Source organism: Leptidea sinapis, chromosome 12 (assembly GCF_905404315.1).
Source record: "Leptidea sinapis chromosome 12, ilLepSina1.1, whole genome shotgun sequence".
In the NCBI taxonomy this organism is placed as follows: Eukaryota; Metazoa; Arthropoda; class Insecta; order Lepidoptera; family Pieridae; genus Leptidea; species Leptidea sinapis.
In genome coordinates, this window is record NC_066276.1 from 13,627,775 (window position 1) to 13,771,953 (window position 144,179).

A 144,179-nucleotide genomic window follows, 5' to 3' on the forward strand; every position below is an offset into this window, starting at 1 on the left:
CAGAATTGATGCGTAAATGGTGAACTAATTTTTCAGCCTCGCCACGGAGCTTACTTTTCAAGAATTGCATTTTCTGCGCATTTGGTAAAGATTTATTATGGTGAATTGTTTCGGAGAATAAATCTTTAAAACATATCCAATCTTGGTAGTTTCCGCTGAAGGTGGGAATGTCCATTTGTGGGGTTGAACGTTCCCTGTAAGATGACGACCACATCTGTCTGTTCACTGCCTTCTTCATGGTGTTGTATTTCTTCTCCATCTCAGCGAATGCTGTCTCATACTCTTCGTTGTCGAGCAGCCCTTCGCTGTCGATGTCCCAGTGAAGAGAATCGATGACCGACCATCTTGATTGGATAGTTCGTAAAATATCTTCGAACTCCCAGCGGTCGGAGCAGCTTTCAAGGTCGACAGCCTCTATGGTACGGGATAGCGCCTTGAAGTTGCTCTTCTGCTTTCGCAGCATTTCTTCGACCCTACTGGAGTTGCCCTGGTTCGATAGCTTTGGTGCAGGGAAGCTAAAAGAGGGACCCTCCTGAGCGGGAGAGAAAATATCGCGCCTATCTGAGCCCTGCGATAATGGTGTAGCAGGTCTCAGTAATGGTTTGCTGGGATCGCTGGTTACGTAATTAGAAATCATATTCCTAACTTCCTGGTAAAAATCTTTCGTCCGCTGGTAATGGTTTTCCGCGAAGTAGCGATGGTTAGGGTCTTCAAACTCAGCACAAAGCCTAGTATGGTTGGTCTGGAATTCACTCCAGTACGAGTCTAAAGCGTTGAGACGTTTTTCAATATAGGCGGGTGTCTTTCGTTCTGGCCCGTCCTTCTTGAAATTAACACACTGCGTGTTAATCGCGGACATAATCTGGTTTTGGGTGGTTAATAGAGCCTCCATGGTTACGGGTCAAAAGAGAGTGGTAAAGAGTGGTGAGTGATAAAAAGGAAAGATCTTACTTGAAGACTGGTACGTGGTGACCTGGTGTGTCCTCAGCAGTCTCCCCGTTGGTAGTCGCTGGTAGTATCGCCGATCTGGTGAACTGGTTACACTCCACACACAAGCACTTTGGTCAACACTAATTTGGTTCACTACACACGCGACGAATTTTGGTTAAAATGGTTAACTAATGGTACTGGTTAATAGAACGATGGATCACAATGTTTTTGTGTCCTCGAAATGGTTAAAAAAATTCTGGTCACTGGTTAACAAAAGGCCGAAGGACCACAATGTCCTTGGAATGGTTAAAAAAAATTCTGGTCACTGGTTAACAAAAGGCCGAAGGACCACAATGTCCTTGGAATGGTTAAAAAAAAAAATTTGTCACTGGTTAACAAAAGGCCGAAGGACCACAATGTCCTTGGAATGGTTAAAAAAAAAAAATTTGTCACTGGTTAACAAAAGGCCGAAGGACCACAATGTCCTTGGAATGGTTAAAAAAAAAAATTTGTCACTGGTTAACAAAAGGCCGAAGGACCACAATGTCCTTGGAATGGTTAAAAAAAAAAAAAATTTGTCACTGGTTAACAAAAGGCCGAAGGACCACAATGTCCTTGGAATGGTTAAAAAAAAAAAAATTTGTCACTGGTTAACAAAAGGCCGAAGGACCACAATGTCCTTGGAATGGTTAAAAAAAAAAAAATTTGTCACTGGTTAACAAAAGGCCGAAGGACCACAATGTACGGTGGTTTGGTTCCGTACAGAGTAAAACACAAGTTAGGCTCAAATGGTATATTGAAACCTTAACTTATGCTATATGGTAAAATGGTAAAATGTTGGTATGGTAATGAGCACGCGAATCGATCGGCGGCTTGTCGCGAACTGGTTACAATATTACTTAGGAAATAACGCGAGGCGACGTAAACGCTGATACGCGAAACGTGATGTACAGTCGACATGCTGTTGACCGTACACCATGTTCAATAACCAAGAATGGTCCTTCGAAAGACTCTGCGCCGGATCATAGATCTTCGTAGTTTTGGCGTGAAAACAACGTTTCGGACTTCATCAGAGGTGATAAGACTAGCCGTCGTCTAGTCCCGATCTTAATTAGCTAGATTACGATTTATGGTAAGTTTTAGAGAGAACGGCTTGCTCTAAATGCCATGATAATTTGGAGTCCATAAAACAATATGTACGATTGGCAGTGAAGAATTTTGTGAGTGCTTCCATTGATAACGGCTTCAACGTTTAAAGTTTAAGGGACTGTATGCAGGCAATAGAGACCAATTCGAATAAGCTTTTTATATTTTAAATTGTAATATTTTATATTTATGTATTAAACTAACACACTGTAAAAGTAGTTAATGTTATTTGCAATAGATTTTTTTTTGATTCAGTATTTATGGCAAGACTAGGTATACACAGACTGTCACAATTTGCAACCGTGTGTACTTCCTGAATCCGATCGTTCTCTAGACAAGTTATAAGTGAGTGCGGTGCGGGTGTATTACATGTGAGCGCGGCCCAGTACGTCTTGTCGCGGGCCACGTCGTGCGGCTCGTCCCCGTCGGCCCGCGCTCGTCCCGCCGCCGGCACCACGCGAGCTCTGCCGCGGCGCGACATGCGCCCTCCGTGCACCACTGACCTCACTCACACTCGACGTGCACTCACTACACACTAGTGCACAGCTCTGACCCGACAGTTCACACCGAACTGCACATTTACCAATACAGACGATACGATAAATAAAATAACATTGTTGTAAACGGATAAGTTTGGCAGCGTAAAGGTTGGTTAGAACAAAACACGCTAACGATGTAAATAACGACGCTGCTCCCGTGCGCTGCGCTGAGCGTCCGCCTACGAGGGGCGCGCGGGGGGCGGCCCTCGTAGACGCATGCGCCGTGCGCGCGCACCATACCACCCTCTGAACAATACCTAGCCGTGAGCCGGTGACCGAGCCAGCGCGGCGCGGAGATAGGTCATAGAGCTACAGCCAAGCCGGACGTAACAGAGGTCAAACACTATCCGTGTCACACCAGTAACAGTATACAAGACAAACCTACAGACTTGATCATGATTGCAAGTTTGCAGCGTCATGTAAACTTGAACTTGTTACTGGACAAACGGCATCGGCAGGCGAAGACGCGTGAAGTGACAAGCACTTGCGAATACTGCGCTTTTTAGAGAAGTACTCAGCAGAATTGAGCCATGTTTGTGGCAAATAAAAATAAACCAAACAATCATAATGTATACTTACCTTATATACCTTACTGTGTATGTATGTATTTACTACTCAATAAATAATTTTTGAAGTGAAAACTTCTATAGCCGCGTTGGGCACTTTTTGGTAGGGGAAAATCTTATGTGTTCACGTCACCGACATGCTCATGACTGGCGCTCGCGATAAATAAATAATTAAAAAAAATATATAATGAGACACTTTTTGGATGGGCGAAATCTTGTCAGTTCTTTGCATAACTTTCGTTTTTAATACCTACAGTTCGTTCTTATAACAGTATACCTGTAGCTTAACAGCTGACGAACTGTGCAACAGTAGTGCTGTGTAAATCTGAATTTGAATGGATTCAATGAAAAGTTCAATGGTATATTGTAAAGCGCATTGTTTAAATAGTGTTTTTGTTTGATTATTATTTGAATTGTGTAAATGTAGAATCGTTGTGCAGTACAATAGTGAGTACTAAAAAAATATACTAATATTTTTAAGATAATTTAGAAAGATAAGTTTTAAGATAGGTTATTTAAAAATTATTTTAAAATAAAAATCTAACATTTACCGAATTTCTAAATGAAACACCTAATTTAAATGCCTCCAACGATTGAAAGTTCAGTACTACAAAATATATACTTACGCATTAAATAAAAACCGGCACAACGAAGCTAAACCTGACCTAGCAAAACCTAGTTTTTACATTCAAATTTTACAGGCATTAAACAGACTCAACTACATAGCAATACGTAAAAAACTGTACCTACCTAGTATAATGATCATCTTATAAAACTAGCTCAGTTTTCGGTCTATAATACATATAGGTAAATCGTATTATTCCTTCGTTGTCAAACCTACATTTGCAGAGAGGTCTATTAAATTTGTCATTAATTTAAAAAGTTATAAGCAGAATTTAGACGAGTAGAACAAGGCATAACTTTCAATTTAAATCTGGTCACACTAGGTCGTGAGCCGGCGGCCCAGTTGGCAGAGCGCCAGGTTGGGAGTACCGAGCAGCCTTCGTCCTCGACCTCTCTCCGCCTCCCTCCACACTGAGGGAGCTGAAACACGTCACAGTTTATACCTTTAAGCTCGCCGCGCCGTTTGAAATAGTTATGTAAACATTAACGGCCTTACAATTAATATGCTTAGTATAAACTATAAAGACGTAATACCTGAGAATAAACCAAGAATATGCGAAATGTCAACTACATACTGACAACACTGTCAATGTCAAGCAACTTTGTAAAAAACGCGGGAAGCATCATACGTCCGAATAAACCAATCATATGCAAATAGTCTATTTGTAAACATTTGTTTATTCTAGGTTTATTCTCAGTTATTACTTTATAACAAGTTTATTTGCAATGCCGTAAGAATGTATTTCGGGAACCTACTAGAATAACTTGTACTTCAGCAACCTGCTTAGACTATATCTTTACAAATGTAATTATTACTAGGAAACTTATAATCAATAATCTTCAGTCGGCCATAGTGGGCAACATATAAAAGAAAATAAAAGTTTTGACAATAAAATAAAAATTAACAATTAAACAACCGACTTCAAAAACGCTATTTAAAAACAATAGATATAATATGCACTAAAATAATTGCGTATTTTATACAATCTAATTAATTAATCTAAATCTAGTTACGATTATTGTCATTTTCGGAACAGTGTAAAAACTGTGGTGAAAGTGCTAATGTTCACTAAAACTTACTCTTCTAATCCTTCTGTAAGGAATTTCACAGGGTTTTTACTTAAATAATTATTACAGTAAACAATTGGGCAACAAGGGGTATCCACAAAAGCCGTAAAAGCTTATATATGAGCTCTATTATGAGAAACGGATTAAAATCCCCTAGTAAGTTTTAACTAGCACGCACTGCGGTAAAAATTCCGCGTCTCGGATTGTTTGTGCAAGTGAGTGCAGCTTCATACAATTTCATATGTCATAGAATTTTGCTGGAGAAACCGCGCGAATAAAATGCGTGCTAACATTAATAGTGGAGAATTCAAAATACCTATTTATGTAAAAAGATACGACAAGCTCTTTAAGGTAGTTTGTCATGAAGCGTACGTTTCATTGCAGATAAAATAAAGAACAGTAAAAATAAAGTAAAAGCAACTTGGAATATAATTAATAATTATAATTTAAGTGGTAGGTCAAGTTGCCGTAACACTTAAATAAATAAATAAATTTCGTTTATTTCAAAGATTACATATACATTTTTTAGTGGTTGAGACTTCCCAGTAAGTTGTCTTAGAACACTTGTATTGGGAAAAACTACACTTCTATGTGTTTAAATATAAATAATCGCGTTATAAATTCCGATATAAAAAATGCAAACGATTTTTTTAAATTTTCTCCGAAATCCCAATTATCACGACCAAAAACCTACACTCTCCACCAAGAGCAACGCCTGCGTCTCCACTAAGAATATCCTGTACTAGCTGACCCGGCAAACGTTGTTTTGCCATATAAAGTATAATTCACGCGATATTTTATAAATAATAAATAGCCTATGTGTTATTCTGGTGTGTAAGCTATATTATTGTAAAGTTTCATCAAAATCCAATCAGTAGTTTTTGTGTTAAAGAAGTTCAAACATACATCCAGACATAAAAACTTTCACATTTATAATATTAATAGGATTTTCTTAAATTACACGTACAAGTATGTTCCATAAGAGATTCTCGATTAAATCAATTAGTAAAAATGAAAAACGATCTTGGAAGATTGTTAACTTTTACGTTTACTCGCGACATTTTTCAACATGCCTAGTATTAGTTAATTCGTTCTAATTATCGATTAAGTGTCGGCAGCAGCAAACAATTATAAAAACGGATACCGCAGCCGGGTTTTTAGAGTAGTAGGTAGGTAGTCACTAGGTTCTTGAAACAGTTCAATGTAAGAGATTTCATGGAAGCGATTTGGCGCTTAAAATCGACTTTTTATGACATAGGAGGACAAACGAGCGTACGGGTCACCTGGTGTTAAGTGATCACCGCCGCCCACATTCTCTTGCAACACCAGAGGAATCACAAGAGCGTTGCCGGCCTTTAAGGAAGGTGTACGCGCTTTTTTTGAAGGTACCCATGTCGTATTGTCCCGAAAACACCGCACAAGGAAGCTCATTCCATAGCTTTGTAGTACGAGGGAGAAAGCTCCTTGAAAACCGCACTGTGGAGGACCGCCACACATCCAGATGGTGGGGATGAAATCCTAACTTGTGGCGTGTCGTGCGAAGGTGGAATTCGGCAGCAGGAATCAGGTTAAACAGCTCTTCGGAACACTCCCCGTGATAAATGCGGTAGAAGACACACAATGAAGCGACGTCTCTACGCAACGCCAAGAGATCCAGCCGTTCACAGAGCACTGAGTCCCCGACAATTCGAGCTGCTCTACGTTGCACGCGGTAAAATGGATCGAGCAGATACTGGGGTGCGCCAGACCAGAGATGACAGCAATACCCCATGTGTGGCCGGAACTGCGCTTTGTAGAGCGCTAGAATGTGGGCCGGCTTGAAGTATTGCCGTGCTCTATTGATGACGCCCAGCTTCTTCGAAGCCAACTTGGCTTTGCCCTCCAGATGTCCACGGAATTGGCAATCGCTCTAGATTTCGAGACCCAGTATTCCGATACTAGGCACGGCTTTAAGAGAAGTGTTCTCGAAGAGCGGTGATACGACAAATGGGGTTTCGACTTGTCGATTAATCGAGTTTATGAACATGCTTAATCGATTCTTCGATAAATTAAACTCAGTGTAACATCCGTATCCTACCGACAGCGACTGGTCAAAATGACAAGTGATAAACATAACGGGGGCTTTCCTTATAATCGAGTATATTGAAAAATGATTTAAATACTCTTCTTTTACCGTATTTTAATAAATAAAACAAACAATTAAAATGACAAATAAGTTGTTGTTTGACGTTTGTACATTGTGTATTTATGAATGTAGATGTTCAATGTGAGAAGTTCTGTACAGTTAGTATGTTTTGAACTTGTGGTTTCGTGGTAATATTCAATATTAGGTATTATCACTTGGAGCAGTTTTCAAGGCTTACTATAGATGATTTGAAACGACAAAATGGCACGTACCAGCTATATAGTGCAAATAAATGTATCGATTGATGATGTGGGATATTTACACACGTGATGACCCTCACTTGCTACCTGAGCTGGGGTCGGCATAATAACATTCAACCGCTAAAACAATTTTTAGAAAATATTACTTTCGATTAATATTGTTCTGAAAATGAATAAAAACGCTAAATACTTCCTTTTGTATTTTCAATTTCTAGAGGGTTCCTCTATTTGTGTGTAATTCAATATACATTGCTGCATCACTAATGAAATAAAAATAATATTTCTAACCTTCAATGGATAAAAGTACCTATATGTCAAGATCAGTGACTTTCATTCTTTGATAGCCACTTTTAAGGGGGTCTTGTAAACCTTTTCACCAACTCGTAACTATTAAATGTTTGCAACCCCACCATTATTTTAAAAATAATTGTCATATTCTTTAGCGAAGAAACAGTATAGAATTGCCCTATTCTAAATATGTTGTATAGGTAGTAATTATCAAATGTTTGCTACTTATTGTTGACTACCTTATCATTGCCAAAGCCTATGCTTTATTTAATGATAAGGTAGTTATACTGGTAACCATTACCTAATATAGCGAAATATTACAAGTTAAGTTATCTAGCACTTAGGCGCGTATTAACAGAATCAAAATTCCATTTTTTGTGGTCATTCATTACCATATTGCTGTTAAATGCCGAGAATTATAAGTGATATTTTATATGTAATTAAAAGTAAGTACTAAAATATTGTTCAATTACGTTATGGCACAATAGATTCGATAACGATATTGCGTTTCATAGTCACTTGGGCAATCTCCTTTAATATACGATCGCAAAAATTTGCTTTTTGCTCTAAACAGTGATTTTTATTATAATAAACACTAGAAATAAGGGATTGCTTGTAACTAGCTTTAAGGGTAAACATTTTTATAATCCCAGTCACTGTTCACGCATTAATTATAAATAAATTTAAATGTTTAAAAAGGACTAGATTATGACTACTTTATCGCAATAAGAATGACAGTACTATTGTACTGTATAGGTATTTTTTTTAAAAGAACGCAAAAAAGAATGATGGGAGAGTTCCATGCGACGCATCTTCTTTTTTAAAGCACCATTTGATTCCGAAGCGGTGGTAGTATTAAAAGTGACATAAAAAAGTATTCTAAAGTAATGGATTTCAAAAAATAAATGTGTTTTATGCCTTTTAAGATCAAAAAATTGAATTATACGTTAGATATAACTTAGTGGAAAGCAATTCAATAGCTACTGGTTTAGTCGAGGCCGCAGACTTTAATAATGCGTACAGCTGAACTTTGGACATCGTAATAATATATATATATTTTAATTCTAAATTAGTCCAAAATCAAAAGCACGCGAGCTCACAAGCTCACATAAAATTGTTGACTAGCTTTTTAATTAACTTGGCAGCCTGTTTAAAACAGGAGGTGGACCTTCTTCTGTAGCTCCACAGAAACCATAACAGGGAGTCATAATAAGCTTGGTTCAACAAGAAGGTATGCTAAAACTCTTTTGCGTTTTAAAAAGAAAGCTTTACCAATTTGTTTATAAAAATTTTAGGCTGTACCTGTTCTAATTTGCGAAGTGAAATATCCTTTCGATAGCGATGGAAGCCGTCTCACTTTAGTTGAGGACGCATCTACCATAGAGCCTCATCATATTGAAAATGAATGCACTGTAGGTAACTTTTAAAAACTGATATATTTATTGTAACTAATCACTGATTAATTGATAACACTTAACACTTTTAAATAGATATATACCAGTGGGAGGCTCCTTTGCACAGGATGCCGGCTAGATTATGGGTACCACAACGGCGCCTATTTCTGCCGTGAAGCAGTAATTTGTATGCATTACTGTGTTTCGGTCTGAAGGGCGCCGTAGCTAGTGAAATTACTGGGCAAATGAGACTTAACACCTTATGTCTCAAGGTGACGAGCGCAATTGTGGTTCCGCTCAGAATTTTTGAGTTTTTCAAGAATCCTAAGCGGCAATGCATTGTAATGGGCAGGGCGTATCAATTACCATCAGCTGAACGTCCTGCTCGTCTCGTCCCTTATTATCATAAAAAAAAAAATGCACGCTAATCTCAAAATTTAAGCGTTACAACAATTCCTTAACCATTCAAGTATAGATCCGACGATACTTAAGTATTCCATTGGCCTATTGAGGAATCCATAGGAGTGAATAATTATTATGCTATACTAACTAGATACTTATGTATTCCTTAAACGACTATGAGTACGGCGGATAATTTAATTCTTTGATTTGTTTTCATTATTTCTCACTTTTTTGAAAATCGTGGTGTGATACAGGCTGTGTAGGTTATGTTATGGCAAACTCGTGATATTAAAAACCCTCCCCATCGCGATCGGCTTGGGATTTTTAACCCTTCAACAGATAAATGTTACTTAACAGTTACAATATAATTTATCTTTTGTGCTATTTATATGGACTCGAATTTATCTCTATACATTTTCTGGTCTACTCATCAAAGTTTGGTTCTAGCAAACACTCAATTTGGGTGGACTTTTTAATAGATGGTAAAATGTTGTACCACCGTAATACTTCTGGTATATATCTAGCCGTCTGCAAGCTAAACACGCCTGCACATGAGTTGTTGAATAAAAAACACTTAACTAATTTTAAACGGCTGAACAGATTTGGATGAATTTTGATATGGGCTACAACCCCTTAATAGTGCTGGGGATATTTTTAAATCAATATCTATAATTGTCATATATTGGTATAATTTGTTATTTTTTAAAGTGGTATCACTCACTTCTGGGATTAATTATGTTGGTGAAATCTATGTCGTGGCGGTGTGAGTGAACCGAACGAGTGACGTAAGCACCGGGTCACGGGGTGTCTGACTGCAATAGCACTGCACAACGATTAATGAATATTGCAAGACACTTTTCGCTGAACCTTTGCAGAAGCAACTTTCCATTTTTTACGCTTTTTATAAGCTTCACATGTATGTTAGTTTGTAACAGACTCATTTCGGCGCGATTTTGATCCACTTTAAACGGCCAGTTCAAACTTCGTAGATTTATCGAGGGCCGATGACAATATTTGATAAAATTATTTCATTTTCTCAATATTTTTATTAATTTATATAATTATCAAATATTAGGAAATTTTCGAATACCAAAGAGTATTTTTAATTCAACAATGCAAATTAAGTGCCAGTTAAAAAAAAAACAAAAAAAATACACATACAAATAAACCAAATTATACTATTTATTTATTAAACGTTTTAATTATCCATCATTGTGCCTTCATCTACAGGATCTACTCTACAGTTAATAACCTGCTCAACTCCAATGCATGTTAGTCACATTATATCGGTTCGAAGTGATTAGGCAAGGCACTTATTTTTTCAAAATTGATTCCTTTTGAATTCTTTTTGATGTCATTTCTATTATACTCGATACTACTACCGCTTCGGAAACAAATAGCGCTCTGAGAGAGAAGAAGCGGCGCAAGAAACTCTCCCAGCATTCTTTAAGATCAGGTAAGCCAATGTAATGCCAACTCTCGGTATGCCGCGTGATTCGTCTTGTATGTTTGTTCAGTGTTGGCTTGGTGGTAAGAGCGCTGGGACGTAGACCCGTAGTAGTTTAGCGTAGTAGTTTGTCGAGTTATTATATTAATAATTTCTATCGTACACATAATATTATTAAGGTCGCGGGACTATCACGGTGCCACCAGCTTCAACCAACAACTCTTCGTGGAAGTTACATTTACAATAGTCTGAAACGAGCAACCCAATGTCATTCCACTTCAGGTGGCAGTTGTCTGTCCGATTAATAAATAAATAATCTATTAATCCGATTCTAGTGCGATCAGTTACTTCCAACCTCCTAATTAGATTTCCTACAAACTGTATAATGCGATTAAGCGCTGTTTTAAAACAAAAAGACGACATAACCAATAACATGACATATCTCAGAAAACAATGACATTTTAATTATTATTGTTTGGGTTGGTGGTAGGGATACCAAAGTTTTTTAGACCGAATATAGTATTTTTAGATTCAGTACCCAAAAAATATAGTACATAGGGAAAATATACATTTTTAAATCATTTCTTATTTGATCTTTAATTGATAGGTTTTTATTTTTAATGAACCCTTCATAACTATGATTACAGTCTAATTTTAAGTTATAACCGTGTTCCAACTCTGCTTTTATACTGGCTCTATTTTGCTCATCTTTCCACTTTGCTCATCACAGAATATGATAAAATATAGTAGTTTCGCCTACTATATTATATTTTTAAAATAACAGTAGGTAGACACCTTAAATAGTAGGATAGTATATTATATAGTAGGGCTGTCAACCCTAGTTGATGGCATTTCCTTTTAAATTTCTATATATTAATAAATTTGTATAATATTAAACTCTGCTATACAAAGCGGGTTCCGTAAACGAACAAGGTCACGGTCAGAAACTAGGACATTTGTTACTGTTGCGAGTTGAGACCATTGGCCGCAAAGAACACTGTTGATACATCTCAAACAATTTGTTTATCTGTTTGTAAGTAATTTACTTATTATTATTATTATCATTAATAGGCAGATTGAAATAAAATTCTTTTATTATTATGATTTAATTCCTTTTACTTTCTTGTCGAGTCTTTACACGGTGAGTGAAAAGAAACAAAGTATCTCTAATAATAAAAGAATTATTAAAGTTGTAGGTAAGTACATGAAGGTGGGTACTACAGGGACGCGGCTGTGATAACCGGAGATGATTATATATATTTTGTTAAAAGTAGCGGAAAGCATTGAAATATGTGTCTTAAGAACCTACTCTATTTACAATATAAAAATAAAAATAAATCGTATATTATTATTAAAATATAAAAAACGTCGAATAGCCCTAATGATATAAAACAGTATTCTACACCTATCCAAACAGCACCTGAATAATAGCTGGCGTCTGTCGAGTAACCGGTTCGTTTCGTCATATCAGTACTACCGCGAACAAAGAGTGCCAGTTATCTAGAAATGAAGAAATCAGTTATCTCGCCGATACAGATTCACCCGCGGGTGTGTTAGTGCAGCGGGCGGGGGGCTGCTTGCGTCACTACACTGTAATTGTGTAAACATAACTCATAACGGTGTGTTACGCGAGTTGGGGTTACGTACGGAGTCGCGTGAAGACAGGCAGAACCTGGCGCCGGTGAAGGTTGCCTCCTGAGTCCTGCAGGAATACGAGTCAGTGTGTTACTTACGGCTGGTTTCCACGACGCACACTCCCATGTTCCAGCGCACCACTGCCACCTTCTTGTTATCAGAACGACAACATCACTCCGTATATGTGAATCACCTAATATTAACAATGGGATAGTTCATAGTATAGTGGGAACTGGTATTCGTGTACGCACTGCACCACGAGTCACGACTAGATAAGGCGATAGTGTAACGGGTCGCACGCTCTCGTAACTACAACTCAACTGGCTGTAGTAACTAGTAATGTTGTTTATTTCGCGCACGCCGTCGGTCGTCACACTCTCACACGAACACTGCGCGGTGTTCACCACTCGGCACTCACCACTCGCGACACGACACACTACTAACCAACAACAACACAGCCTCACGGCGCTACAGCCTGCGAGTGACTGAGACCTGACTCCTGAGTACTGAGTTGTAGTGGCGACTGGCGAGTGGCGACGGGGAATGTGTGTGAAAACCTTCAACGAACCACTTACTATAAAATATTTTAAATAGTTATCAGATCAAATTTATTACTTCGAGTCGAGATTGTCCGAAAGCAATCCTCCAGTAATCTTAAGATCTACTTACGATTGCAAATTATTGGTGATTTACGATTTCTCAGATCTCAACGTGTTGCGTTATGATCTACGTCACATTTTTATTGTTAAATATTGTTATGCGTAACAAAATCACACAAAATATATTATCGCAGAATGAATGTGAATGTCTTTTACACATATTATTATGGTCATTTCTATTATTTTGTTTAATTTATTCAGGAAACGATCAGCGTCAATCCAATTATATTATATTTACGAAACATAATATTTAACAATTTTTATATTATACGAGTATCAAACTATATATTTTTGTATGTTAATAAGGGACGAGACGAGAGAGCAGAACGTTCAGCATGGTAATTGATGATAAATTGATGGTAATTCATACGCCCTGCGCATTTCAATGCAGTGCTCAGGACTCGTGAAAAACCCAAAAATTCTGAGCGGTACTAAAATTGCGTTCGTCACCTTGTGTCACAAGATGTTAAGTTTCATTTGCCCAGTTATTTCACTAGCTACGGCGTCGTTCAAACCGAATATAATAATTTTAACACATTACTGCTTCATAATCTAGCGGGCATCCTGTACAAAGGAGCCTCTCACTGGTTTACAATATGTACTGACCAATTTAATATTTAAAGTCCATTGATTAATAACCTAACAAAACATTATATTTAGTTATTTTACTTTTTATAGTTCCTATCTTATTTTCTCTTATTAGTCTGACCATAAATCCTCTCACAATTACAAAATACAATACTACTCCGTTTGAATTTGGAACCTATCATTCTTTTATTCTCATTTTGAAGTCAATCTCTGTTAAATATACTTTTGAAATTCAAATAGAGTGGGATGATAAAGTGGTGCGCGAACATACACATTATCTTTAAAACTTTAACAAGCAGAATGACAGAGTTTGTGCTCAAACTGTGTATGTAACTAGTGAGCAGAGTAAGATAGTACCCTAGTATAGTATGTTATTCAACGTGCTCCAACTATAGGGTCTTTCAAGAGGGACTTCCGAACTTTTACACTTGATAGAGGCCATCTTGTTGAAGCTACATCTGTCAAATTGGCTGTCATTTATTCAGTCTGTTTTGCCAAATCACCATGGATGGATATAGCGTTCAACAACACGTGCAATAAAATTGTTTTATCAAAATGTGTGTTCTGTTCGGGCAACGTTCCGCGCGCTTCGCACATTTTACGGGCGCCATAATCGTTCTACCGAGAGGACTATTTGCAGTGTGGTGGATAAATTTGAGTCCACTGGTTCAGTAAACGATCAACCAACACCCGTACGTCGACAAAACGCAAGATCTACCGAAAACATCGCCGCTGTCCGTGAGAGCATGCAGGAGAATCCGAAGCAGTCGATTTCGCGTCGCTCACAAGAACTCGGCCTTTCACAGACCACAACTTGGCGAATTTTGCGTCGTGACTTGGGCCTGCACCCGTACAAAATTCAACTGACCCAGGAGCTGAAGGTAAACGACCATAGACAAAGACTTGTGTTCGCTGAATGGGCTCTGGAGCAGTTGGCAACTGACCCTAATTTTCATCGAAAAATCATCTTCAGCGATGTAGCCCATTTCTGGATGAATGGGTACGTGAACAAACAAAATTGTCGAATTTGGGCCGATACAAATCCACATGAGATCCAAGAGCGTCCAATGCATCCCGAAAAAGTCACTGTTTGGTGTGGATTTTGGGCTGGCGGCATCATCGGTCTATATTTCTTTGAAAACGACGTTGGCCAGGCCATCACCGTAAACGGAGTGCGCTATAGGTCGATGATTAACAACTTCTTTTGGCCTGAATTCGATGATATGGACACCAACGACATGTGGTTTCAACAGGACTCATGCCACATTGGACATTCTGCATGAGCGGTTCGATGGCATGGTCATCTCACGTGGAGATGATGTGAACTGGCTACCGAGATCGTGCGATTTGACCCCATTAGACTATTTCTTGTGGGGTTTTCTTAAGTCGCAAGTCTATGCGAATAAGCCACAAACCACAGCGGCCCTCAAAGCCAACATAACCCTTGCCATCGGTCAAATTCAGCCTGATTTATGCACCAGCGTCATGGAAAATTGCACATTTCGGATGCGCGCCACCGAGAGAAGCCGGTGCGGACATTTTAACGATGTTATATTCCACACATAATGGCATCGATAGGCCTTTCAAACGAATAAAAATTGTTGATGATATCTAACACAAATTTTGTTTTATTTAAATTTGAAGATAGGAAGCCCTTAATGAAAGACCCTTTACAACCCATAGACACTGGGGTCCCGCAAGGCTGCGTGCTGTGTCCTACATTGTTTCTTCTGCATATCATTGATATGCGGCAACATTCGTTGCTATGCAGACGACAGCACGGGGCCTCTTACACCGGCCGTGCCAACATATCTAGGGATAGCGTCGGCGAGAAACGCAACAAACTTGTGTCTCAAATCGATACTGTGCTATACAAAGTCTCGGAATGGGGCCAACAAAATTTAGTCTAGTTTAACCGTAGATTTCTGTCGGATGTCGAAACAAGGCTTGTGTACTTCAGTGTTATGTAATATGGTATGTTACTGCGGGGATCAGCAGCTGATATTCAGGACATTTTTGCATTATCAAATTCAAATATTTTCATTCAAAATAGGATACGAAATCATTAATTGAAAGTAAAAACTACCATCCATTCCAAAAAGGTATGCCTCATACCTTAAAAGAACGGGCGCAAAAACGTCAACGTGCTTCTTTTTTTTCATAACAATATCGTTACAATGTAATATCGTCCGATAAAATTTATTATTTAATAGCCTGAGTGCGGTCGCTCCATTCCCAATTTGAGATTTCATTAATAAAATGATTTACCTACCACATATACGTTTTTTTAACAATTCTTTTGAATGTCGTAGGAAATTTTATAGCGATTGCTATATAATAAATAAATAAATATTATATACTTATATAATTATACTATTTATAATTTCAACAAGGCCTTCTGATCTATTGAACCGATGGCATCAAAATTTCCAGGTTATGCAGGTATCTCATTTGATACTGTTTATTATACTAACTAGGCGTTCCCGCCCGCTTTGCTAGGCAAAAGGAAATAAATTTAAACAATAAAGAAATAAGTAGCCATAAACCATCTAGGACAAATTTCGCATCGAATGGTGGTAGTTTCATGTCGATACGATCAGTGCTTTAAACGTGAAAGAGCCTCAAACAAAGACCATTTTCATTGTATATATATAGAGATTTGAATTTTTAGTAAAAACATGTTTTTCAACTAATTAGAGAGAAAAAACTGTGTATTGGGACTTTTGTCATCGTAATATGATTTCTTTAAAAAAAAATCTACTATAGTCGGAAATATAATTCGAGATCAAAAATGTAAACAATGGTGTGCCAGCAACAAATAATAACATATTTTATTGTGCGTGTTGAAATATACTGTAATATCATTTTAAAATTATAAGTGTAGTCTATATACATATATAATTAAATATTGCACAACGTTTTCTCTTTGTAATATAGCATAAAATACATCCAATATTTAAAATGTAAATTTATTGTCCAAACTTTGCATTGACTCTGGCAATAAGATAAGAGGCTCTAAACATTTGGCTCGTCTACAGAATAAATACGTTAATAATGTTACAAAAAATCTTGGTCGTATATATGCCTGGTTGCCATATTGTTTCGTTCATGTCATACCACATCACAACTGGTTAGAGCTCACAGAACACTAGCGTATAGACAAACACACACTCACGCACACAGAGTTCTAGCTAGGTCTGAATAAATGTAAAACCAATATATTGTAAATTGGTTTAGTTATAAGAATTAAATAACGGCGAAAACTGGCCTCCTATTCCCTCTCCCTCCTTCCCTTTCCCAAGATCCCCCCCTCCCCCCCCCCCTCTTATATTTATGTTATATATGTATGTATACATATCTATGTATTTATTTACCTTAGTTTTAAGTTAGTTTTAAGTTCTAGTCATTAGTCTTAAGTTAGGTTAAGTGTTAGGTTACGATTAATATTACGTTATATCAATAGCAAATAGCCAGGTTTTCCCAGTTTCCTGGATTCCCCCCCCCCACAAACCTCATGTATTAGTTTTTAAGCATAATAAAGTTTTATCCCTCAATACGTAGATAGGGTTGTAGAAATAAGTTTTCTGATACCTACATATATAAGGCTTAATTGTAAATTGCTTTAATAAGTAGATTTAAGTAATTTTGTAAAATGTATTTAATACCAAATATAGAAATCTTGAATTTGATTTTTTTTTTTTTGTTTCGTTCATTCGGTTTCTGACAATCATTGTGATTGAATGTGCTCTTGTTGCTTTTCGTTTTATATTAAACTATATTCTATATGTTTATATAATAAATATGGGTCAATGAAGGTGTGTATTAATAAGATATACCTATACTATATACATGTTTTTGTAGCGGTATATTGTGTATCTTATATTTGCAAAAAAGTGGAAAGTGAATATTTTGCTTTTATACAATATGAAGATTTTATTATTACACGTGGTTTTGAGTAAATGTGGTTTGATACTCAAATTAAAACTCATAAATAAGCCTTCTTAATGTGCCTTACCAGAGACGTAAAAGCTCGAACCAGAAAAAGAAGGCGACTTATAATATCTTATATAGGCAGCGAGGACGGTTTTGCAGATGGAGCATTTTGTTCGAATCCAAAAAAAAAACACTGAAAATTCGCTCACTATGAAAAGTGGTTATAGGGCATTCTCCCAAAGCTAAAAACCAATTCGGTATTTGTTTACCTTACCACTCCCGAAGGTTAGAATCGAACTCCACAACTCCGGAAAGCGAATATTAATATGGAAACTATTTAATTTATATTTGGAAGCCATTATCAAATAAAGACATTTGTAAATATTTTATATATATATATAAATATAACAACGATATTTGAATGAAACTCAACACCGAGTATAATTAATACAATTTTATCGATTAAGACATCTAAACTTCGTGCCAATGCGAACAATCTACACAGATTGAGCACAGGTTTAAGATACCCGAATCTTGTATAAAGATTGAAAGTCAAGAGATTTAATTGTCTAACCTTAGAGGCAATTCAGGACGCTATAGGTGCCACCGATTACTATAAAGAAATATAGAGCTTTTGATAGAAATACACTTATATACACACACCAGCACAGTGATCATCAGAAGGATCATCCAGCCCAAGGGTAGGGTGTACAGATATATAGGTTGTGCGCGCAAATATATTTCCTTCCCTCAAAATTGCCGAGACCGCGACAACCTGACACACATTAAGTTTTCAGTTGGCCGTATGAAAATATCGCTTGTGCTGCATCTCCGACCTGAATAAAGATGGCGGCTGCGCAGTGTGAAGCCACTGGTTGAATGGCAAGGGTCTAGTAAGCCGATTTATTTCAAGATCACATCGACTGCACGCTGACCTCCTTACTGATTAAGATGCATGTAATGTAATTACTGTTAATATAAAACTTCAATTTTGTATTAAAATTAAAAAAAAAACAGATGACTATAAATAATTAATAATAAAATACCTGTTTACACCTCAACAGCTGACTGAGAGCTGGTAACCACGGTTTTATCAATAAATCCTTACATAATTTCTTTTAAAATTACGAAAAATTTATTAAAAAAACTTAAAATTGCTCACATTTAACTGGAGCGAGATACGTTTATTAAAATCATGGCAACCTCTACTTGCGGACATTTTATAACTGGCAACCATTGTTTGTCGTAAATAGTAAATATAAAACTTCAACTTTGTATTAAAATTATAAAAGAAACAGATGACTATAATTTATCATAAAAAATATACCTGTTTACACCTTGCAACCTTCATGTTGCGGCTAACTGAGATCTGGCAACCATATTTTTTTCAATTATTTACATAATTTCCTTTAATTATGACATACAATTTATTAAAAAAAAAACATATGGGTGCAATGCAATTTAAATCAGAAAATTTATTATACTAAAATTAATTACAGGTACTTTTGGCCAAATTTTTATAAGCACCCTATGGCTAATACATTGCTTCCTCCCTAAACGTTCATTTAAAATTACTTTAATAAAAAAAAAACACGTACCTGCAGAATCGAGCGGTGGGATCTTAGGCTATTAGTAGTGATGAAAAAAGTTATTTCATGCATCTAAATTCTACAAAACACGAAAAAATAATAACAGCAACATAATACAATAATTTCGAATTTATTAAATTTAAAAATAATCAAGATACAGTTATAAATTACATATAAATATTCGATCAAGTGTGGAGACGGATAGAAGGATCAGGGTTCAGGACAGGACAGAACACTTGATCTGAAAATATAATTGCTTCCATAATTATGAGAATGTAATTTACCTACTACAGGAGAAATATTACTCCAGGAGGATAACAACTATGCTAGAGACAAGTCAGATCGCCCACCGTGTTCTGGGGAGGGCACATTACCACCTCAACGAGGCGACAATACCTCGACAGCCCGCTCCACGCTTAATGTGGACTTTTGTAACATTAGGAGACTGCACTCCAAGAAACACCAGATTTAGATAGCAGCGCCGGCCATTTGGTTCTTGATGGATATACATACTTGTTTCTTTTTTTATGGAAAAGGAGGACAAACGAACGTACGGGTCACCTGGTGTTAAGTGAACACCGCCTCCCACATTCTCTTGTAACACCAGACGAATCACAGGAACGTTGCCGGCCTTTAAAGAAGGTGTACGCGCTTTTTTTGAAGGTACCCATGTCGTATCGTCCCGGAAACACCGCACAAGGGAGCTCATACCACAGCTTTGTAGTACGTGGAAGAAAGGTCCTTGAAACCCGCACAGTGGAGGACCGCCACAGATCCAGATGGTGAGGATGATATCCTTACTTGTTGCGTGTCGTGCGAAGGTGGAATTCGGCGACTGGAATGGTGATATTTAGACATTTGACCGAGTGACACAGCGTGTTTATGCATTTTATACCAAAAACAATACAACAATAAAATTAGCATGATTTTATGCCTCCCGCCAGAGTATCTGTGTTTGTTACAGCTGGTTTAATAAAAAATTGTACACATTATCGAATGAACATGGTAGCATTTTTTTTATATAAGAGGGGGGCAAACAAGCAAGAAGTTCACTAGATGGGAACGAGTGAAGCAACCGCAATACCTGGAGGTCTGTTACCTAAATCGAAAGCTGAAGTTTCGGTCCGAAACGAAAGAACGACGATCTTCGACTTAAATCCTCTTACCAAAGTACTTCGGATCGGAATACTGCGTTACGTTGGGGTTACGTTTCGGAACCATAGACATAACCGTAAAAAATAAAGTTGTAGTTACACCATACTAATGTAAAACAACGAAAAAGGAAATTTCAAGTGAATTTTTAAATAATTAGGATGAAAGACAAAATGTGGAATTGCTAGCTTGATATCAATGTTCGGATCCGAAACACTTTCGTAATAGGAAAACTGAAGTCAATCGAATCATCGAAGTACAAGGAAATTTATTTAGTCGGTAGGTGGAAGAATCCGAGTGACACAACTTTTTGGGGAGAGGCTATTTTACGGGAGAACGTATAGAACGGAAAGGTGATGGAAACTGAAAAAATCAGAGGGTGTATAACTAATATTTATAAAATTTTACAGGAAATAAGATAATAAATATTATAAAAACAAAAATTACGAACAACAATCCTTTTAATGGTTCGTGGCTGGATTTCGGAGAGATCTAGATTGGGAGCATTTTTTTCCTCCTGAGGGAATAGGATAATGAGGGTATTTCTGGATATAATATTTTAAAAATAGTCCATTAAATTTTGTATTGCAGACATACATAACAGTTTGCAATTCCCGTCTATAATGGCGGTTGGCGCAAAAAGAAGAGAGAAGAAGAAGATAAAATAATTATGTATAACCGTGCCTCCAGATAGTACGAACAAATAACCCGAGCGAAATCTGTAAAAGTTCTCGAGCGCGTAATAACATAAGCGCCCCGTCGAGTATTTGAGTTTCGAGTCGCCCATTCGTAACATGCAAGTTCTGGGCGTCGCACATGAAATATGAATGAATATAAATAATTTATTTTGTTTTTTTAAAGTGATAACCCTCACTTTTGGGATTAATACACAAATAAAATTTGAAAACAATATTTTATGAACGATGTGGCACTCGAACCCACGACCTCTCGTGTGAGTGCTCTTCTAACTGAACTAACCGTTCGAGTGACGTATCGTCATAAAATCTTGTATGCTCTATTCATCTCTCAGGTTGTGGCTTCATCAACAGGGTCTACTTACAGTTGATAACCTGCTCAACCCCAATATTTGCATATTAGGAAATTGACTTAAGATTGCGCTCTTGCAAATCCAAACAATTTATTATGTTTTTTCTAAAGACCTCAGTTCTGGGATTAATACACAAATAAAATGAATGGATGAAGCGGGTGTAGAGTACTCACAGACAGGAGGCTGGCTGGAGGTGGCGGCGTGGCGCGTGGCGCGAGCGGAGCGCGCGGACCGCAGCGGCCGGCCTCGCTGGATGGACTGCAGCAGCAGCTCCCGCGGCGTCGCCTCGCGCCGCGCCGGCGGCAGCTTGCGCTCCGAGGCCTGTCACAGACACGCAACAGTCAAAGACTATTTTTAGGTTGGTTTATTTATTTATTTATACTATTAATCATTTACAGAAAGAATCTTAAAATCTAACATAGTCCCACAAAACTGTTTGGACAGTTTGGTTCAAGTGGCCTATTGTCAAGAGAATTGTTTTCTCTGTGAATAAGTCTAATATTAAACCGCGCAGTAAATCTCAGAATGGTGACGTGGGGTAACGTATAGAATTTTCTCGAAACGTTCGGGTGACGTCACTATTTATATTATATCGACACATCCTGTTAACTGTGTTGTGTTTTTAATTATTCTTATTGGTTCGTGGTTCGTGCATTAGAAGAAAAGGAAACATTGTATTCAAGTCTGGAAAGAAATTTGAATGTCTTTATAAAACAATACCTACTTTTCTATAGAACTCGCACTAAAGGTCATACAGAAAATAAAGAGACTAGGAAGGAATGGGAAAAACTTCGACCAACAACCGTTTCTCTCTATACACTTAAAATATGTTTACAAGACTTTAACGTCACACTGCGCTTCAACCATCACGCGTATTTATTTCAAATATGTTAATTTAAATGAAATAACTATTTTAGATAATATCAATAATAATATATATTAAAAAAATATTTGAACTAAATATAAATTAAATGCATACACCCTTGTCGTCAGTAATTTGAGCCACAGAAACCATATCAGCCACATATTGAGCAATTTAAAGTCATCTATGTATCTTGTATGATTACTTCATAAAGCGATAGGCCACCTTTGAGCTGCACATTTTAAATAATAATTATTAAGAAGTAACAATGGTCTTACTATTGATCCTTGAGCGACTCCATATAGTACACGTCGCTGGATATGCTTTCACACCTTCCGACTTTTACAGTTTGTTTTATATATAACATTTTCTATGTCTACTATTTAATAAAAGGAGAAGGAAATACGTGGTTACCTTTCTGAGCGGCGGTCTGCTCCGGATGAACTCCAGTATCATTGCGTGCGCGTCCTTTTTCACACTGCAGACAAGAATTTGACATAATTTTATAATATCCCGGAACTAGATATATTCTTGTGTAGGCATTTACATACTATTTAGAATTCAGGAAAATTCGATCAATATTATAGAATTGTATTTTAAGACGCACCATTCAGAAGGAGAATAAAAAAGTACATCGTCTTTAAAGGCCGGCAATGCTCCTGTGATTCCTCCGGTGTTGCAAGAGTATTTGGGCGGCACGTTTATACTCCTTTTCCATAAAAAAAGACGTCTCAATACATAATGATTGTGTATTTTGTCACATTTATGCACAGTTATGAACACGGTGACAAACACACTAAATCACGGTTAACGTATCTAGTATGGAGGTTAGAGGCAAGGAGAATCATCTGTGTATATGAAAAAGTGTCCGTCAAAATGCGTTAAATTAGGGTGGCCCATGGCGCTACATTAGCATCAGGGTGTATCTTAAAAGAAGCGCCAAATATAAAATCACCCTAATCCTTTAATATTTACTACATTATTTTTCCGCCATTGTGGAAGCTTTTTGAACTGTTTTCAACTTATCTCCCATATGAGATGATTCTCCTTGACTCTACCCTCCATAGTATCTAGACACCTTCTGGAATACGGACTGTCAAAAATACTGTTAAGACAAGTTTCCCTTATGAATCAATAGATGGCGCTAAACTATGGCACCAATTATGTCAGAGTGATTTATATGAAACAGATAAATATTTTATAACAACATATAGAAATAAAATAGTAATTAACAAGTAGTTATATATAAATATAAATTGTCTTGTAAAACGTGTTGAAATACGAGATACGTATTAGTGCAAGTATGGTACATAAGTAGTGAGAGTACGATACATTTGCTGATGGGTCCAAAAGCCGTGAAGTAAAGTTCAAAAATAGTGTTCAGTCTTGTAGTGTTGTGTCGAGGCAAATCAGACATAAGTAAAACATAGACTTACAAAATTAGAAATGAGAATCATGGAGAATCATAAAATAGTTTTAGATAAACAAACCAAATGTTCCAACACCTAATTATATAAAAGAATTAGGTAATTGTTTGTTCTGAGACCGCACTAGTTGCCACATTATTTTGTCCTTGTCAGATTGTCTTCAGCATTTATAGAGCCACCAGTAAATAGCTAAGCGGCGTGTAGATGGCGCCGCTGTCTTATTCGCGCTCTCGGCCCTGAGTAGATGCTCAATAAGTAAGTACGAGTAGATCGTAGTGTGCGTACACTGATCGATCAATGTGTTATTAATCCGACGCAGTTACTTTTTTACTATATGTCCGTCCGTTCGTTTTCCCCGTACACTGCAGACAGGCTACTTGCAAACATAGCGATTCCTCCATATTTTTATTCTATTCGGAAAAATTATAGCTTGGTTATTAACAAGTAGGTAAGTATATAATTAAGTACAGAAGGCTAATTACAAATTTTCACTTATAGTTATATAAATAAGATTAAAAATTAAAACAAAAGAATTAAATTAAAGTCGTCGGAAAGATAACACTTAAAATAAATTAGGTTAATCACACGTATGTTATGCAATAATTGATTATAATGAAAGAAAGGTATAGCTTAGCTTGGTTATTTACGCACGTTTAAAACATTTTATATCATTAAAGTTTCTTAAGGCCATGTACTGGCGTATTAAAAAAGTCGACATCTATTTCATTAAAAAGGTTATTATAACATCTGAATGCTCGTAACATAAAAGTATTTTTCTATAGTTTCATTTTACGTTAGGGATATGTAGAAAATTGGGCCTTCTAAGGGTGACAGAAGTCCGAAGTCCAATCTGACCTAATATTTCCGGACTGTCAACCGTGCCATTTGCTATACTGATCAAATAGACTAAATCTGCGATACGTCTTCTTTCGTATAGTGGTAATATTTGGAATTTATTACAACGGTATATGTATACGGATAAATAAGTCTAACTGCGAGACTGAATATACTTTAAGAATCGCTTTTGGATGCCTTCAATATTATTTACGCAGACATTGTAACTAGAATTCCAAACCTGCGAGCCGTTTTCCAAAAGACTTTGAACATAAGCACGGTACAGAATTTTTAAGAGTTTTAATTAAATTGAATTCAGGTGACATTCTAATAATGAAACCTAATGCTTTAGAAGGTTTATTAACCATATAATTTATGTGTTCGTCGAAAAGAAGATTTGAATCAAAAATTACACCTAAATCGCTAATTTTATAGACTCTTGCAATTGGTGATTGCTTTAAACTGTAAGTGATTTTTAGGGGATGAGGTTTTCGAGTGAAGGCACACATGTAGCATTTAGATACATTTACGTCTAGCTTATTTAAATTACAATAATTTTGAAATCTATCAAGATCTTCTTGAAGTCGAGAACCATCATCATATGTACTAATGGGACAGAGAATTTTCATGTCATCTGCATATAAAATAACTTTAACGTGATGAAAGCAGGAGGTTATGTCGTTCACGAAGATAATGAAGAATAGTGGCCCGAGCAATGATCCCTGAGGTACTCCAGAGGGAATATACATCGTCGAAGATGTGTATCCATTTAATACTACTGCCTGATACCTATTCTGTACATATGAAGAAAACCATCTATACAAATTACCTCTGATGCCTACACGCTTAAGTTTCATAAGTAGTGTCACATGATTAATTCCATCAAAGGCTTTGCTATAGTCCGTGTATATGACATCTACTTGAGAAGGATTTGACATATATTTAGTTTAAATTCAGTGCACACTAAGAGATTTGAGGTGGTAGATCTGCCCCTCAAGAACCCATGCTGACACGGATTTATGGTTTGTTTAATAGAGCAATAGAGTTTCTTATATACAATTTTTTCTAAGACTTTGGCGAAGAAACATAGTTTAGAGATTGGCCTATATTTCTCCACACAGTACACATACGCAACTATTTGATGTGCTCAATGTAAAAACAAACTATGCTGACGTAGATGTGTTGCTGTAATATAAAAAGGAGGCAGTGCAAGTGCACGGCTCATGACTCACGATCGGCGAGCAAGGTTCAGTGCACACGACTCACTTGTGTGGTATCGCAGCGTCCACCTTGCGCAGCGTGTACCGGCGGGAGCGGATGTCGTCCATGAGGATCTCGTAGGGAGTCATCTCGTATTCGATGGGCGTCCGCGAGTAGTTCACCTTCTTCAGCTGGACCCCCATCCGTAGCTCGCCGATCACTTGCATCCAGAACCGCGCCTGCGAGCACAACACCCACGTCACTCACATCGGCCAGTGTCTACTATCTATCTTTCTGTCTATAAACTACAATACGTACTTGCAGAGCTCGCCATATCCTCCGGTTAGACTACACACACAAAGTAAATGTTAGCTTATAATTATGCGCGCTTAGGTTTCCAATAAAAGACTTAGCAGTAGGCATAACAGGTTTAGACTTGTTCTTGGTATACACATTATGATTATCACAGATTCTTTTTTTTATATAAGAGAAGGCAAACGGGCCTGCCCGTTTGGGCCTCCTGAGGCTCACGGGATGGGAGTGATGAGGCAATCGCCCAAGGACATCCGCAACAACAGGTGTAAAGAGATGCGTTGCCGGCCTTTAAGGTGGGAATATGCTCTTTTCTTAAGGGTCCCTAAGTCGTATAGGTTCGGGAAAACAGCAGCCGGTAATTGATTCCACAAAGTGGCTGTCCGTGGCAAGAAATATCTTGCAAAACGCGCGGATGTGGAATACCAAACGTCAACGTGATTCTATGTATGCTTTGATGACTTAAATTATAAATGGCGCAAATAGCCTTTTCTGAAGCATAAAGCAAATTCAGCAAGCCAGCTCAACGAATTATTATACAAGTTCACCAATAAGAAAAATAAAATTATTGTTTCTTTAGATATGAATATTGATTTGATAAAGGAAACAAAATACGCCAAGAAGTACAACGAAAATGAAAGACTGCCATAATTTGATAGTCCACCAATGATAAACTTACCAGTAAATGCATGTATTGACCATCTTATTAAAGGTCCTAAGAAGTTTCCGAAGTAGATTTTCTGCAGATTGTATAATGTAAGCTCTTTAATAATATTCAAAAAGCTAAAATAGACACTTTTACCTGTCAGATCACATAATACATGGCAAATTTTACACCTTCCAGTAAAGAAAATAAATACCAAAGAAAAAAACAAACAAACGAGACTTTTCCAAAGATAATACAGATATATTAATTATAGCTGCATAACGAGATTATCTTGGGTTGAACTGTTCAACAAGACTGTACGTGATGAAACGTTTAATTAGTTCCATTAAACCTGCCTATTTTTCTTCAACCGATGTTTTCCTTTTATGTCACTAAAAGTTAATAACAATACAAGAAAACCCAAATGGATTACAAAAGGGACAAAGGTATATAAATATACAGTAATACATTTCTTAGAATACGCATATTGCGACTTAAAACAGGTAAAAGGCTGGGACCTCATCAAAAATCAAATTGACAGTAAATTTCCCTCCGCCGACATCGATAAATTCATATTTAAAGGAAATACAATAAATAATCCTCAATAAATTGCCGACGTCTTTAGTAATAAAATATTTACAGTTTTGACAAATCCCAATTAAAATAATAATCATTTATCTATCTATATTTCATATTAATTTACTACAAACAAGTTAAATCAGTAAATAATTTCATTTATCTGACGGCATGCACTCATGCTCAAGTAGCTGCTGCACTAAAATTATTAAGAGATTCAAAAACAACAGGTTACGAGGAGATCTCTACTCAGCTGCTGTTAAATATTGCAGTAGCCATACTTTTTTTCGAACTGCAAACGTATCTAATATATCTTTTTTTCCCAGGGAAAATTCACAGAAAATATTCAATAATAAGACCTAGCCCACCAAAAGGTGATAAAACAGATGCAGGCAACTATAGACCGATCGCAATAATTCCGATCCTATCAAAGTTATAAGCGAAATTAATGCAAAGTAGACTGGTTAAGTTTTTAGCAATATTTAATGTTAAGTTAAGGTGCTAATGGTAAGGGTCAAGTTAATCTATACAATTTAATAAAGGATTTTAAAAATTGATATGTTCACTATAAGATGCTGCTTTGGTAGCTGATTCCGTTACAACTTAAGACAGAAGGACCCTGAAGTTGGGACTGAATAAATTTAACGACTTGGTATTTATTACATAAATCTCACAACTTTTAACATTCAGACAAATTGAGTTGCCAGTCTTGTTTTTTTTATGACATCTCTTTTCTTGTTGTAGATAATAGTGAACTCTCATTTAGAGCCCACTACGATCGTATCATTAATAAATCATATAAAATGCATGGTTTCATTTTAAGGCAGGGAATTGAGTTTAAGAAATCGCATAAATACGTAATTTTATACAACGCTTTTACAGGTCAGATCTGGACTATGCGTCATTGGTTTGGTACCGGCTTGCTATAGTATTCATTAAAACTACTTAGAACATATTCAAAATAAATTCATTAAGCGTTTAGCATTCCGCAAACATTACATCACAAATCCCACGTTAAATTATCACTCCAACGATTTAATTTCTTGGGCCAAATTTTTTAAAGAATTGGCTTTTCGTATAAATAATCAGATAAAGGAAATATATTTACGGAACGAACTTATATTGCTTTGGCAAGATGTGAGTTTTTAAGAGAGACAAAAAAATTCAAGATTGGACAAATATTGTCTCTACGGATAAAATATGGCTCAACGCTAACCCCACCGTATCCCGATCCTGGACTGACGACACTGCTGCTTGCACCTCCGCAGTACCAACTGGAAAAGAAACGCCTCATCAATTGCCACGCAGGTACAGCAAAAGTTTTTGTACAAGACGCACTGCTGGCATTTAAATCAAAGAAATCTGGCGATTACCACGAAGAAAGAAATGCGGAGGTGTTTGAAGAGTGGTTGATGAACATGCTTCTATCATTGGAAGAACCATCAATAATTTTTATTGATAATGCGCCCAACCGCTAAATTGAAGAAACGCCAACGCAAACCAATAAAAATGACATTACTAATTGGCTTCGCAAGAATGAAGAAAATTAGGAAGAACTCTTCCATTTTAAAAATAGAATTATATTAAAAATATTAAGAACCAAAAAGAAACCAAAACGGTATGTGATCGATGAAATGGCAGCAGAATATGGCATTATCGTCCTTAGGATTCCTCCATATCACTGCCAATACAACGCCGATAACTGGTCAACTAAGAGAGTCATAATGTTGAATTGGGACCATGACATTGCATTTGATGAAGAGCTAATCATTAATATTACTGAATTCTCCTCATCGGACGAATCATGTTAATAAAAGGAATTAAGACTATTTTAGTTGTTGTATTTGTAAACCTCATACTAAGAAGAAAGTAAAACTTTATATAATGTTAATTTTTTAATTTATTGGTTTCAACCTGAAATTTTATTGTCTTCCTGATTAAATAAAATATTACACCTTACAGATAATCATTTATTTTTATCGATTATTTGTAATGTGTGGCATCACTAAGGGGCCGGTACCCGTCCATGAAGTACAATATTATTTGTATGAATTTTTAACTTACACAATACCAAACTTCATGGGCATGAGCTGTCAAAAACCTATTAATAAAGTGGACAGTATGTAGGTGAGCTAATTACGTACCTAATAACTTAAGACAGACACCCTTAAGTAGGTAAGTACCACTAAATAAATTGACCGAATTGGTGAGATCCATCTCACAACTTTTTACGAAAAGAAAAACTGAGTTACGACACTTGGTTATTTTTACAAGTTATGTTTTTGATCGCATTTAAAATATATTGATAACAGATGAGTTACGGGTGCATTTTTTACGTCACTAAAGCATTTATAGGTATATTATTAAATAAATGTTATAAAGCTGCAGTGTTTGTTTGTTTGAACGCGCTAATCTCTGGTACTACTGGTCCGATTTGAATGATTCTTAGTCCATTTATCGAGGAAGGCTATAGGCTATGTTTTTTTTTTCAAAATTAGGGATCCGTAATAAAATTGCTTTTTTGTAACGCAAGGTGAAAAAGTATTGACAGTAGAACAAAATGATGTACAGGCTATAATATAGGCAATATTTTATTACTTATAAAACTATCGCGTGAATTATACTTTATATGGCAAAACAACGTTTGCCGGGTCAGCTAGTTATTAAATAAATGTTATCAATATGGTTTTATGGGAATAACTTTGAACTGGCTAGGAACGTATGAAAATAGAAAACATGGTGTTCATATAACAAACTCTGGACAACATTGTAATAATTGAAATGAATCTAATTTAACATATTAAAACTCAGGTGCACAGGGTAGCATTCTAGGGCCTTACAACTATGCCAAAAATCGCTTATAAGTATACACGAATTATTTCCCCTATTTTTCCTTCGTTGAGTGGGTAATATTGTATATTTGATTAAAAATACTGGGAGAGTTTCTTGCGCCGCTTCTCAGAGCGCCATTTGTTTCCGAAGCGGTAGTAGTGTCTAGTATATAAGAAACGACATCAAAAAGAATTCTAAAGAAATCAATTTTGAGAAAATAAATGCCTTTTATAATGGCTAATAAGCATCATCGTAGCGGTAACACGGACCCAGTCGGAGAAGTGCAGACGCCGCAGCTGGTGCTGCGTGGCCGCGGGCGCGCCCAGGTCCTGCGCGGCCGCCGCGTCCCGCACGCGCTCCAGGAACGAGGCCAGCTCGCGGGCCTCCGCCAGCAGCGCGCGGACCACGGCGCGGTAGTGACCCTCGGCCGCTCGCCCGCCGCCGCCCTGCCGCCCGCAGCGCTGCAACAAACACGCCCGGAAGAGATAGAGATCTATCGTCTTCATCGGTGACACCATAGACCAAGTATACTAACTATAGGCCGACCGTCTATCTGAGTCCTCGCCTGCGGGGTACAGGGGCGCGGGGGTATGACGACAAAGGGGGCTGAGACAGGTGCGGCCGGCGGGGGCGCTTAGTGAAATGAGCGATTACAAAAATTCGCTCGCCGCCGGTTTGGCTAGGCCAACATGAGGCAGATAAGATCCTATATATATAGGTACATAATATAACACAAGTGTTTCTTTCACTATCACTTTTACACCGTAAAACACAACACCGCACCATATTTCCGTCGATTCTACTTAAAATTGTCACTGATTTTGAATAAATAGTGGATATTTCACACGTTTCACAACAATAAACGTAAAATAAAAGTATACAAAATATCTGTGCTCTCAACTTTGTTTAGCACACCGGGTCAGCTGACCTTGAAAAAACCGGCACGCATGGCGAAACAAAAAATCTAAACACACTATCTCATTTCTTTACATAAGACTCGCATAAGTTTTTCTTTTTCTCGTGTGAGTGAGACGGAAGCTATCAATTAGTCTAGTTACTATACTTAGTCTATGGGTGACATTTTCTATTCCTCTAAAATGTCGGCACGCTTGTACTACTCGTATTGTCCTTATATTTGTATTTAAAAAAAGCCCGCTAAGTTTCTTGCGCCCATTAGTCTATTTTGAATGGGTGGTAGTATTGGAAATTCAATAAGTGATTTTGAATAAAAATATTTGAATTTTCAATCCGACAGTAAAATAAAGCGGTAACGCATATCATTGCTTTTTTATCAATTTAAATCAAAATAAAATCAAAATCACTGTCTTCATATAGGTCACGGAAATAACACACCATATCAAAAAATTACCTTTCCTATTAAATTTACCGCCACTTCGTAAAGGGTTGAGCTAATGTGAAGAAGTAGCAAGACACTCACTAGTTCATCGTTTTACAAATCATTTCAATTAAGATATATGTCAACACATACACGGATAAATAAAATAAAAAAATTTAAATTAATACAAATCAAAAGTTATACAGTACAGTAATGGCGTCATGGACACACTCCATTAATAAATAAAGGAATTTCGCTAGGATATTACTAGCGATTACTATAAAAAATATAATTATTTTAATTTAAAGAATCTGAAGCAGAGTTTCTGGTAACAGGATCATCCTGCCAACACAAGTAGCGCCCGTTGGCGTTAAATTTGTAATTATTAATATTACAACTAATATTATAATTATTAATATTACCGACTTCAAAAAGTAGGAGGTTCTCAATTCGATCGGATTTTTTTTGGACGTATGCCACGTACACCGATTACGCTGAGATTTATGATCCGATTTACATGATTCATCTCTAGATCCCATAAAAATAAAGTTCTCCGTTCCCGTTTCCTGGAATAGTTACTTAAAATTATCTACTCAATATATGGCAATAAAAAGCAACGAAATCTTAAGTAGGTATGGTTTACCTGAGTTAACCTAGAAAAATCCTACTGTAGTTTACAGAACAACCTATTGCATACACTGCCGATGCCTGCAGTGCATGTAGGTCAATGAATACGAATGTCAAAAGTTTTCTTTTCTTTTTATATTCTACCGCCACTTTGGAAGGAATATTGAGCTTTATTGAGAACTGGCATATAAGAAAAAGTAAATGTAAATTAAAACGTAAAAACAAGAGTAATTGTGCACAGTAGATGCATGAATCCACACAAACAAACATACATCTTGATTAAAATTGGGGTGAAGTTCAGATGACTGGTTAGTGACTATGTTCTTTCCGCGACTTCGACGAAGTAGCGGGTAAAGCAAGGTTTTATATATGTATATAGTATAATAACTATATTATTATTAGAACTCAATAACCTTTGTTATTTTTTTATTAATTTACATTCCTAATAGTCATGACATTTAAGTATTTTTGTTGGATCACTTTACACAGAGTGTAATTAAAATAATATATGAAACGATGAAACTGTCAATGTTGATTTAAAAGAAATATTAATATTATGTAAGAAAATCAACATATTATTGTGATTTGCTCATGTATGCTACAAGTGCCGACATCTGTGTTCACGTAGCGTAACCATGTATGGAATGTGAGATTTCAATAAATAGTTAGTCTATTGTTCGAATGCACACGGTTGTTTCATTAGTGGCAGTGAGTTTTTAGCCAATTCTTCCAATGATAGCTTGTACGAAGTGGTGGTTAATGGCAAAATGTCATTAATGGGCGTCATATCGTTGCGTGTGTGGGACGGGCGCGGGCGGCGGGTGGGACCACTGGATAGGCTGTTCCATTTTTCCAGCAAATATTTTGTGCCTATTTGAAGCGCCATTCGCACACGAGCGTCCGGAGACCAAATTTTGACGTTTTATATAAATGGCTGCGACGGATTTTTACATCTTGGATTAATTTCGTTAATTTTCCGTGTTATTTATACTTCAAGAATTAACGAAATAAAGAATACAATGTTTTTTTCGTAAATAGTTTCACACCATCTATCGATGTTTGCTGAGGTTGTCGTCAGCAGTAATTTTAGTACCACAGACTCTCGCTACATGGCCAACAGCGCCAAAATAGCGAATATCAAACAGGCACAAAAGCACTTCGACAGCTGCCAGTCCAGTGCTACATAGTAAAGGTCAGTGGGCGGGACATTCACCTGCACGATATCAGCGAGCCGCGGTGCGGGCGGCCGCCGGCGGGCCCGCGCGGCGCGAGGCGTCGGGTCGGCGTCGCGCTCGATGCCCTCGTCGTCGGTGTCCGTGCGCGCTCCCTCGCCCTCGGAGTCGTCGTCCTGCTCCTCATTGCCATCTGGAAAACATAATAATAAATGAGTTGTGCTGGCAAGAAGCAGGCTCCATATACGGATACCAGACAAAGATAGAGACTTGCAGGCCCCAAGCTGTACTGAGAGATCACAAAGATGAAGAAGCTTCTTAATGTGGGAGATTCACAATGTCGTCACAATGCCGTCTCACGCCTTCGCGCTTGGGGAACTCGTACCTTGTAACCGTTGCTTAGTCTTGCTGGAAATTCCGCGGTATATTTTTTGATTAGTATTGCTCTTGCTACAATCTCTTGAGACACTTTGGCTCAAGTGTTTCTTTTTTATTCACAAAAATAAATCTTCTCGTTTGTCAAGTAGTGTGAACGTATATATATTGGTTTTTCTTTAAATCTAATCCAGATGCTCTATGCATCAGGCTGATGTGACACCAATGTTGCACTTTCCATTCAAAGCCGGGGCGGGTCGCTAGATTTGTTTTGAGATGGGTTTTTTTTAATGATAAACGCGCAAACTTGAGTCTTCTGGGGATTAAATTGGACAAGGTTCAATTTACCCTATTCCGCGACTTTCTCAAGAGAGAACTCGATTGAAGACACAGGTTAGTCCCGGCACTGGTAGACGATTTGCAGAGACCTAGATGGCCTGTGTGTTACCACGCTGCAATTAATGAAAAACAAAATACGTAACGATGATATGTGATCCCAGTGTCTTTCTTATTTCTTGTATTATTTTTACAAAGTTTAACTACGCAACTCGGCATTTCAGTTTCAATTGTTAGCAAAGATCAACAGAACAAGTGTTAAACTTTGCTAATAATTGAAACTAAAATGACAAAAATTGTTCGAGACTGCCCACTGCCCACTTGGCCTTAATATAAGTTGCCTCACTTTGTGACTACGCCTGCGGTATCTAGTTGGAGCGCAACCAATCCTTAATCTAAGATTTAATAATTACATATTACATCACATGTATTTGACTACTACCATGATATGAATAAGGACAATATTACAAAATGGACGACAGAGAAGTTAATTCTAAATGTGACAGCACCTTCACTAATTGTTATGGATAATGCTAAACTCGCCCACACAAGCCAATCATATCGTTGATATAAAAAATGGCTGCTTGAAATTGATTTGCATTATAATGATATATAATGCAAATCACTTTCAAGATATATCTTTGGCATAAATATCAACCACTTGAAGAAGTGAAACAAAACGTGTCTGCGCCCGTATATGAGATAGATGAAATATAAAAATCGCACCGTCACGAAGATTTTAGGCTCCCACATGAACATTGCAAATTGAATCCTATAGAAATGATGTGAGGTATAATGAAGCAAACAAGTTGCTGATAAGAAATAACAGTTTAAAAACCTAAAAATACACGCTTTTTATAGAAAACCAAAGTAAAAAACAGAAAAATTATAGATGTAAATTATACTTATAAGATAACAAAAATCGTATATTGCAAATTGTAAAATGGAATAATTTTATCAAATTAATGTATCGTCATGTGTCCTCGATAAATCTACGAGTTTGAAAGAAATCTGACCGTTTAAAGTGGGCCGAAATCGCGCCCATATGAGTCGGTTACAAACAAAATATATTCATACACGTGAAACGAAAATAAGGCGTGTTAAAAGGTAACTATAGGCCTGCAAGTGACATTAAATAGTTAATAGATGAAGCTTTCTCACAAATGTAATGTAAAGGAAATTAAAAACGATTTCATCAAGCAAGAGTAACTGAAATGCTGGAAAAGTGAATATAATAAATACCGCTTTAACTTCATCATCTGATGAAGAAAAAGAAATGCAAGGAGAATGCTTGGAATCGTTTTCTAGTTTTGAATAAGGTGTTAAGTTTGACATGACATATTTTGTACGTTAAGAACCCAATGTATAACAACATTCTTCATACACATAACTAATATATTTCGTGTTCATAAATACTAAAGACATAAATAAAAATTAAACAGAATCAGTATTAAGAAAGTTTGAAACTAAATCAGAGGTCGAGTAGGTGTATTAATAATAATGCTCTTAATAATTTTGCGTATTTTCGGAGAAAGTTGAATATTGATGCGATCGGATGCTTAACGAGAATAGAGGTCGCGGAACAGACACTTCCATATCTGACACACTATGGTATGTGTTAGCTACCATAGCTCCACATTGGTGGTAACCGCTATCTTCTGCAATATTCACAAATAAAAGTTACGTTTTAATACTTTATAACAAATTAACAATTTTTTCAAGGGGTGCGCTCTTTTTATCTATTTTCTTATTCTCGCTCTCTTTAAATTATTTTTTTAAGGAGCCACAGTCTGGCTCCGGCCGAGAAAATAAGGCACAATAATTTCAGTGGACCTCTTTTTCTCTTTGAATATAATTTGATCAGATACGTACATTAAATATTTATTAAATGTAATAGTCGTAGTAATCTAAACTAATATTAAAGAGACGAAAGATTTGACTTGTTTGTTTGTTTGTATTTAATAGGCTCCACAACTACTGAACCAATTTGAATAATTCTTTCACTGTTGGGAAGCTACATTATCCCAGATATAGGGTACATATCATTTTCAAAAAAATTTGGGTTGCCTACTAAAAGTCCAATAATGTAACCCAAGATGTAAAAATATGTACGCGAACGACGTCGCGGGTTATCAGCTAGTCGTTTATAAATTGTATGTTATAGCAACCGTTACATTTGTTAACAATTCATTTTAATTACGCAATACCATTTTTCACGTACGAACGGGCCAGGCTCGTCTGGATTAATTACCACACTGAGAGAGTACCTACTGGCTCTACCAGAGTCGGAGAATCCCTCCCCGACCATTTTCGCTCGGGCCGCCTGTCGTATTCTGGGGCACAGAACCGCAAATGTCTGAGGACAAACGAGACAGTAATTCTAGTCTCGGCACTTTTGGGGCTAGGGACCAGTCTGCTCTCTGGCTCCATATAGATTTTGAGGCTCTATGCCTGAAGTACAGTTCCGACACACAACTGTTCGGTGAGCTCTGTTTCCGTTGGACGTAAGGAAGGTCGAGCGGGCTGCAAGGTATTTCATCAATCGTGCTTATAACGTGTGGCCCTGTTTTATTATAAGTTTATAAGTTGACGCCGGTGCTAACGCATTAAATCCGGCACTCATACTCAAAAGGCGCAGTCCCTGACTCATGGAAGTCAGCCCTGGTCCATCCAATCCAAAAAAAGAGACAGTTCGGATCCGGAAAACTACAGGCCTATAGCTATTACTTTACCACTTAAACAACCCCATTTGTCGTATCACCGCTCTTCGACATCGCTTCCCTTAAAGCCTCACCTAGTATCGCAATACGGGTTCTCAAAATCTCGAGCGATTGCCAACTCCGCGGTCACCTGGAAGGCAAAGCTAAATAGGCTTTAAAGAAGCTGGGCGTATTTACTAGCGCTCTACAAAGCGCAAATCCCGCCACATATAGAGTTTTGCTGTCATCTCTGGTTTAGCGCACCCCACTATCAGCTCGAACAATTTGACCACGTGCAACGCAGAGTTGCTCGAAGCAGTTCTCTGTGACGAATTCCATCACTTTGCGTTGCGTAGAGACGTCGCTTCATTGTTTTACCGCATTTATCACGGGGAGTGTTCCGAAGAGCTGTTTGACTGCCTGCCGCCGAATTCCACCTTTGCACGAGACGCCATAATTAAGAATATCATCCCCAACATCTGGATGTGTGAAGGAACACTCACCAGTTGGCAACTCCTGTAGGGATCTTGTTCGTTTAACGCACGATGGACGATCAAATGTAAGGTACAAGTACAATCGATATCCTTCTTAATATAGTATATTAATATACAAGTGATTACATTTGGCGTACCTACATTACATATACCCATACAGCCTACTTCAAAATTATAATATTAGTAATAAAATGCATATATTTTATAACTAATAATTGTGAATTATAAATAATTTGATAATAATAAATGTTTTTTCGTCTTAATAAGGGACACATTTATGTATTCATAAAAATGAAAATGGATTGGCATAAAACCGCTTAAATTGAAAACCCTTTGTCTTAATCTTTGTAGGGATAATAATTCTATTATGCACTAGTGTGCAATATTATTGTGCTTGTCGGACTGTGGCCCTAAGAACGATGTAATAAGGCTCAATTTACTAGCGTGTTGAAAAATATATAACATCCACGAAACCACATTGGATATGGGAACTAGATCAACGGGGCGGATCACCGCTAACGCCTTCAAATACATACAGGTACTAAAGAGATGTAATAATTACAGCTGATACAAATCAGAACAAAGAATAGCCGGAAGTCATTATTTCGTAAAAAGTACTGTTGCTTAAGTGCTGACTGGCAGACAGGTACCGATCTCCTAAGATAATATAACAAATAATTTCTAGTTGGTGGTCTGTGTTGTTAACGTTTGTGTGTTGAGCGTCCAATTTCGGCTGCAATCTTCAACGATCCCGTCAACATAAATAAATTAACATTAAAATTTATGTCTATTATAGTAAAAGTGAAATGATCCTCTTTGAGGGCCGAATGCTCTGGAATCTGAACGTTTAAAGATTTTGTAAAACATAAAATACTATGTAATAAAAATATTTAAATAACGCTATTATCAACTTTAAATTTGCTAATGCTTCTAAACGATTGGTGATATTTTTATGGCTCTTACAAGATGAAATAGCTAATATATTTCTCTAAAAACTGAGCGTTTCAAAATTTAAAAATAACATAATATAACGTTGGCATAAGGGACATTATACTGCTGCTACTAAAGACCGTCCAAGGGTTCCACGTCCGTGTGCGGGCAACGGGAGGCAGTGTATCGCTGACTTACACACGAGGAGGCTGTACGTAACGCTGTCAAAATCAAGTGTACAAATTCACTGCAAGAAGTGTAGAAATGCGTTAAATTACCCTTGTAATGTCCACTTATAGACATTTATCACAAAAGTCAAACGAAATCGAAAACACCATATTAATTGAAATGAGTAGAAACTAGGATAGGCTACGTGACTTTTTCCATGTGATGTATGTGGTAATTTAGATTTAAGCAGTGTAGTAAAAGTGTTAAAAAGCTTCTGTTTACCTTATATTGTCAGTTTTTTATTCGAGCAATCTCTGAGTAAATTTTATTCGTAAGGCCATGACCATCTTAAGAGTTAAATATAACAACGCATTTAGAATGATTTTGGGTCTGTCGCGTTATTGTAGCGCTTCCTTAGTGTTTGTATTGTAAAGGGTTAATGATTTGTAAGCAGTAATAAGAAAAAAGATTTTTTCAATTAGAGACCGCATTAGTAAAAGTTCCAATATTGTTTTAAATGTAATTAATAATTTTGAAAATATAATGAATAGACATTGGCTGTTAAAATTAAAGTGTTCAAATAATTGTAGTTAATGTGTTACTAACCCTAGAATAAGATTTTACTAACATCATATGGGCTATGGCCTGAAATAAATGATATTATTATTATTTCGGAGCAACCTGTAAGAAATCTAGTAGCCTCGGGCTAGCGTAGGAAATGACTCCTACTTCGTGGCGTATTATGTAAACACGTAAGGGTGTTTAAAATTTTGTTTCTTAAATGTATAATTTGTTTGTTTGAAAATTTCAAATATTTACTTTAAATTTTAGAATTTTTCATGAGTAACGTCTCTACCCGTGTGTTCATTTAACGTCGCCATAATTGCACGCTGTATATATTTACATCAACAGTTCTTCGCTGGGCGGTCTGTATATCTGACTGACCTGTCTCCGAGGTGCTGGTCATCTCTCCGATGAGCCGCTCCAGCTCGGGCGACATGAGCCGCTCCTCGTCGTCATCCTGCGCGAAGTCCAGCGCCTCGAACACCAGCAAGCCCAGCGCCTTCACCAGCTGCGACCAACAGTTACCAATCAACTACATGTCCACAAAGGATTCACACACACAATTAGCGCACTTGATATCCGCATCATAAAACATCATGCAAGCATTTTAAGTTACATTTCTGTAGGCGCAGTGGGGGTACGATAAACACGGCGGAAATGACATTCAGGGGGCATATTCAAAAGTATTATTTATTTACAATTAGATACAATAACAAATAACAGTTGTCCTGTTATCTGTTATTATCAACTAATACCAATTACTTAAGTACAGGATATTTAATCTGATCCTGAGATCCTATTAAAATTGTACACAGCATTAATCAAATACATTAAGAAAATAAAAGTGGACTGTTGTGTCCAACACTTATTATTAAACAACATAAAATGTGATTTAAGTTTAACATAAAACTATGGAACGTAAAAGCTAATTAATATACAGCAAGAAGAAAGAAGCAAGAGAATATCAATATCAGCTTTATTGATGTGGGTGTTATATTTAGTTCTATCCTAAATAGCCTTTTCTTTTTAAATTTTAGCTGAATAATAAATATTAAAATAACAAAACTCCAATAAATACTCGCGAAATAAAAAATATCGACACACAATGCTATAGGTTGAAGCACAATGTGACGTCAAAGTATAAAGTCCATTGTACACAGAATTGCTGGTATGGTGGCAAGTTATTAATTTCGGTGATTAGCGATATATTACATTTTATCTTGGTTTTTTTAAGATTATATAATTATTATTTACAATGACTGTAAGTGGATTTGTTAAAACGCAATCAGATACTCTTCTAAAAATAGACGCGGTTATGTTGCTATTTGATATCAATGTTATGGTTCTGTTACATTTATAGAGTACGAAACAATAAAATTATAAACTTAATTATGAAAAATAAGATGTTCGTTGGTTAAACTCACTTCAAAACAGCCTTAAAGTGCTCAGATAGTTGAGTCTCTTAGAACTAGAAAAAAATACATTATCTTAGTGCACTTTTCGAAATATTTTCGAGATATAGAGCAGGGTCGATAATTTTTTGAAACCAAAAAAAAAATTAGTAGATTCTCTACTTGGGTTTACCCATTAGATAAGGAAGAGAATATAAGAAATACGAATAGAAAAATAAATTACGGGCGATCTGAAGTCGTCCTTTTCATATCCCAGATACAGTTCAATCGAAAATTCACCCGTCAGCAAATAATTTTGTTTCAAAAAATTCGTTTCGAATTTGTTCGTTGAAATCTCTACTTTTTGATGGTGTAAAAAATAAACATAACTATGGTAAATGTTCTCACAAAATGCTAAGAAAAAAAAAGCGTACGCAAGGCATTCGGATTTTGGATAACAAATTATTTATATATGCCAAAAATCAGAGGACTAGGATTTGAGCCTTGAGGCATGCCAGTACTAGCAAGAAACGGAACTGTAGGTCTACTCTAATTCAACGAAAATCGTTTCGGATGCTTCCTACTACTGTTCCATTCGTTTCGAAGTTTCGTCCCGAACGTCATTGCTTGACATTTCGAATTTATAAACCTACTCTAATTCATTTACATTCCGAACGAATATCAAGATGACAGCTGTTTGTTCGGAATTATAACGTCAATTTGACGAAACCAAAGATGTTTTTCAAGAATGATTTTCGTTTGTGTGTATTTGGTTGGAAATTGGCATGAAATGGTTTTAAGAATGCTATTAATCGAGGCTGCTCTACGCGAAGAACATTAAGAACAGAAAAAACCAACGCCGCTTATGCAATCAATTTAATATTAGTGAAATTGCCTACTTAAGAGTTTGTAGGAAATTACAGAATAAAATTAATGTTACATAAGTTATGTATCAGGGGTGGTATTAATATTCCCTAGTTCACAGAGGATGAACTCCAATGTGAAAGAAGCAGGCAGGTTCCCTTTTAATCAGCTCCATCTTCACGTCAAGCTCTACAGGCAGGTCGAAGGCCATGAACTGCATTATTACAACTGTTAGAAAGGATAAAGGTAGAACTTTATCTTACTTATTCCTTCCTAACAGTTCATGCCCTTCGACCTGCCTGTAGAGCTTGAGGTGAAGACGCAGCTGATTAAGAGGGAACCCGCCTGCTTCATTCGCATTGGAATTCATCCTCGGTGAACTCGGGAATATTAATACCGCTCTTGATACATAAGTTATGTAAAACATAGCATGCTATAATTTTTTTTATTCTGTAATTTCCTACAAACTCTAAGTCGGGAATTTCATTAATATTAAATTGATTGCATAAGCGGCGTCGATTTCTTCTATGTTCTTCACGTAGAGCAAACCAATTTGCAACAAAATACACACAAACGAAAATCAAAAGATAACATCTTTGGTTTCGTCAAATTGACGTTTAAATTCCGAAGAAACAGCTGTCATCTTCATATTTTCGTTCGGAAAGTAAATGATTTAGAGTAGTTTATAAATTCGAAATGTCAAGCAATGACGTTCGTGACGAAACTTTGAAACGAATGGAACCGTAGTAGGAAACATCCGAAACTTCGTTTTTCATTGAATGAGAGTAGACCTACTGAAGTACTTATTTGACATATTTTCATTGCGTCTGTAATACAGACATTTTTGTTGCAATAAGTTACTACCCAACGTTGTATGAAATAGAACTCTTCAAATTAGTTGGATTAATATAATGTTCATATCAATCGTTCACCATTCGTTCACGAATATTGTCTATGGTTCCAAACTTCGTCAATGTGCCCTAACACAAAATAGAGTAGGGTCACTATCGAAACTTCGTTTAAATTTTTTTCGTTTACGAAGTTTCGTTTCGGAAAAAGAGAGTAGACCCCCTGACTCCTGACACTTATCGTTAATTGTGTCACAAACAGCTGAAGTATATACCAGTACGTTAGAAACGGTTGAACGGCCAGCATGGAAACCATGCTGATACGGACTTTAAAGTAGGCTTAATATAGTTAAAATGTGCGTGCGTACACAAGACTAGCCATTTGTTTCCGAAGCGGTAGTAGTATCTAGTAGTATAAGAAATGACATCAAAAAGAATTCTAAAGGAATCAATTTTGAGAAAATAAATAATAATAATAATGTTATCGGCTATTTCTGGCATGCCAAATTATTATTAAGTATTAATTCATTTTTAATTTTGATAACAAAATTCTAGTTATTATTATAATGTAATTTTACTATTTAAAGCAAAACACATTATGTCAACATTGCCCAGTAATTTCACTAGCTACGGTGCCCTTCAGACCGAAACAGAATAATGTTTACACATTACTGCTTCATGGCAGCAATAGGCGCCATAATCTAGCCGGCATCCTGTACAAAGAAGCCTCCCGATGGTGGCATACTCCTAATCAAATTATCAATAAAACTTTGAGGGATTGAATGAGGGATGAAATTCGTAAAAACAAACATTCTATAATCTCCTTTTTTAACCGACTTAAAAAAAGGAGGAGGTTCTCAATTCTCAGTACGCACAATAATAATTACAACAAGAAAAATCAAACTATTTTTTTTGCGTTCCGCTAGATAAGTCAATGAGGCTATGATAATAATTTATTACTATAGGTAGACTTCACACTATAAAGTGGTCCAACCTTACATAATTTATAGATAGTGCCTATTGCTATTAGGCAACGCATGACAACAGGCCAGCCTTATTACTTTAGTGCATGACAGCTACGACTTAAACACATTAGCCACTTTGTTTAAGTGTGCCTGCGTTGCTGAAAATAGATAACAGTTCGCCGCTATTTTTTTCGATGTGTTCACAGCTGTCACAGTCTATCTAGACGTATAAATTATCTGTGGGTCGAACCATAATTCACGGTGCTAGTTGTGAGTCACAACTTTACGCCAAATTTTATGGCTAACTTTATTTGCCATTTGTTTGTTTCAGTCTTTGACGAATTCAAGCATGTAGAGGCACACAGTTGAAAGCGCGTTAAGAATTCGCCATTGTTTGGGTCAACATAATGGACCAACTGTACAACAATCTCGATTTTCGAATCGAGCCTCTACAATCAGGAGAACTATAACTAGGAGGGCAAATTTTAGCAATCCGGGTCTTCTACAGGAAGATGTGAAAACAGGTGGTTAATGCTCGCCCAGTTTATTCTGCGGAAACAATTGCTCCTGTCCGCGATAGTGTGGCAGAGGAGCCGTCAACCTCGACTCGCCTGATATGAATTTACACGCTTACACGGTTCAATTGACTCAAGATCTGACCATTTCAAGCGTCGTCAATGCGGTCAACAAACATACGGATGTTTGTTGATCAGACAGAAGTGAATGGTGACTTTACGAACAAAATAATCTTCAGCGATGAGGTACACTTTCACCTCGGTGGATTCGATACCAAGCAGAATCTATAGAATCCACGAGTGATTGTTGAAGAGCCAATGCATTCACAAAGAGTGAGTGTTTGGTGCAGTTTATGAACTGGCGGCGTCATTCCAAAATGAGGTTGGCCAAGTATTTATCTCGATTGCAGTAGACTATCACGAGATTATAACGTACTTATTGTGGCCAGAAATTGAGGATATGGACATGGACGATATGGCTCCAACAGGATGACACCCCCATTTGCCACTCAGTCTGAGAAATAACGGCTCTTTTGCGCAGGAAATTCAATGGCCACCACGATCATGTGATTAGACACCGTCGCACTTCTTTCTTTTAAGAATAATATTTAATAGAAAAAGTGTACGTCAATAGGCAAAGAACAATTTACAAAACACAAGAGCTAGAGGATGAGATAATTCAGCACATTAACGAGATCAAACTTCAGTTATGCCACAGTGTCATTGAAAATATGGACCATCGGATACAAAGTGGATGTAAATACTATGTAATAAGAGGCGGGATGGAACGTGCAGTCATTTGACATAAGTTTGAAATAGTAGTATTTACAGTCTCGTGATTGGCGATGAAGTATAATCCGGCTAAGTTTGAAAGCGAATAGTTGTTTAAAACATAGTGGATTTCAGCTATCTCTGTTTTTTACAAGAATATAGCAATCATCTGTCAATCTATCAATGACTGCAAGTTTCATACAATCGACACTTTTTTCTTAGAGAGTTTCGCTAGCTGATCGGATAAGAGGTATGCCACCGAAGCCGTGGCGACCACTTTATTGTAAAATATAAAACATATAATGCAATTGAATGAATAAAACCTGAATGTCACAATAATTAGTATCCAAACCCAAAAAAAAGTAGCGGTGCGTAAATACTGAATCACTGTCCTACCGGACAAGTCCCGTACAAAATATATGAAGGCTTTATAGAACTACCTAAAACCAGATTACCAAAAATATTATGGAGTATTTACTCTATGTTAAGAGCTACAATCAAATCTAAACGCAACGTCCACCCCAAACTTGAAAAGAAGGTCAGAACGGCACATAACCAAAAAATCCTAAGTATTTTCGGCGCATTATATGGAAAAGTTCCCAAAGCATTCGAGAAAGATTTTCTGGCTATAAATGCAACTTTTACTTTATTATTATTGATTGATAATTGTGTCACTGGAGAGAGCTCCACTCCAGAACCCCATGGGTCTAATGAACACAATGCATGAGACGAGTGGCGCACGTGTTTGTTTGATATCAGCGAAGGTCGACGATCACTTTCTAGCTGCAGTGGAGGTACCGGCCCGACGAGAGAGAGGCCATTGTCTATTTATTGGGTGGGATCGTTCTCGTTGCCTCTGGCGGCTACGGGCCGGTGCTCTCTGTGTGACGTGGCGGCCTCACTCGTCCGACAACTTTGTCAACGATCGATAAAAACCGTTGAAATGCAATAGGTCAGCACTCCTGCCAAAGTTGGGTACAGGTCGGTGACAATAACATAACATATTGCAGCAACACTTGGCAAACGTCATGAAGCTACATCAGTTTGTAAAGAGGCTTTCACATGGGGAGAAGACCTGACAAGAGACTCCCAGCCCCTCTTTTAATTACCATAAAACAAAATTATTTAGCCATACAATATTATCTTATTTTTATTTTATTTCGGCGGAGTCGTGTACCAGGTCGACTTCTTCCCTTAAAGATGTTCCGCGGGAACGATGGCTGGTCCATGCGGCAACTCGTGAACGAGTGCTGCTTGTGGGTTCTTCTCCAGCTTATTATAGATAAATCATTGTATTTGTTTGATGCGCTGAGTTTTGAAATGCTTTCAAGATTGAGCATGATTCATAATAATAATGGATGTATCACCTTACAAATTAATTTGTTATGTACCTATATTACAGCTACTTTCTCTGTCTCCGTTGAGATTCTTGTATGTTCTTCTCATGAGCTCTAATTTTTCCCAACTTAATATTATGGTAGATTCAGTAATTTAAATGAAATATTTATAATGACGATTCAAAAGCGCTTTACATCTAGTTCGATATATTTATAGTAAGCCTTTTTTTTTCAAAGAAGCCCTAATATATTTCTTTTAACGCTAGCTTTTGCAATTAACCCTAGCTTACCTTTTACGCGGCCTGTACAGGAAATTCTTTCTTTTTGTAATATATACATATTTTTATATTATTTATTAATTATAATTACTTTTATTAATATATAAATACTTTTTTATGTGCATTATATTCATATTATGGGCGAAGGGTTAGGGTGTTAGAAATATAAGTTTGAATCTCCATATAATTTCAACAGTACCATAACATTAGTATATGTTATGTATTTGCTAGTGTGTCAGTAGATGAGCTGCCGCCTGCGACGAAGTCATCTGTGGGCGGACGATGCCTACCCGTCTGTTATCGTATGTGTTGCCAGGCACCAGGCGGCTGACTAAGTCACGCATCACGCGTCACAACTCACAACTGATACACGGGTCAAGGCTTTGTATTGATCACAGTGTGTGTGTTGGCGATTGTCGAGTAAAAGTGTAATCGCGGCGCTTAGCTTACAAAATACGATCCGCCGCGAACTATTATTAAGAGATAAAGATGTAGTGGGTAGCTCACAAAATACGATCTGCCGCGAACTATTATTAAGAGATAAAGATGTAGTGGGTAGCTCACAAAATACGATCTGCCGCGAACTATTATTAAGAGATAAAGATGTAGTGGGTAGCTCACAAAATACGATCTGCCGCGAACTATTATTAAGAGATAAAGATGTAGTGGGTAGCTCACAAAATACGATCTGCCGCGAACTATTATTAAGAGATAAAGATGTAGTGGGTAGCTCACAAAATACGATCTGCCGCGAACTATTATTAAGAGATAAAGATGTAGTGGGTAGCTCACAAAATACGATCTGCCGCGAACTATTATTAAGAGATAGAGATGTAGTGAGTAGCTAACAATATACGATCTGCCGCGAACTATTATTAAGAGATAGAGATGTAGTGAGTAGCTAACAATATACGATCTGCCGCGAAGTACTATTAAGAGATAGAGATGTAGTGACTAGCTAAGAATATACGATCTGTCGCGAACTGCTTGTACAAGATCAGAGGATGCACCCACAATCTTTTTACACTTTTTTTTAAATATCATTTACATAAAGAAATACAACATGTAATGTCTTAATATTTGTTAGTAGTTTGTAATAATTCCATTATTGTAATGAAATGTCTTGTATAAGAGAATGTAGTCAACTACAAGTTATAGACAATCACTTTAGATTTTATAACTAAAGAAAGGATTGCGTTGGGGTTAGGTCTATGCATTTTCACTGGAATTCTACATAAAAAGATTGAATGTTTGACTCTAAGTTAAATTGCACGCCTTATAATGCGTTATCTCCACGAGCGAGAGAATCGCGGCGATATTATCGTCCTACCACATATTTCTATATACTTATCAGTTCATAGAGATCGCGTCTTAACACGGTGATGCGACGAGTGGCAATCTTCGCGCGGAACATCGTCGTATCGTTTAATGGTGGCTCGCCCGCTGCGAGCGTCAGGGAAATTGGCGATTCCGTTACGAGTAGAGATGTTCGCTAAATTAGATAGCTGATAAAATAACCCATTATATATTTATAATCATATCACCTATTATTTATTAAGACTGGCAAGCGTTATTTAATATTTATGCGATACGCGATTTTTTTCACCTGCCAAATTATGCTCTAAGAGGACTGCATAAGAACTAAATTAAAATGAAAGCCATTTAATATTTATTCGAAACGCGATTTTTGTCACCTGCCAAATTATGCTCTAAGGGAACTGCATAAAAACTAAATTAAAATGAAAGTCCAATTTACGAGTCGACGCGGACACGCTGTGTTCCGTCAGGAGTTGTAACGATACGCCGCGCTGGCGGAATAATCGCTCGTTCGTGTAGATAACCTGACGATAGAAGCGCCGACTCCTAGCGATTTAATTTTGATTTGATTTCTAGCGCCTAAATGAAGCGTTGAGCTAGTTAGTGCTGTACTCTTGACATGTTAAAAATAACAGTTTTCTCGAAACTGAAATTGTTTTTTTTTATTTATATCGCACTTAAAGGTTATAAGCTCTGTTCAAACTGAGGCGAATAACGCGCGGGACGGAAGTCAGCGATTGTGTCAGCAAACTTGTATGGACGTGTTCAAATTGACGCGAGTACTCGCTCAAGTTGAAGCGAAACAAGAGCGGGACACCCGGCGGGATTGTTTGATCTCACAATGCATGATGTTTCTCCACTGAAGAACCAAAAATGACACGCGGGAAGTCGCGTCAGTTTGAGAGGCTAAGCTGAGCGAATTACTCTTCCTCAGTTTGAACAGAGCTTTATGAGTGCACTAATATGAAGTGAAATAATCTGTACGGAAATTAAATATATTCCAATAATAATTATTCTGTTTATCATAGTAATGACAAAATAATCTTTTCTGGACGTGCGTTTGTATGTGTACCTATACGAATAAGTGGCAGGGAAAATGGTCGAAAAAATTATCCTGTCGGAATATTTTTTATCTCTAAAAAAACAAACTGCGGACTTTCTCAATTCATATTACGAGAGCGTTCAATTCACTGTCGTTTAATTATTATTTATAAGAAACTAAGATACGACTGGACGTGGGTTACACTCGTTACAATATTACGCTGACAGTTATTTAATGATGATTGATGGATTATGCAATTTTAGATATTTTTTTTTTCCATGACTTGTACTTGTCACTTGGATCTCCTTAACTCCATTCAAATTTTTAATTTAAAATACCACCGTAGTACACTGTTGGTAGTAATCCGAAAATCGTTAAGAAGTTCGCGATTAGACATTTACCTTATTCCCAAATTCACTTGATATGTACTTTTTCGTTGTTTGACATTATTATGATCGTAACTACGTCACTTTTGATGGTTATGTCTATGGTTCCGTCCGCACTATTAGGATCAGAAGTACTTCGGTAATAGGATTTAATTCAAAGTTCGTCGTTCTTTCGATTCGGAATGAAACTTCGGATTTCGGTAATAGCCCTCCTCAGCTCTATGCCTGAAGGAGGCACTGGGTGGGTCGGTTCAGGTTCAATTTGTTCGGCGAGAGAGTAATATTGTTGTTGTTTTGCAGATCAAGATCAGCATCAAGAGATAGCTCGCAGGTCGAGCTCATAGCGCTAATGACAGGCGCGGGCGCCGGGGGGATGTAACGGGACCGGACGCCACTTCTTACGACATTACGTTGATTTAATTGAAATTAGCCGCTAATGTATCTAGCTGTCCGCCACCCGCCATCCGCACCATGATTGATCACCAGCTGCCGGGGCCGGGGCGTCCTATCTACACCAGAGTCCAGTCTCCTCGTTTACATACAACTTAATGTTCTTACACTCTGAAGCACAATTTTCTAGCAAGGTAGGAAGAGCTATTATAGATACAAGTACCTAATAATATAATTGTTTGAAGCTGAGTATTGCTGTCATCTCTGGTCATCATTTGACCGCGTGCAACACAGAGCAGCTCGAATTGTCGGGGACCCAGTACTCTGTGAACGGCTGGATCACTTGGCGTTGCGTAGAGACGTCGCTTCATTGTGTGTCTTTTACCGCATTTATCACGGGGAGTGTTCCGAAGAGCTGTTCAACCTGATTCCTGCCGCCGAATTCCACCTTCGCACGACACGACACAAGTTAGGATTTCATCCCCACCATCTGGATGTGTGGCGGTCCCCCACAGTGCGGTTTTCAAGGAGCTTTCTTCCTCGTACCACAAAGCTGTGGAATGAGCTTCCTTGTGCGGTGTTTCCGGGACGATACGACATGGGTACCTTCAAGAAAAGCGCGTACACCTTCCTTAAAGGCCGGCAACGCTCTTGTGATTCCTCTGGTGTTGCAGGAGAGTGTGGGCGGCGGTAATCACTTAACACCAGGTGACCCGTACGCTCGTTTGTCCTCCTATTCCATAAAAAAAAAACTAAAGACCTCACTATAACACAGTGCTAACAGTCTTCCACCTACTTATAATTTTAAAATTAATCTGTTCTTTTTCTACATATACGTACCTAATTATTAGTAGGTAATAAGGACATAAATATGCTTAACTAATCATAACCGATCATAATCAATTACATGCTAGAGCAAGCGAGATTGATTATGGGCTCGGGAGTCGTGGGTTTACCTTGCGAAAAATTTGTTAGGTTTTAAGCCACGGCCAGTAAGCAAGATTATTACCGCAGTTAAATTGGGAAGACGTGTTTTTAGAACATTACATATTTATCTAGCCTACCTTTTTCTGTGGTACCTAGTATAACTTTTACGAATAGTTTTTTACATAAATTGTATGAAGCGCAGTGCGGTTCGAATAAGCAATCTTATAGATTGCCTATCAAAGCTTTTTACTAGATATTTAGCGTAAGCTAAAACTTATTGGGTGGGTGTTCAATAGAAATTTGGTTATTGAATAACGGAACTAAATAAATAAACTTTAACACTAGTGTTATACATTAATTTAGGTTCTTATTAAGGTAGGCATTGCCTAATTGCCTATATGGAATGCGCGCCCTGCTGTATATACCCACTTAAACTTCAACGGTAAGTAAGTATCAAGTGTAAGAACGGGTATCGCGAATATGACACTGCTGCAGCATCATACTGTAGAATACGAGTACAGTGAAGGAATGAGACTCACCTCGTGTTCCGACGACACCCTCGGCCTGCTCTCATCTGCAACAACACAGGCGACTTATATTTCATAGCTTAGTTATTTAACAAAAACAAATGAATGTTGGTGTTTTGTTAGATCCTGAGACTGGTTAATAGTTAGGCAATATAAAGTGATAACTATGTATATTGTTTGTTTTTACAAACTCATGTTTATTAACAAATATTTAGTATAGTGCGTAAAGTTTTGACTGTAATCGCTTGCAACATGAAATGTGAAAACATAAACAAAAGAAAATCACCGGAAAATGACAAATACTGTTCTTGTTGTACTTATGTTTCATCTTTTTAGTCAGAACGCGGCTGTCAATGTTTATTACCCACTGAAACATTAGTGTAGTAGGGGATTGATTTTTCATTACAAATATACTGTTACCTTTTTATAATATAATATTTACCCACATGTACAACGTTGAATTTGTAACATCTACTATGGAGTGAAACTACCTAATATATCGATCAGTTCAACATTTTAGTCCTATGTTTTTGAGCTCATTGAGCTCAAAAAACTTATAAAAGTTAAATAAAACCCACTTTTATAAATTTTTAAACCGCAATTATTTTTTGAATCAATGAATTTTTTTTGGTAGTTGTTTTGAGATTTCTCAAAATCTACCGGTCAAAATTGTATTATAAATCTCAGTTTGGTCAAGCCCATTCGAATGACAATACACACACACGGTGTCAGACCTACAGACACCATCTCAAAAATCGTATGGATATCTGATGAAAAATCGATTTTTGAAAAACGGAGTAAAAACAATAACTTCCCAACTTTTGAAAAATGTATTAAGTTAAAAGTTATTTTGTATATATACTTAAGTATATCACAGTTTTCAAAATTGCATTATTTGCAAATGAATTTACAGATTTACTACATTTGGTAATATTTAACAAAGGTTTATACATAAAAGTTTTAATAAAACACTATTTTTTTAATCATCAAACGTCAATAACTTTTGAATCAATGAACCGATTTTCACGCGGTTGGCGGTATTCGACGAAGTAAAAGGTAAAAAATAAATTTAAAAAAAGTATTAATTTCAATCTCATTTTTCATCTGATTTATAAAACAATTCATCATCATCAGCCGGAAGACTTCCACTGCTGGACAAAGGCCTCCCCTAAGATTTCCACGACGATCGGTCCTGCCCTGCCCTCATATAACGTACCTACATCTTGTGGGGGGACTACCAACACTGAGTATTCGCGATGTTTTTGAAGTAAACACACTCACGATTGTAGTTTCATTTTTATTTTAAAATATGGATAATAATAGAGCTTGATCAAAATAAACGGCGTATGTTTCAAAATACAAATGAAGAATACGCCGATATTGTGTATTGCAACGTTTACAATGAAGTAGTATGTATGGGGTAAGTAAATCTCAACGTCGTGCCTATAATATCATCCGCGGAAGAACTCAAAACAAGAATTTATAATAAACGGAGTAATCACGATGTAGAATAATTTGACTAATTCGGTAGTTAAGTCACAACTCCGAAAAAGAAGAGACTGCGTACGCAATAGGGGAAGTCACTCGCACTCGCACTCAGTCGCAATAATTTTATTTAGGCTAAATGATAAAGTATGTTATTTTTAATTGTTCATTGTTAGTAATACCATAGACCAGGGATGGATACTTACGTATTAACAGAGATACAGCTACCATACTCGAAATGAAACAGTTCTGTAAGGCGCATCACACAACGACAGTGGTGAACAGTAGGAACTAAGACTAACACGAATAATATTAAGATACCTACATGCGTTCTGAATGTACTGTAACTGTGTTGTGTTATTGACAAACGATGGAGCTTAGCACAAAACTTGTATGCAGGCGAAAATAATTATTTTCGTTTAGAATTAAATGACGTTTAGAATCAATTCAATCAAAGCTAAGTACAGGTTTTCCAGGAGTGCGTTCAGCATTATTAGGTACTACATGTAAGTTATTTCACCATTATGTTATTAGCCTAAGGCCAATGTATAACTTTACAAGAAAGATTGACTTAGAAAAGGGTCCTAAAACCGAACCCTGTGGAACCCCCATTTCAATGATTAATCTAGAAAACTACTATTTTGTTTGAGTAGGAAATCATCTTGGCCAATGTTTTATATTTTATAGCGTAATGGTGAAGTTTTCACAAAAGATGCCAAGCGCGAGTGCTGTGCTTATAGTTGCCGAAGTCAGAGACCAAGATACGACGTATATGTATAGATGATAAAAATTTTTGAAGTTTGTTTTGTTCTATTAATCTTTTTGAGGATTCTTTACCCTAAAGATAACCAACGGCAATCCTATTACTAAGACTCCGCTGTACGTCCGTCCGCGTGTCTGTCAGCGGGCTGTAACCGTAATAACTATTGCTAGACACCTGAAATTATGATCGGGTGTGTATTACTAGTATCACTATAGCAAAAATATTGGCAAATATCAATTATAATATTGTATTCTTAATTCCAATGTGAGTTTATTTCTTACTATTTCACGGATATACTACTGAGGTGAAGTCTGAACCGATTTCATTGGATTTTCTTGTAGACTTATGGTTGATAGGTATAGATCAGGCACAGGCTGCTATTTATCAACACACAGAAACTAATTTAAATGTACGTATAATGGTAAAAGAACGGCAAGACCCGGTTTGACTAAATAAAGTAGCCTGTATTCACCATTGTACTAGAGACATAGATATAGAAATATAATATAAAATACTTACTCTATAATAATTATAAATCCTCTCATTAACGTATGTATATAAAAAAATAGTAGACAAGTTTTATAATTATCATGCCTTATTTTACCATAATATAATATTATGATATTGTAACAAAATTGCCTCTTTGATATGACCTTCAATGACCTTAAGTCACCCGTTATGGCGCGAAAGTAATGCGTGATGAGTGCGGGGGTATGAAGTGCGCGGGTGTTAATCTGAGTTTGGCTTGAAGAAGTACGGTCTGTTAATCTTTCGTTTTTAGCAAAATAATGCATTGAAATCATTAATTAACAACCTTTATTAGTTTAATTCATGCGTGTGTTTTTCTGATATAGTTATTTAAATGATAAAACCAAATCTAAAATGTGTGATTGTTCGAAAATAGGTGATTATCGTACAAGGTAATGTTGATTTACGATTAAGGACACGTAAGCAAAAACAGACTTTATTATATTAGGATGCATCAACCCTTAGAGCATGTATTCATTCATCGTGTAAGGATGATTCGTGAACATGATGTTCGTAATTACTGTAATAATTTGGAACCACACCAAACAAATACAATGATTTATTTGTCGACTAGGCACCCCAAACAGAACTTGTTCATGATATTTGAGGGAAGGACGACCTGGTATACGACGCCGCCGCAATGAATGCCATTGCGTTCGGTTTTTAAATTTGAATAAAAAATAAACTACTTATACAAGTACACAACGTTCTTAATTTTGCAAGTAAGTTGCAAGTTTATACTGCAAGTAAGTCGTAATACTAAGTCCAGATCTAATGTATTAAGTTTATCGATTTGTTTTTTAGTCGAGACATGATTGGCTATAGAATAAATCACCAAATATGAACCTACCGATAGTTTGGAAAAGTTTTGCGATACAGAGAGAAATACAGAAAAATACATGTAATAAGTTACACTTAGTAATAGTTTACTTTGAAAAAATCTTCCCTATAAGTAGGTAAGCTTTAGTAATTATTTAACACCACTGTTTAATCAGACTGTCGGAATTTTAAGCGATCGGACGGGGCGACAGCGGGGAGGGTACAGCGAAGGGTACACCTAACTCAGGTGTAAGATGTAAGTCCTTCGCTGTACCTGTCAGGTGACCTGAGGCGATGAACTAGCGGGCCGGCAGCAGGTGCCGCCACGCGCCGACCAGCTGATCACAGCACCTGCACACCAGCGCTGCCCTCTCCGGCACGTGGTGCAGCTGCACTGCCTCCTCCAAATATAGATACACATTCTTCTGCTGTCACTAGAACCGGCACCAGCTGTCGCCGTTAGTGACAATGATCGAAGTGACCCATTGTGAATGATAAAATAATTTACTCGAAGATCAATTACTAACCGGACGGGGTGGTACTCGTATGTGTTGGTCGGTACAACACCTAGTATCTAAGTTTTATTTTTAATTTATAAGGTACGGTAACCTACATTAAAAGTACAGCCGAATACACAAATTTTACCCAGATAATTTGCAGAGAAACACCAACAACTAAACAGTAGCGGGAAAGGGTAAACATTCTAATAATTCTTTTAAACAACAGAGCTAAGTCGATAAAAAATATTAAAAGTGAAATAATAAATTACCCAAACAAAGAACAAGGCTTAAATGACATTGTAAGGGTATAATACCTCAACCCGTATCGTATAAGCGTTGGTTTTGCTAGCTCATCGAGTGCCGATAAATTTGAAAGCTGTGAAGAAATAATAAACAAAAGATGGAACATGCAAAGGGCTTTTGAAAAAAACAATTCTTATGGAGTAATACGTGCTGGAAACCTAGATCTATCCAATGATAAGATTTAAGAGAGTATCACGTGCAGTGATCTTGCAAAGATTTTATCAGCACATCAAATAAATCGACGATCAGACGGAGAGTGGATATCTTGTGAAACTGTAAAAATTTGCTTTATGCTGTAAAAATGGGCTCATAAATCTCACCTTTCGTTTTTACCCAATACAATGCAAAACATATAGTATGAAAAAAAATGTTTTCATAGTTATTTGAGATTTTTTTAAATCTACTGGCCCGAATGGTTTTCAAAATCTAATTTTGGTCAAGCCCTTTCGAATAGCGCCATTCACGATGCACTTGGTCGAGCCGTTCAAAAGTTATAAGAGATTTACATAGATCCATACATACATACACACACACACACACTCACCCATACATACATAGTCAGGGAAGCTACCTATGACCTTAAAACGTCGAGATCTCATGAAGACTCGATTTTCGAAAAACGGGGTAAAACCAATAACTTCCCGAATTAGACAGAAAAAAGAAAAGATAGAGAGTTCCATGCGAGACATATATTTCAGAGACGTTGCACACTAAATTGGAGTTACTTGTTGACATCTCCTTTGACACTTAAGACTTAATCGTTCTTAAGGCCTATCTCAGACGCCAGACTATCCGTGACGCATTTTTTAGTCTATGATTATTAAACGTATAGAAGTATAAGCGTAAAACATAGGACGTGCAAAAAGTCGGACCCACATAATATACTCGTATATCTGACAGATCGTGCCGCACGCCGCTGTACAAAAATTGCGCCAAAAACATAACGTTCGCGTCAACACCCGCTAACGCAGACGACGCCCACTAAATTAGGAATGGCCATTGCTTCCGAAAAGGATCGATTTTTTAAATCAATTCGAATCGTTACCTGATGGATAGCAAAAAAATCTAAGGTCTAAAAGATCGATTTCTAAAGACTCGTTTTCTTTTCCAAGTTTGCATTTATAACGTAAATATAAAATACATCTTAAGAAAAACATGGAACATACCATTACAAATGATCTCTTATTTTTTTTTATGGAATAGGAGGACAAACGAGCGTATGGGTCATCTGGTGTTAAGTGATCAGCGTCGCCCACACTCTCTTGCAACACCAGAGGAATCACAAGAGCGTTGCCGGCCTTTATGGAAGGTGTACGCGCCTTTCTTGAAGGTACCCATGTCGTATCGTCCCGGAAACACCGCACGAGGAAGCTCATTCCACAGCTTCGTAGTACGAGGTAGAAAGCTCCTTGAAAACCGCACTGTGGAATCCGCCACACATCCAGATGGTGGGGATGATATCGTAACTTATGGCGTGTCGTGCGAAGGTCTTATCGGTAAAATCAGTTTTTTTAATTCAGGGAATTAGATAATGACAATTATATTTAGTACAAAATCAAAGTCAGATCAGTATCTCAAGTACGTAATAATACACAGCAATCCCTACAGTTCTGCCGACAAAATTACCGAAAATGTACGTCATATGCGTTGAGTTTGTGTATCTGTGTACATCTTTGTATATCTGCCATAGACATTTTGCGCGCCGCAGACTCAATAGCACAAAAAGTGTATCGTCTGCGATATGCTTAAATCACTGGAGTTATTTACAAACTTTTGACGTGGCATCTCTAATGCGACGGGTGGAAAATTTGACAAACAATATCGTGATTGATGAGTTCTCTAGTACGACCATTTTATTTTGATACTTTACATAATACGCACATACTTGAAGTATGTGCGTATTATGTAAGTTTTTATACCTAAAATCTGTTTTATTTTGATTCATATTAATTCTAATTTTCGAATATTTAATAGAATTAATTATACGTTTTGTAGTCATCCTCTTCACACATATTCTATCTATTTATTCCTTTATTATTATGTTTTAATGTGGTACGTAATATGTACTAAATAATGCAACAATCAACGTCATTTTTCCGTTTCATTGCTAGACGGGATGTGAACTTAGGACTTCTACACTCACCCTGATGAAGATGATCTCCGAATGGTCCAAACCTAGTCGGTACCAACACCAAGCAAAACCGATAAACACTGAATATTGTTAAAAAATAAATCCAGTCGAGTCCTGATTGAAATTGTGAATATTGAAACCGTTTTAGAAAGGAGACGGCGATAATATTAATAGAAATGTAACTGACAACTTTAGTGTAATTTTGAACATGTTTCAATAAATATTTGGGTCTGACTTGACGGCTTAATGATGTTGTTTTAGAATACTTATATGGCCAGTATACACTGGGCTGTGAGCAAGGGACCAACTCATTAGCCGTTGGCTCAGTGCTGAGACTTGCGTGTACTGCTGAAGCAACGAAGGGAAAATAAACTTATAGCACGAAAATGCGAGATGGCGACGAACGGAGGTCGGGGCGCTCCCACGGGGCGCGTGGGACGCGATTGTCCTCGTTCACATGGTGGTACCGCGGGCCGCGCGGGATAGCACTTGTGTCGTGCTAACAAGTGAGGCCAGCAACCCGTCACCGGACGGTCATGGACACGCCCTTACAACGCAGAGCCCATCAGGTTTCTTGAAACAACACTCAATTATGAGCAGCACCACAATTGCGCTCGTCACCTTAACAAATATACTTAGTGTGGCCATAAATACTGTTACAATTAAAATTTTTTACATTTAATTTTGGAATCTGTCATTTTTATAGTTATCACCGATTTTTCTAATTTTGGCGCCAATACTATGATATAATATTAAAATGGAGTGATAAGGAGAACCGAATCGCTGTGATTGCATTGCAAATGCAATTTTTAAATCTCTCCATGCGCTTGGTGTTAGAAAAATGTTTGTGTCCGGTACACAAACTTTTTTTTAATACATACAAATACACTGTAAGATTAATAAATGTTATATGCAATAGAAATTTGTTTTTTCTTTGTTTCAGTATTTATAGAAAGACTAGGTATAAGTAGTGCTCGGCGCTTGCACAGTACCTACTGCTTGGCGGCAGAAAAAGACGCTGCTGTTTATCTAGCTGTGTAGCCGGCCAAACATTGCTACTCATACTGATACATTATCGTGTATAGATTATATTATTTTATACCAAACGACGCGCTGTGTGCCCCGGCTATCAGCAGAGCGCACCGTGACATCAGCCCGCCTATCTCTTACGAGCACGCAATGCTACAAAAATATAAATTATCAATGATAAATAGCAGTAAACAATTGGCTGATTTGATAAGTGTTGCAATCTAAACCATTCAAAGCTTTATAGAAGACAGATACCCGTTTGTACGAATCAATTAGAATCGAGTTAGGTTGAGCCGGTCTTAAATCACAAAAGATACTCGTACATCGGTAGAAATAGGTGACATACCGCCAGTCGCAAAAAGCATCCTTAAAGTTAATGTTTCATTAAATATAATACCGTTGCTTTCTTTTTGACAGTCAAAGATATATACAGTGATATAAAGAAACATTAACTTTAAATATGCTTTCTGCAGCTGGCGGTTAGTCAGTGAAAAATGAATTGAACGAAGTGGGCACAGCCCATGGCTCAAATTTAGGCCCAACCGAGTACCTACTTAGTTTTACTTTGCATGTGCAGTACTTTGAGGGCGTATCTTTATACCAGTTTGCAGACGATATTTGTTTATTAGGTGCTCGTAAAAATCTAGAGAAACCACAGCAAATAACGCAACGTAACGTTGACCTGTATGTAAATGGGTGCATGATGTCGAACTTGTTCTAAACGCATCAAGAACTAAAATGCATCACCTACCTAGTTCACGTAACCAGTCAACGTTCCGTGCAAACATTTTTGCTCATAAGACACAAACCACCACTGTCTCCATCAAAGTCAAATAAATAATTATTGTTTCGATTGGGGGTCTCACCCTGTCATAAAGGCATAAAAGGCATTTATTTTCTAAAAATCGATTCGTTTAGAATTCTTTTTGATGTCACATTTAATACTACTACCGCTTCGGACACAAATGACGCTCTGAGAGAGAAGAAGCTACGCAAGAAACTCTCCCAGCATTCTTTTTTTGCGCTCTTTTTAATAAAATATACAATATTGTACTGTCCATTGCTATTGCTATAAAATAATCATAATCAAGACCCAGGCTGACCGATCACTTGCTATTTTATTATAGGTAATTTATTTATATTCAGCTGTCGTTTACGACAGAGTCCTTCTCATTCAAAAATTTAAATTTATATATAGGTAATGCCTGAACATTGGCTGGGACTTTTATTGTAAAAGTGTATACATTTACCCTTTAAGCATTTATGTATCTTATGAAGCCTACTACAATTAGTTCAAGCAATCTCTTATTTCTAGTGGTATAATAATGAAAATCACTATTAAGAGCAAAAAGGTGACGATTTTTGTGAACGTATCTATATTAAATTTTCATAACAAAGAAAAGTCATAATTTTTATTTCTTTAATTTTTTCTTTGAGTGACTGTCTATAACCAAGCTGATGTATAGCACGAACAGCTCTCTTCTGCAGAGCAAACACTATATCAGTGTCAGCAGCATGACCCCACAGGAAAATACCGTACGCTGTGAAAATAACTGAACTACACTAATCTAGGGGTAGCAACATTCGTGTATGACAATGTCTGCGCAAGACAACATCAACACTGGGCGTTTTAATATAAATATTTTATAAGTTATCCTGTAGAAATTAGGGTTGTCTATGTTGTCTTTACCAGACTCAACAACTAATTACTGCTTGAGTAGTTACGGTTTACTTATAACAGATACATCGAGTACATTTACAAATTAGAGATTCAAAAATATTCAAAAACTGTAGTAGCAAGTGTAAGCAAGTAATGCATATATTATAAGCAAGAATTACAAATATAAGGAAATTGTTTGTAATCTGTAGAATTGAAATGTGTACAACACGGACTAGTAAAAAAAGAAGGACACCTTCAAGCTGGTGTGTGTGTGGTTACGAGGGATATCAGTATCACAATTTTTTCTCCCTTAATTACTCATATATGGCCACAATTACTTTTGATGTTCCGTAGTATTGTTGCCGCCTTTACGAACCGCAGTATCTTCATGACGCGAGTATTACGAACGGCCAAGATGGTGTTACGCTGGAGTATGATAGTGGACACCGCGGCAGGGGCTGGCCGTGGCCTCATCGCGAGCCACACCGACCTTAATATTGAAGACGACGTACCGCGGGGCCCGCAGTGAAAGTTGTACAACAACAAAGTAACGGTGAGCGGCGAGCGAGCACCCCGTGACCCGCAGGTCCACCTCGCAGCTCGCGACATGTGGGTGGAGCTAGCCATTGTGCTAGTCACATGTTCTAAGCCGCCCCTTCCGTGTCTTCAAGCTCACAACGCCATTTCCTTCCGGAAACGTACCAGTATTTAAAACAATTAAAAAAAAAATCAAACTTCAATGGCTTTCAAAATTATGTCGTTGGGCTGACTTGTAGCTGAGGGGTTTGTCAGATTTAAGAATTATAAAAAAAGTATACCATCGCGCTAATTTGGGCGTTGCAGTGGCCGATGTGATTCTACAGTGCATGGATATTTTCATACCGAACGGTGGCAGATCACACACAGCCCTGGTTCGATGCGTCAGTTGAAGCAGCAGCTGACTGTAAAAAACAATGTATCGCGGCGCTGGGCACAAAGGATCTGAACTACAAAGTTCTAAAGAGAAAATATAACTGAGCCTCCAGATTCTTCAAGCAGCTAATCGCCCGTGCGTAATCTAAGCATAGGCGAGCAGCTTTCAAGTTACTCGACTCCAACACTCAAGTTCTGGGCGTTGTGGAAAGCTGCTCTTGGTAACGAATCGAACGAGCCGTGCCTACCGCCGCTGCACGTGAGGGATGACATCCTGGCACATACGGCACAAGAGAAAGCGGATATTTAGTGCACTCGTTTTGCCTCCAATTCAAGTCTTGACGACGACGGAAATACACCGCCGAATAATAAAGCGCCGCTGTCAGAGCTTTATGCCGGAAGTACAGTTAGACAGTAAACTGTTAGACGAGTTTTCCGTACACGTAAAGAAATCGAGCGGGCCGGATGGCATTTCTTCGTGCTCGGAACGCATGCGCCTGATTTGACGCCGGTGCTAACGCGTTTATTCCAGCGCTCACATTCATAAAGCGTAGTTCCGGCCTCATGGAAGTCAGCCCTTGTCCATACGATCCAAAAAAAAGGAGATAGTTCGGACTAGGAAATATGCGTCGACCGCTTCCTGGCCCGGACCGGTCTTATACGGCGGCTGACGCGTACGATTCGTTTCCCATAGTTCAATTATAGCGGAAACCGGCACCCTACCTATTTATGAATTATTATGAAAACTATAAAAAGCTCATATATATTAATAGTTAGCCCGAGCAGTTCAAACCTTTATCTAGGCATTTGTATGACTACAGCTGCTGCTAAAGTAACAAAGGAATGCTACTGGAAACATACTGGTGTTCAGTTCACTACTGATCGGAGTCAAGTTGCCCATCAGGATAATTTGGTGGAGCTCACATGAAAATAATAGTAATAATTGTTATCAAATTGAGTAGTTAAGGACCTTGCGATAACATTCAATGTTGGGTATCTGCACACACATATCGCCCTGTGTCGACGGAGAGCGTTATCTCTTATTATATCTTGCACACCTGATTAGTTGGTGAGCCGCAAACAGCAACGGTGGTTACGTAGGTGTGAACTCCGTGTCGCGCTCGTCTTGCCGTGGCTACTACACTTATCTGATTACCTTACCACTGATCTGCACAGCCTGTTTATTGAAGTTGTGTAAAGGGAATACAGTAGTGTAATATGAAGAGGTTCAAGAAGTGCAGTACAATACTGTAACTCTTAATTCGTTAAGGTCCTGTCATGGATTCATTATTTTGAATAAAAAATTTCGAGTTTTACGTTTTTGAGGTTATTTCTAATAATCCTCGGTGCGATACATCAGAGTAAAACATTTTCACATGACAGCCAATGATATCATAGTAATAAAAGAGGTAGATATGTCACTAGCGTGCCGAAAATCAATCGCCTAAATGGAGTCAATTGGTTCCTTTGGTCGTAGTCGCTGTCTCGATACGAAAATGGTACGCACGCGTTTTTTGTTGACAGAATTGCTTACAATTTGATATAGGTACACCATTAAAATGCCGTCTTGTGTTATGGAAAGATGCAGTAATTACGAAAGTAAAAAGAAATCATAGATTTACATACCACAGTTAAGAAATCATGAATTATAACAGTTTATTTGATTTCATTAATTCTCTAACAAAATAAATATGACGCCATGACATCGCCGATCGCCGCCAAGCCGAGTCAAGCCGAATGCCACAACGTGACTCGAGTCTCGAGTGCGGACAAAGATTAACGAACAGAAATGGCGAAATATTGATGCGGTCTGTTTCGGGATGATCGAGGTAGTATATTTTAGGAAATGATGTAAAAAAAGCGTTGTTCCAGTGAATGTTATACGAAATGGGTTTCCACGGAAGACCAGCGTTGTGGATACTTTCGAAACCACAACTATGCTGAGTTAGGGGCCCATTGGCGTCATTAGATCATAATTAGATAAGTATAACTTTAAGAACTATTATCAGAATGTATAATGACGTCAATAAACATTTTTTCTTTCTTTCTTTCTTTCAAATGTAATAATAAAAAAGTGCGTATATAGGTAGCTGAACTATCAAACTACAAAAACAAGTTTTAGGGTAGGTAGCGGACGGAGACAGTGAGTGATATTTGCTTACGTAGGAGTTTTTTCAGTAACACTGTCCCTTTCGGTATATCCCTTGCTAATTGCAGAAGAATCAATGGATCATTTTATTCTTCTCCTATTATCTTATTGTAATAAACCCTCAACAAAAAGACATTCATCAATAATATAAGATACAAAAAATAATAATTGTAAACTTAAAACTTTTTGGGAGCCGTCGTTAGTAAAATTGTAAATATGGGAGCCTTACTGTAAATAAATTTCGTTTTTGTTTTGTTATGTCTGTATGGTTTTCATTATTATATGTATAAATAATTGATATCATTAATGTGGCTATATATTATAATCAATATTTAATTAGTTTTTTATAAAATCAATGACACTTTATCTACCTAATTTCAATGCAGTTTTACAACTTTATAACTTTTACTACATGAACTCATGAATGAATCGTATTTTAGGCATAAATCACGGAGTACGGTAAAAAATCATAACTAATGGATGATTCTGTATTTATCTATTTAAATACGAAGCAATTAGCAAATTAAATTTATCTCTTCGCTGGCGATAATTGCTTTTACTATCCTTCTTTGACGTGTAATCGTAATGTAGTGTGCTAATGCAATGTTAAATTATTCATGCGTGCGTTAATGTATCATTTATAAACACCGAATGTTGTCTAGGTAACCTAACTATACTTTTAATATCATTGATGATAGCTAGAATATTCTAAATTAAAAACCTGCTCAACATTGTATTGTTGGTTTTGAAAGTAAAGTTGAATATAAGAGTATTTTTTTTAAATGGATTAAGGCGTGGAGCTGACGCAGCAAAAAAACTCTCAACGGCTAATGAACGTTTTTTCGTTTAAAAGTTTGGAGGATCAGTTACTAAGGTTTGCACTGCGCTTCCCTGGAGCGTTAAAAGAATAGAAGAATCCTGGTTCAACGTTTTCGTAAGAGCCCACTAAGGGCTTTTCGAGGCGGGAGAGTCACGCTGCCGACCTATGACGACAGCATGAACGGCCCAGACTCAAGCGGATAAGAAGCACGTTCGCCCAGACAACAGCTGTGAAGCTAGTCTAACTACTAAAGTCAAAGTCTAACTACCAAAAAAACCTAAAACTAAACACTAAAAACTCAATTTGTCGTATCAACTTAATTCGACAACACTTCCTGCGTTTGCCTCCACTTTATGCCTAACCCGATTAGGAATACTGGGTCTCGAAATCTCAAGCAATGAAGAATGTTCACTCATTATGATTCTTATTTCGAGTTTCGACCAGCCGCATTTGCGAACGGTGCTCATTACGTGTGACGTCATAAGTCAAAACTCGCGCACAAGCGCACTTGTATGAAATGTTTAATTTAAATACAAGAAAGCAATATTGTGTTGTGCCGAAATGTAATAGCACATGGTATTTTTTGTTTTTTGTATTGTGTTAAAGTTTCAAGCGATTTCGCATTTCCATTAACATTTCATTGACAATAATTCTGGAAGTGTTCCGAAGATTAGCTACTTAAAAGAAATTTTGAGTTTGGCTGGGAGGCATTGACATAGAATAAACCACTGCACTCACCTATTAAAAAGTAGTCAAAAAATGTCAGCGGCGTTGTATATATGGGTACACATTAACGTGTGTACAGATAACATTTAAACATTCATTAAAATTAACACCTTATTAGGTGGCAGTAATGTTCAAAGTTCACAAGAACACGAGGCAAGAACAATTTGTTGTAGCAATTGAGATTAAAATTAATTAATTATTTAGCAAAATTATTAAAAACGTCAAATTAGTTACACAATTCTGTTAATTTTTAACAGGGCACTTACCTGAAATACGACACTCAATCCTTTTTAAGTTTGGATAAACTGCTATTTGGACAGTTTTTCACTGAAAACTTACGGCCGTTCCCAATATACTATCTACAGATAGAGATAAATTACTACCTTCTACTGTCAGTAATTAGCTGTCAATAATCTGAAGCTGTCCCAATATACCCGATAAGTCATTCATATCGCCTTATATTGGGACGCATGAATTGCAATTTCCATACAAACTTCAATCGCTGGTAAGCTATACGTCGTCCCATTGACAGACAGCCTGTACGGATAAGGTGAGTTACCGTCGGTAAGTTTATTGGGACAGAAAAATCAATGATAGTTACGATTTTTATCTCAAGTAAGCGATAGACTGAATATTGGGAGCGGCCGCTAGCCATTGAGTGGCGTTGTATTAAAAGCCACAACTGAACGAAAACTCTGCCTAATGGACGCGTAGACAGAGTTTTGCTTCAAATCATTTTTCAGCGTGATTGAGTCTCGTTTTTCAATGCTGGGATGTAATAATGTCGACCTTGCACCTTCTGATTTCCACCTGTTTCTGCCACTTTATAATTTATTTGGCAGTGTCAGGATAATATTATGCAAGTTGTGTAAAAACTACTTGTCATGTTTTTTTTGTTCAGAAGTCCTAAAATTTCTATAGCAATGGGGCACTAACTAACTAAAAATCACAAACAGAATGGCACATATCCCTCGCTTGTGTAAAGCAAATAATAAATTCAGTTTGATAATTGATATAAATATTGATTCCCCTAAAACTATTTGTAAATTAGTTATCAGAAATCTAGTCAGCCAGTCATGAGTGTGATTACTTTGCTATGTTAGTTATAATGTAGGTAATATATTTAAATTTTAGATTGCTATATTTTATTAGATATTTACTTAGCTTAGATTTACATTTTTGTTATATTCAGTTGTAATTAAAACACTAATTATTTGTTTCCCTAATGTTCCTTAAAATAATTCTCAATTGGTTATTGTATGCAGACTTTCAAATTATTTTTGTATAATTCTTTTTTCTTTTTTTTGGCTTTAGTTTTTAACTCACTTTTCGATTTATAAAGTAGTGATAAGCGAAATTAGAATGCATTGTTTACCTTTAAACAATTTTGCATACCCTGTGCATGTAATTTTACTTGCCAATAGTTTAAGAAATATTTTAATGTAAAATCGGTGGTAGACCAATAAATAAATAAATAAAAGTATGTACCTAAATAAACTTAAAAAAAAGGGTTGAAACAATACCTTCCATTAAAAATGTGATGAAACTTTTTTTCCCAACCTATTATATCAAATTGTCATTACTCTAGTAATTATTTTCTTTGGTTCTTATGTTATAATTTAATTGCAAAATTAAATATGATGAAGCTTTCGGTGAGACTGTACTTTCCCTGGGGCGTAAAAAGATTAGGGGAGTCCCAGGCCCATGGGTGTCATAAGAGGCGACTAAGGGCTTTTTAGAAGTGGGAGAGTCACGCTGCCAACTTATGAAGTTAGCACAATCGGGCCAGACTCGTCCAAGTTAATTACCATACTCGTACAGCACAATCGGGCCAGACTCTAGTGTTGCAAGAGATTGTGGGTGGCAGTGATCACTTAACAACAGGTGACCCGTACTCTCGTTTGTCCTCCTATTCCATAAAAAAAAGACTAAACAAGATTAAATAGGCATGGTTATATGTCTCTCCCATAGTGTGTCCCATATTATAGAAATAAACATCTTGACTGTTGCCTATATGTATGTATGTAAATAGGCACAAAAGTAAATTGTATTTTCAATCAAAAGATGTATGTTTTAAAAGTGGTTTATGAAGAATTGATTAATAATTTCAAAAAGGCTTTTATTAAAAGATTATTAGTGATTTAGTTTATAGGGAATGTCTATGTTGTGGTTCCTATGGTGTGATAATGCATAACAGATTATTTCAAGCTAAAATGTGTTATCAATCATAGCTTTTATATATTGAAAAGTTAATTTCTTTTTGTTGCTCTATTAATAAAAACACATCATTTATCTTTTAAATAAGGGTACAAATCAGCAAGTGGCTCACATGTATAGTAAAAACCAGCAACCCCTAGACATCATCAATACCCAAGGTCAAGAGATGTTTTGCTGGTTCAAATGCCTTGAATATTGCATTTCAACATATAGCTGGTGGTCAAAATTGTCTGCTAGTATTATCCTAACAGTTAACTCGGAATACTCCTAGTAAAACTGTTAGTTTTTGATAAATATATTTGATTTTAAAGGTGTGTTTTCCATAAAGTGCCCTTCATTATAGCCTTGAACTTTACAATAAAATACATGATACATAATATACCAAAAAAAAAGATATAAAAAGAGTTTTTTATCATTATGATAAATATATTATATGTATAAAAGATAGTTATGGGTTTTTGGTACCTAAACAAGAATGGGCTTTAATTGATTACTGATAGAATAAAATCTATTAAATATTAATTTCTCTTTTAATTTGATAAAAAAAGGGTGTTTCTAGTAAATTATTTTTATTTAACCTAGGATACACAAGAAAAAGAAGGTAACTAATTATAATTTTACTTGTTAGGATCTGTTCGAACCTACAACTTATGACATTGACACAATGTTAAAAGAACTAGTTTTATAATATGAAGATGTGATAGAATGAAAAAATTATTTTATACTTTTGAATAACAAAACTAAACAATTTATGATTTTTTTTAACTATGTACTTAGCATACATTTTATCAAAAAAATTATAGAATCGAAATTTACTTAATTAGTTTTAAGTTTGACATAAAAAAAATGTTTCTTCTTTTTTAACCAGATTTGCTCAATAACACACATGTTTTTACTTTCAAAGATGCCCCAGAAAAAAAATCAATGTCATGGTGTATATTAAAATTATACTTAGTATGTTAGGTGGGCAAGGGTTAAGTTAATATTATTCTGATTGTATGGATGTGTGCAGCTATTGTAGTATGGTATACAATGGACTCTCTTCCATGTACAATCAAACTGTGGAATTAACTGCCTTGCAACACACACCTTGAAAGGCAGCAATTGGTATCGCGTGCTAGGACTAGTGTTGTGTGGTAGAGATGTTGGTGTCATCCGCACAAACCTGAGGCGAGTGTCGGCCGCAGCGAGTCTGCGTGCACGTCGCCGTCGCGGTGCAGCAGCAGGTGATCAGCGGTGAGTGGCAGGCGCAGCGCGCTCCCGCCACCCCCGCAGGCCGTCCACTCCCGCTGGAAGCAGCGCGCCGCCTGGTACAGCAGCGCCCAGGCGTGCTGCTCGGTCACGCCGGCCGAGAACGCAGCTAGCACCTGCTGCAGCGACACGCAGCCGCGCGAGTCCGCCGCACACGCCCGCTCGCGCAACATGTCCAGTCGGCCGCCAGCCGGCTAGCTCATGCTGCCCCCTGGACTCCGGCCCGGGCCCGGCCCCGCACTCGGCACTTGCACATGCACTTTGCCGCTCACACTACACACAGCACACACTATCCTAGGAGGCTAGGAGTTACACTTTAATTTCGTTTTGCAAACAATACTTTTTAATTTACAAAGAAACTGGTATCAATACAATACGTCCCGCTACCGATTTCTCAATGAAATTTTCTCTGAAATCTATCACTCAAAAAACTTTAGTGCGTTGTAAAAGTGGAATTTTTAATATTTTGATACCGATAATAAAATCACGAGAGCGCGTGCGCGCACTAAGCACTTCTACTTTAATTACATAACACACAACACAATCACTTGCCTTCGCTACTTAGAGCGGACTCCCGACCAAAGAGAATAATTACTTAACTGACAAGTGACAATGCCAGAATCAGAGAGTGACAGTTCAACAATCAACTTCTAATGTAAAGTGACAACTGTCAAATGTCAACTGATTACATTTTTTTTTGGAATTTTATGACCTGGTACCTAGATTATGAACGAGTTTTTTTTTGGTAGCTAACACGCGTGAGTCGAGTGTTATTACAGTTTATAATTACATTTTCTTACAGTGCCTATTAATAACTTGTGTTTAGCAGTTTTTATTATCTTATTGGTGGTGGAGTATTTTTTACTAGTAAGTATTTATTAACAATTTAACATAGATATCTAATTGCGTGCTTACTAACTTAGACTTACTACCAACTTATCCATTATGGATATAACCCCCCCAGAACCTCTGGATCCTCCGGATATTCCATTACCTGGATTGAAAAGTCGTTTACAGGACAGCGCAACACATAACAACAAAAGCAGTCTCTAAAAAGACAATTATTGAGACCGATATGGCTTCTAATCCATACAGAATATATATAATCACCCAACTTTAGTTCTGGGGATTAAAGAATACACCTCATTAGATAAAGGTCCATTTATTATTCATGTTTCCCGCACTGAAGAAGATCCCTCTTCAGGTTTAACAATAAGACCTATTATAAAATTTGGTCAACTTTTACACAGACATAAAGTTGCCAATATATGCCTGGATGGTATTAAAAAAGTTAGTAGGAATAAAATAGCAGTAATCTTCAAATCAGCTTCAGATGCCAACAAATTTTTAGATAACCCACTTTTAACTGCAAACAAATATGAAGCAAATATACCTAATTATAATATTACAAAGATGGGTATTGTCCGCCAGTTTCCGGTGGACTTATCCATGAATGAGTTTGTCGAGTCAGTTGATCTTCCCACAGGTTGTGGAAAGATTTTAAAAGCTCGCAGACTCAATAGAAAAGTTATTGAGCATAATAAAGTTTCTTGGATCCCAACCCAAACTATAGTTATTACTTTCCAAGGACAATCACTCCCTACCAGAATATTCCTATTTCATAACTCCCTTCCAGTAGAAACTTACCTTTTCCCCGCCATTCAATGTCAGAACTGCTGCAGATTTGGACACATTAAAACTACATGCAGATCCAACTCAAGGTGTTATAAATGTGCCCAAATCCCACTCTGGTGACTCATGTAATATACTAGAAAAAGATGCAAATTGTGTTAATTGTTCTGGACAACATTTTTCCACCAATAAAGGTTGTCCTGAACATGGTAGGCAAAGTACAATTAAAATAATATTGTCGCAAGAGAACATCTCATATGTAGAGGCAGCAAAGCGTTGCCCAAAATCTTCAAGGCCATTCACAGAAATTCTCAGTAATCCTTCCTCATCCCATAATGCCCCTACAACCCACATGAGCCAGACTAGTATTCCTTCTGATCCCACTACCTCATATAGGAAAACTGTTACTTCTCTTCCACACTCTAGAGCCCCATTAAGCAAGTCCTATGATAAAGCTTCTCATCAGGCCATTATTGCTGATGTACCTTCAGTGTTCCCCAATGGCTCAGCATTAATGCATCAGTCTATTCCCTCCTCTACAGTACAGAATGAAAACCTCCTGGAGGTTCTCCTTTCACTCATTCTAACTCTCATTTCAAGTAACACTCTTAACATACCGTCCAACGTTGCCCATAAACTATCTCACATCTTATCCATTTGTAACAATCATAGCCCCAGTGACCATCCTTCAATGGAACACCAGAAGCCTACGTCCTAGGAAACCAAGCCTTATTCATCTTATAAATAAATACCTTCCCTCTGCCATCGCCATATCTGAGACATGGCTTGCCCCTGGATCACACTTCAGGGTCCCGGCCTATGTATGCCTCAAGGATGATCGAGCAGATGTTGTTGGCGCAGGCTGTGCCTTATTTATAAGACGCACCCTTCCCTTTTCCCCAATAATCCTTCCAAACCAACATCCTGGTATAAATATTGTTGCTGCAAAAGTTTTGAACATCTCCATGGTCTCTATATACATCCCTCAACCTCATTCAACTATGATTGCAGACATCCTTCATTTAATCTCGTCTATTCCCTCTCCTATGATTCTAATGGGAGATTTTAATGCACATCACATGTCTTAGGGCTCTAGCACTACTGATTATTTTTCTCTTTCCCTTCTTGATATTTTTGATGAATGTAATCTCTGCATAATAAATGATCTGGCTTGATTAAATGGCTCTCCAGCCCGCAGGGTTGATCCTTCTCAAAATCCAAAAAGTGCAGTTGAGCTGACCCTATGTTCTCCTTGTCTTGCTTCTCTTATTTCTTGGAACATCCTTCAAAATTCCAATGGCAGTGATCACTATCCTATTATCATTTCATTACCTGATAAAGTAATCCCTGCTCAAAATTTTTCCCCTTCTCTCAAATACAGATTAACAAATGCTAATTGGCAGCAATTTTCCACTTGCCTTGACGAAAAAATTTTAAGCTTTCCCAATCCTAACCATTCAAATGCTGTTAATAATTATAACAAATTTGCAGAGGCCATGATATTTAGTGCTGACCAAAATTTTCCCATAAAAAAACCATCCAATAGTAAAATTTCAACTCCTTGGTGGGATTCAGATTGCACCAAGGCTGCTTAGGATAGAAAATTAGCAGAAAAAACATATAATAGGAGCATGACTTTGACCAACTTCATTAATTATAAAAAAGCTGCTGCCAAGGCCACTAATTTATTTGCCAAAAAGAAAAAACAAGGTTGGATCAATTTTTGCCAGAGCTTATCTCCCTGTACTCGATCTACAATTGTATGGAAACAAGTTAAAAAATTTAGGGGTTCTTACAATCCTTCGGAGCATGACTCAAGTGTAGATCCATCTGTATGGCTTGAATCCTTTGCAGATAGGTTGTCACCCCCTTCAGTTCCTAATGAAGACTATCTCCATTCACCTCCAATCCCTCTCTCATCAACTCATAGTTTAGACTCCCTTTTCTCTTTTCAGAACTTCTTCTGGCATTGGATGGCTTAGTTGACACTTCTCCCGGGGCCGATGGCATCCCCTATTCTTTCCTTAAACAATCTTCAATCAGATCCCAAGAATACTATCTCAGAATTACCAATAACCTATTTGATGTCGATGCCATACCTCCATCTTGGAAAAATCAAGTGATCATTCCTATACTCAAACCGGGTCAGAGTCCATCTAAAGCCACCAGTTATAGACCAATTGCCCTATCATCTGCTCTTGCAAAAATATGTGAACATATGATCAAACATCGACTTGAGTGGTTTGTTGAATACAATAACCTCATTTCCGATTCCCAGTATGGATTCAGAAAGGGGAAGAGCTCATTAGATAGCTTGGGAATCCTTACCACTGATATAAGATTAGCAGTTTTCCAAAAAGAACCTCTTTTGACAGTTTTTCTAGATATAGAATCCGCATATGATAACGTGTCTCTTCCTCTGCTCAGGAGCAAACTCATTCAGCTGAGTATTCCAGCGAAGTTAACTCGATTCATATGCAATATGCTAATGGAGCGAACAATTACCATTAAAGACCCATCCTCATACCTACCTCCTAAAACAGTTTGGAAAGGTTTACCTCAAGGTTCTGTTCTCAGTCCTTTACTATACAACCTGTATACCTCTGATATTACTAGCACAGTTACCCCCTTTTGCCAAATCTTGCAATATGCAGATGATATTGTTCTATATACTTCTGATAAGTCTATACAGGCTTCTTCTAATCGTTTGAGTCATGCTCTAGAATATCTCCCATCATACCTCTTGCAACATGGGCTAACACTATCACCTTCCAAAAGTAGGGTAGTTTTATTCACCAACAAAAGACGTCTCCCTGTAATCAAAGTCAAAATTTACAATATTGAAGTTCCTTTTGTCGATAATGTTAAGTTCTTGGGCGTATGGTTGGATCAAAAATTGACAGGTGTAAAGCACTTTAACTTAGATAAGTTAGACAAATTACAGGCAAAATGTTTGCGCATTATATTAGGAGCTATGAAATCTAGTCCTATTAATGCTATGCTATGCTATGTAGAACCTCCCCTCTCGCTTCGTCGACAGTTCCTCGCTAATAAACTGTTTTTTAAATTTGCGGAATTCCGGGATCACCATTTGCTGCATAAATTAGATCAATAAGTTGGCCTATACAACAATAAGAAAATTTTCTCAAGATAAGAGATCATGTCTTACCCATAGTTACCTATTGTACTCTCAACTCCCTAACCCCTTTTTTCAACTTTCGAAATCACCCCTATTCTCAATGCCTTTTAATGCACTCACCTTCCAACCCTTAATAATTTTAGATCTGGGCATTAATAAGTTCACCATAGAAGCTAACAAAACATTTTCTCATGTTATGCATTCAGATTTCCAAAATTGGCATAAGATTTTCACTGATGCTTCTAAAACACACATGAGCCCAGTTGGTGTTGCAGTATGGATCCCCTCCACAAGAATTGTATTAAGTTATAGCTGCCCAACTGTCACTTCGGTATTCACAGGGGAAGCAATTGCTATACTTGAAGCTATTTTATTTATTAAGTCCCATGGCCTAAACAATTCTTTTATATTATCAGACTCCAAAAGCTGCCTTCAATCCATCCTCTCAAATCCATTTCGCTCAAAAAGTAGGATTCCAATTATACTTAAGATAAGAGAAAACTTGAAAGAGTGCTATGATCTCAACATCAACATAGTTCTAGCATGGATACCAAGCCATGCAGGCAATGAAAATGCTAATGCTTGTGCTAGGTCAGCTGCTCATACAGGTTCCCAACAACATTCTCAAATCTTCTCTCATGACTTGTGCGCTCCACCTTGAAAATAAATATGTTTGAGAGGTGGTCAAACATCTGGCAGGTTTCCAAAACTGCTACAGGCGTCTTTTATGGTGATCTACAACCTGTAATCCCTTTAAAACCGTGGTTCTCGAAATTTAGATTCCCCAATAAATCAATAATATCAACAGTTTGCCGGTTACGCTTAAACCACTCTTGCACTCCAGTATTCCTAGCCAAATTAAGAATTAGAGACCATTCTCTATGTGACTGTGGACTTGATGAGGGAAATGTAGACCATTTATTCTTTAATTGCCCTTTAATGAAGTCTTCCTTGTACAACTTTATACCTCCTGAAATCCCCCGCTCCACCTCCATGAAATGCCTCCTCAACTTTGTTTTCACTCCTTTTGTAAATACTTTATGTAAATATATTAAACAGAATAATATTAAGTTAACTAACACAATAAATGTTTTATATAAGTAATATTATCAGTTTTTGTCTTTATTTGTCCATTATAATCTAACAGCATGTATATTTGTTTCAGGTATAATAAGAAAATAAATCTGTTTTAATTCTGGGCACCGGTCATTACTATAATCACTTATAAATTCGTTTACACCGATCAAATGACACACTCTAAGCTTGTTAGTCTACTGAAACGTGACATTGGCGAGTTGTGGTGCCCCTTCCACAGAAGCCACTAGAAAGAATAGAATAGAATAGACCTGGTACCTAAGTCTTTAAGTCAAATTGATTACTTGGATAAAGACGAGCTAAGATGAACTTATGAAATATCAACTCGTTATGACCTGCGCTTTCACCAGTAAGGGACAAACAATCTTATAATTTGCAAAAAATTAGAACAGTTATTACCAAATCAGTAGTTAATAATTAACTACTGATTTGGTTGGAAAATATACTGACTATTTATTTTGGAATCAAACAGTCATAAAATATAATTGAAACAACGTAATTAGAATTTAACAGAATATAAAACACTTTATAAGCAATAAAATACACACACCTTTAATTTACAATATTAATCTTAATGTACATATCTTTCAAGTTTATGGAACTAGAGCGAGCCTTGAGCAGATTACAATGGAATGTCGAGAGGTAATCTGAGGTCCAAAGACTGGGTGAGAACTTCAAAAATCCTAAATTACGGACACCTGCTCTACTTTCAGGAGGGCGACCAACTGTCCCAGGGTGGTGTTGGGTTCTCGTTCACAAGTCTCTCGTCAACAACTATCAACTATGTGTGGTACATGTAAAATAAAATAGAAGAATATGAATAATATTTTATGCATGGTCTTATAGCTTGTTTCGATAGCTATTGATAGCTGGTTTTCTTGGTATTATTTAGTGTATGTGTATGTTTAAATTATATGTATATCGATAACGGTTATTCACGGTCCCCGTGACCGCGAATTCCCTTACCCACTTTTTATTTAGAAATAACACGATTATCTTCAACAAATTTTTTTGTAAGGCAGACTATGTTGAAATAAATAGGAAATTGAAACAAATCAGTTGGCATGATGTGTTTGATTCTGACGATGATGTTAATCGCACGGTAGCTGGATTTTATAATAAGGTTAAATAAATAATTGAGGAATGTGTTCCGAAATATTTGAACAATAATAAATCAAAATTTCCTCCATGGATGTGGAAGTCCAATTGATTAAACGCCTCCGAGAGAAACATAAAATTCGTAGAAAATATAAAAATTTCAAATTCCACGTGATTTTTTAGAATATCAAACAACTAGAGCTCTGAAAACTGTACCAAAAATCTTTCGAAGAGTACAGAACAAAAATAGAAACCAATATATGTAAAAATCCAAATTCATTTTGGAGTTATATAAAATACAAAGGTAAAATGCACTCGACAATACCATCCATTATGATTCTTGCGGATTCATCTGCAATCTGGGGGTGAGGAAATTGCAAACCTTTTTGCAACTCATTTTAAATCTGTTCTTTCTGAACCTGCTCTTAAATATACGCTTGATTTTATCCCATCTTGCAGTAAAACCTTAAGAATATACATTTCTATGAAACAGACATACTTAAGGCACTAAGATGTCTTGATTCTACTAAAGTATCTGGTCCAGATAAACTACCACCACTATTTATCAAACGTTGCGCTACATCTTTGTGACTCCTATTATTGATGATTTTCAACATATCTTTATCCACAGGGGTTTTACCAGGACACTGGAAGAGTGCACGAATTATCCCAATACACAAAAAAGGTTCGAGGAATGATATCAGTAATTATCGACCAATTGCTATTCAAAGCTGCTGCTCCAAATTATTCGAAAAGCTTGTTGTTCCGCATCTGACTAGACAGGTTTGACAGACTCTTACATCGGACCAACAAGGCTTCACAAAAGGTCGCTCAATTCAAACCAATATGGTACACTTTATATTTGATCTTTCTAGGCATGTGGACCACGGTGAACAAATCGACGTCATATATACAGATTTTTCTAACGCATTTGATAAAGCGAACCATCAACGCCAAATAAAAAAACTTGCCAGGTGCGGATTACATAGAACTCTTTTAAATTCGTTTAAATCATATCTCAATCAGAGGCCTCAAGTAGTTTCAGAAAATGGATATGACTCGGATACTATTATTGCTACGTCAGGTATTCGACAATTGATGTCTGAATTCTAGACTCATTTACCATATTCCTTCCAGTCATAGCGAACCTATCCCATTAACACCCGGTTATTTCTTAAGAGTCCTATTACATTTTTTATGCAAATTCATGATTTTTGACGCTGTAATTCTCAGCAGCAGTAATATATTTTAATTATATGATTATGTATAACGATAATACGATTCTTCCTCTTGTAAGTTGGAGTTACACATTTTCATTTTTCTTTTCATGTAATCTACTATAAATATTTTAAGAACTCAGTTTGCAAGAAAAACCGCCGCCGATGGAACTTTGTAGCTCTAATTCACATTGTATCATTTAATTCTTATAAAAACTATAATCACTATATTATGATAAGTTGAATGTTTTACTTGTTTATTGGAGTTCTAGAATTTCATTAAATTCCCTGAGTTTTCAAGGAAAAAATCATAAAGAAAAACTAATTTAGGACATAAATGTCTTGATTCAGCGTCTATTATATTCCAAATAAACACAATTTTATCAAATAAACTAGTATTATATAAATATAAAAAAAAATGTTTTTATAAATTAGCTGCAACAACGTATACACGGTTACATTAGCTGCAACTATTTAATGTTATAAAAATTTAAAATACGTGTCTTTTACAGTATAAAAAGTGTTAAATTACTAAATCTAAGTGTGTAGATCATAGTGAAGAATTAATATCAGTGCTTTATCTCCGTTTTAGCTGAAGAAACACAGAATTTCTTCCTCCAGTTCTGATAATTTAGAAATTAAGATGGAGGTAGGTGATAAAAAACCTGAATGTTTGAAGTCAACACAAAAAGCGACAAATGATATATTCTGAATAGTTTGACAGTTGCCATCGTGATTTCGACATCGGAATGTTTGACGTCAATGACAAATGACATATTCTGAATAGTTTGACAGCTGCCATCTTGACTTCGACATCGGAAGTGTCGCCATATTAAATAATAAAATTAACCCAATTTATTTTAACAAGATTTACTTAATTTTATTTTTTTGGAGATTATAATAAATTACTAAAGCGTAATAAATACACCATGGGTTTACAGTGTGAGGCGTGCAGCAATAGTATAAATGTTACTCAAAAACATATAAAATGCACTTCATGCGCACTTTTATACCATTCTGAATGTGTTAACTTTGATGACACTTCCTTGTTGTCACGTAACCAGTGGAAATGCCCATCATGCCTGATAAAACAGCGGAAAGTGGGAGATAATAGCAAGACGCCAGTCCACAGCTCCAAACCTCAGGGGTCCATTACTCAGCCATCTATCAACGTGTGTAATCCATCTGAAATATCTGATTTATTGCCTCATTTGGAACAGTTGTTAGACAAAAAATTAAAAACTATTAAGGAAGAGATAGTGGCGGTAATAAAGAGTTCTCTTTTGAAACAGATAAAGGATGAAGTAAAAGCTATGTCATCACAGTTTAATTTAATTCAAGAATCATATCAGGTCCTTCAAAATGAACACCATGACCTTAAGCAAGATATTGTGAAATTGCAAGCTGATATTGTTGAAAAGGACGATCAGATATCGGAACTACGTCATTCAATTAATAAGCAGCAGCAATGGTGCCGGCAATCAAATATTGAAATCGTTGGTTTACCGGAAGCACCAAATGAAAACCCCAAGAGACTTATGGTGGAAATCGCCAAACATGCTGGTTTAGAACTGTCTTTTGATGAAATAGAAATTGCACACCGAGTTCAGCCTTTTAAAAGTACGCCCAAACGCCCAAAACCACTTGTGATAAAGTTAAAAGACCGTATCACTAAGGATAGAATACTATCTGGCTTGCGGAAAACTAAAGGTATCACAACAAAGGATATTGGATTGAGCGGTTCACCTACCAGATTCTTTGTCTTTGAGCATTTGACCCCAGATAATAAATCTCTTTTGAAAGAATCGAAGTAAAAAAGTCCTACAAATTTGTTTGGGTGAGAAATTGTCAGATTTTTTTAAGGAAAAACGAGGAATCACCTGCCATAACTATAAATACAAAAAAAGATTTATTAAAAATTGTATAACTTCAACAACTGTGACCACTTATGTGAACATATGAAAATATCAAACTTATTGTTTTGTAAATTTAATACACCAACTACTGGTTTCTATTTCGTGGAATTTGTTAATCAAAATTTATATAATGTTTTTCTCACTAAATACATCTGAGCATAACACATCACTCACACCACACACACCACACATATTAATAGATAAAGCGTCGTATTGCTTAGTTATAAAAGTTATCTGCTGTCATAAATTAACTATAATTTTTTTAACTATAATTTTGAAACTATTTGTACCGGTAACAAATGATTAAAGCGCTAAAAGTATTTTACCAGAATGTTCGTGGGCTACGTACGAAAACAAGCGATCTTAAACTTAACATTTTGTGTAATGACTATGACATTATCATTGCTACGGAAACCTGGCTTTCAGATGGTTTTCATAATGGAGAATTATGTTATGGCCGTTATGACGTTTTTAGGTGCTATCGTGATTTTCGTGCAACTGCAAAGAAAACTGGCGGTGGTGTCATGATTTGTTGTAAAAGAAATCTACTTGCTCAAGAGAAATCGGAATGGTCATGTATTGGCCTAGAATCACTTTGGATTACCATACCGAGTAGTACACTGGAATCCCGTAATCACCGTCAGCTTCATGTCGGTGTTGTTTATATGTCACCTGATAAAAATCAGGCCACAAATCTTGTGACATTTACAGCAGCACTCTCTAATTATTTAGTTAACAATCAAAACGATAATGTACTTTTATGTGGGGACTTCAATATATCTCACGTGAAATGGTCTCAACAGGGGGTAAGTCACTTAAAAAAAGGTTCAATAGGTCTTCAAAATGCTGCCATAGAATTTTTGGATATGTGCAGCATAGCTGGGCTGGAGCAATACAACTTTCTTACTAATACAGCACATAATACTCTTGACTTAATATTTTGCAATTTCCAAATTGATATACTGAGAGCTAAGCAGTCATTCGTTCCAGAAGATAATTATCACCCGTCCTTAGAAAAAGACACAACTGATCTTAATATTAAATTTTTGAAAAATAAATCTATCTCTCGCTTTAATTTTCATAGATCATTCTTTATTGAAATAAATGCTCTACTAGGAGACAACATCAACGACATACTTGATATATTCTATAAGCAGATTAATAATCTGATAGCTCTGTTCACACCTAGAAATACAAATAAATCATCAAAAAAATTTCCATGCTGGTATAGTAAAGCACTTATACACGTGGTAAAAGATAAATTAAAGCTTCACAAAAAATGGAAAAAATATAAAAATCCGCTAGATTTCAATGAATTTTGCTTACTTCGTTCAAGACAAAAACTTTTACAAAAAAAATGTTATAAATTTTATATCGATCGTATGCAAGAATATATCAATAAATATCCTACCCGTTTATGGTCATACGTTAAATCCCTAAGAACGGGTAATATAGGCCATCCTAACACTATGTCATACAACGGAAAAGATTTCAATAATGAGACCGAGATATGCTCTGCTTTTAGTCAACACTTCAAAAGTGTTTTTGAAAATCCCGCAGATTCCTATGATGATTATGAACTTCCATCGGGTTGCCTAAACAACGAACTTATATCGAAAATATCAGTAGATGCACATGAAATAAAACGCATTCTGAAATCACTTAAAATAAATAAGGGCGCGGGCATTGATGGAATACCTCCAGTGTTTCTTAAAAATTGTGCCGATACTTTAGCTTTACCTTTATCAATTATATTTACCTTGTCTGTTAATCGTTACGGAGAGTTCGTTGCAAAATGGAAAGAGGCCCTCATTGTGCCAATATACAAAACTGGACAACGAAACCAGATCGTTAACTACAGACCTATATCAATCCTCAACTCGATGGCAAAAATTTTCGAGATTGTAATACAGAAGCGTATTACACCTCTCGTACATAAATTTATACCACCAGAACAACATGGTTTCATTAAGAGGCGCTCTACTGTTACAAACTTGTCTGTGCTTGTTAATTACACTGTCGATAAAATGAGTAAAGGAAAACAGGTGGATGTTATCTATACGGATTTTGAAAAGGCTTTTGACCGCGTAGATCACATTATTCTGCAAAAAAAAATATATGCGCTTGGTATAAGAGGTGATTTACATAGATGGCTTTACTCCTACATAATAAACAGAAGACAGGCTGTAGTTCTGGGTGGTGCCAAAAGTGATTTTATATATGCGTTATCTGGAGTTCCACAGGGATCTATTTTAGGACCATTGCTGTATAACGCATACTTATTTGACATATTTACCTGTTTTAAACACGTACGTTTCTTAATGTATGCAGATGATAAGAAAATTTACTATGCCATTGATTCAACTACAGACTGTCATCTCATACAAAAGGATTTGAATAATCTGGCAGTATATTACACGAAGAATCGCATATGTATAAATGGCAGGAAATGCCAAAAAATAACATTCACGAGACAAAAATGTCCGATTAAATTTACGTACAAGATAGGTGACTCCTTAATAAAAGAAGTAAAGTCAGTTCGGGATCTTGGTGTTACACTGGACTCTAAATTAACTATGTCTGAACACATTGAAATTATAACTAATGGAGCTCTTAAACGACTCGGATTTATCAAACGTACATGTAGTTCTTTTACAAATATAACATGCATAAAAACTCTGTACTCAACATACGTAAGGAGTATCCTTGATTATGCATCATGTATTTGGTCACCTCACTATGCAGTACATATAAACAAAATTGAGTTTATACAGAAGAAGTTTGTCAGATTCTTGTGCTTCAAGGATTACTCTCATTTCGACACCTATGACGATGTCTGTGTACGCTTTAGAATGGAACCTCTGTTTATACGGCGGAAAAAAAGCGATATACTGTTACTCCATATGTTATGGAATAACCTTATAGACTGTTCGGAATTATTAGAATCTATATATCTAAGCATACCGGACTACAGAACCCGTCACACTTCCTTGTTTCACGTCCCCCAAGTAACTACAAATTATGCCCAGAACAATATTTTAAAACGTATAACATACTTATATGATACCGAGTACGCAGGTACTGACATTTTTGCGACGTCTAAGCAACGCTTTTTACACGAAATCTCAATACTTAAAACACACAAAAATAAAATTGTATAACATAAACACGAAAACACTCAATCACCTACACCCTCACTCACCTACACTATACACACACACACATACATACACACCTCTTAAATAATATTATTATTAACGTATGTAATAATATTAGCATTAAATAACAGATGTATACCTATTAAAGTTTTGTAATTATTATTCTTAATCCTAAATTGGCATATTTGTAAAATTATTTGTAAGTCTATTGTAATGGTATATAAAGCTGTTGGATTATTAGTAAATAAATAAACTTCGATCTCCATTGAATACATTTAATTGGTTTTTGTTTGTCAATATAATAAGACAAAATTACAATAAATAAAATTAAAGTACTATATATTCTGCTCCAATTCAATTAGCTCCTCAGAAATTTTCGCGCGAATTAAGTTGTTGAGCCAAGGTTTATTTAAAAAAATATATTTATTTCAAAAATTACATTGCAAGTCTATTATACAATAATCTATCTACTAACTAATTACAATCCATTTATACTTATTTTATGCTTACAACTAAATATTCCCCACTCTAATGTTCTACTTAAAGTGCTGAGGTGGAATTGCACCTAAAGCTAATTTGGGTAGGGCTGTCACTCTTAACTCCCCCCTCCTTAAGCGAGAAATTATCGGCTAGACTTCTTAGGCTCACGATAATTTCGAAAAAAATTGAATTTATACAAAACAAAAATGACAAATAAGAAAATAATAACATATAAACTTAAAGTCCATACACTAACTTTGTCCATCACCACATATTCTTGAATTTTATTTTCACTAACACTATATTTAGCACTGTTCAAAATTTCTTTCACATCACTGAAGTCTACATTTCGAAGATCAAGTTGTTTTTCTCTTGTCTTCAGTATTCCACGTAGATTTGGTATTGATATTATTGAAAGTTTATTGCTTATATCTGTAGAATTCAAAGATGGTTCAATGAAAGTATTGCCAATTTCAGTTCTACAAGATTGATCTGGTGAAATAATATATGTTCCTTGTAATTCATGTCGCTGTACTTCTTCACCACAATACTCTGTAATTACTAAATTTTCTTCTGTATAGAGTAACCAATGATGGCTGTATACCTTTTGTAATTTGATACTCCCGATTTTAATTAAATCATGAGAACAGTGATTGTATTTCTTTAGCATCATAATTTCTTCTATACAAGTTTCCTCAGGATATGGAACCATATTATCTTCCATGCATAGATATTTGGAGTCTTCTATTTCCTCGCATGGTTTTACGACAGGTCTGAACTTCAAACGATTCACCATTATGAATGGATACTTAGGAATTATTGTAAGGGTTTCATGTGTTTTGGAATCATAAATGGGAATAGGAATTATTTTTAAAAATATATAATTATCTTTATCTATAAGAGGAATTTCTATTACAAAAATTAACCTATCACAATTAAAATACGACTTTAGTATAAGATTATGTTCTAACTTCATTAAATTTTCTATTCTAGCTGGACAAATTAATTTAAAATGCTTCTCTATTTTTGTGAAAATATCTAGTAATTCTGTTGAATTAATGATTGAATGATGCAAGGTATATAGTTTACTAAAAGCTATGGCAGTTTCTACCTCTTGAATGATGTCAGATATTGTTCGAAAGTTATTTAGAATACAGTAAAATTTATTCATTAATAGAATATTGTAACTAATTTTACTTCGCATATCCGATGCTAACCCGTTGCTTTGTGACTTAAGAAGTTCAATATTTGAATTGAGACCTTCTGAAACATTGACAAGTTTAGTAAAAGCTTTTTGCATTAATGATACTCGTTGTTCCACTGAATGTTCTTCATTTTTTAATTTGCTTATTTCAAAATTGTAATATTTAGCATCCTGCTCATCCAAATTGCCTGAAATAACTTTAACTAAGGATCGTAAAGGACAAAAAATAGCTCTTTTTACCCTTTTGTATGGTAAAATTTGATTTAATCTATCCTCTGTTAAATGTGTCAATTCTAACGTTTGCTCGTCTAATCCTAATAAATCATTCTTAAAATACTCTTCTTTATTTAAAACATTGATTAAACTATTAAATTGTTGCTTATTTTTATATATTTCCGAAGCTAAATTACCTAAATCTAAGCTTTTAAATATTGTCCAATGATTACTCTTCATCACTGCTGTTCCCACTTTCAATGCCGCTATAGCTGGACTGTTGTTCATATCCTGAAGTTCCAGATTTAGGACTACATGGTTCATTGCTATCAACACTAACCCTGCCCTGTGGTGGACGCTTAATATTTTTTATTGAGACTCTCGTTTTTCTTTTATTTAACTCTACTGGTATAATATTTCTAACGGGTTTGTCTATTACTTTTGCTTTTTCGAATGTAGGCAAAAATTTTGATTTCCTAGTTCTAGTATTTTTCATAAAAATCTTATCACCTATTTTAACCTCAGGGGCTTCTTCACCCTGTTTCTTATTTCTAACTTTAATTTTCTTACAGTGTTCACAAGCATTTATAATAGCCGTGATAGTTTCTCTCATATTGCACCACCAATAGTGCCGTTTAATTTTAAGAAAAGTTTCATTTATACCCCTATGACATGTTTTGCCTTCATGATATTTTAAAACAACGTCTCTTTGATCCAGTTCTGAATCTGTTAAGTTTACTATTCTTTCTGTACATGCCACTAGCTTTACAGTACCTTTCTTAAATAGTTTAATGACAACTTTAGAAAAAGTTTTTCTGAAAGGTTGACATTCAAAATAGATAAAATATTTATTTTTTGGATTAATATATTCTTTAAGGAAATCTTTTACTAAATTATCTTTATTTGCTGGTAAATGTACCTCTAAGATGCGTTGTATATTATTAGATATATTATTAACTACTATTTCATTTTTAAACCATTGAAAAACTAATATTTGCCTTGGTTTTGAATCTATGGCTTCATTTAATATTGGAATACCATCATGTTCCCTATTTGATACTGAATTTGCGGTAACCCCGTCAACTGAATCCTGATTATCCACAATATTTGGCTCTATATTTTCTTCTAAATCAGAAATGCTCATTTTATCATTATTTTTATGAAGTTCCATATTTAATTCGTTTACAAAGTCCCTAAGATGTACATCATCATTATCAACATTGACTAACATGGATTCTATATCGTCATCCATAGCATTTAGCCTTATTCGCGATAAATCATCTGCGAAGAGTTTTGCGATCCTTTCTTATATTCCCTACAATTTTTTTCTGTACTAATTCTTTCTTCCTCATTCATATCCTCTAAACTAATTTTATTTAAATTATAGTTGAAATGTTTTTCATAAATTCCATTATTTTCAGTGAAATTAACTGTCTCTTTAATATACTTATTCTCTATTGGAGAGGCCAGTATGAAATAATTTGACTGATTGTTAGAAGAGTAACTATCATTATTAAATTGATTACAATTGTTATCATTTTCTGTAAAGTTTATTCGTCGAGAATTCACCGTTCGCATAGTGACATCAGTCTTTGACCTAGTTCCACCGTCAGTAACATGAGGCGGAGCATTGTCCGAACGATGCTAATTCTGCATTTGCATTGTTCGATGCATTGACGACTTGTTGCTAAACGTATGACGATTAAAATCGTTTAAATTGACCATAGACCTATTACTTCTAGATTGATATGAATTATTATGATTATGATAGTTTGACCTATTTTGATTATGATAATTTGATTGATTATTGAAATTTCTGTTAAATCTATTATTACCAGAATTTCTAAACGAATTATTTTTTAAATTATATAAATTTTAAAAATTCTGTTCGTCCAATACTATTTTTAGAGAATCTTCTAATGAAGTAGCGTTACGTAAACGAACAGTTTTTACTAAATAAGGTGCTAAATTAAAAAGAAAAACATTAAGTGACATATTGTCATAAATAGCTTGTTTACATTGCCTCAAGTTAGCATCTTCTATTTGTTCATTAATCTTTGAAAATATTATACTACGTAAGTGCTGAATTCTATGACAGAATTCTAAATAACTCTCATTTTTGCTAATTTTTATTGATTCTAATTCATTAGCTAAACTATCCTCAGACCTAGCGTTTCCAAAATGTTGAATTAATAGACTTTTAAATCTGCCCAGGAATTAATGTGGTCTCTTTCACCTACTAAATTCGCGGCATTACCCGTTAATCTACCGGTAATCACATGATATAAATATTCATTTTGTACAATTTTTCAAGAATAAGGACAATAGCCTTGCATCACCATAGAAAATTGGAATGATGTTAATTAGTTCTACTGGTATTCTAACAATATTTTCCATTTTAAAAGAAATAATAAGTTATTATTATGCAAAAAAAAATCTATAAAATGATTTTAAAATTTTGTTGAAAAATTATACTAGCGTTTAATTTTAAAAATTTTGATTTAAAACTAAACAAGCGTTATCAAGGCGTTTTCCAATCCCTAATAACACAAAAAAATACACATAAATAAGAAAATGTCAGGAAATAGACAGGATTGGTGAAAAGTTTTACTCACAGTACCGTCCTTCCGTCCATGGATCTTGCAGTATTATTGTATGTCTTGCTGATACCCTTGGCTCTACTTAATAAATTTATTTGTTCGGAGGTCCCCGTGTAAACGTTGAAACGTACTTTGTAAAAAAAATTTCGTGCCGAAAGAGTTTGATTTCAACACAGAATTTTTTTTTCACAATTACAGGGATCCTACCGGCTGCGCCAATTAAGTTGTTGAGCCAAGGTTTATTTAAAAAAATATATTTATTTCAAAAATTACATTGCAAGTCTATTATACAATAATCTATCTACTAACTAATTACAATCCATATATACTTATTTTAAAAATTTTGATTTAAAACTAAACAAGCGTTATCAAGGCGTTTTCCAATCCCTAATAACACAAAAAAATACACATAAATAAGAAAATGTCAGGAAATAGACAGGATTGGTGAAAAGTTTTACTCACAGTACCGTCCTTCCGTCCATGGATCTTGCAGTATTATTGTATGTCTTGCTGATACCCTTGGCTCTACTTAATAAATTTATTTGTTCGGAGGTCCCCGCGTAAACGTTGAAACGTACTTTGTAAAAAAAATTTCGTGCCGAAAGAGTTTGATTTCAACACAGAATTTTTTTTTCACAATTACAGGGATCCTACCGGCTGCGCCAATTAAGTTGTTGAGCCAAGGTTTATTTAAAAAAATATATTTATTTCAAAAATTACATTGCAAGTCTATTATACAATAATCTATCTACTAACTAATTACAATCCATATATACTTATTTTATGCTTACAACTAAATATTCCCTACTCTAATGTTCTACTTAAAGTGCTGAGGTGGAATTGCACCTAAAGCTTATTTGGGTAGGGCTGTCACTCTTAACTCGCGCAGTCGTCCGGAGATCGCTATTATAATCGACTAGTGTACGCCGATCGAAATAATTTGATCCTCTAAGTATTTTTTTTACATCATATTAAATAAATGTTTTGGCCCATTTTATGTTATAATATTTAGAATATAATCTTATGTGTGTTTTAAATTTTTGAATATATTTTTTATTAGTCAACACGCTTACATGTATTTGCCTAAGTCGTGAGAATAACATAAAATAATCTACTTTTTCATTGTAGAATTCTACATATATTTAAGTTATATATCACGTCATCATAAGTGTTTCCATTTAATTGCTGTATAATATGTTAATCATGATATACTTTAAGTAGTTTAATTTTGTAAAGTTTAATACATGTTGATTGGAAACGAATAAATAAAAAAATATATATATGGCCCACAGTACCATTTCGTATATACAGCAAAACATATGATTCTCTTTCTGAAATGTGCAAATTTGCTGCCGAAAAAACGATGAAAGACGCTGCCAAAGAAGAGAAGGATGCAGCCATATTACGGGGTGATGTCAGCAACGCGGGCATTCCTATGATACCTGTGGAAGCAGATGCTTGTTGGGGCAAGAGGTCGTATAAAAGTAATTATTCGGCTCTTTCTGGTGTTGAAGCAATAATTGGCGAATATACAGGTAGTCTTACACGTAGGAGTTCGAAACAAATATTGTGTAATTTGCGCACGTGCTAACGTGAAAAAAGAAGAACTTCGAGCACATAAGTGCACTAAAAATCATACGGGTTCGTCGACTTCTATGGAACAGGCTATATTAGTAGAAGGTTTTAAGCAGTCGGTGGAAAAAAGAGGTCTGATGTTTAACACATTGATTACTGATGGGGACGCTAGTACTTATTAAAATATTTTAGAAAGTAGGCTATATCCAGATATTCCCGTTCAGAAAATAGTATGCACTAACGATCTCCTACTAAATTATAATGGCAGGAATTTGCACCTACAGAAGGATACGTCTGTTCCACTATCTAACTGTTGACGGGAGAGCGTCTAACCAGACTATGAACTGCAATATGATCTGCTATAAAATATAGGAAATCGGAAGTTGGCACTTTATCAGATAAATTAAAAAAATTACAAGAAGACATTTAAAACAGTCCACTGCGTGTGTTTGGAGCCCACAATATTTGTAAGAACTACTACTGTAAGCAAGAGCGAAAACAAGAGCCCAATCATGTCTCGACGACAGCGACTTTGATGTTTAAGTTGCAAAAGAATGTCTCTCAACTTGCCTTCCACTCATGAAGCCTTTTACACACCTTCACAAATAATCGTGCTGAACAGTTCAACAGTGTCGTGGCCAAAATGGTGGGTGGCAAAAGAGTAAATTTTTCTCTTAAAGACTCCTATAGTGTGAGATGTTGTGCAGCAGTAGTAGCCTTCAACACTAGGAAACCACAGTACACATTATATAAGTCTGTCTTCGACCAAAGTACAGGAAAGTTCGGAAATGCGTTGAAGAAGCAAGACATCCTCAAAATTTGAAACACCTGACAAAGTCCCATCATCGCAGAAAGCTTAATTTTGCTAGTACAGTCTCAAACTACGGTCAAAACTGTGAACGTCCAGATATGGACAGTGACCACTATGAACTAGCAAAAAGGATTTTCTTAGATCATTTGAAACAACAAGCTTTAAACCGGCAAGAAATAGAAAGGAGCACTATTTTGCAGGACGAAACTGCTTTATGGCTAGAATTGCGTAGATGTATTATAACTGCGTCAATACTTAGTAAAATTTGCAAAAGACGGCCAAACCAGAACTCTGCACCTCTTGTGAAGAATGTTTTATGCAGTTATAGCCTTGATCGCGTACCTGCAGTGAAACATGGAAAAGAAAATGAATCCAAAGCATTGGAAAAACCAAGCATTCAAGAGAACAATATTATTGACAAGTGTGGATTGTTCATTGACAAGTGTGGATTGTTCATTGACAAGAAACTTTTTTTCTTAGGAGCCACTCTGGATGGATTGTTTAAAGATGGTTTGGTGGAAATAATGTGCCCCTTCTCCGCGTTTGGATTAGATTTTGACGAAGCTATTCGACAAAAGAAGCTGAAATGCATCAAATTGAATGATCGCTCTGAAGTTATTTTAGATCGGAATCATGAGTACGTAACCAAGTCCAAGGCCCAAAGCTGATAAAAATGTCTGTTTGTTTAATAATAATGATGATTTATTTTGGCGTGACAAAATGTTACCGAAGTTGAAAACATTTTACTATAACTGTGTACTTCCCAAGTTGATTGATAACTTGGGGCCCCCCCCGTAAAGCACAATCAATGCCATTGCGAGAGATATTTTTGTAATTTTTTTTCTCAAACTTTGTTATTTTTTATGTAAGAGGATATTTTTTTATATATACAATTATATATTTTTTATATTATATATATATGTGTATTTTTAATTTGTGGACTTTTTTTGGGTGTTTTCATTTACTACCCCTGATTGCCTGCCTAATAGTGTTCAGACTCTGGATTAAAAAATATATATATCAGTGTTCAGTAATACATAAAATATCAATATCATTGCTGTTCAAAAATAATTCTACTTCTAAATCTTTGCCTCTTAAACACTGGATGTTTTGATGTACTAAAGTTATTATTCCTCTTTCTTTGCTATTTCTAATATTACATAAATTGTTATTTGTTTTAATATTGCTAGAGGATAATTCCGTTGTCTTTAATAACTTATTTTGTAGCTTATTAATGCTAGAGACATCCTCTGTTGTCTTATAAACTAATTTAAATTACTTGGAATGACTTCCTATGTGAGATTGTCACGAATCTCTTTAGAACAAATAGTGTGCATTTTCTGGTTAGCCAAATTCCTGGCTATTATACTAAAGTAATAAGACAGTGACACAGCTACTTGTCGTTTATAGAAGTCTGAAAGGTCGTAACTACCTTTTCTCAAATATAAATTATTTTTAACATAATTGTTGGTGTCGATCAGGTGAATTAGTTTATAATGTTATTATTTAGAATAGTATGTAATGTTAAATTTAAATTATATCTAAGTTCATTTTCAGCTTGTGGTAGTATTTTGATGTAAACATTACAATTTTATTAATATTTAGTGAACCTGTCTCAACATATTTGATAGGGTCACGTTTTTTCATGTCTCCTCTATTTCCAAACCATATTATTAAGTTTGTTACATGTGTTAAATTTGAACCTAATATTCTTGGAATAATATCATGAAAACTGGTGTTTGGGAAGCAATTATTTATAACTGTGTGTTCTATTTTACTGTGCAGTAGTTTGCCTAAATTTTTCCCTATTTCATCACAAAATATTACAGTTTTATAATTGTTTTTTTACGCATAGTTGTAGTGTTGGATCCGATGTTAATTTCAGCGGTTAAGGGGAGAGCTGGTCTATCTGGTTTTAAATTTGCAGAATTTTGGCAGTCACACAAATAATTGGTCATCAAGGAATCGAATTGTTCCTGGTTATTTTGAGATAATTTAAGTAGCTCATCCATATTCGCAGAGTACTCCCGAATCGTCTCTTGAGATTTGTCATAAAGACTAGTAATTGACCTCAAACTACCTTCAACACGGGCTAGTTCAGACTCTCGATGTTGTATGTCATTTTCATATTTTATTCTGTTTTTTTTTTAATTCTTCTGTACAAATTTTTAGTTTGTCTAAGTAATCTAATTTATTCTTATTATTATTGCTCTTGTTGAGACTTTTCTTATTTTTTAATATCATTGATGTTGTGGAGTTTCTGTGTTTTTTTATTTTACCATATACTTTTGATGTCTTTTTGTTGCATACGGAATTAATTCCCACCACTGTGTTATCATGAGTCAAGTCAATCACTTAGACCAATTGTAAATAGTGGCACCAGATGGGGCTTCATTAAGAAATGCGAATCGCAGCCTATCATAGCTTTGTTGTTGAGTAAGCCCACTACGATAGTCATAATAAATCATTGACCGAAAATTTTCTCGCGTTAGGTTCATTTTCACTTGTAACTAGAGTGATTTGCCGCCAATTCACAAAAACAAATGACAAATGAATGCAATATACTACATAAGTTACCAAAGAGTTCTAAAATTGAAATTCAAAAAAAGTTTTCGTTAATAATGTTTCTAACTGGGCAGTTCTAAAACTTTCAGTGTCACCCGAGTATTACCGATAAAGTACGTCGTAAGCTAAAATAATAAGCCATTATTTTTTCTTAGGTATAGTTTTGTAGCTGTACCTACAACCAATAATATCAATTAACACAAATGTCTAATATCTAACTTGTAACGTAGCATTATAGATCGTAGAAATAGTAATCGTGCATAATAACTGTAATAAGCGTATGCCGAAAGATTCGTTCTGATAAAAACATTTTATTTTATATAACGTAGTATTAGCTCTGATAAGAACATTTTATTTTGTATAACGTAATATTAGCTCTGATAAGAACCATTTCATAATGCTGTACATCAACTCATAGAATCATACAGATCACCAGTAGTCATCTCAGTGAAGTTTCAAGCATCGTACTTTCTCTCGACGATCGCAGATATACTCACGTGATCAGTCATATGCTCCGCGTTATACAACCGCACAGCAAGGCCGAGCGGACTCGACTGACGAGTGAAGCGTCGGGGGTCGATCGCTATTCATGCAATTTTAATCAATGAGCAATAGCGTAGGTGTGGAATGCTCATTGACATCGTATGATCGATTCGACGCGAGTTTACACAAACTGCGATAGCATTCGTTTTAGAGCGAGATAGAACACATAATATTATTCTTAATTCTTATTGAATGAAACGTTTTACTATTGGTTAAAATGTAAGCTTTAGTATTGGTGTGTATTTTCTGAACTTGTAAATATTTTTTAAGTAACAACTGTAATTGGGTTACTAGTTTCAAGGATTTTGTATATATATCATGTAACTTTCAAATAAATCATATCTTCCATATATCTTCCACATATTCCTCACAGTCAAGCAGTTGTTTTATTTAATCGCCAAACGCTCAGTCTCTAAAGTTTTATTTAAGAGCGGTGAAGTTGAAGTTGTCGAAGAGCGGTGATACGACAAATGGGGTTTTTTTAGTGGTAAACGCGCAAACTTGAGTCTTCTGGGGGTTAAATTGGACAAGGTTCAATGTACCCCATTCCGCGACCTTCTCAAGAGGGGACTCGATAGAAGACACAAGTTTCTCCCAGCACTGGTCGACGATTTCCCGAGAGAGACCTGCATGGCCCGTGTATACGGCATCACCAGTGCTGTCGTCTGCATAGCAATGAATATGGGAGGTGTCCAACATATCATTGATATGCAGAAGAAACAGCGTAGGAGATAGCACACAGCCTTGGGGCACTCCAGCATTCACGGGCTTCGGGTTCGAGCAATGTTCGTCGACAACGACCTTCGCTATATCCAGGCTAACTGCCAGGCCTTCCCCCTTGCTTTCAATAGCCGCAGCCCATCTATGTGTTAGGTATACCAGAAGATCACCTGCCGACCGACCATGGCGAAAGCCGTATTGTCGGTCGTTGATCAACTGGTGACCCTCTAGGTATACCAAGAGCTGACGGCTAATTATGCTCTCCATGATTTTGGAGAGCAGGGAGGTAATAGCAATAGGCCTGTAGTTTGCCGGATCCGAACTGTCTCCTTTTTTTTGGATCGGATGGACAAGGGCTGACTTCCATGAGTCAGGGACTACGCCTTTGGAATAAGAGTGCCGGAATAAACGCACCGGCGTCAACTCAGGGGCACACCTTCTAAGCACGATTGGAGAAATGCCATCCAGCCCGCTCGACTTCCTGACGTCCAATGAAAACAGAGCTCGCCTAACAGTTTTCTGTCTGAACTGTACTTCAGGCATAGAGCTCTGACACCGCGGGATGGTCGGCGGTGTTTTTCCGTTGTCGTCAAAAGTCGAGTTGAAAGCGAAAAGAGCGTACAGGAGATCGGCTTTCTCTTTTGCCGTATGGGCCAGGGTGTCATTCCTCATGTGCAACGGCGGCATGGACGGCTGGCTGAAGTTACCAAGAGCAGCTTTCGACAACGACCAGAACTTGCGTGTTCCGGTCGGGTAACTGGAAAGCTGCTCGCCGACTTTTTTTGTTGTTTTTTTGTTTTGACTTTGCACGGGCGATTTGCCGCTTAAAAAATCTGGAAGCACGGTTGTATTTCCTCTTTAGAACTATGCAGTTCGGATCCTTTGTGCCCAGCGCCGCAACCCAAGTTCGATACGCCTGTTTTTTGCAGTCAGATGCTGCTTTAACTGACGCATCGAACGAGGGCTGTGATCTGCCACCGATCGGTACTACAGAGCTTGGTATAAAAATATCCATGCCCTGTAGTATCACATCGGCTACTGCAACGGCGCAGGCACTAGGATCATCCGAAGGGAAACAAACCCTGCTCCAAGGGTAGGATGCAAAAAAGGAACGCATCCTATCCCAATCTGCTGACTTGTACTGCCAAACGCGGCGGGTCGCTGGTGGTCTGCGACGTGGGCGTCGTATAGGCATTACACTCCTGACCAGGCAATGGTCGGACGTTCCGAGAGGGGCGTCGACAATGACCTGGTAACCATCTGGATGTGTAGTCAGCAGAAGATCTAATAAGGACGGCATGTGGCTATCCACATCCGGGAGCCGCGTTGGCGACTCAACCAATTGGGACAGATCGTACGCCAATGCAAAATTATGCACAGATCGCCCTGCGTAGTCTGTGGTACGTGATCCAAGCCATCCGGCATTGTGCCCGTTGAAATCACCCAAGACTACGATTTCAGCGGAGGGGATCTGTGCAAGCATGTCGTCAATTGCCGCTTGAACGCAGCCCATGAGATGATCGCTTTCTGCGTTACCATTATGGGACCTGTAGACACACGCATAGATGCGGACGCGGTCCTTTAAATCTACGCGGAGCCACAGAGTGGACAGGTCCTTACCCTCAAAATTGCCGAGACGGCGACAGCAGATATCCTCCCTAACGTACACACATACCCCGGCATGAGGCAAAAAATTGTGCTCAATTTTGTACCCGGGGTACGTTAAATATGACGTATCGCTAGGTCGAGATATCTGAGTCTCCGTAAGGAAACACAAGCCCGGCTTCGCCGTCTCAAGGTGGTGGTGGACGGCGTTTAAGTTGGAGCGAATTCCCCTGATATTGCAAAAGTCCACGTTGATTGTGGAGCGGGGTGCCGTGGTGTCACTGCCTCGTTTGTCCTTGGTCATGCGCGGTTCTTTGCCCCCCCCAGAATACGAAGGGCAGCCCGAGCTAGAGTGCTCGGGGAGGGATTCTCCAAATCTGGTAGAGCCGGTACCCTCCTGGGGTACTATCTCTTTAAGGACCGCTTTCATAATCTTTGTTGGGGAAGGGGGTGGGGGACGATGGCCACCAGTCCTCGACACTAACCCATGCGAAACATAGCGGCACTAGGCCGCTACTTCACGCCGGTATTCTGTGTGGTAATTAACCCGGACGAGTCTGGCCCGATTGTGCTGACGTCAAAAGACGGCAGCGTGACTCTCCCACTTCTAAAAAGCCCTTAGTCGCCTCTTACGACACACATGGGACTTGGACTCCTCTATTCTTTTTATGCCCCGGGGAAAGTACAAGGCAAGTTGTTTATTACTATAGCGCGAATCGCGTCTCACTCACTCGGCTGCCAGTCCGGCCGCCAATGACACTTCCACTTCGTTGCATGCAACACGTGTACACTGCTGTGTGTGTGTTTTGTTATGCATTGTTTATTTTAATTGTTTTTGAATTGCATACGATGGATAATTTGACGCAGAAAATTTTACCATTGAAATTCAAAGAAGACTATCCATTTGGGATAATTCCTCATCAGATTATTCCGATGGAGATTTAATAAAGAAATATTGGGAGGAAGTTGTAGGTTTGTTTGGAGAACAGGAGCAAACAGTTGAGCAAAGAAGGAGATCTTTTCCTACGGACATACAACAGTAGTGCTATCTCTTAGAGGCCCATTAAGGCTATATTTCACCGGGTTATTTCACCCAGTTTTGTAGCTTACAGACACCACCACGCAACCAGCCGCGCTACCGTGTTGTGCCGTTGGAATATAGCCCTCAAACAAATTTTGTGTTAATTGTTATTTATAGATTCGTGCAGAACATCTTTAGAATGAATCATCAATATTCCGATGTGTTCATATTATAGTTCTATTTTACTGTTGTTTATTCAAAAGTGTGTTAAGTAATGTTAACTCATAATTAGTTTTTAGTAGGTAACAAGTTTATACAGCCGGAGAAACTCGTATATTAAATTATTATACTGAAATAAAATAGAGAAGACCTGATTCGATGCATATATTCAATTGATTACAATAATTACAATAACTATAAAAGTTTATTTATAATGCGTTCAGCTGCCGCCGCACTCCGCACGCGCTAGTTCATTGTGGGAACCGTATTAGAATTGAATAAATAGTTTAATGTCTTGTCGTGTTCGTTGTCACGTGAGAGGGGTGGCGTTACTTCTTCTTGAGGCTCCACAGCGGGTCGAGGTAGTTGAGCGGGTCCTTCATGTTGCCGCTCTTGAGCCCGGCGCTCTGCCGCATCTCCTCGAAGGTCTCTCGCGAGGTGCGGCCCGCGCCCCCCGCGCCGCTCGGGTCGGCGGAGACGAACGGGGCGGCCGGCCCCGACACCGCCTCTCCGTTAAACTGGGTCGTACCTGGATGTTTAACAGTGATATTTATTAAAATCAAAGACAATTAAACTAAAATTTTAATCACAAGTATGTACTAATAAGATGATACTTGTTGTACCTACCTAATTAACAGTAGTGTTAAGTAGTAACAAGTATAAAATTATTACGTGTCATATTAATTAAGCAAACAACACAAATAAGTTTAAAAATTATTAAATAAAATAAAACTTCTCGCACTCCCATCGCCAGTTGCATGCAAGATAAAAAAAGGATAATTTCACATCTAATGTTAATCTCTGCAAAATTGTTTCACCAAATGGGCTCTAATTGAATTTATACTGGAGCTAAAAAGATAAGATTATCCGTGTCACAAAAATGATTGTATGACTGCATAGCTGTTAGTTAAATAGATGTATTTCTTCTATAGTTACTGCAACAGAATGGTACAGCAAAAATAGGCTGTTGTCATAACATTCTACAAGGGGCTGCCAGACAGTCTTTGGTCAGTAAAATGGAATAGTCAATCAAACTTCTTAGTGTTTTTCAAGGTGGCTGCGGACGAAAGAACAGTAGAGATTTTTGACGTTTTCATTCTTTTGAAAGGTTTGGCTGTACGAATTCTAAAACCAAGTGCTTAAGACGCTTTATTAATAGCCTGATCAACATGTGGTACGAAAGTAATTTTGCTATCGTGGACAATGCCTAATTCTCTTGTCTAGCTTTCCACAGACAGACGTTCCTATTTTAAAATATACGTATGAGAGGAAGGGGTAGGCTTGTTAGTGTAATGCAAGCAGAAACATTTGGATACATTCAGGTCTTATTTGTACACGGTATAATACTCATCCAGTCTATATAAATCTTCTTGAATGCGTAATGCATCTGTCTGATTATTGGCTGTACCAAATTTTTTCATATCATCTGCAAACAAAAGGTACTTAGTTAGATTTTTAAAGAGTAGTCCGATGTCATTTATGAAAAGCAGAGGTCCTAGTAATGATCCTTGAGGGACACCAGAGGGTATATTTTTCAAAGAGCAGTAGCCGTTGAGAACGACAGCCTGTTAAGACAAGTCTCTCAAGAACTTTAGCTAATAGGCAAAGTTTGGATATTGGCTTATAATTTTCTACATTTTCCCTGGAACCTTTTTTATGTATTGGAGTCTGGAGGGATATAAGCAGTTTTCCATATGAGGGGAAGGAAGTTCTTTATTGAAGGATCTGTTAAACAATAATGATACCGGTAGTGACAGCTCGAAGACACATGCCATGATAAATTCAGCTGGTAAATCATTAGGTTCTACAGACATTTTCAGATCTAGTGACTTAAGGAGTTCATATGCGTTCGGAAAATCTTCTCAGTTCTCCAATTAAAAGGTTGGATATGATGATGGTGGTAATAGTCTGAGAACAGCCCACGTATATCATTTCCTTTAGTACAACATCTCTCAATGTCATTATGGATGAATTAATAGTACCACGTTTACCTCTGTCTGGGACGTATATTTTTTTGATTGCTCAATATTGTTTATATATTTATTTAATATTCCCTTTAGTTGCATCGACACGATCTCCGATAATCGAGGGTAAATAGAGTATTTGTTAAAAGAGGTCGAGTAGACTCAATTTATACAGAGCAAAGCTTTTGATAAAATTAACCATAATATCTTATTGATGAAGTTACGTAGTTATGTTAATCTTTTACGATGGGTAGAATACGAATGGTAGACGAAGCCAATTATAATCAGTTCCGGTGTACCTCAAGGCTCCCATTTGGGTCCCCTTTTCTTTGCAATTTTTATTACTGACTTAGTCGAAAAATTGACGTCACCGTGTCTTTTGTATGCCGATCTTAAAATTTCAATCCAATTAATGATATTAGTGATTGTGATAGAAGGATTTATTTACTTTATTAAATAATGCTATGCTGTCTTAGTCACCAAAAAAGGGTTAAGATTATTTTTGATTATAAAATTACATGCATAAGATTTATTGACGCTCCACAAAGTATTATATTCCAACTTAGATTTCCCCGCGTTGCTATTTCAGATAAATATTAGACAATATCAAAACACTTTTCTTTCTTCTTGACACTAGAAACAGTCATAAATTTTTAGTATGTTTTTTGTGGGGCGATGTGCTATTACAAAGCGATCCCAGAAGATGTTCAAAACAAAGATTACTATAACATAAATTACTTTCTTAATGATACCACAGTTTGGCAATAAAGCGACCGCTGTCAGGATATTTAAATTATAAATTTGATTGTAGCAAAATTTTATAGAAATAGAACGGAGAAGCCTGCAGAGTCTTTTGAGGCCGTTCTTCATAAATTTTTAATGGGTATTAGTGTTTAATGTTATTTAGAAAAAAAAATTTTGAATTTGAATTTTTGCAATGTTAAATAGGTGATTAAAAATGTGTTTTACTATGTGTATTAGCTATCGATTATTATGTTGATATTATGTAAATGTTAACTGTGATAATGTGTACCATTATTATGTGCCTATTAATTATTTTCAATAATAATAATATGCGTGTTTGTGCTCATTAAGTGGCAATAAAAAAATTGAAGACATAGCTTCCTGCCGTGCTGGCCGTGAATTGTGAAGTAGCAGGCACCAGGGGGAGGCTCCTTTGCACCGGATGCCGGCCAGATTGTAGGTACCACAACGGCGCCTATTACTGTCGTGAAGCAGTAATGTGTAAGTAATGCATTATTGTGTTTCGGTCTGAAGGGCGCCGGAGCTAGTGAAATTACCGGGCAAATGCGACTTAACATTTTATGTTTCAAGATGACGAACGTAGTTGAAGTGCTCAGGATTTTTGTGTTTTTCAATAATCTTGAGCGGCGCTGCATTGTAACGGGCAGGGCGGATCAATTACCATCAGCCGAACGTCCTGCTAGTCTCGTCCCTTATTTTCATAAAAAAATGTAGTTACCGGAACACAGCACCCCCTGTGCAAAGAAGAGCGCGGCTCGGTACGCGTCCGCCAGGTGGCGCGCGCTGCCCAGCACGCCGCGGCGACCGCCGCACAGCGCCGCCGCACCACGCTCCAGGGTCTCTGTGGGAGCAGCGCCGGTCAGCAAGGGGAGTGCGGCGAGGGAGGCGCGGCGTGGCGCCACACTCACCGCACAGACGCACGTCGCCGGCTCGCAGCTGGCACACCAGCAGCAGCAGCAGCGCCAGCACGCCGCTCCGGCCCGCGCCCTCACCGCAGGTCACGCACGCGCCGCCGCCCGCCGCGCGCTGCGTGCGCAACACCGCGTCGCTCAGCAGCAGCAGCGGCGCGCACATTACCCTGCAACGAGCCGCGCCCCGATACAATCGTGTACTCGCTGGACGTACTTTAATAAATAAACAATAGTTATTCATGCAAATGATGTATAATAAGGGGTATTAAAACACGAATGCGGGTTTAACACGAGGCGAAGCCGTGTGTGATAATAGTACGTAGTAGTAGTGTTGCATAACTTTACATATTATATTGTAATTGAAAATAATTATAAAACGATAAAATTGTAAATTTTGATTTAATAGAGTGGCAATGACTTTCTTGCTACTTCTTCTCATTAACTCAACCCTTTACAAAGTAGCGATAGATTCAATAAGAAAAATTTTTTTTTTGACTTTCGTAAGTGTCATTTCCGGGACCGACATGAATAAAATTATTTTGATTTGATTGATTTGATTTAAGTATCACATGAGTGTTTTAATACTTAATTATCAACAGTTGCATACAAGACATTATCTACATCCAAAATATGAAACCTCTATAAAAAATTCTGAAACAGTTAGCTTATTGCTAACATTAAAAAATCCAGTCCTAGTAACCATAATATCATCCAAACGGGTGTTATTATGAAAATGGATGATATAAAGTTATTGAAGCTATAAAAAGAACTATAACACACCCGTTCAAAATATTATTACACACTACTTAGTACATATTAGAATTATCCCTACAAAGTTAAGTAAGTACCTAACTGCAAATTATATGACAGTAAACAGAGCATTTTAGATTTAACCGGATAATACAGTTTACTTATAAAAACAATGAGGTTTTATAACGCTTAAAAATCATTTACATTTTTGGAATAAATAATACAATGTTCGATTTAGGTACAAGATCGTACATTTTTTCTTAAACGCAAATTGCTGACCCGGCAAACATTGTTTGCCATATAAATTATTTTTAAAATAAGACCGTTTCTTGTACATTGCAACATTACTTATTTTTCCAAAATAAAAAACTTTTTCTAATTAAATATATATAGCATATGTTACTCCTTATTACAACAGCAACCCGCCAATAAAAGTCCCGTCAAAATCGATCCAGCCATTTCAAAGATTAGCCGGAACAAACAGACCGATAGACAGACAAAAATTGTAAAAAATATTATTTTGGTGTTTGTATCGTAAGTATATTCATATACATATAGTAAAAACAGTTATTTCAATATTACAGACAGACACTTGAATTTTATTTATATGTATAGATTTACATACACAATGTTCGTACATGTATTAGCTGTCTAAGTCAAAAGATTTAATAATGGCATTCTTGGTCCTAATTTATAGATGGCACGTATAGCTCGTTTCTCGTAGTGTTGTGGCGGGCCGGTCGCCGGTCCCGCGATACTCACTTGTCGGGGTACACGTGGATCTGGAAGTGCTGCAGCGAGTGCCGCCGCGTGCCGCGCTCGAGCGCCAGAGTGCGGCACGTCCAGTGAGCGGCGCGCGTCACGTGCTGCAGCGTGATGCGCACGTCACCGCCGCGTGCCGTGACACTCTGGCCGACCGCGCCGGGCAAGCGGCATCGCCCCGCCGTCTGCGGCACATATATAATATATTAATCTGTAGGCCATTTACGACGCTTATGTTTTAATTTTTGGAATGATTGTAATCAAAATTGGTGTAGTAATATTATGTGATAGTTTAATAGATAGCCTATATACAGGATGCCCCAAAGTTATGGGACATGAAGGTAAAGTACCTTAAATATCGAAGATAGACTATTTTACTGAAAGAAGACTTTATGTTATTTTTAAAAGTTAGTAATTCTGCATTCAAAGATATTCTAAAAATTATTTGCCTCGTCTGGGACTCGAACCGACTTAATTGTAAAAAAAAAACACCCCTACTTTTATGATGCCAATCGAAAGAATGGCCAATAACTAATAACTCTTCTTAAGTAACATAGTATTTTAAAAGAAAGTAGTCAATTAGGTGGGTATTTTTTGTAAATTAATTAATTAAATGCTCAAAATGTGATCTTTCTTGTCTTACGCAAATCGCTAATCTTTTAATGTCTACCGCATTTATAACGGGGAGTGTTCAGAGGAGCTGTTTGACTTTTCCTGCCTCCGAATTCCACCTTCGCGTGAAACCCTACATTTTAGGATATCATCCCTAACATATGTATGTGTGGCTTTCCTCCACGGTGGTTTTCCAAGGAACGTACAACCAAGATGTGGAATGAGCTACTGCGGTGTTTCCACGGGCCACGGACTGAACGGCGACTGCATATATTGGAGTGTTTTTAAGGTCGATATAAAAAAAATTGCAAGTTGTCAATGCCTGGTTCACCAGGAAAAGCGGTCATCTCGAGCTTCTGTGCATGGTTTTCTTCCAGACCCAGGCTTCCTACTGACGGAAACAGTTTTTTGATATCGTTGCCAACTCCTCTGGACAGTCCGATGACTCACATTAAGCCTCTGGGACACAACATTGATTACACCCTTCCTCAAGTAGCGCTATAGTTTTGCTCGCTGTTATCAGCCGCTAAATAATGGTATCAATACTTAAAAATATCAAGGAAATAGTGTAATCCGACAATAATTATCTTAAAATGATTTAGAGTTAATACGAACTATGAACGATTCCCGCCCGATACTCAATAACTAGATTTTGTCCGACTATGTCTTAAATTTGAATTTGGCATAAACTTTTTCATGCACCACAACACTTCATAAATGTGGCAGTAATATTCTCAAATTATTAAAACCTCTTTTAGTTCTGTATTTTCTAAAGGGACGGAAAAAAATAAAACCGTCCGTTTTTTTGCAAATTAGTTTATTTTCAACTTCTTAAATATACGTTTTTATAAAAACTTTGAAACAAAAACCCACATTACTACAGCTTAAGTTATTTGGGCTGAGCGTTGGTAGCGTGGCGACTTACTTGATTACGATTAGCTCCTAAGTGAATTTAAAGGCGTTAAGTTGTAATTACCAAATACAGTATCATCTTATGAGTGACTGACCTCAACCTCGCTCATCAGGCAGACCACGCAGTTCATTTTGTTCTCCAGCATCGCCTTCCAGAACAGACCGTCTTCGTTCTCCTCAGGCACCTCCGATATCACCAAGGGTATGCACCATGGACCTAATTGCTGAAAAAAAATAAAAATGCGGGCTCAGTCACGAGAGATACCGATATCTTATGATCGACCAATACCGTTCACCATCATATGTAGCTCTGTATCTTGATGGGAAGTAATCATACACCACGACCGGTGGAGTCACTAGCGAAACTTAAGGAGAGTTCTCTGTACTCGATGCTCTTTCTAATCTATATATATAAAAGAAAGTCGTGTTAGTTACACTATTTATAACTCAATAACGGCTTTACCGATATGGCTGAAAATTGGTGAGGAGGTAGCTTAGAGCCAGGAGACGGACATAGGATATAATAAGTCATAAAATATCAAAAAAATTACGAAAAAATATTATTATAAAAAAAATATTTTCTGATACATTTTGTATGGATTGACATTTTGATGACATCTCGAGAATAGAAAGAATTCAATAAACTTTTTTGTTACATGAGTTTTAAAATACAACTGACAGTGCATGTCATGTTATTCAAGTTGACCGGTTGGTGTTTGTTTCGAGTTTCTATTAGCTTATTGTGCCGATATTATCATTAACAATGTCACGACCAAGACGATCAAATTATTCCCGACAAAGACGTAATGCAACTAGGATTCGAAACATTGCGAATAAAAGGACTGAAGAACAAGAAATTGCAGGTGAAAAGAACCGCGTTCGTATGGATCGTCTTCGTGCTATGAATCACAAGAGCAAAGCGTAGCAGCCCGTAAAACGGATCGGCTGGCAATACGAAATCGTCCAGTAAAACCTCAGAGATCAACAACTTATAGATAATTTTCGACGCACAAGAAGAAGTTTATGAAGTACTGATCTGAATCGAACAGCGTTTCGATACGATTGCAGTACTTATACTGTACTGTAGTACTGCTTGCATACTAGCTTTCGCATTGGGCCGATGGACGTTGTTTGCGAGTATTCTGCGGAGAAACGCAAGAATTGTGCTGCCATGTTCTAGAAAACACTCAAAAATACAAGTTTGTTTCCAAATGACCTCATTTGGGGCAGACATCTAAGAACGAGGATTTAATCCGACATTCAAGGTATTTATTTATTTACATACTTACACACAATACAGTAAAAGAATAACATATGTACTAAACTTATTCCTATGTATTGTGTGTGCTAATTCTATAAAAAAAGTGTTTATAAAACAGTAATACGGGTTTTGCTTTTGATATTGTAGATATAAGGACAGATTCATCATCGTATTGGATCACTGCAACCTCTCGAAGATGCACAGCTTAAATTTTTACAATTATACTTCATGGGCAACATGGACAAATAACTTGATCGATGTCAAGAGATCAATGCAGCAATGATAATAGCAATTCTTCAGATCTGCAGCAACTACTTAATGAACATTTTGCATGACGAGTTTGCCCGCAAATCTTTAATTTCCGATCCGTCTCGTATTCGCCCTGACCATTCAAATCTTAAGGCCAATCCTTGAAAGTTTGTGGTATGAATCAAGACAATCCATTTCCGAAGTTCAATCTATATATATATATATATATATATATATATATGAGATTTCCACGTATATAGTCACTCATCACGATATCTCTGGAACCACTAGAGCTATAGACTTGAAATTTGGTAGGAATATTCTTTTCACCGAGTAGAGGTCAGCTAAGAATTTCGGATTTCGGAAGTCGGATTTTCCAAAATTCCATCCGCAAGAGTTTTTTTTTATTATGAACAGAACAACGTCTGTCGGGTCAGCTAGTTATGTTATAAAATTAGGAACTTAATTTCGGAGTAAATTTCCCTACAAATAAATTAAGTGTGGATACAAAGCTTCCTGACCGCTAAATATTCACGTGCGAGTTGACTCATACTAATGCCTACGTTTGTCAGAATCCTCATTTATCAGTTTCTATTATACGCCGCACAACACTGTTGTTATCTTAAGACGTCGCCGTAAAAGACCGTTCCTCGCGCGGAACATCGGTGAGATTAGTGAGACAACATTTAAACTATTAAACCAGTTGTAAACAGTGGCACGAGGTGGGATTTCATCGTTATAGACCAATCTAGTCGATCTTAACTTTCATGTTTACTTAAATGACATTGAAAGTAAAAAAAATCATCGCACGAAAAGTTTACTTTAGTTAAGCTATATACTACCGGGAATGCGGTTAGTAACACTGAATTAATGTCAAGTTTCTCAGTTTTATAGAAGCCATAACAACGCACGACAAATTCTTAGAGGCATGTCATCAATGTTAGCCCCTTCCACACTTTCTTGAAAGCTAAATTGAATTAGCGTGTGGCACTGAAAAAATAGTTTTGCGTCGGAAACATTTTCCTGCGATGATTATTTTTATTTCAAATGTGGCCTTAAATCAGACGAGTCATTCGAGCAACTTCAAATGGCATTAATGGGTTATTACCTTTCTAAATCAACCATCTACATTTGGCATAACGATTTTAAGTGCGGTTGTCTAACGTTGAGGGATGAAGAAAGAAATGATCGTCTTATGACGGCTGATAGTCCGAAAGTAAGGAGCGTGTGAAGCAGTCCTTTATGCTATATCGTGTCAAATTAAAAAAAAATCCTCGCGATGGTAAGTCAATTAGGATATCATCTCCACCATCTGGATGCGTTGCGGTCCTCCACAGTGGGGTTTTCAAGGAACTTTCTTCTACGTACTACAAAGCTGTGGAATGAGCTACCTTGTGCGGTGTGTCCGGGACGATACGACATTACGTACCTTCCAAAAGAGCGTTTCCTTAAAGGTTGGCAACGCTTCTGTGATTCCTCTCGTGTTGCAAGATAATGTGGGGGGTGTATTTACTTAACACGGGTCACCTAGACCCGTACGCTCGTTTGTCCTCCTTTTACATAAAATAGCCCCCCCATTGACTGGCTGGAGCCAACACTTATATTAACAAATAAATACTTTAGTGTAGAGCCTCTGTTGTGTTTAAGTATGACGCACAAATCAGATTCGCCCTATTCCGCTGTATGTTTCAAACGATGAATATCAGTTTATTTCCCAATATGAGTTAAGAGTTCCCATAATGTTAGCAGGTAACAACGTGTTCGCTAATACCAACAGCTGAATTACCTTGTAGTGAGACGCATTGATGTACGCGTCGGGGTCCGAGTCGAGCGTGAGCCTGTGGTCGTCAAACGGCACGACATCTGTCGTCCGAATGCTCGAGTGTCGCCGCGCCACCTCAGTCGACTTGCGTGCATTCTCTTTCGCCTGCAATGCGGGAAGCGTTCCGAAGTCAGCACTCGTCGCACCTAACTCGTTATGGGAGAGGTGGCAAATGAACGTAGGGGTCACCTGATGTTAAGTAATCACTACCGCTCACATTACCCTAATGTTGTCTAAAAATTGAGCAAGATTCATTTGAACCCATTCTGTTACCTGCATAGAAATGCAAAGTGGAGGTGTTCAACATATCACTGATATACAGAAAAAACAGTGAAGGACTTGTATAGCACAAGGCACACAGCCTTGGGGAACTCCAGCGTTCACGGGCTTATTAATATAAATTCTTCATAGCAATATAGTATACTAAATGATTATAAGTTAGAATATTCTAGACAAATTATAACTTAGAGTGAGGAAGCTGGCGGTTCACTTGTAAAAACTCATGGCATCAAGCCCAAAAATGAATGTTTTGAGAGAAACGCCTTGTGCCATATACTATTGAAGGCCTTCGCAGTATCCAGACTTACTGCCACTCCCTTGCTTGACAGGTGGTTCAAGTTTTGAGCACGATGGAAAGATTTCCATCCAGCCCGCTCGGCTTCTTAACATTCAGGGAAAACAGAGCTCGCCAGAATTCTTTCTGAATTCTTTTGCAGGCATAAGATCTCAGGCAAGAGACCATCAGGCGTTGCATGGCAACGCGCGGGATGGGGGGCGGTTTCATTTCACTGTCGTTAAGAATTAAGGGGCAAATTTGTGGCCAGAAGATCGGCTTTAGTTTTCGCTGTATGGACCAGGACATTCATCACCATAAGCGACGGCAGTGATGACTGGCTGCTTTCGAAGGGTAACCTAAAAGCTGTTCGCCAATTTAGACAACTCATTGGGACAGGCACGGACTGGCACCACTGCAAAATTATGTACAGATCGCTCTGTGTAGTCTGTATTGCGCGACCCAAGTCAATCGACATTATGCCCTCTCCCGAGGGAATTTGTACAAGCTTGTCGTCTTCTGCCGCTTGGACATGGTCTATGGGCGTAGGCTCCCGACACAAATTTATGCGAAACATATCTATTGGCCGCAACTTACACCAGTTCTGGTGAAAGTGATAATAATTTGGTCAATTTCACACCGGGGTGACACTCCCGCACCAAAAAGCCCTCAGTTGCCTCTAACGATACTCTTGGCCTGCGACGGCCAATATCTTTTTAACGTTCTGGAGATTAATAGGGCATTAATCTGATACTCACACAGAGCTCTTGCAGAGCTTTCCACTTGGAGTCCAACGGTGTCAAGCCGCTTGGGGTCTCTCGACCGAGTGTCTCGACCAAGGTCTTCAGGTTGTGGACCTCCTGAGTGAACCGGTTGAGAAGAGCAGGGTCGGAGAAGATGTCGACACGGGGCGGGCGCGCCACCGGCGGGATGGGAGCGGGGGTAGAGAGTGCGCGCGCCGCCATCACGGAACTTCGCGCCACATTTTTCTCGGCCATCGGAGGCACTTTGATTTCCGGCGTCAGCGGCTTCTGTTCGATTGTAAAGTCGATGTCGGCGAGCAGATCGAACGCTGTCGGTTCATCTCGAGTTTCTTTCGAAGATGGTTCACCTCGAGTCTCTCTTGAAGATGGCACATCTGCATCGTTATTGGTTTTCATGGCGCTAAGTTCTTTAGGGTTTTCACTGGACACAGAAACTGGAAGAATGAAATAAAATACTTTGATATTGATATGATAGGATTTATTTATCTATAAAATACAATATAATATTTTTATGAAATTAAATGAAGCGTATCGCGTGCAGCTCTGAGCATCGTCAATCTAACAAGCTGATAGTCTTACCTTGTTCGGCCGGCTGCGAGCCAGCGCTGACGGGCACGGAGTGGGGAGCCGTGTTGCTGCTGTGGCCGGGGGCGACTGCGTGCTCTGGATTAGACTCATAGCCGAGGGTCATTGGGGTAATAGAGACGGGAGCGGATTCTTGACTGAGCACACTAGTTTGCTCGTTGCTGGCATAATAGTTCGTGGGTATTTGGGAAATAGAGACGGGAGCGGATTCTTGACTGAGTACACTAGCTTGTTCGTTACTGGCATAATAGTTCGTTGGTATTTGGGACATAGAGACGGGAGCGGATTCTTGACTGAGTACACTAGCTTGTTCGTTACTGGCATAATAGTTCGTTGGTATTTGGGACATAGAGACGGGAGCGGATTCTTGACTGAGTACACTAGGTTGCTCGTTACTGGCATAATAGTTCGTGGGTATTTGGGAAATAGAGACGGGAGCGGATTCTTGACTGAGTACACTAGCTTGTTCGTTACTGGCATAATAGTTCGTTGGTATTTGGGACATAGAGACGGGAGCGGATTCTTGACTGAGTACACTAGGTTGCTCGTTACTGGCATAATAGTTCGTGGGTATTTGGGACATAGAGACGGGAGCGGATTCTTGACTGAGTACACTAGGTTGCTCGTTACTGGCATAATAGTTCGTGGGTATTTGGGAAATAGAGACGGGAGCGGATTCTTGACTGAGTACACTAGCTTGTTCGTTACTGGCATAATAGTTCGTTGGTATTTGGGACATAGAGACGGGAGCGGATTCTTGACTGAGTACACTAGGTTGCTCGTTACTGGCATAATAGTTCGTGGGTATTTGGGACATAGAGACGGGAGCGGATTCTTGACTGAGTACACTAGGTTGCTCGTTACTGGCATAATAGTTCGTGGGTATTTGGGAAATAGAGACGGGAGCGGATTCTTGACTGAGTACACTAGGTTGTTCGTTACTGGAATAATAGTTCGTGGGTATTTGGGAAGCCGGAGCAAATGCGTCAGATACCACAGCTCCGGGATGATATCCTGAAAATTGTTGTGGGGCACCTGAGTGCTCAATTCTGTCGGTATAGTTCGACGACTGTTCAGGGACAGGGGCAAGCGTGTTGGAATACCCGGTGTCTGAGAAAGAACTGTCCGGCGGTCGGAAGGTCGGCGCCGCGGATTGAACGGTGTCATAGGTGCCCGCGCTGGTGTAGAGGCCGGCGGACCAGGCCGCGGCCTGCGCGGTGCCCGCCTGCGAGTTGTGCGAGCCGTAGTCGTAGTCGTAGCTGCCGGTGGCGCTGTTGAACATGTACCCGGGGTGGTTCTGGTACGACTGCACGTAGCCCTGGGGGTGCCGCTCCGGCTGGTACACGGCTCCTCCGCCGTATCCGTAATACGAGCTCAGCGCCTCGCCCTTCGTGTGCGATTTGATCGGCTTGTCAATCGCGTCCAGCCGAGCCAGCGACGGGTCCACGTAGGCAGTGTTCGCGGGGATCCCGTAGTGACCGGAACTGGCGTCGGAGACCAAAGTCGTGGAACTCTCCCCGCTGGCGAGTATGAAACCTTGCGGGGTAACGTCATACCCGACGCCCTCGGAGTACCGTGGATTAATCTCGTAGGAATTGGCGACACTCGGTATCGAAGTCATGTCTGCACCCGCAGCTCCATATGAGTCATAAGGGGCGCCGGCACTGGAGCTGGCGGTGTGCGCGGCGTGCGGCGCGCGGCTGTACGTGTGCGTGTGGCGGCAGGCGGCCGGCGCCGGGGGCTGGCCGCTGAAGTACGTGTGCGCGTAGGGCCCGTCCGGGGCCAGCTGCAGCTGCGCGAGCCCCGCGCCCAGCTCGGGCACGCCGGCCGCCGGGTACTGAGGAACGGCAGCGTAGCCGTAGGTTGGTGTCTCCTGGGGTGAGTTGAAAGGCTTCACGGAGTAGTCGTATTGGTTCGAAGTGTCCGTATAGGCCGGCGCGCGGGACGAAGGCGGTACATACGCATTTGGGAAGGCCGCGGGAGAAGTCACTCCGTCGAAGCTGCTTCGCGCGGGCTCCGTCGCTAAAGGGCATATAATTATTTATTTATTCAGAAACAGAATAGTCGTAAATCAAATGAATATAATAAATTGTTCTTTTAACTTAAAGAAATAACATGAAAAACAAGTGTATTGTGTGTAGGATGATATGACAAGGAAGATGAGTAACGAGAAGGAGATGAAAAACAAGTGTTGTGTGTGTAGGATGAGATGATAAAAAGATGGGTAACGAGAAGTAGGTACCTATAGGATCTACCGGAAGTGCTACTAAGAGATCGAGATTACTGAGTACCTTACAGTATGGGAGAAAGTAGCTTACTGTTGAATTACTAAAATAATTTCCTTATAATATAACATAAAAAAGATTTTATGATAGTGACACCGGTAGGTTTGATACAAGTTAATGTAGAATATAGTTATAATAGAACGGTATTGGATTTATACCTCATAAAAAAGGGCTCAACCAGCATGCTGGGAAGGCAATGGCTGGCAGAATTAAGCATTAATATTCCTAAAATAGGAGTTTGCAAGAACGTGAGATAAAGCGACGTATTCAGTTGGGATGGGGGGCTTTCGGCAAACTTTCAGACGTGTTCAGAGACAAACAAGTGCCTTTAAACACACATTGTTAGAGTGCGTCTTATCTGTAATGGTTTATGGAGCCGAGACTTGGACGCTGACTCGGCAGCTTGTCCACCGACTACAAGTCTCCTAAAGGGCTATGGAAAGAGCTATGTTGCGGATTTCTCTACGCGATCACATTAGGAACACCGAAATCCGCAAGAGAACGGGACTAAATGACGTTTCAAAAACCATAGCCCCTAGGAAGTGGAAGTGGAAGTGGGCGGGCCATATTTGTCGTAGGTCCGACAGAAGATGGAGTAAAAAGTTGTTGAAGTGCAGACCAAGAAAGGGGTTCAGGAATGTTGGGAGACAGCCAGCAAAATGGACGGACGATTTGATGCGAGCGGCTGGGAAGGACTGGATGCAGAAAACTCAGGACCGCACAAAATCGTCTAAAATGGAAGAGACCTTTACTCAGCATTGGGTAGATCAAGGTTGAAGAAGTATTTTATATTTCTAAAATCACGTTAAACAGCCTAAACCCAGTGCTGGATTCTGACGTCACTAAAATTCTTAACTATGTTCCAGATACAGTGATATTTTCAAAAATAAGCTGGGTGTTTTCAAGGGCGGAACGCGCCGGTATCATCGTTGCCACTCCGACTGGGCCACCCCGCTGGTAATTGTACATAAGCGGGGCGGCACATCAATTCATAATTATCCAAATCTTTAGAGTTTTCTTGAGTGTTAATACCGCCAATATTTGTCGACTCTGAGAGTCTCGTGCCAGAGTTTGGCGAGTCAGCATTTCCTGAGGATGCCGAGGCAAAACACGTGTCGAATTGTTTGAAGACAAATATTGGCGGATTAACACTCAAGAAAACTCAAAACCATTGGATTTTTTAGTATTGTTTGTGGTTAGTAGCATAAATTTTAGTCGCAAAATGTTGTTCTAGTTACCCACATACTTACAATATTATTTTTATAATAATATCTATAAAAAATGTATTATTGGTGGTTTGTTGGATTGTATTTCTTTGCATTCATGTGTTCGTGGACATCGTGAAGCAAACCAAAACCGGTGGTTTCCTCTGTAATATATGTGTGTAGCGCAGACGTAAATGACAGTTAATATAATAGCATTGCATTACCTTCGGAGCCGACCGGTGGCGGGCGGGCCGACGTGGGGTACACGTGCTCGGGGTAACACTCCGCGCTCGGCTCCGTCGAGGCTGCCGATCACATATCAACTGTATATACCGTCATAACGAGGACACCGGACAACGGGGTCGTGGATTACAAACTTACCTTGCTGCGGTACGTTCTTGGAGAGGTTTCTGTTCTTCATGTAGGGGAGGTAGTCCTTTAGTTTGGGCGCAACATTCGCCGGGGTCACTGTTTGCGTTGAAGGTGCCTGCGAGTGAGGCCGCACGGTCTCCGAGCTGACTGATGAGCCTGCGACGGACATAGTGCACGTTAATACATCAACCATTCAAGAGTTACAAGTACGATAGACGTTGTCTGGGATCCAGTATTCTATGATCAGTCACATCACTTGGCGGTGCGTTGACCTGAATCCTGCCGACAAATTCCACCTTAGTAAGATACGCGACAGACTTGGACATCATGCTCACACTGCGTCTTTCAAGGAACTTCGTACACGTTCAACCAAACTATGAAATGAGGTTGCTAGCGCGATATTTTCAGGACCATACGACACGGCTATAAAAAAAGATCGGCAACACTCCTGTGATTCCTGTGGTATTGCAATAGTGTGGGTGCCGGATGGCGGTATTCAATTGACATCAGGTAAGTGTGCGCTTATATGTCCGCCTCATACAAAAAAAAGATGCATTGGTCTACCTTTGTAGAAATGGTCAACTGGGTATCATCAAGGGTACATGAGAGAGATACTGTGGTATAGAATTTCATAGGTGCAATTTAACCGCATACAATACTCGCGTAAAACCCTGGAAATGCTGCGCCATTTAGCAGCTCAAATCAGGTATGAGGTTTATGTATATGGTTCCTTACAGATAGTAGTCCAATTTCAACTCGGAACCAATCCTCCAGGGGGTTCTAGCAATTTAGGTTAGCTCAGTTGGATACAATACATCAATTAACACAAAAATATGATCTCTTTCTAGCCAGCAATTTATCATGCGGAAACTACATTCAGTTCAAACTGTCAACGACTTACCAACCTTACGAGAAGAAGCCAAACGTGAAACGGCGAGAACAACTGCTTCCCTCTAACTTGCATTAAATGGTAAGTCATGTGTTTGCACTACTAAGAAATAATTAATTTCAATTGCGGTGGAAGCCCTGTGCTGGTCTAGAGTTCACCTCTATCTAGCGCAAAAAAGAATGCTGGGAGAGTTTCTTGCACCACTTCTTCTATCTCAGAGCGCCATTTGTTTCCGAAGCGGTAGTAGTATCTAGTATATTTGAAATGACATCAAAAAGAATTCTAAAGAAATAAATTTTGAGAAAATAAATGCCTTTATCGACCGCCATGATACGCTCGCGCTCCTCTCGCTGCAGCGTGCAAGCCGCCCGCAGCCGGTCCCGCAGTGCGCCCAGGTTGTGCGCAAGCTTGCGGTAGAACTCGAGCCCTTTGCTGGTCTTGGCGACCAGCTCCTCGTGCGTGTCGTACGACGTTATCAGAGCTGCAGCAGACATCGATATGTTACGATACAACATGAACAACCAGCGATGCGCAGAATGCTACGAACATGTGTTTAAAATTATTGCGTACAAATGTACCTACTCGAGGGAGACCAGTTATTTGATGTAAAGTGAAGCATAATTATCTTTTAAAATACAACTATGCCTTATCATAAACCCGAAATTAAGTGTGTGTATTACACATTTGATATATAAATGTGTGAGTGTGGCGAAATCAGTTTCCATAGTAAAATGACATAATGCCACTTCAACAAATTTTTTCTGTTATGTGAGTTGATTAGTAATGTAATGCCAACACAATTGAGAGGTTTCAATTATTTCAGTCACGCGGTTACTCGTTACCTAAAGTAGTGGTGTTTTTATGTTGCTCCGCGAAGAATAATCTTAAAGTGATAAAATAAGTGGACTTTAAGCGTACAACAATACAGTGCTAAAAGGTATTATTAATAATTGAAAAGTATTGGTATATTATACTCGGATTAGTGCAAAAACGGCTCAAATAACAATAGCACATTATAATTAATTATAAACACCTCAAAAAGTACGTGAATACAAGCAGTGACATTCTAGTCAAACCAGTTCTGAACGGCTGCAAGCAGTGAGACGTGAATCATCAGTCAGTGCTGCACGTAAATAACACGGTGCTGCGTTTACTACTACTCGCCTGTTTAGTACGTTTACACCCTTACACTAATCTACTTGCCTATTTTTTTTTGTCACCTAATATGTACAAGTGTATGCGATGTGGTGCTGAGTTCCGGGATGGAGTCCAATGCTCCTTATGGCATGGGCGTTTTGACTTTCCTTGTGCTGGTATCACCGAGGGTGGCTACCGTAAGCTGGGTGAAGGTAGAAGAAACAGTTGGAAGTGCGTGAATTGTAGGAGTGCCGGAGCTGCCAGCCCCCTCCCATCTTCAACCGAAAAGCAACCGCTGCTCCTGAAATCACCTACACCAGCTGATATTGATAGCATTACCGTCGAGTTGAAGCGCCTGTCTGCTCAGATGGAATCCCTACCGTCGCTAATCGCTAGCATCAAAGCTATACAGGCTGATATCGCAGATATCAAAAACATGAAAGCAGACATTGCCGAGCTAAAGCTACTTAAACCAGAGCTTTGCGAAGTGAAGACTTCTTTAGAGTTTGCCCAGAATTCAGTGGAGTCTCTAACATGTAGTTTCACGGAGGTCAACAAAGAAGTGAAAGGTTTAATAAAGGCTAAGGAAGACATTCAAGCGTTGCAACAGCGGTTTGCGAATCTTGAAATCTCTATGCATGAAACGGAGCAACGATCTAGGATGAACAATATAGAAATAAAGGGTGTCCCTATGCGTCCATCTGAAAATCTTTGAGGTCTTTGACAAACTAGGGAGCCATATTGGATGCATCATCCCCAATGAGCAAATAAACTACATTTCAAGAGTCCCTATGCGCAATGACAAGCATAATAAGAACATTATAGTTTCGGTGCATAACAGATACCTAAAAGATGACTTCGTTGCTGCAGCAAAGAAGCGTACATTGATACCCACCGACCTGGGCCTACAGGGTGTAAACAGGGTTTACGTGAACGATCACCTCACGTATACAAATAAGATGCTCTTAAATAAAGCAAAGAGGCTAGGTAAGGAGCGGGATTTTTCCTACATCTGGGTCAAGGGGTGCAAAATATTTGCTCGAAAAAACCCTACTTCTCATATTATATCAATTGCATCAGAATCAGATCTCAAAAAGATTTCATAATCAAATTAGTTGTAAGCTATAGTTTTATAAAGTTTCAGCTTGTGATTTTTTCTACTAATAATCCCTTTAATCGTATTGTAAGTTTCAGAAGGGCCGATTTGCCAGCAGTACATTACTATGCTTACTTACGTGCCATGCGCACGTGCAGATTTTCCCTCAAATTGCAAATAATATCATATTTTTTTGGTCGGCCAGCCTTACATCTCTGCTTTTCTCCCATTGTGCCTATAGTAGACACTAATGATTTAATTAAATTAGTTTCTTTATTTTATTACTTATATTTTTGTGGTTTTATGGACTGTTTCTTGCGCTTTATTCTGTCATTTAATTTTCTAACTATTCTGTACCTATGCAATATTTGTTATAATGATGGTCAAAATCTACTATCAAAACGTACGTGGTTTACGTACTAAAACATCGGCTTTCTATCGAAACATTTGCTTAAATACTTATGATATTGTGTGTTTGACAGAAACTTGGTTAATTGATGGAGTGCATGACAGTGAACTCTTTGATGATCGCTACGTTGTTTATAGACGTGACCGTAACTATGGTAAGACCAAGCAAACTTGGGGGGGTGGGGTATTAATCGCGGTAATAAGAGAGCTGGCTTCCGAATGTCGCAGTGACTGGTGCTCGAATGTTGAGGATATATGGGTGACGCTGACATTGCAATGCCGTAAGCCTGTAATTAAGTATAAATTGCATTTATGTACTGCTTATTTTTGTAACCAAATTTCAGGTAACTCATTACCTGTACAATTAATATCCTTTTCGGAACACCTTACCGATCCTGTTTTAAATAACCCATACAATAAGTTTATATTACTAGGAGATTTCAATATGCCGAACCTAAGGTGGAATCAATGTAATGAAAATTCGTCCTATACTGTTTTTAATGTACAAGGCCCACACCAAGTAGAATTTTTTGATAATATTAATTTAAGTAACTTATCGCAATATAACCACATACCTAACGTAAATGACAGAATATTAGATTTAATTTTTTGTAATAGTGAAGTATTTGTCTCGTCCTGTCCTAACCCCCTAGTACCTGAAGACCAGCATCACCCAGCTCTCTGCATTTTAGCCGACTTTGTGCAGCTTCATACTTTAAGACCTCGACCCTATACAAAGTTTTTATATAATTCGGGTGATTATGACTCAATTATATCAAAGCTGAGTGTAATTGATTGGCATCTCGAACTATCCCATTCCTATAGATCCCTTGAACAAGCGGTGACCTTTTTCTATGGCATCTTAAACGACTTAAAAAATCAGTATATACCCTCAAAAATAATTACCCCGTCACGTAAATATCCTCCTTGGTATAAAAAGCCACTCATTAAAATTCTAAAAGAGAAATACAAATTCCATTTTAAATACAAGATGTACGGTAACAGATCAGACTTCAATTCCTTTATAACTCTCAGGGAACGTGGTAAAGCCTTAGAAAAGAACATGTTCTCAGATTATATTTCCAGTATAGAAAAAAATATCTGCACAAACCCAAGAGCTTTTTGGTCATACATAAAATCTAAAAACCACAATAGCTCATTGCCTGCGGTTTTACGCTTTGGGGAGCGCTCCTCAGACCATGGGGAAGACATTTGCAATATGTTTAATGATTACTTCTATTCCAATTTCCTAGATAATAATTATAATGACTACTCTTCACATGAAATTGCAAATAACAATTTTACAGCAGATATTCATGATGTTGAAATTTTGCCCCAGGAATTGTATAAATTATTAAAATCACTCAATCTAGCCAAATCTGCTGGCCCAGATAACATCCCTGCAGTGTTTGTTGTAAATTGTGCCAGGAGTCTTGTCATTCCCCTCACCTTGTTGTTCAAACGCTCTCTATCAGAGGGAGTGGTACCTAAAATTTGGAAAACGGCTTTCATTACTCCGATACACAAAAAAGGCCCTAAAGATATAGTTACAAATTATAGACCTATATCTAAATTATGCTTATTTGCCAAAATTTTAGAGAGAGTTGTTTATAAGCAATTATATGATTGCTTAAAACACACTTTTAGCTCAGAGCAACATGGTTTCTTGAAAGGACGATCCACTGTTTCAAACCTTATTATTTGTAGCGACTATCTGGCTGTCCATATGTCAGAACCTTCACAAGTTGATGTCATATATACGGATTACAGTAAATGTTTCGATAGAATTGACCACTTACTATTACTGCGTAAGTTGCAGTCTGTTGGTATACGTGGTAATCTGTTCAGATGGTTTACATCATATGTACAAAACAGATGCCAGACCGTCGTACTACAAGGCTACGCATCGTCAACAATCCTGATCCCATCAGGAGTTCCTCAAGGATCACTTCTAGGTCCCCTTCTTTTTAATATATTTATAAACGATATTTCTTCATGCTTTCTTAATTCAAAAATATTATTATATGCTGACGATATGAAGATACTATCTCCTATCAGATCACTTGAATGTGCACAACACCTTCAGGATGATCTCGATAGATTTGAAAATTATTGCTTAGAAAATAAATTAGATTTAAATGTTAATAAATGTTATATAACTTCATATACTAGAAAATCTACTCCTATCACATTCAATTATAGATTAAAATATTCGTTTCTAAAAAGAGTCCACTCGATTCGCGACCTAGGAATTGTATTTGATAATAAATTAATTTTTGACGATCACATTAACTCGATCATATGTAAGGCATCGAAATCCTTAGGTTTTATCTTACGTATGTCTTCAGAATTTAAATCCATTAAAGCCATAAAAATATTATACTGTGCATATGTTAAAAGTCACTTAGAATACGCCTCACAAGTGTGGAACCCCGTCTACAATATATACAATAGACGTATTGAAGCGTTACAAAAACGGTTTCTGCGTCATCTTCAATTTAAAATAAAAGCATATCTTCCGAAGTACAATCAGCGCTGTCAAAAATTCCATATTCTGCCATTGGAAGAGAGGAGACGTATAGCCGATCTCATTTACTTAATTAATATAGCGAGGGGTTCGGACGACTGTCCTGAACTGCTCGCGCACATTGGTCTTCAGGTTCCGTTTGCTTCACTCCGGAGACCATGCTGCCTGCATGTTCCCGGAGCTAGAACTAATTATAGACAAAATAGTTATCTACTGCGGGCTGGTCAGTCTTTCAACGACTTGTCTAAGATATTAGACCTGGATTTGTTCACCACTCCAATTAAGCAGGTAAAACAGCTCCTTACCGAGAACTTTTTCAATCAGGTGTAATTGTAAATTTGAGTTATTTTGTTAATTTATTTTTGTCTCTTTATCATTTTATATAATTTTCGTATTTGTTGTCCACTTAACTCTTACATCATATATCGATTTCTATCTGTGAAAACTTTTAATTGTCCTTCTGTAATTATGTATGTAACTTATATTTTTTAACCTAGCTGTAAGTTTTCCAAAAAATGTAAAATAAAAATATAAAATAAAAAAAATCTCATTTGACTTTTCAACTGTCAACATTATCCATTTGTAAAGATGATAGTAATTTAATTTTGAACGGAAACGTCATGACTGTTAAATAAACTGTAAAATAAATGGATGTGAGAGTTGGCAGAGCGAGGGCATATCTCGTGATACGTCCGAAAATTAGGATGAGTGATTTATACATATCTGTGGGTTTGATTTACATTTAGGTACTGTTGGTGCTTATAGACTACGCTTACATCTCAGAAGCTGGGATAACCAAAAAAAGTGTAAGTATACTTTTTTATAATTAACAATTGCATCTAATCAAATTTTAACGATTCTAGCATCGGCATGTTGTAAGAGTACTAAGATTGTGCCAGATTTTAATTCTTCAGAAGCTTTGACGATTAATAATAGAGGTATTCGATAAAAAAAGGTTAAATGAGCGTGCAAAAGTCTATGAATGGGATGAAAGGACCGTAGTACATTACGCCATGCAGAAATTATCAGGTTTAGCTAAGATCTATTATGAAAGCCAGAACTCAATATTGTATACTTGGTAGAAGTAGCAACTAATATTACTAAATGCTTTTCCGTGTAAACCAAACAACGTTCAGATGTTTGAGGATATATTAGCGAGTAGAGTAGAAGTGAGTAGGATTAGAAATAATGAACCAGTTCAAAACTTTACGAATCCGAGCGATCCGCATGCTGGTCGGAGGCAGACTAGCCCTCCTATAGCAAACTACCAACTACCACGTCTTTGCAGTCTGACCAACAGTCGTAAAACCGTTAGGAATGAATTATAGTGAATACTTACCAACTTACAAATCGAGTTGAAACGACAAAGCTAGGTTTTTTAGCATTGAACGCACAAACCTTAATGTTGAAATAGGCTACACTTAGCTGGCCTTAATCCAAACTTAGATTGCAAAGTACAATCTTGACCTCGCTGCACCCTTAACGACTTTTATAATATCAGGTTTCCATCACCATTCTGTTTTCACTGTCTGCGTTCCTAAGGAATCTGCTGTCACCGTTTCATCAATGTTGTGTTAATGCAGAAACGGAATCCATCATAGCTTTAGAGAAAGCTGAATTATTTTTCGCCTTACTTAGAGAACCAATTAAAGAAACAATCGGATTGGGCGCTACAATACCGTTGATGACGGCGTCTCGCTTGCGTAGCACGTCGGTCAGCAGGCGGCGCGAGTCTCCGTACGCGGCGTAAAGCGTCGTCAGCCGGTTGATGATGTTCTCCTGCGCCGCCAGGTTTTGCTCTATAACCTTCACCTGTTACATGTAAGTACAGACGGTTAAGCTCACTGCACGCGGTAGCTACGGCGAAGGCTAACGGGTCGCCGGTCGCCGTGTTACTATCAATATTTTTTTTCTAATTTGTTAAAAAAAATGAAGCGTAATTGCACAATCAGTATTTTTAGATTACTTGGTTGATGTGCTGGATACTTTTAAATAAATATATTGTTTCTATCTCGGCAACACTATACTAAAGTAACCACAGTAGGTATACAGTTTATCGAACATAATATATAATTAGAGTGAGATAGAGGAAATTTTTAATCTGTAACTTTTATGTAGCAGTTAATTAATTAATCTAGCCTATGACAATCTCCTTTTTTACTTGGACATTGTGAAACAGCCCCTTAAACTTTTATTTAAAAAATTTGTACGTTGTTGGTCTGGTGTCTGTTTGTAAATTTGAAATAACCGTTTTTTACTACATGTATATGAATATATATACACCAAAATAATATTTTAAAATTTTTGTCTGTCGGTCTGTTTGTTCCGGCTAATCTCTGAAATGGCTGGACCGTTTTGATGGGACTTTTATTGGCAGGTAGCTGATGTAATAAGGAGTACCTTAGGCTACGTTTATTTAAAAAAAAAAGTTAGAACAATTAAGTAATGTTGCAATGTCTAAAATACGGTTTAACTCTAAAAATAATTTATATGGCAAAACAACAATTGCCAGTTCAGCTAGTATGACTTAAATAAAAAACAAAAAATATGTTCTGAACGAAATAATATTATGATAATTAGTGGTATAAAAGGCATTTATTTTCATGTATGTCATCATATATGTCAAAATTGATTCCTTTAGAACTCTTTTTGATGTCATTTCTAATATACTAGATACTACTACCGCTTCGGAAACAAATAGCGCTCTGAGCATTATTTTTTTGCGCTCTTTTTAATAAAAAAATACAATATCTATAATATGTAATAATATGTCATTGCTATTGCTATAAAATAATCATAATCTAGTCCCAGGCTGTCCGATCACTTAGATATTTAGCTGTGGAGTAGTAGGATTTACGACAGACCCATTTTCTAATAAAACATTTAAATTTATTTATAAAGAATGCCTGAACAGTGGCTGGAACCTTATAATAAAAGTGTATACATTTTTCCTTTAAGCTATTATGTATCTTATGAAGTCTACTAGAATTAATCACAAGCAATTCCTTATTTCTAGTGTTATAATAATGAAAATCACTATTAAGAGCAAAAAGGTGATGATTTTTGTGAATGTATATTAAATTTTTATAAATGTACTGACAATAAACAGTCATAGTATTTATTTCTTTAATTTTTTCTTTGAGAGACTGTCTATAACCAAGTTGATATATTGCTCGAACAGCTTCTTCTTTTGCAGAGCAAACACTATATCAATGTCAGCAGCATGACCCCACAGTAAAATACCGTACGTCATGATGCTGTGAAAATAACTGAAGTACACTAATCTAGCGGCCGCAACATTCGTGTACTCTCTAATCTTTCTAATGACATATGCCGCATAGCTGAGTCTATCTGATAGTTGGGCAATATGTGGACCCCACTGAAGCTTTTTGTCTAACGTGATACCCAAGAAGACCGTTGTGTCCCGAAGTTCCAATCTCTGGTCATTTATAAGTACGTCGGTTTGTACCTCTTTTTTTTATGGAATAGGAGGACAAACGAGCGTATGGGTCACCTGTTGTTAAGTGATCACCGCCGCCCATACTCTCTTGCAACACCAGAGGAATCACAGGAGCGTTGCCGGCCTTTAAGGAAGGTGTACGCGCTTTTTTTGAAGGTACCCATGTCGTATCGTCCCGGAAACACCGCACAAGGAAGTTCATTCCACAGCTTTGTAGTACGTGGAAGAAAGCTCCTTGTAAACCGCACTGTGGAGGACCGCCACACATTCAGATGGTGAGGATGATATCCTAACTTGTGGCGTGTCGTGCGAAGGTGAATTAGGTGAAACAGCTCTTCGGAACATTCCCCGTGATAAATGCGGTAGAAGACACACAATGAAGCGACGTCTCTACGCAACGCCAAGTGATCCAGCCGTTCACAGAGTACTGGGTCCCCGACAATTCGAGCTGCTCTGCGTTGCACGCGGTCAAATGGATCGAGCTGATACTGGGGTGCGCCAGACCAGAGATGACAGCAATACTCCATGTGTGGCCGGACCTGCGCTTTGTACAGCGCTAGAATGTGGGCCGGCTTGAAGTATTGCCGTGCTCTATTAATGACGCCCAGTTTCTTTGAAGCCAATTTGGCTTTGCCCTCCAGATGGCCACGGAATTGGCAATCGCTCGAGATTTCGAGACCCAGTATTCCGATACTAGGCGAGGCTTTTAGGGAAGTGTTGTCGAAGAGCGGTGATGCGACAAATGGGGTTTTTTTAGTGGTAAACGCGCAAATTTTAGTCTTCTGGGGGTTAAATTGGACAAGGTTCAATTTACCCCATTCCGCGACCTTCTCAAGAGACGACCTGTATGCTGCGCCCAGTGAGGAAGCTGGAGGTCCACTTGCACAAGCTCTCGGGAAGCCCAAATGATGGAAGTTTAGAGAGGAGCGCCTTGTGCCATACACGATCAAAGGCCTTCGCTATATCCAGGCTAACTGCCAGGCCTTCCCCCTTGCTTTCAATAGCCGCAGCCCATCTATGTGTTAGGTATACCAGAAGATCACCTGCCGACCGACCATGGCGAAAGCCGTATTGTCGGTCGTTAATCAACTGGTGACCCTCTAGGTATACCAAGAGCTGACGGCTAATTATGCTCTCCATGATTTTGGAGAGCAGAGAGGTAATAGCAATAGGCCTGTAGTTTGCCGGATCCGAACTGTCTCCTTTTTTTTGGATCGGATGGACAAGGGCCGACTTCCATGAGTCAGGGACTACGCCTTTGGAATAAGAGTGCCGGAAATAAACGCGTTAGCACCGGCGTCAACTCAGGGGCACACGTTCTAAGCACGATTGGAGAAATGCCATCCGGCCCGCTCGACTTCCTGACGTCCAACGAAAACAGAGCTCGCCTAACAGTTTTCTGTCTGAACTGTACTTCAGGCATAGAGCTCTGACACCGCGGGATGGTCGGCGGTGTTTTTCCGTTGTCGTCAAGAGTCGAGTTGGAGGCGAAAAGAGCGCACAGGAGATCGGCTTTCTCTTTTGCCGTATGGCCATGAAGTTACCAAGAGCAGCTTTCGACAACGACCAGAACTTGCGTGTTCCGGTCGGGTAACTGGAAAGATGCTCGCCGATTTTGACGACGTGTTTTGACTTTACACGGGCGATTTGTCGCTTAAAAAATCTGGAAGCACGGTTGTATTTCCTCTTAAGAACTATGCAGTTCGGATCCTTTGTGCCCAACCCAAGTTCGATACGCCTGTTTTCACCTCCGCTGTGTTTGGTGTAATGAACCGTAAACACTTTGTTTTTTTACTGTTTAAGTGCAGATTATTCGTCTCAAACCAACGCACTATCTTTGAGGGTGCATTGTTTACCTCGTCATCAATATCTGCACGTCGCTTTAGTTTCAAAATAAGTGAAGTATCATTAGCAAACAATACAATCTCATGGCTATCATCTACTACAAACGGTAGATCGTTAATATATATAAGAAACAAGAAAGGACCGAGAATAGAACCCTGCGGAACACTTATTCCCACAGGTTTACCCGAAGACCGTTTGCCATTTACATCAACTATCTGAACTCTTTCGCATAAATATGATTTTAATCGATTTAGGGCTCTATTTTTTTACTCTATAATGCTTTAGTTTCAGGAGTCAAGTTTCATGGTGGACGCAGTCAAATGCTTAGGACATATCACAAAAAATGCCCAATGCATCCTGTAACTCTTCCCAGGCGTCAAAGATGTGCTCAATAAGTTTAGTACCCGAATAAATTGTTTATGTGCCCCTAGTGAAACCAAATTGATTTTTGTTCAATAATTTACAAAAATGCATTTTTAACAGCTGAAGCAAGTAATTCAAAAATTTTACTAAAAACAGGCAGCACTGAAATAGGCCTGAAATTAGCAGGGTCAAAAGAACTGCCCGATTTAAACAAAGGTGTATAATTTTGCTGTATTTCATGAAGTCAGGGAACACACCCTCATCTATGCATTCGTTAAATATAATTCTAATTCAGGTGATATAATGTCAAGTATGTATTTTACAATATTAGTCGAATAGGTCCTATAAGTCCTTTGTATTTTTGAGGTTAATTAATTTGAAGATTAATTTTAGTATATCGCTACCTTAAACATACTTAAACTTCAAATCAATGGATGAAGGTCTTTGGTCGTGATAATTGGGATTTCGGAGAAGTATTTATCAAATTCATCTGCAACGGTACGTAGTTGCGTAGTTTGGTACGTAGATAAAAAGAAATGAAATTCTAAGAAACCCTGTAATGGTTAACTAACTAAATTAGTTGTACAAGTAGTATTACCCGCGGCGTGTGTCGCTCCAGGTGGTCGCGGAACAGACGGTCGCGCGGCGCGTCGGGCTCCGCCAGCAGCGCGCGCGTGACGTCATCGTCCCGGAGCTCGCGCCGCAGCTCCGCCAGCAGGGCGGCGCGCTGCGTCTGCATCTCGCGCGCCTTGTCGGCCACGCGCCGCGTCTCGCGCATGGTGCTGCGGTCCAGGCCCTCTGCCGCGCAGGACATGAACATGTCATGAAAATTACTATAAATATTACCAGAAACTGTGGAAAGTTCAACAAACTCCTTCATAGATAAGTCCACTGGAACCTGGCGGGCAAAACCTATCTTCAATGAAAATGTTAAAGTTATTTGATACATATTTATTAGCTGCCAAAATTCGATTATCTAAAAATTGTTTGCATCTGTAGCCGTTTTGAAAGTTACAGATATTTTGTTTCTACCTACATTTTTATACCATCTCAGCAGATGTAGTGTGTATGGAGTAGTTGAACAAATTTGATAGGCTCTTATGGTAAAGCCCGAAGAGGGATCATGATTGCGGGAAATAAGTATTAATAAAGGACCTTTATATAGTGCCATATATTCTTTAATACCAACTACTAAGGTTGGATGATTGTAAACATTTTGAATTTAGGCAGAAGTAAATCCGTATCAGTAATTGCTTTTTTGGCTATAGCACTGTCTATAGAGCTAGCCTCTGGCGCTGTTTCGAACCGGCAAGTACAGGAATGATCGGTGGATCCGGAGGTTATGGAGTAGAAATTTCCATAACGGAGAAATTAGAGAAGAGCTGTTTAACCTGTTTCTTCATCCCAAGTTAGGATTACATCCCCACCATCTGGATGTGTGGCGGTCCTCCACAGTGCGGTTTTCAAGGAGCTTCCTTCCACGTACTACAAAGCTGTGGAATGAACTTCCTTGTGCGGTGTTTCCGGGAAGATACGACATTTGTACCTTCAAAAAAAGCGCATACACCAACCCTGATCACTTAACACCAGATGACCCGGACTCTCGTTTGTCAGTCCTATTCAATAAAAGAAAGTTAGTTGAATTAGTAAGAAAGGCAGTAATCTATGTTAAACTGTCTCACCGACGTGGTCCAGGCCGGGGATGTGCGCGGCCAACTCCTGCAGCGGGCGGGCCAGCAGGCGCAGGTTGGCCAGGTGCAGCGCGCACGCCTTGTGCAGCACGAGGTTGCTGTCCGAGGTGCGAGCGTGCGCCTCCCCGTACTTGTGCAGCTCGCGGGCCAGCTCCGTCTGCACCAGCGACGGCGGCCGAGGACCCGTCGCCTGCTGGTACTGCCTCTCCAGGGCCGCCTCTTCCTGCAGTACCGACCTCGTTAACTAAACCCTGGCTTTCATAATTATACTTGATAGGAGGGGCGTGCATTGGTTTTCCACCAACGTAGGAATGAAGATAAACATAGTTGCGCTTTAGTCCGACAGCGCTAGGTTTTGAGGTCAAATTATTGAAGTTGTTTGTGTTTCGCGTATAGTTTCGGGACCATTTGGTCAACCTAATATTTTAGTTTGTGTCACTCACAAGTACCTAATATCTATTTTTTTTTCTTTTTAAATAATTTCTATGTAACGGAGCCGCTCCTAATATGCGCTTGTAAAACTGCCTACCAAAGGTTTAGCCAAGCAACAACAAGCCTGCAAAGGTAAAACCTTAGTAAAACTTAATGGGTGGGTGTTTAATGCAAGTTTGGTTATAGAATAATAGAATCAAAATAAACTGAATTAAGTATTACACTATATAATTACTATATAATTTTAATTTAGGTTTTTATTGAGGCAGGCTATGCCTATTTGCCCTTATTGAATGCACGCCCCTGCTTGATAGGCATCGTAAACATCGATTTTGAAAAAAATTAAAATGACAATTTTGTGGTTTTATAATGCCACTATCATAAACTTATTCACTTGCATGATAATATGAGTAGGCGTATCTGAACGAAAAGTGACCCTTTAGGGGAACACTTTACTACCACTCCCGATTCGCGGTAAAAGCACTGAGGGGTTTAGCTAATTAAACCAGCCTTGTACTATCAAAAATTTTATTACTAATTGAACTATAATTATTTTACATACTAGACATTTTGCGAAAATTATTAATAGTGCGTTTTAAGAACTAACTAATTTTACATACCGCCACCTATGATGAACTTATAGAACTAATCACAACGATCAAGCGATCTGTCGTGAACATACCGCCCACCAAGGACATTTATTGAGGAAATGTCCTTATTATCCTAAATCTACCCACCTTGAGCGAGGGTTTTAAATTTAAACAAAATGAAAATAAACAATGTAAACAATATGAACTTAAAACATTTCCTACAATTTTTACACAAAACATTTGATCTATACTATAATACTAATAATAACTTAAATCCCTATAAAAATACAAAAATATTGCAAATCATTGCTTCCTTAATAAAATACATAATTTGTTAACAGGTCTCTTAATTACAGTTTTCTTAACTAAAATACTAACAACTCTAGTAATCTGATCTTGACCTGGATGTTTGTCTATAATTTTACCCATCATCCACCGCGTTGGTGGAAGACCATCCTCTTTTATAAGGACTATATCACCTATATTCAGTGCAGGAATTCTGGCCTTCCATTTATACCGGTTCATTAAACCCGTTAAATATTCCTTTGACCAGCGATCCCAAAAAGTCTGTAGCATTCTTTGAACAAATTGCCACCTTGTTAAAGAACTCACATTAGAGTCCAAGTAATTACAGGCATCAGGTACACTAATCAAAGGTCCGCCGATTAAAAAATGACCCGGCGTTAGAGGTGTAGGATCGTTAGGGTCTGATGTATCAACCGTGATTGGCCTCGAATTTAAGCAAGCTTCTACTTGCGCAAGAAAAGTACTCATTTCTTCATATGTGAGTGTAGATTCTCCAATAACTCGCTTCAGATGCAACTTCGTGGATTTCACTCCGGCTTCCCAAAGTCCTCCAAAGTTAGGGCTGTGCGGAGGAATGAAATGCCACTCAGTACCATTTGCTTCTAACTGTTCACCCATTGACGAAAGAACGGACTGAAGCTCTCGGGAAGCTCCTACAAAGGTCGTACCATTGTCACTCCAAAGCTTTGCACAGTTACCTCGCCTTGAAATGAAACGCCTGAAGGCAGCTAGAAACGCTTGCGTGCTCATGTCACTTACAACTTCTAAGTGAATTGCACGAGTTGCCATACAAATGAATAAACATATGAAGCCTTTGTACGAATGGTGGCCTCGGCCCTTGGTTGTCTTTATATTTATCGGACCAGCATAATCCACACCACTGTGCAAAATGGTCTCGCTGGTGTGCAGCGAACTGTTGGGAGGGAACCCATTAATGGAGACTGGGTGCTGGCTCTTTGTCTTACACATTTTACGCATTTTCTTACGTGCTGCTTGACTATATTTCTTATCCCTATAATCCAATACCCTGTTCTCAAATAATTAATCATTAACTGAGGTCCTCCATGTAAAGTTTTGATATGAGCGTTGGCAATTATCAAGTGAGTTAAATGACTAGATTTGGGTAAAACAATTGGATGTTTCGTTCGATCTTCTAGTTGTGACATTTCAAGTCTACCTCGACTTCTAATTATACCCCTAGGATCAAGGTAAAGACAAAGTGATTTTAATTTACTATTATTCGTTTCTATATAACCCTTGTTCTGTAATTGTAAATATTCTTTTGTAAATATATCCATTTGTGTTTTCTTAATGCCACATTCTAATGATTCATCCAATTCAAACCATTGTAATTATTGTTTTTTATTTGCTCTCTCACGATAACCCTTTAAAGATCGTCGACAGTATGCAATAACCCTTATTAATCTTTGTAAAGAAGAAAATCGCTCAAAAATTGTAGTCTCTGATTCAGGTACAACAGCAACAGCAAACGCCTTAACACTTTCTTCCAAATCTGTGTTCACTTCTTTAACCCTTTTGTATACTATGGATTTCTCCTTGAGAAACGATGGTCCTGAAAACCATATCCGACTATCCATTAGCATATTTGGTAATATCCCTCTTGAAGCACAATCTGCTGGGTTTTCTTTTGTCGAAATATGAAACCATTGACACGGTTCTGTTAAAGACAAAATCTCTGATGTGCGATTGGCTACAAACGTTTTCCATTTACTTGGATTACTGTTTATCCAAGCTAACACCACTGTGGAATCGGTCCAAGCTCTAATATTATATTTAGAAATATTTAATACGGTTGCTGCTTCTGAAAGAAGTTTCGATACAAGTAGCGCACCGCATAATTCTAAGCGTGGGATGCTAATTTGTTTAACGGGTGCAACTCTAGTTTTTGCATCTAGCAACGACACGTGTACTTTGCCTTCTGGATCAATACTTCGTATGTAAACTACGGCCGCATAAGCAGTTTTGGACGCGTCACTAAAACCATGAAGCTCCAGCTTATCTTGCAATCTTGTACCAAGTCATCGAGGAATCTGCACCCTGGTTAGTAGTGACAACTGTTCACGATAAGTATCCCATTCCTTTACTAATTCTATATTGAGGTTGTCATCCCAACCTACTCCTGCCAGCCACAACTTTTGTATAAAAACCTTAGCCACAACCACACTAGGCGCTAACCAGCCTAATGGATCGAACAAACGAGCTATCTGAGAAATAATTGTTCTTTTAGTTACAGGTGCAGAAGAAGACATCGAGAGATTCACCGAGTATTGGAAGCTGTCTTCGTTGCGATTCCAGGTAAGTCCTAAGATTTTTATTTTACTATCTTGCGTAATGGTTAAATATTCTTTTTCATTTGTTATGTGCGTATCAAGTAGGGTTTGTTCTATATTTTCATTTCTTTCAATTGATCTTATCCTTTCTAATATTTCGTTATTATTACTGTTCCTTTTTTGTAATGAAAATCCGCCCTTTCCTAATAATGTTTTTATTTCCGAGTAAATTCGAATACCCTCATGAACACTTTCTGACCCTGTCATTAAATCATCCATATAAAAACAATTTAAAACTTTATCTGAGGCGAGAGGATAATTTGCTCCCTCGTCATATGCAACTTGATGTAGCGTCCTAACTGCTTGGTGTGGCGCAGACGCTGTTCCAAAGGTAACAGTAATAAGTTCAAAATCTTGAATATTTTTATCAGGACTATCGCGCCAAAGGATCCGCTGAAACATTGCATCATCCTCTGATATAAGGACTTGACGGTACATCTTAATAATGTCCGCTACTAATCCAATAGGATGTAATCAATCATTAATTATCGGATTAATCGTAAATAAAAATAAAATAAAATAAATAAATAATCTCCATCTTAAAACAGTGTGTCTAAGATCTGCTTGCAACGTGGGTCCAATCATTAGAGTATCATTCAAAGATACTCCATTGCTATTTTTCTCAGATGCGTTGAACACCACACGCACCTTGGTCGTACTTTTATCGTCTCTTATGACAGCGTGATGAGGTAAATATACTGCTTCATTCCTTTTGTTATCATTGTCTTTAACCTTTCTCATATGTCCTAACTGCAAATATTCATTTATAACTTCGGTATATTTTTCTTTCAAATCCTTGTTCTTTTCTAATCTTCTCTCTAATGATTTAAATCTTTTTTCAGCTATTGCACGTGAATTTCCAGCTGTGCAAGGAGGATCTTCGTCACGAAACGGTAACTTTACTATATATCTGCCACAAGCATTCCTCGTTGTGGTTTTAGTATAAAACTCTTCACATTTCATTTCTTCTGGTGAGAGTAACTTCTTTGTACTATGTTGCTCTTCTATTTCCCAAAACCTTTTCAACATATCGTCGTCTTCATCTTGAATATGTAAATGCATTGCTCTTATATTGTTTGATCTGTCACTTTCAGAATCGACAACCCCTGATAGTACCCAACCGAAGGTAGTGTTCTGGGCGATTAGAGTTCTCGATGGATTTTTCAATATACCTTCCTGAATAATACTAGCGTAAGCGTCAGCACCCAATAGGACATTTATCTTATTGGGTGTGTTGAATTCAGGGTCTGCAAGACTACGACCGCTTAAACTTAACCAGTCGAAGATATTTGAACTAAGATCTTTCTCTGGTAAGCAAGCAGTAATACTTTTTAATACATAAGCATTCAGTCTTAGGATGTATTCTGAATTTAACCGTGATTTAATCGTTAAATGTACCATATGTTTAATCATGGTTGACGTATGTCCTAGACCAGAGACAGAGCCCGTAATTGGGACCTTCTTCAGTCTTAAAAGTTGAACTGTGGCCTCTGTTATAAAACAGGCCTGTGACCCTTGGTCAAGTAAAGCGCGAACAGTTTGGTAGTAGCCCATCCTTGACTCAGCTTTTATAAGCGCTGTGGCTAATAAAACCTGTCTTGGTTTCGAAACCTTACCTGTAGAAAAGCATGAAACTATGGGATCAGTACTTATAGGTGAATTAGTACTATCCTTATCATGTTTCTTCATAGTGTTAGAATCTTTACGAACAGCCTCTCCTGAAGGATGTAGTAAAGAATGATGCCGCCTTTGACAAAGTCTACATGTAGTAGGCTTCTTGCATTCATACACTATATGATTGCTGCCCAGACAATTAAAGCATATTTTATTTTTTGCTACAAAATCGCGCCTTTTTTCGTAAGTTTGTTTAGCAAATCTTTTGCAAAAACAGAGCTTATGTGCTTCTGTGCAAAACTCGCAACTTACGTTTGGCCTCGATGCTATCAACGCTCGTGGCTTGTGGGCTGCTATAATATTATCCTGATACCCTAATGTTCTTTTTGGTTCTACACACTCTAACGCACGAAAGCGGTTCTCAATAAAACCTTTAAATTGTTCAAAAGATGGCAATTCACTCTGAGAATTATTATTTGTTATATTCAACTCCCATTGCTTTCGTGTTTCAGAATCTAACTTAAATGTAATTATATGTATGATAATAACGTCCCATGAACTAACATCAATATTCAAATTTTTCAGTGCATTTAAACAATCACATGTCGTGTCTAAAAGTTCTTTTAAAGCTGCAGCGGATTCGACATTCATTCGTTTTATACCAAACAATCTCTGTAGAATACAATTACACAAATACCTTTTATTGCTGTATCTCTTAACTAATAGTTCCCAACACTGATCATAATTTGCTTCAGTGATTGGTGTATGTCTTATCAATTGCTCTGCTTCACCAGTCAAGTGACTTTTTAAATAGTGCAATTTTTGCACATTGTCCAAGGTGTCATTTTTATGCACCAACGACTTAAAAAGATCAGAAAACGTTGTCCATTCGGAATACTTTCCGGAAAAGGTTACAAATTTTTGGTAACTTAACCAGTGAATTAGAAGTTGGCCTATTAGAACTAGATTCTCTTACTACATTAAATTTACAAAACGTAGACTTCAATAAACTTTTATAAGTGACATAAATATCCTCTGTAGTATCGTATATTTCACGTACCTTTTTTTCTACAACATCAAATTCGAAACTTTCATATAATTTAGAACTAGTCTCCGAAAACCTTTCCCAATCTTTTTCAAGCAATTCTTGTTTTGTTTCAATATACTCTCTGGTTATTCTATCCTTTGGACTTTTTTTTAAATTAACTAACCCTTTGTTAATGACATTTTGCAAATTTTTTAACATATTTACGGAACCCTCCATTTTACTACTAAATAACTAATACGAATAAATATATTTAATATAAAAACTTTAAATTTATAACCAACAGTAGTAGAGTATATTGTATAACTGCTCTTAATTAGGTATAACTATACACACAAAATCACACTCAACCTTTAACTCAGTTACAAAATCTTAACTTTATAAAATTAAGTTCAATATTTTATGATCTAAGTCACTAAAATACAAAGTCTTTTGTCATATTAAACTTTAAAATTCTGCAAGTGTTTCTAAATAAAGTAGTACTAAAAATCTATTGTGCATACAAGATTCTAAGTCTAACATGCACACAAGTTAATCACTTTAAATTCTATGTTGAACTTTTATTTTCAGAAATTTAATAAGTCCAAATATAATCTTATTTGTTATATCTTCATTATTAAGAACAAAATATTCTTGAAAGGCACAAGTCTAAAGTTTCAAAGTAAGTGTTCATATAAATAAAGTTCAAAATTGCTTGATTAAAATATCACCCTAATGTTTCAATTAAATATTTGTTAAAGGTTCATTGTACTGACGTTTCACAACACTCACTCACTATATCCAAGAATGATGAACACCACCCTGCGATTATTACTTAGCTGTCCTGGCTGCTTTGATCCGCCCTAGGCCGCCTTTTCCGCCGCCCAGTTCGTACTTCTACTCCGCCCTAAGCTGCTGCTATCACCGCCCAAGTCGCACTGCTTCTCCGCCCTAGGCTGCTGCTGTCACCGCCCAAGTTGCACTGCTTCTCCGCCCAAGGCTACTACTCCGCCCTAGGCTGCTGCTCTCACCACCCAAGTTGCACTGGTTCTCCGCCCAAGGCTGCTCCTCTCGCTGCCCCGGTTGTACTGCTCCTCCGCCCTTGACTGGTTTACTTTTCCGCCCAATGGATAAACTGCTTGGCTTACTAGTACGATATACCGTCTGATCCGGCACGAATATGACCATTTTATGATCAAAAAGTGACCCTTTAGGGGAACACTTTACTACCACTCCCGATTCGCGGTAAAAGCACTGAGGGGTTTAGCTAATTAAACCAGCCTTGTACTATCAAAAATTTTATTACTAATTGAACTATAATTATTTTACATACTAGACATTTTGCGAAAATTATTAATAGTGCGTTTTAAGAACTAACTAATTTTACATACCGCCACCTATGATGAACTTATAGAACTAATCACAACGATCAAGCGATCTGTCGTGAACAGTATCAAAATCTCTTAAATTAATCTATATAAAATTTTCTATAAAATCATTTTAATATAAAACTTTTATTATAACGGAAACTCTGGATAATTTACGTATCGGGACTGCTTTTTTTATTAGCTTAATTCAAATTCAAGTATTTTTATTCAAAATAGGATTCAAAATCACTTATTGAACGTCAAAAACTACCACCCATTAAAAAGAGACTGCCTCAGACCTGAGAAGAATGGGCGCAAGAAACTCAGAGGGCTTTTTTATATATTATATAAAAATATGGATTACAATGTGATATTATACAATAAACATTTATAATTAAAGAGCCTGAGGGTGTTAGCATTATTCCCAGTCCGTGATGTCATTAAGAAAATCGTTTATGTTATAGTAACCTTTCCTACACAAACGTTTTTTAACAATTCTTTTAAATATCCTTTTCCTTTCCCAATCCGTACTACCAGGGAGAGAATTAATGAAAATCCTTTATTATACTAAAACTAGCGGACCGCTCCGGCTTCGCACGGGTATAAAATGTATTATAGCATATGTCATTCACTGAAAAAATGATTAAAATCGATCCAGTAGTTTTGATTTATTCAGTCATGAGTACCTGTATACCCTCCCTGATCTCGGCCAGCAGGTGCTCCACGTCGGTGATCACCTCGGCCAGCCCGTTCATTGAATCTACCAGCGTCTGAATGACGTCGGTCTTCGCGTTCATAGCCGCACACCTGTCCACTATCTCCTGTGGTATCCTGATAAACAAAATTTTCATTCAAATTAAACTTAGTAACACTCGTGCCGTGGTTTTATCTAAAAAGTACGTCTTCCATAAATAACAATCAAATCAAAAATCATTTAGTGATTAAGATACAAAATGTTAAAATTAAGTTGGTTTTTTTATGATTTCTTGCGCTATATAAATTAGCTTGTCGCGGAATGAGTCGCTCACGCTATCGATGTTTACGAGCAAACGCCGGTAGAGAGTAATACGTGCTGTCGCTAGGAGGACCCCGCAAGAACTGGTCACTGATCGGCAAATGGTGGCGCGCGAGAATTTAAATCAAGTGGAGTTACTTACGATTCCCCAAATAACAACATCAAAATTATAAATACAGAGCGTGGGAATATTCATTAAAATATGCGACATACTTTTGCTCCTCATCCAGGATGTCGAGTTGGTCCAGTTGCAAGGAGGACATGAATTGAACGAGCTCCGCGTCCTTCGCCTCGACCTGAGCGACCACGTGACGCAGCAGTTTGGCTTTCTCCTCGGAGTAGAGCGAGGCCGCCTCGTGCGCGCCCAGAGGCACCAGCCGCGCGAACAAGTCTGGCCCCGCCTGCCCGGGACACAAAGTGAACAAATAGAACATTAGAATATATAGAGGATAAAGAAGTATGGAAAGTAGATGCTCCTGGTCCACCTAATAATTCTATAGGTTTGACGACCCATATAGCCGAATGGTTAGTGACTCTGACTACTAAGCTAGAGGTCCCGGGTTCGAATCCCGGTATGTGCAATCATTTATATGATGAATATAGATGTTTGTTTCCGAGTCATAGATGTTTATGTGTATTTATGTATGTTTAAGTAAGTATATTGTATTAAATATATCGTTGTCTTGTACCCATAGTACAGGCTATGCCTAGTTTGTGGCAAGATAATTTGTGTAAAAGTGTGTCAATATTTATTTATTATATTTATTTATTTATTTATATATTAAGATGGTATAATCGAATGTAACATGAATATAATATATTCTTTTGGTTTATAAATAAGAAATATCTTCATAACAAATAAATAAGATCAATATTATACAAATTATTTAAGTTTTCGAAGTCTCGTGCCAGATTTTGGCGAGACAACACGTCCTGAGGATGCCTCGTGTAGAGGCGAAACACGTGTCGAATTGTTTTAAAGACAAATATTGGCGGAATTAACACTAAAGAAAACTTAAATAATTTGTATAATTATGGATTTCCGCAAAGTAACGCCTTATTCAATAAATTTTCTAAGATCAATATTATCTCGATCGCACATCTGTCGCCACTCAACAAAAACTTAAGTTTGTGTTAATATTGACCTGATTTTGACCTTCAGATTTCCGCCTAGTTTTTTAGTTGTTTTTAGTCTCAGTTTAACATCAAGTAAGGATTGTCAAAACTAATTTTTATTGATCATAATTCCCATTATTTTTTTTCTACAGGTATGGGGTCATGACCCACAAGATGGCAAACAGCCATCGATCAGTGGTACATTTATTTGTAATTTTATTATGTATAGTATACGAAGAGACTATTTCGCCATTTTGTATATAAAAACAAGCAAAGATTTGATAAAATATATACACGAAATATATACGGAGTGCCAATATAACTCTTAGTGATGAGTTCTGATTGTATCCAATGTATTGTTCAGTCTTTTTATTAACATTAGAATATATAGAGGATAAAGAAGTATGGAAAATAGATGCTCCTGGTCCACCTAATAATTATTTATATTAAGATGGTATAATCGAATGTAAAATGAATATAATATATTCTTTTGGTTTATACAGAATCCATTGTAATTGCATTATTGTATAGAATAATTTGTGGGCTTGCTTTGTGAGCATTAATTATTTTGTAATTTTTTGTTATGATGCGTAGGTATGCTATAACATCGTTCGTCATGCTAAATGAATGGAAATGCTTGCGGAGACGTCGTGTGCCGGGTCGTCTCCTTCCCTCAAATATACGCGAGGGAAACGATGGCTGGTCCATGTGTCAACTTGTGAACGGGTGCTGCTTGTGGTGCCAGGTCGACCAGATATAGTTAATAAATCATTGTAATTGTTAGATGCAATTACTTATTGTGACAGTGATCACGACCATCATGTTCACGAACCATCCTTACACAAACAATGAATTCAAGCTCTAAAGGTTGATGCATCCAATATACGATAATTTATAATTATACAGTTAATTCTTTATTACTTTTTATGAAATAGTTCATATTATTTAAACAAGACTCATATATTGGATTGAGCACCTTACAAACTAATTTGTTATGTATATTACAGTTATTGTTAAATACTCTATTGGATTGAAAAAAAATGGCCGTTGAGTTTCTTATATGTTCATCTCACGAGCTCTTCTATTTACGAACATAATATAGTAAAATCAGTCATTTAAAAGAAATATTTGTAGTGTCGATTTAAAAGCGCTTAGTTAAGCTTAATTGAATAAAGTTTCTTTGACTTTGAACATGGTTGCTTACGGTTCTTATAAATAGCTGGAGTGTTTCATTTGCCACACAAACCTCAGAATCATTAAAATCAATGGGCGCCGCTTGGACGAGGCACACGGGCTTCGGTTCCAGCAACAAGTCCTTCTCGGGCACCTCCTCGTGATATATAAACTCGTTCTCGTTCTTGGCCGCCTTCCTCTTGCCTTCCACCACGTCGCCGGTGAACGTCAGGGCGTCCTGTGTCAGCTGGACGGGCTCTATATACTTCGCCAGTTTCTTCGCCTCTGCCAATTGTTCGTGGGCATGTTGATAGTATCCCACACGTTCACCCATTTTTTGTTGTTCTTCTGCACACATACCTAAAATGATACAATTGCAACTTGGACACGTCTTTCGGAAACTGTACATCAACAGAAACAATATTCAAATTTACTTTCTGTAAAATATTCTCACTAGATCTTCTAGAAAAGTCTCATTATATGGTACTTGGAATATGAAAATAATATCATAGGTATATATAGCAATGGCACTATTATTATCTGCATTAATACTGGTTTAGTGGAGTGTTGCTTCATGATATAATAATACAGGTCGACAGACATATAAATAAATTATTAGGTACCTTGATACAAAGAAATAAAGCAGCTAATATAATATGTCTTGAAGGAAAGATATCTGTGTATGTTGTTGTACTGCTTTGTGCCAACAATCTCATGAATGTTGTCGGTGCCGGTTGAGGGGCCCAGTATTGCCAGCGAGTTCTTGTAATATAGTAGCACCTGAGTAGCCACCGAACCTATAAAAAAACAAATAAACAATTAAATATGACCGTTCAAAACAAATGTCAGTTATAAGGTACCTGCTGTGCTGTGCAAACTAACCAATAACATTGGACTTCCGTGTATCCTGAATGCTTTTATCTAATATGCATTCCTGAGCTTGAGCAAAACATATCTCTTTAAACAACTTGAGTATTTCACATGAAACATCTGCACCGGGCGGCTGAGGGTACTGCTCCCTCACTTGAAGGAAGGCCCAGGCCGCGTGCTGGTAGTGCTGACAGGCCACCTTGAGACTGTCGGCTGACGTGCGACCTTCCAGCGAGCCCAGCTGGCTGTGAAGAGCTCCTATGTTGTACAGTATGCAAGCCATCTCAAACTTTATATCACTCATGGTACAATTCATATTTGCATACAAGTCCTTCCTGAAAGTGAAAAAAGATAAATAACGTTACTGAGTAGAAAAGCAGATAACACACATTCTATTCGTATAATATGCATAGTGATGAGCCGCATATCGAAGGGTCTGTTCCACCACAGAAAGTAGAGTAGCTAATTGTCATGTAATGAAGTTTATAATGCTATTTAATAATTTACAAAATTAAATTGGTACATCTAACCTTCTACAAACTATTATATAAAAATCAGTCACCATTTTTTTTGCACCTGCCGTGTAACGAAATTTGAACACACAAACCTGATCGATCTACTAAGTGAACAAAGTGAAAAATTGCTGAATACGCATATATATATATATATTAGGGGGGAAATAGGTGTCATGGCCTTGGCGGTACACAGCTATGCTAGTAGGTTTGGACCAATAAAATGCCGGGATAGAGCCGATAGCGTACGCCTAAGTGTGCAAAGTCTAGTCTAGTCTAATTGGATGAGGGCAGCGCAGGACCGATCGTCATGGCGTTCTTTGGGGGAGGCTTTTATCCAGCAGTGAACGTCTTCCGGCTGAAATGATGAAGTGTGCAAAGTCTATCAGACGCGCACCTTAAAGTCTTATACGTCCTCGCCGCTGCCAAGCTTCTGCCACGGCGAGGCGGTGTGGGCCCAAGTCGTGTGGGTCGTCCCACGCCCAGGACAATGTCCAGGCCTACAAATGGCACACGCCATCTACCTCGTGGTCTTGATAGCAAAGTAAGAGGCAAAGGCGATTATTCAGCGCCTTGACATTGAATATCTAGCTAAGGGAGAAAAACCCGGCAGAGAAGCCAATGTGCGGCCTGAAAGGGTCTCGTCAGTACCGTAATTCTGTGAAAATATATGCAGAGAGAAAAAAAACCCATAATCTTACAGTGCTGGACTACTAGTTACTAAAAGGATGAATCACTGACAGAAGAGTCAGCCCCTAGCGACCAACTCGACGTGCCAGCCGACCCGTCGTAGTAAATAGCCAGGAGACACCGCTTATATCGACGTTACTCGTGGGAATAATATGAATGATCTTAAGAAAACCTAAAAACTAAACCTAACTTATTAAATAGCCACTCAATACAGATGTTAGCTCAACAGATATTCCATAAAGGAATGTTCGAAAATAGACTTCACTCGAACTCCATTAGCGAAATTCCGCTCTCTACAACCCAGCAATGCTTAAATAAAACGTCACAGGACAAAACAGACAAACTGGAAAGAAGTAACAGGGAACAAAAGGTTGCGGTCTAGCCCCGATGGTACCAAAGAACCATTGAAGCAAACAAAACTAAATAATAACTAGCTGTCTCATGCACAGCCAATGTCTACTTCAAACAGTTATGCGCAACTGAAAGACGACGAAACAGAAGAATCAAGCCAGGCCAAAGAGTAAAGCCTCCCACTATCTGCATTGATAAAGTTGAGAATATACAACCACTCATCAGCGTACTAAATGAACACATCACTGACAACTATGAACTCAAGGTTCTTAAGAACGAACAAGTTAAAATACAAACAAAAACATCAGAAGCATATAGAGATGTAGTCAAACATCTCAAAATAAAAGATACGGATTTTCATACTTACAAGCCTAAACAAGAAGGAAACTTTAAATTGATTGTTAAAAACTTGCATGCTTCCACCGTTTGATCGAAATCAAACAAGCATTATGAGAATAAGGTCATGAAAAAGATAATATCTGGAATAATAAACAAAGGCAAACGAAAAAAAGCACAACCAATGCTCATTGTTGAATTAAAATGAAATGTTAACAAAAAAACGCAAATATTGTCTCTATATATAGTGTCTCATAAATTGTAAAATAACCTTCGAACCTCCGCGATCTAAGCGTGAAATATCACAATGTGCTAAATGCCAAAAATATGAGCATCGAAAGGCTTATTGTCCTAGAAACCCTAAGGGTATATTTATACCCTTTTATACGCATTTGCGCAGGAGATCATCTGTGGATCAAATGTGTCTTATGCTAGGGAAATCACCCAGCTAACTATAAGGGCTGCCAAATATACACAACTACAAAAAGTTAAATTACCTGGTACGCCAGAGATAACAAAAAAACGTCACCAATTAAGATCTGATTCGACGAAAGACAAAAGAAACTCTACGAAGTTCAAACCAATATAAAAGTACATACAGGGACGTCCTTACGGGAAATTCGAAACAAACTGACATATAATATAATATCCCATCAACAAACTCTAGCACAAACGACACTAGTGAGCTACTTATAATGATGAAGCAAATGATGCAATATACAAGTCACCATGAGACTACTAACTATTGCACAAACGAGATGCAAGCATCAAATATTGTCGGCGATGACTGGGCTGGATCATTGATGGTATCAGCGGTGTACATCCCATCTAAACATAACATAAAATAAGACGACTATGAGAAATTTCTAACCTCTTTGAGACCTCAATTCTTAGCTAGTGGCGACTATTACACTAAGCATAGTTTCTGGGGTTCACGTATAACACGGAAGGGAAGACAGTTACTCAGGGCTGTTGAAAACTTAAACCTTAGTTGTCTCTCATCCGGCAAACCAACCTATTGTACCACAAATATTAGAAAACACAAGACCTGATTGATTTCCTCATTGTGAAGTGCCAGTACAACCTTTACATGCAAATCTATTACCAAACTTTCATCTGATCAATCACCCGTTGAAATATTGCGTTGCATGCCGGCTGCATAATATAAAACAGCTCTGGACAGACAGTAACAGCATCTTCAAACATGAAATTACCTCTTAAAACAGATAAAGAGATAGAAGCACTTTAACAAATACAACCAAAAATCTGCTTGGCTTGCTACAACTCTAAAGCTCAAATACACTATGTAGTGCACAGAGATATCCTATCAATGTTAGGGAAATGAATGACCAGAAATGAAAAGTATGTGAAATGTCGCAGAAAACACGATATCCCGCAGACAAAACTGGGCTAAATTCAATGTCAGAGAAAACAGATTGTGCAAGCATTTTTAAAAAACGAAGGCCACATAAAACTCAAGCGTACAATGGTATCCCATATGCAAAGAGGATAACAGTTGGGGAACCAAAGACTCTTAAGGCACAGGCATTCGCTGATTATCAAAAAGTGTGTTTCTACCTAACCCTGATCATGGATATACTCAGAGTGCATCAGTATCTAAATTAATAAAAGAAATACATCAGTTAGATTCCCGAACAAATGGCTTTTCCAAACAGGAAGTTAAAAAACTGCGAGAGCCATGAGGGAATTGCAAGACGAAGGTGTATTTTTTCTTAACACATGTTTACAATTCTATGCTTAAAAGATCAGTGGTGCAAAGGCAATGGAAAGGTATAATACCTGGTAAAGGCCAGGAGATGCTATTTTTTTTATGGAATAGGGGGACAAACGGGCGTACGGGTCACCTGGTGTTACGTGATCACCGCCGCCCACATTCTCTTGCAACACCAGAGAAATCACAAGAGCGTTGCCGGCCTTTAAGGAAGGTGTACGCGCTTTTTTTGGAGGTACTCATGTCGTATTGTCCTGGAAACACCGCACAAGGAAGCTCATTCCACAGCTTTGTAGTACGAGGAAGAAAGCTCCTTGAAAACCGCACTGTGGAGGACCAGCACACATCAATATGGTGGGGATGATATCCTAACTTGTGGCGTGTCGTGCGAAGGTGGAATTCGGCGGCAAGAATGAGGTTAAACAGCTCTTCGTAAAACTCCCCGTGATAAATGCGGTTTAAGACACACAATGAAGCGACGTCTCTACGCAACGCCAAGTGATCCAGCCGTTCACGGAGCACTGGGTCCCCGACAATTCGAGCTGCTCTGCGTTGCTAGAATATGGGCCGGCTAGAAGTATTGCCATGCTCTATTAATGTCGGCCAACTTCTTCGAAGCCAATTTGGCTTTGCCCTCCAGATGGCCACGGAATTGGTAAGCGCTCGAGACTTTGAGACCCAGTATTCCGATACTAGGCGAGGCTTTTTAGGTGTTGTCGAAGAGCGGTGTTACGACAAATGGGGTTTTTTTAGTGGTCTCTTGAGTCTTTTGTAGGTTAAATTGGACAAGGTTCAATTTACTCCATTCCGCGACCTTCTCGAGAGAGGACTCGATAGAAGACACAAATTTCTCCCGGCACTGGTCGAAGATTTCCCGAGAGAGACCTGCATAGCCCGTGTATATATACCAGTGCTGTCGTCTGCATAGCAATGTATGTTGGAGGTGTCCAACATATCATTGATATGCAGAAGAAAAAGCGTGGGAGATAGCACACAGCATTGGGGCACTCCAGCGTTCACGGGCTTGGGATTCGAGCAATAACCGTCGACAATGACCTGTATGCTGCGCCCAGTGAGGAAGCTGGAGGTCCACTTGCATAAGCTCTCGGGAAGCCCAAATGATGGAAGTTTCGAGAGGAGCACCTTGTGCTATACACGATCAAATGCCTTCGCTATATCCAAGTTAACTGCCAGGCCTTCCCCCTTGCTTTCAATAGCCGCCGCCCATCTATGTGTTAGGTATACCAGAAGATCGCCTGCCGACCGACCATGGCGAAAGCCGTACTGCCGGTCATTGTTCAACAGGTGACCCTCTAGGTATACTAAAAGCTGGCGGCTAATTCTGCTCTCCATGATTTTGGAGAGCAGGGAGGTAATAGCAATAGGCCTGTAGTTTGCCGGATCCAAACTGTCTCCTTTTTTTGGATCGGATGGACAAGGGCTGACTTCCATGAGTCAGGGACTACGCCTTTTGAATAAGAGTGCTGTAATAAACGCGTCAGCACCGGCGTCAACGTCCGGCCCGCTCGACTTCCAAAAAGAGTGCACAGGAGATCGGTTTTCTCTTTTGCCGTATGGGCCAGGGTATCATTCCTCATGTGCAACGGCGGCATGGACGGCTGGTTGAAGTTACCAAAAGCAGCTTCGACAACGACCAGAACTTGCGTGTTCTGGTCGGGTATCTGGAAAGCTGCTCGCTGATTTTGACGACGTGCTTCGACTCCACACGGGCGATTTGCCGCTTAAAAAATCTGGAGGCACGGTTATATCTCCTCTTTAGAACTTTGCAGTTCGGATCCTTTGAGCCCAGCGCCGCAACCCAAGTTCGATACGCCTGTTTTTTGCAGTCAGATGCTGCTTTAACTGACGCATCGAACCAGGGCTGTGATCTGCCACCGATCGGTACTACAGAGGTTGGTATAAAAATATCCATGCCCTGCAGTATCACATCGGCTACTGCAACGGAGGCACTAGGATCATCCGAAAGGAAACAATCCTTGCCCCAAGGGTAGGATACAAAAAAGGAACGCATCCTATTCCAATCTGTAGTGTCAAACACGGCGGGTCGCTGGTGGTCTGCGACGTTGGCGTCGGATAGGCACTACACTCCTGACCAGGCAATGGTCGGACGTTCCGAGAGGGGCGTCGACAATGACCTGGTAACCATCGGGATGTGTAGTCAGCAGAAGATCTAATAAGGACGGCATGTGGCTATCCACATCCGGGAGCCGCGTTGGCGACTCAACCAATTGGGACAGATCGTATGCCAATGCAAAATTATGCACAGATCGCCCTGCGTAGTCTGTGGTACGTGATCCAAGCCATTCGGCATTGTGCCCGTTGAAATCACCCAAGACTACAATTTCAGCAGAGGGGATCTGTGCAAGCACGTCGTCAATTGCCGCTTGAACGCAGCCCATGAGATGATCGGGTTCTGCGTTACCACTATGGGACCTGTAGACACACGTATAGATGCGGACGCGGTCCTCTAAATCTACGTGGAGCCAGAGAGTAGAGAGGTCCCTACCCTCAAAATTGCCGAGACGGCAACAGTAGATATCCTCCCTAACGTACACATACCCCCGCATGAGGCAAAAAATTATGCTCAATTTTGTACCCGGGGTACGTTAAATATGACGTATCGTTAGGTCGAGATATCTGCGTCTCCGTAAGGAAACACAAAGCCGGCTGCGCCGTCTCAAGGTGGTGGTGGACGGCGTTTAAATTGGAGTGAATTCTCCTGATGTAGCAAAAGTCCACATTATGCGTGGAGGGGGGTGCCGTGGTGTTGCTGCCCTGTTTGTCCTGTTACATGCGCGGTACTGTGCCCTCCCCAGAATACGAGGGGCAGCCCGAGCGCGAATGCTCGCGGAAAGATTCTCCAGCTCTAGCGGCGGTAGAGCCGGTACCCTCCTGGGGTAATATATTTTGAAGGACCGCTCTCATATTTTGTTGGGGGTGAGGAGGAGGGGGAGGGGAGGTGGCCTCCGGTCCTCGACACTACCCTATGCGAAACATAGCGGCACTAGGCACTAGGCGGCACCGGCTACTTCACGCCGGTATTCTGTGCGAGTGTGGTAAGTAACCCGGACGAGTCTGGCCCGATTGTGCTGACGTCAAAGCAGCGAGACTCTCCCACTTTCAAAATTCCGTAATCGCCTCTTACGATACCCTTGGGCCTCGGACTACCCTATTCTTTTTACGCCTTGGGGAAGCACAGGGCAAAAATAAAATTATAATCTTACAGACCTATCAGCTTATTGTCAAAGGTAATGGAAATTCTATTTCTAAGTGGACTTATGCCAATCACTAAAGAAAGAAATATAATTCCTGATCATCAATTCTACTTCAGACAACAACAGTACAATAGAACAAGTCCACAGGCTCATAACAATATCAATATCGCCTTTGAACACAAGCAATACTGTACAGCTGCATTTCTGGCTATATTGCAGGCCTTTGAACACAATATATGGCATGATAGGCATATAGGCATCTATACAAAATTAAAAAATCTATTCCAATAGAATTTTATCAGTTCATAAGATTGTACTAAAAAACAGACACTTCTTTGTGAAGCAAGGTCATGCTCACTTGTCCTCCTCTTCCATAAGAAAAATCTCTACAAAATCTGGTCAGAGGTACCTCATGTTAAACATACTGGGACCAGTGACTTATTGTTGTAGACATCCTAAGATCACCCAACACTTCCCACACAGATAATGCTGTTGGACCCACAATATGTTGCTGAGAAGCTGAGATATTTTTTCAGTTTTGGTTTAGGGAAAAATCCTCAGCTATCAGATATATGTTCAAAATCAAAATGAAGCAACTAGGAGATTCTACAAGATCTGAAATTAAAAACTGTGCAACATGGAATGTACCTGCGAAGTAAAAACTAATAACATATGTGAATACATTTGCTTCTAAATTTTCAGGAACAGGAAGTACCCAGTAAGACTAGGAAGGAATGTTCTGAGTTCTGACTCTAAGAAGCAGATTCCAGACACAATAATGTAAAAGGTCAATGGACTCTTGCTCACAGCTCAAATGACAAACCCAGATGATGGACTGCCAAAGCATTAGCTATCCAGCACAGATTTGTGTTGAGAAGAATACACAAAAAAATATTCATAAGTTTGAGGATTTTATGTCTAGACACAATTAGTAGTTTATGATGAAATTACCCTACTTGGTTAATTATAAATTTTCATTTTCATTTTAATAAAATAACATTAGTCATAGCAGAGTATTTCTATATTAAAATAAGTTTCTTTGATAAAATATATATTTTATTACAGTTTAGACATAACATAGAAGCCCTTATGTGAATTATTATATTTATCTACAACCATGCTTTAAATCCTCTATTAAAGATTCTGAAACAGTTAGCTTATTGCCAACATTAAAACACGCAATGTTCTAATAACCATTACGTCATCCAAACGAGTGATGTAATGTTGTACTGAATTTCATAACAACACTCCTATGTTTTTTTTCGATCCCTTCATGCACAAAGAGTTTCAACAGACAGCCACGTTCTTATTGCTCGATGAGTGGTATCTGTATGAATTTCAACAAAAGAACATTTTAGTTTACACACGTTCCACTTAACCAGAATGTCACGTGCCGTAAAAAAAAGGAGGTTATTCTAAAATTTCAAAAGTAAGTTATTATATTCGAATGAATCCCCGCCATTTTTCTTAGATATTTTTATTGTTTTGTTTACAAAAAATAAGTGATTCATTTTAAACGCTGCAAAAGAACATTATATTAGAGTGAATTTTAATTATTGAACTATACAAAATGTAAATTACTATTACTAATATATAATATACAAAATGTAATTACTAAAATAAATAATCATTTCATTAATACTTAGTTTATTTGTATATAATCAGTAATGGATGATATTAGGTTACTACTAGGACTGGTTTTTTCATGTTAGCAGTAAGTAACTGTTTCAGAATCTTTTAGAGGATTCATATTCTGGGTGTAGATAGTCTTGTATGCAATTGTTTATAATTAGGTATTAAAACACTCAATAATAAATCCACATTCCCTTAT

The 144,179-nt window shown here is 37.8% G+C and overlaps 2 protein-coding genes across 5 annotated transcripts in view; both read right to left on the reverse strand.

Moving 5' to 3' along the window:
• Positions 1–19,118: 19,118 nt before the first annotated feature.
• Positions 19,119–68,187, reverse strand: LOC126967089 (protein spire). 2 transcript variants are annotated; one of them, XM_050811476.1, is made up of 9 exons: positions 67,549–68,187; positions 50,354–50,388; positions 39,165–39,291; positions 33,259–33,410; positions 30,352–30,543; positions 25,783–25,955; positions 22,670–22,733; positions 21,567–21,714; positions 19,119–19,434 (listed from the first exon to the last, which is right to left on the reverse strand). In XM_050811476.1, the coding sequence occupies exons 1-9, from the start codon at positions 67,805–67,807 to the stop codon at positions 19,379–19,381; spliced, it is 1,206 nt and encodes a 401-aa protein (XP_050667433.1). In that variant the 5' UTR covers positions 67,808–68,187; the 3' UTR covers positions 19,119–19,378. The 2 variants fall into 2 exon arrangements, with proteins under 2 accessions (XP_050667433.1, XP_050667434.1); XM_050811477.1 differs by lacking the exons at positions 19,119–19,434; positions 21,567–21,714; positions 22,670–22,733; positions 25,783–25,955 and adding exons at positions 26,051–26,064; positions 28,467–28,524.
• Positions 68,188–94,596: 26,409 nt separating this feature from the next.
• The window catches only part of LOC126967072 (tyrosine-protein phosphatase non-receptor type 23), a 50,335-nt gene continuing 752 nt past the window's right edge, over positions 94,597–144,179 (reverse strand). The window contains exons 3-21 of one of the 3 annotated variants that reach the window (XM_050811445.1): positions 135,504–135,826; positions 135,245–135,418; positions 134,695–134,981; positions 132,546–132,733; positions 132,004–132,148; positions 123,625–123,856; positions 122,541–122,740; positions 117,954–118,086; positions 111,420–111,587; positions 110,227–110,373; positions 110,070–110,150; positions 106,350–108,377; positions 105,765–106,204; positions 104,418–104,558; positions 101,217–101,345; positions 99,598–99,782; positions 98,083–98,252; positions 97,893–98,015; positions 94,597–94,974 (exon numbers count right to left, since the gene is read on the reverse strand). In XM_050811445.1, the coding sequence (XP_050667402.1) occupies positions 94,775–94,974; positions 97,893–98,015; positions 98,083–98,252; positions 99,598–99,782; positions 101,217–101,345; positions 104,418–104,558; positions 105,765–106,204; positions 106,350–108,377; positions 110,070–110,150; positions 110,227–110,373; positions 111,420–111,587; positions 117,954–118,086; positions 122,541–122,740; positions 123,625–123,856; positions 132,004–132,148; positions 132,546–132,733; positions 134,695–134,981; positions 135,245–135,418; positions 135,504–135,826 (5,494 nt within the window). In that variant the 3' untranslated portion in view covers positions 94,597–94,774. Of the gene's footprint in view, positions 95,872–97,892; positions 98,016–98,082; positions 98,253–99,597; positions 99,783–101,216; positions 101,346–104,417; positions 104,559–105,764; positions 106,205–106,226; positions 108,378–110,069; positions 110,151–110,226; positions 110,374–111,419; positions 111,588–117,953; positions 118,087–122,540; positions 122,741–123,624; positions 123,857–132,003; positions 132,149–132,545; positions 132,734–134,694; positions 134,982–135,244; positions 135,419–135,503; positions 135,827–144,179 lie in introns of those variants that run through there. The other 2 variants (XM_050811446.1, XM_050811447.1) reach the window with 2 other exon arrangements.

What these genes read in the sequence shown, in the direction of transcription:
- LOC126967089 (XM_050811476.1), bottom strand. Translation starts at nt 67,807, where the DNA reads ATGTTGCGCGAGCGGGCGTGTGCGGCGGACTCGCGCGGCTGCGTGTCG. An exon ending in GGCTCGCTGATATCGTGCAG is followed by an intron (nt 30,544 to 33,258) that starts GTGAATGTCCCG and finishes TGTTTGTTGCAG; the next exon opens with CGCTGCGGGCGGCAGGGCGG. An exon ending in GACGCTGCGATACCACACAA is followed by an intron (nt 22,734 to 25,782) that starts GTGAGTCGTGTG and finishes TCTTGTCTGCAG; the next exon opens with TGTGAAAAAGGACGCGCACG.